Source organism: Brassica napus, chromosome A4 (assembly GCF_020379485.1).
Source record: "Brassica napus cultivar Da-Ae chromosome A4, Da-Ae, whole genome shotgun sequence".
In the NCBI taxonomy this organism is placed as follows: Eukaryota; Viridiplantae; Streptophyta; class Magnoliopsida; order Brassicales; family Brassicaceae; genus Brassica; species Brassica napus.
The window spans coordinates 9,484,924-9,596,091 of record NC_063437.1 but is presented as its reverse complement, the minus strand read 5'-3'; the positions used below and the strand labels follow the sequence as shown (position 1 = coordinate 9,596,091).

The 111,168-nt window shown below is 32.8% G+C and overlaps 15 protein-coding genes, 2 long non-coding RNA genes, 1 other non-coding gene and 1 pseudogene across 20 annotated transcripts; 8 read left to right on the top strand and 11 right to left on the bottom strand.

Annotated features, from left to right (window-relative positions):
* Positions 1–9,345: 9,345 nt before the first annotated feature.
* On the bottom strand, positions 9,346–14,052 carry LOC106352672 (cyclic dof factor 2). 2 transcript variants are annotated; one of them, XR_007338969.1, is made up of 3 exons: positions 13,615–13,994; positions 11,930–13,142; positions 9,346–9,483 (listed from the first exon to the last, which is right to left on the bottom strand). XR_007338969.1 is itself a non-coding variant. In XM_048777436.1 (2 exons), exons 1-2 carry the CDS (start codon positions 13,807–13,809, stop codon positions 12,012–12,014), a joined length of 1,326 nt encoding a protein of 441 aa, XP_048633393.1. In that variant the 5' UTR covers positions 13,810–14,052; the 3' UTR covers positions 11,789–12,011. The 2 variants fall into 2 exon arrangements, 1 of the variants encoding a protein (XP_048633393.1); XM_048777436.1 differs by lacking the exon at positions 9,346–9,483 and having other exon boundaries at positions 11,789–13,142; positions 13,615–14,052.
* Positions 14,053–26,894: 12,842 nt separating this feature from the next.
* On the bottom strand, positions 26,895–28,956 carry LOC106449567 (protein DMP9). Its single transcript, XM_013891307.3, has one exon. It carries the CDS (start codon positions 27,754–27,756, stop codon positions 27,022–27,024), a length of 735 nt encoding a protein of 244 aa, XP_013746761.2. The 5' UTR covers positions 27,757–28,956; the 3' UTR covers positions 26,895–27,021.
* Positions 28,957–42,023: 13,067 nt separating this feature from the next.
* On the top strand, positions 42,024–43,254 carry LOC106449568 (NAC domain-containing protein 92-like). Its single transcript, NM_001316064.1, has 3 exons — positions 42,024–42,222; positions 42,494–42,771; positions 42,862–43,254. Exons 1-3 carry the CDS (start codon positions 42,024–42,026, stop codon positions 43,252–43,254), a joined length of 870 nt encoding a protein of 289 aa, NP_001302993.1.
* Positions 43,255–46,211: 2,957 nt separating this feature from the next.
* On the top strand, positions 46,212–51,159 carry LOC106446039. The gene is made up of 4 exons (XM_048777435.1): positions 46,212–46,375; positions 50,304–50,333; positions 50,464–50,833; positions 50,925–51,159. Exons 3-4 carry the CDS (start codon positions 50,477–50,479, stop codon positions 50,952–50,954), a joined length of 387 nt encoding a protein of 128 aa, XP_048633392.1. The 5' UTR covers positions 46,212–46,375; positions 50,304–50,333; positions 50,464–50,476; the 3' UTR covers positions 50,955–51,159.
* LOC106367529 lies at positions 46,396–48,991 on the top strand. Its single transcript, XM_013807319.3, has 2 exons — positions 46,396–46,787; positions 47,278–48,991. The coding sequence occupies exon 2, from the start codon at positions 47,283–47,285 to the stop codon at positions 48,822–48,824; it is 1,542 nt and encodes a 513-aa protein (XP_013662773.1). The 5' UTR covers positions 46,396–46,787; positions 47,278–47,282; the 3' UTR covers positions 48,825–48,991.
* On the bottom strand, positions 49,097–50,298 carry LOC106367530 (myb-like protein V). The gene is made up of 2 exons (XM_013807320.3): positions 49,395–50,298; positions 49,097–49,321 (listed from the first exon to the last, which is right to left on the bottom strand). The coding sequence occupies exons 1-2, from the start codon at positions 49,929–49,931 to the stop codon at positions 49,223–49,225; spliced, it is 636 nt and encodes a 211-aa protein (XP_013662774.1). The 5' UTR covers positions 49,932–50,298; the 3' UTR covers positions 49,097–49,222.
* A 1,226-nt stretch (positions 51,160–52,385) lies between the features above and the next one.
* LOC106446040 lies at positions 52,386–54,864 on the bottom strand. The gene is made up of 7 exons (XM_013887708.3): positions 54,603–54,864; positions 53,823–54,428; positions 53,571–53,758; positions 53,253–53,491; positions 52,967–53,166; positions 52,767–52,892; positions 52,386–52,684 (listed from the first exon to the last, which is right to left on the bottom strand). Exons 1-7 carry the CDS (start codon positions 54,756–54,758, stop codon positions 52,586–52,588), a joined length of 1,614 nt encoding a protein of 537 aa, XP_013743162.1. The 5' UTR covers positions 54,759–54,864; the 3' UTR covers positions 52,386–52,585.
* A 109-nt stretch (positions 54,865–54,973) lies between these two features.
* LOC125607917 lies at positions 54,974–60,887 on the bottom strand (annotated as a pseudogene).
* Positions 60,122–60,706, bottom strand: LOC125608163. Its single transcript, XM_048778122.1, has 2 exons — positions 60,648–60,706; positions 60,122–60,557 (listed from the first exon to the last, which is right to left on the bottom strand). Exons 1-2 carry the CDS (start codon positions 60,704–60,706, stop codon positions 60,122–60,124), a joined length of 495 nt encoding a protein of 164 aa, XP_048634079.1.
* A 63-nt stretch (positions 60,888–60,950) lies between the features above and the next one.
* Positions 60,951–63,132, bottom strand: LOC106446041 (uncharacterized protein At5g39570). The gene is made up of 2 exons (XM_013887709.3): positions 61,983–63,132; positions 60,951–61,290 (listed from the first exon to the last, which is right to left on the bottom strand). Exons 1-2 carry the CDS (start codon positions 63,012–63,014, stop codon positions 61,198–61,200), a joined length of 1,125 nt encoding a protein of 374 aa, XP_013743163.2. The 5' UTR covers positions 63,015–63,132; the 3' UTR covers positions 60,951–61,197.
* A 963-nt stretch (positions 63,133–64,095) lies between these two features.
* Positions 64,096–65,578, top strand: LOC106446043. The gene is made up of 5 exons (XM_013887711.3): positions 64,096–64,381; positions 64,468–64,554; positions 64,726–64,875; positions 65,101–65,298; positions 65,365–65,578. The coding sequence occupies exons 1-5, from the start codon at positions 64,220–64,222 to the stop codon at positions 65,482–65,484; spliced, it is 717 nt and encodes a 238-aa protein (XP_013743165.2). The 5' UTR covers positions 64,096–64,219; the 3' UTR covers positions 65,485–65,578.
* Positions 64,468–65,307, bottom strand: LOC125607918. The gene is made up of 2 exons (XR_007338968.1): positions 65,071–65,307; positions 64,468–64,913 (listed from the first exon to the last, which is right to left on the bottom strand). It is a non-coding gene; the product is annotated as an uncharacterized LOC125607918 (long non-coding RNA).
* Positions 64,608–64,679, top strand: TRNAP-AGG. Its single transcript has one exon. It is a non-coding gene; the product is annotated as a tRNA-Pro (tRNA).
* A 563-nt stretch (positions 65,579–66,141) lies between the features above and the next one.
* On the top strand, positions 66,142–67,750 carry LOC106446044. The gene is made up of 5 exons (XM_013887712.3): positions 66,142–66,471; positions 66,562–66,648; positions 66,735–66,884; positions 67,181–67,378; positions 67,462–67,750. Exons 1-5 carry the CDS (start codon positions 66,298–66,300, stop codon positions 67,558–67,560), a joined length of 708 nt encoding a protein of 235 aa, XP_013743166.2. The 5' UTR covers positions 66,142–66,297; the 3' UTR covers positions 67,561–67,750.
* A 409-nt stretch (positions 67,751–68,159) lies between these two features.
* On the top strand, positions 68,160–69,481 carry LOC106446045. Of its 2 annotated transcripts, none has more exons than XM_048777434.1 (5): positions 68,160–68,529; positions 68,622–68,708; positions 68,780–68,929; positions 68,998–69,126; positions 69,296–69,481. In XM_048777434.1, the coding sequence occupies exons 1-5, from the start codon at positions 68,356–68,358 to the stop codon at positions 69,392–69,394; spliced, it is 639 nt and encodes a 212-aa protein (XP_048633391.1). In that variant the 5' UTR covers positions 68,160–68,355; the 3' UTR covers positions 69,395–69,481. The 2 variants fall into 2 exon arrangements, with proteins under 2 accessions (XP_048633391.1, XP_013743167.2); XM_013887713.3 differs by having other exon boundaries at positions 68,180–68,529; positions 68,998–69,195.
* LOC106446047 (vesicle transport v-SNARE 11-like) lies at positions 69,457–71,341 on the bottom strand. Its single transcript, XM_013887715.3, has 6 exons — positions 71,219–71,341; positions 70,748–70,863; positions 70,409–70,467; positions 70,150–70,338; positions 69,911–70,081; positions 69,457–69,795 (listed from the first exon to the last, which is right to left on the bottom strand). Exons 2-6 carry the CDS (start codon positions 70,839–70,841, stop codon positions 69,643–69,645), a joined length of 666 nt encoding a protein of 221 aa, XP_013743169.2. The 5' UTR covers positions 70,842–70,863; positions 71,219–71,341; the 3' UTR covers positions 69,457–69,642.
* LOC106446048 (ARF guanine-nucleotide exchange factor GNL1) lies at positions 70,748–78,425 on the bottom strand. The gene is made up of 4 exons (XM_013887716.3): positions 78,093–78,425; positions 77,192–77,953; positions 71,219–76,962; positions 70,748–70,863 (listed from the first exon to the last, which is right to left on the bottom strand). Exons 2-3 carry the CDS (start codon positions 77,909–77,911, stop codon positions 73,381–73,383), a joined length of 4,302 nt encoding a protein of 1,433 aa, XP_013743170.2. The 5' UTR covers positions 77,912–77,953; positions 78,093–78,425; the 3' UTR covers positions 70,748–70,863; positions 71,219–73,380.
* Positions 78,426–99,015: 20,590 nt separating this feature from the next.
* Positions 99,016–103,097, bottom strand: LOC106449519 (alpha-barbatene synthase-like). Its single transcript, XM_013891266.3, has 7 exons — positions 102,712–103,097; positions 102,315–102,597; positions 100,645–101,026; positions 100,347–100,568; positions 100,100–100,238; positions 99,771–100,019; positions 99,016–99,445 (listed from the first exon to the last, which is right to left on the bottom strand). The coding sequence occupies exons 1-7, from the start codon at positions 102,814–102,816 to the stop codon at positions 99,152–99,154; spliced, it is 1,674 nt and encodes a 557-aa protein (XP_013746720.1). The 5' UTR covers positions 102,817–103,097; the 3' UTR covers positions 99,016–99,151.
* Positions 103,098–107,108: 4,011 nt separating this feature from the next.
* Positions 107,109–108,420, top strand: LOC111215348. The gene is made up of 2 exons (XR_002664335.2): positions 107,109–107,412; positions 107,761–108,420. It is a non-coding gene; the product is annotated as an uncharacterized LOC111215348 (long non-coding RNA).
* Positions 108,421–111,168: the final 2,748 nt, after the last annotated feature.

The window sequence follows — 111,168 nt, the reverse complement described above, 5'->3', positions numbered from 1 at the left end:
AATTTTGCAACGGAAATTAGAGTACAATAGAATTCCGGGACAAACAACACATTGTGGAGCACATAATCAGAGTGTAGTTACTGTGAACCACGCTTCGTTGCTCTAGATGCATTCCCATTAGGGAATTTATCAGGCGAGGAAACAATGTCAGCGACATCCATCAAGAGAGAGATACAAGTCTTATGTCATGTGTGAAGCGCATGTGTCAATGATCGCTGAGCTTGCATGAGGTTGAATCAGTTGTGTAATCTGATTTTTTCTACTGTCAGTACAAGTCACAGCATAAGCAGTGTTCCCTTCCACGTCCTCATCCTGTTCCCCGCACTCCACGACCGCCGCGCTGTACCAGCTTGGTCTCAGAATTATTTGGCCGATTCATTCATAAGATTGAAAACAATTAATCTATGAATAATCTATCACTCTCTTAATGGGGAATGAAAAGGACAAAAACGATTTAATATAACAGTTGCAACTAATTTCCTAAGTAAGTTTCCTGGAAATTATATAGTGAGTGGCTTTCTTTTTCACTTGCGTTTTTCCACAAACGTTATTATATTAACGTCCTACTTCTTGTTCTGATATCATATAAAATGTTCGTTCATTAGACATTACTATGAAGCTTTCAAACTTCCAAACTTCCAAATTTTGAGGTTTTTGGCTTTTAAACAAACATTCAAACCATCAAATTTGGTTCTGATTATTGAAACTTCAAATTTAAGGTTTTACTATTCAAAACCTAAAAATATTATTTAATTTTTCACTTTATAAGTTATAATTATGTACTTACATATACTTCAGGTAATATTAATTTTTATATCTTTAATCTTTATTATTATATTTCACTTAAATATTTCATATATATATATACATATTATTAATACAAAATATATAAATATATTACAATAAAAATAAAAATTATTAATATAAAATAAAAATATTATGTATATGTAATTTCGTAAATATTTCTCTAGTCGAGACATTTCATTTTAAAAAATTAAAGATTTACTCACTTCGTAAAATTAAAATATTCATGTATGAATCACAAATATTGTGTTTTACATTTTTAGTGTGTATTGATTATTTATTTATAAAAATTTTAATGCTTCTTTTTATGTTTAATAAAATTGATATAAAATGTAAAATTCAAAAAAAAAAATTAAAAATGTATTTGAAGTTCTTTTTGGAGTATTCACTTAATCACCTTACTTTTATTTTGAGGATCAGTCTCAGATAAGATTCATTGTTGGAAATATTCTTAGTTCTTTTCGTCTGAGCTGATTTTTATATTCAGTGAGGGTTGTTTTTGTTTGAAAAAATATTCAGTGAGGGTTGTTTCAAACTGGTATATGTTTATACGTTAGATAATACATAACATTTATCTCCCAAAAAGTACGTTAACTGAGAAAACCAACCCTTTGTTACTGCAGCATAGTACATATCAAAAGACTTTTTTTTTGTAACTGAAATATCAAAAGACTTTTCTAGAACATTTCTAATGATTAGGCCTGAGACGGATTGAGTATTCAGATAATTTTCAGGTATCCGAATCCTTATCGGATCCATAATTTTACTATCTTTATCCGGATATGGGGTTCTCGGATATCCGGGTGTCGAATATCCTTCTAAAAATTGTAATATCCGGCGGATATCCAGATCCGGATTTGGATCCTTAAAATTGATAAAAACTAATATTAATATATATAAAATATTAAAATAATATAAAAATAAAAAAATATATATTTTTTTAATTATTTCTATGTATAATATTACAAAATTTACATGAAATTTACATATACTATAATAAAAATGAAAATATATTAAATAAAGTTAGTTTTTATATATAGATATTACTATTTTTTAAATAGTTATTAATAAAACTTACGGATCCGGATATCCAGACTAAAAAATCAAGAAATATCCGGCTTTGACGGATCCAACTTTTTACTATCCGGATCCAGATTCGTCCCTTCTGGATATCCGGATTTTTGGGGCGGATCCGGATCGAATCTCGGATCAAATCCGGATCTCGGATAAAAGTCTCAGGCCTACTAATGATACATCAAAGTGAGAGAAAAACATAAAAGAAAATGAATAGAACCTCTCTCAAATAGTACCTCATTCAAAATGAAAATGAGCTTATGAACATTATTACGGTATATTTAAAGAATCACTGTTCATAGATTTATCATGATGTTGAATTTTTTTATTAATAACTAGATTTTTTCTCCGCGCTACGCGCGGATAATATATTTAAATTTTTTACGTTTTTCATTTTTATTTGTATGTGAATTTTTTTATATTAAATTATATATAACTAATTTTTATATTTGATTTTTTTATATATATTTTAGTTTGAAGTATGTAACACAATTAACTAATAAAATATAAAGAATCAAGTTCGAGATTTTAGAGTTATGTAAAAATATATATAATTATGTATAGAAAATAAATTATCTTAGTTTAAAAAATCGGAATCTCATCTCGAATAAATTCACGAAAAGAAAAACTACTCCAATAACCTAACTAAAATATAAAACTCCCTTTAAAAAAATGTACTTAATAACATTTTTTACGTGTAATAGTTGAAAACATACAGTAAATATTGATCTAAAATATTATTTTAATATATTTAACGGTAAAATATTAATCGTAATAAACAAATTTTGAATTTTGTAATATTACATGAATTAGAAGTCTTTAAAATATAAAATCTATTTTATTAACATAATATATTTTTATTCATTTATTATTTTGATGTTGCAAAATATTGCTTTAGTTTTATTTGTATATTAATTTTTTATAATTTAGTTTCTTTTTAAGTAATTTTAAAATTATCAAGAATATAATATATTTAAAATTGTTTATTTAAATATATCCAAATATGACGTCTCATTTTTATGTGTGTTTGCGTTAAGCATATTTAATTTATAGTTTTTATATTTAATAACACATTGTTGTGTGCCGTTCTATGGTTTTAATTAATGTGTTGTCATTTCATTTTTATTACTACTAACATGATTTTTTAGTGATTAGTGATAATGTATTTTTAACGTTATGTATTATATTTTATCGTATATTTTCTAAATTTTCTTGCTGACACTTTTTTTAGAATCATTTTAATTAGATAATAGGTTTAAAGATGTAAATAAAACTGTGCATGTTGTAAATTTAGACTTTTTAGTGTAACTGAGCATTATCAATTATGGAAATTATATTATGATTTTATTTTACTAAATCTTTATTTTTGTGTATATTTTTTGTTTTAATTGCAGAGAATTGTTATTTCCAGTTTTTGTTTCATATACCTTAAAATTCTTCGGTTGATTTTTGTTTGTTTTCTTTCTCCAATTACAATGTACAGTTTGACCGTTTTTGTTGGAGATCAAACTACTAATATCATCAGATAGAAAAGGTTAAACTCCAAGAATAGAGTGAATACTTGTGTTAGAGAAAACTGAATTAGCCACTAATATAGTGAGATATTATAATATTAGAAGGTATGAAAACTCTTCTCTGTTGTCCTACGCTGGAAATAATTACGTTGTTGTCAATTGATTATATATTTGTGATAACTCGAAATACATCTTTATGTCTTCTTTACATCATCCTTAATTGGTTTACGGTTCGACCATTTCTAATATACTAAGAGTAACATAATATTATATGTTGATTATCTCCTTCCAATTATGAATGCACAGAATGACAAAAATTCAAGGTGGGACCACTTTACAAATTTGTCCTCATATCTATATAGAGTTAGTTTATAAATTACTCTATCTGTTTCAAAATGTAATCAATTTTAATTAAAATTTGTAATATTTAAAAGTTAGTACTTTAGAAAACTGTCATTTAATATAAAACTTTATTCAATTACACAGTAATTTACATAATGGCCATAAAATATCCAATAAATATAAAGTTACATTGAAATATAAAAACAATTTATATAGTGAAACAAAAAATACTTTTAAACCATTATATTATAAAACAAAGGAAATATTCAAATTATATTGAAACATTAGAATAGTAAGAATCAGAAAAGCTGAAATTTCAACGTCTATCATTTACGTCGGCCATGCCTTAGACCATCTCCAATATATCCCTTTATTATTTTTTCTAAAATAGAGGAATTACATAATATAGATGGATTTGTCTCTCATGTATTTTATATTTTCTCTCCTAAAAAGGAATATTCTTGATATATTATTTTCTAAGTTTACAAATAATATTTTTTATTTGTGAAAGTTGAAAACGAGTCCAATTTATTTTAGTATTTTATAAAATATGATATTATTTACACTAAATATTTCTTTACATACTATTATGTAAATAAATAATATAATTATATTTATATAAATAATATATTTCACTAAAAAAATATTTTCGGTTATAATTGTTTATTTAAAAATTAAAAGATCATTTTGTAAAAATAAATCGAGGAGGTGACATGGCAAAGATATAGTTTCTCATAGCCGATTATTTTCGCCTACGTGGACACTCTATCTGAGGTTTATATCCTCCATTTGTAATTAAAATTTGTAATATTTAAAATTTATTACTTTAGAAAACTGTCATTTAATATATAAATTTAATCAATTACACAGTAATTTATATAATTTAATTGGCCACACAATATCCAATAAGTATAAAGTTACATTGGAATATAAAAATAATTTATATAGTGAAACAAAAAATACTTTTAAACCATTATATTATAAAGCAAATGGAATATTCAAATTATATTGAAACATTAGAATATTAAGAATCATAAAAGCTGAAATCTTAATGTCGATTATTTACGTCGGCAATGCCTTAGACCATCTCCAATGTATTCCTCTAACTTTGTTTTTCTAAAATAAAGGAATTTCATAATTGAAGAGATAGATTTGTCTCCGATGTATTTTTCTATTTTCTCTCCTGAAAAAGAATATTCTTGATATATTCTTTTCTAAGTTTACAAATAATACTTTTTATTTGTGAAAGTTGAAAATCAACCCAATTTATTTTAGTATTTTATAAAATTATGATACTATTTACACTAAATATTTCTTTACAAACTATTATGTAAATAAAAACTATAATTATATTTATATAAATAATATATTTCACTAAAAACTATTTTCGGTTACAATTCTTTAAGTAAATAGTTAAAGGATTATTTTGTAAAAACAAACAGAGAGGTGACATGACAAAAATATAGTTTATCATTGACCGATTATATTCGTCTACGTGGACACTCTATCTAAGGCATATATCCTCATTTTATTACTTGTTTGATCCCTATAATTCTATTAAGAACTTCACTGTATACATAAACAAAATTTTTATAATATATCATTATTTTTAAAATAATTTTTTAATGCTTATACAAAGATTATCTTTCAAATATAAGTATAAATAAATGTTTTTAAACAGTTCAATAATGATATATATATAAAACATAACAAGCAATAACATAAAGAACTAGATTTTGACCCGCGCTTTTTGGTGACCGTAAACTCAAATATTAAATGAATTTATATTTATTATTAGAAATCTAAAATATTTAAAAGCTGTTCTATTATTATTATTTCAGTCCGGTAAAATGTTTTCATTGAGTTTTCATATCCGAATCAGACTTGTGGTCGAACCGTAAGATCTAGTAACTCATATATAGTAGGATAGAATATAATAAAATGAATATAGTAAAAGTATTTAAAAATCAAAAAGACCGTTATTAACCCACTGAGAAAAATATAATTTGTTTTTTTGTTTTATAAATTTTTGATATATTAATATATATTTGACTTGTATAAGAAATTTCTTTTAACAAATATTGTTAAGTTTATTTATAAATATATTAATTATCAATCTACCAAAATAGTGAAGCAAGTATTATTTTTTTTCCTTTTTTAATTTTCTATCAAACTATTATCAATTTTTTTAAAAAAAAATCAGTCTGTGACAGATATTTTATTATTAGAAATCCATACAATTTAAATAATGTTACATTTATATGTATTTATGTATAAAATGGTCTTCATAATTTGGGATTTTGTAAAAAAAAGTCTAAATTTAATTTGGTTAATTTTTTTTTCTGTAACTAAAGTTAATTGGATTTATAATTTTCTTTTCTGAATGAGTTGTATCAGTTAAATTATCTTTTTTAAGTTAAACGCCCAAAGCCCAATTAATAATATTTATTTTGCTGATAACAAAGTGAGATTAAATAGGGATAACATATAATATATAAGGAAGACCAAAAAAAAAAAAAAGTCCAAACAACTTTTTAAGTAGATTTATTTAAACTCCTTCCCTTTTAATAGTATTGATACATAAATTGTACCGATTTTTAAAAATTTTAATATAGTACAGTTTTTAAAAACCTCACATGAAATAAACTTATCATAATATTGATTAGAATGACTGAAAAATCGTTGACACACGAAAAAAAAAGAATGACTGAATAATCAATTAAACCATCTCCATATTGTCTAAGATCACTAGGCCAAATGAAGTAGATGCAAATAAGTTTCTTGACTTTGATGTTGTGTAATCCTTTTATGTAAAATCTGTGTTTGTTTAATATGAACAGATGTATGATTCTTTAAGTAACCGAATAACCGTTTGATGTTTAAAAAAAAATCCAAATATATGAAACTACGGTCTAACCCTTTTATGTAAAATATGTGTTTGTTGAACATGAATAGATGTATGAATCTTTGGTCTTGAGTCAAATCTCAAAATAAACTTTGTTCTCCACTTTAAGTTCTATTTTGAATCTCTAATTGGTGTTTCTATTATGTAGTTGTCTTCTTTAATTGTTTCAAAAATTGTACAGTGATATTCGATAAATTAATTATGATAAACTAAAAAATTCTTCAGATTTGGAGTTGGGCCGGTTTTAAGTGTATTACAATTTGATAAGATATTAAAATTTTGAAACACCTTTAAAAATACATGGTCACACCATAATCATAAATTAATAATTATTATGTGAAGTTTATATAAATATATAAACAAAGTATTATACTTTTTATATTTATTCCCAATGAAATCGCTTTTTAATTATTTTTAACATTCTTATGTTATTTTATTAGACTACATCTAAAACCTTTTATAAATTGTATATTACATATCTCGATACAACAAATAATCTTAAATAAAGAAGATAAATTTGAATCTATTACATATAGTGAGTATACAACACCGTAAAAGCAGTTATTCTTTTTATTTTACATAAATATATATATTTACAAATATATCAATTAAAAAATCTTTAAATTAATAATTCGTTAAATTAATAAAGTATTAAAAAATAACGTTATTAATTTATGGAGTTTTTATTGTATGTTTCCCTTAAAAGATCTTGATCACTATTGATGTTTGATTGTTACCTTTTCTTTTTAGCATGTAGAAAAGACGTGGAATGTGTTCTATGAATTCTCCAGTTACTCTTGTGAAAGTATATGTTTTTGTTTTTGGAAAATATAAATGTGATTCCTAAATGTATGTTTTACACAACATGATAACTAAAGATGAGATTGACCTGATACACCAATCACTATTATTAAAATAAAAGTACGGTTATACTTATAAAATACCCATAAGTTTTTTTAGGGGTGGGCGTTCGGGTACCCATTCGGGTTTGGTTCGGATCTAATCGAGTTTCGGGTTTTTGGGTTTAAAGATTTCAGACTCATTCGGGTATTTCTAAATTTTGGTTCGGGTTCTGTTCGGATCTTTGCGGGTTCGGTCCAGGTTCGGATAACCCATTAGATTTTTTTAAAAAAAATTAATATTCATTATATGCTTAAAATTTCTCAAAATCTATAAAACAAAAAAACATATTACATATAAATTTGTATAATAATATATGTAAAAATACTTAAAATTAACATATAAATTAGTTTGATTTGAATATTTGGATAGAAAATCAATAGATATTTCAAGCATTTTGGTGTTTTGAATATATTTTAGACATTTAATTGACTATTTATGTCTATTTTCAAGTATTTTAGACAACTTAAAAGTATCTTATATATTTTGAATCTTTTTCATATATATTAAATCTACAATAAGTAATATATTTAGGTATATAGATCTATTTCGGTTACATTCGGGTATCCAAGATACTTCGGTTCGGATCGGGTTCGGTTTCAGTTCTTTAGATACCAAAATTTTGAACTCATTCAGATATTTAATCAATTTCGGTTCAGGTTTGGTATTACTTTTTTGGATCGGATTCGGTTCGGTTCTTCGGATCCGGGTTTTTTGCCCAGCCCTAAGTTTTCCTATTTATTTACGATGGTATGCCACTGAAGTAATTAAATGAACATATCTTTAAGGAATCATTATTGTCTTTTCCTATTCATTAAACAATTTCCTAAATTAAATTTAGCTTAATTTTCGTATTTAATATATTTCCTAAAACAAATTAGCTATTTTTTGGGAATATCCAAATTTAAAATCGATCTTAACAATATTAAACTTGGATAATGTTACCATTAATTATTTTTGAACAAAATTCAAGTTTAAATTGAATATTAAACAATATGATGAATATTCCTAAAATATATGTTTAACTTACCATTAATTATTTTGAACAATAAAATCTATATATGCAAAGATTTAAATATTTTTAAACTACTTATAGAACAATATGAAATATTTGTAACTGAATATTATTTTTAATATAATTATATCTCGCCTAAGATTATATATATTTCAAAATTTTCTAAAACATATGTTTAACCATTCGGTTACTATTAATTATTTTCAAAAAAAAAATTAATATTAAATTTTAAATATCTTTGAATTACTTATGAAACACTGTTATGTTTATAACCAAATATTCTTTTCTAATGTATCTAAATCTCACCATATTCCCCATATTTGATCAAAATATTTAAATTCTTATTACATTTGAAAAACAATTTCATGTTAAGAAAAATGTTACTCAAACATATCAATAGATCAATATTTGTCGAAAGTTTAGTATGGACATGAGTCACTATTTTTTACAGCACGTAAACTATTTGATTGTTGTGTTTATAAAAAATTTAAAATATGATAAATATTTAAAATATAAACCAATAAAAGCTTAAATAATATTCATTTATATAAAAATGAAAATAAATACCCGCACTCTAGTTAATATTATAGTTGGAAGAAAAGTTTCATAGAGCATTTTGGAAAAGCCATTTAATCAGAAAGCGAGGTTCCTTTAAATCCGAACACTCTTCAAGTCTTCTTTCTTTGGCTAAACTAAAAGTCATGATCAACATGTATTTGCATTTTACGATATTTGCTTTATCTGTGAACACACAGTAGTCATTGATGGGGCATAAATTAGATTTTAAGCTTACTAAACAAATCGTAAATCTTAATGGAAAATAGCAAATCTTACAAGAATTATTTAACTACAGTTTCGGGGCTTTCCCATTTATGATACACCAACAAACATTCACTCTGCAACCCAAAAACTAAATTCTCCCTCGCTATGTCAACCATAATACATCATGACATGACATGACATGGTTTGGCATCGCCGAAGCCACTGAATTGATCATCACTTCTTTTCCACCTTTTGTAAGAAACCGAACTGTCCAACTGTTCACCTTATTATTGACTTTTTCATTTAAAAAGCCGAAGACTTGTGTTTTGGATCCACCCAAACTTTCTGGTATTCCCAAATAATTTCCCATACCTCCCAACTTAGTGATGCCAAGTTTATTTTGTATGTCCACCCTCTGAGAATCTGGTACCTTATGACCGAATTACAGAGATGACTTGGCAAAATTTATCAACTGGCCCGATACAGCTTCGTAGTCTTTTAGGAGCTTAAAGATAATATCACATTCTGCCACATTCGCCTTACAAAAAAACAAACTATCATCCGCAAAGAGTAAGTGTGATACCGCAGGTCCTCCTCTCGATATTTTAAGTCATGTTAATCGTTTTTCTCTCTCCTCTTTCTTAATATTTGCGATAAGGGCTTAAGTGCATAAAATGAATAAATATGGAGATAATGGGTCTCTTTGTCTCAGTCCTCTCTCTGGTACAATACTCCCTTTAAGTTGACCATTCAGTAAAACCTTATATGTAACCGAAAAAATACATGTCATCACCCTGGAAAATCAGACCGAATAGAATCATATTTTCAATAAAAGTTGCTCCATAAAAGACCATTCAACCCTATCATAAGCTTACCCATATCTGTTTTTATTGCCATAAATTTTTCTTTATATGCATTATTCGTTCGCAGCCCATGAAACATCTCCTGAGCAATAAGAATATCATCTGAAATTAACCTTCCTGAGACAAAAACCGATTGTGTTTCCGAATTAAGAAGTGGCAATAAGCCTTTTAAGCGTTGATACAAGACCTTAGAAATAATTTTATAACCGACATTACAAAGGCTAATCGGCCTTAACTATGTCATCCTATTTGGTCTGACTATCTTAGGAATAAGGTATATATTAGTCATATTCAGCCTATCATCAAAAACCCTAGAACTAAGAAAATCATTGACCATAATAACCACATCCCCCTTACTTATAGACGAAGACTGTTGATAGAATAACGTTGTCATCCCATCTGGATTTGGAGCTTTCTCCGGGTGCATCATAAATAATGACGTCCTAACTTCCTCCTCTGAAGCATGAGCCGTTAGTCTATTATTTTGAGCAGTTGTTACATAAAATTTGTTATACGTAATTCATTAAATATTATATTATATTTAAAATAAAATTTTATTTTATTTTAAAAATAGTTTACAAAAGTTTCGACGGATAAGATTTGTCAGAATTTCGTCAGAATGTTTTCCATCGAAATTTTGTCGAAAATATATCCGTCAGAATTTCGTTAGAAATTTATCCGTTGGTATTTCGTCGAAAATTTATTCGTCGGTATTTCGTCGATCTTAACAATATTAAACTTGGATAATGTTACCATTAATTATTTTTGAACGAAATTCAAGTTTAAATTGAATATTAAACAATATGATGAATATTCCTAAAATATATGTTTAACTTACCATTAATTATTTTGAACAATAAAATCTATATATGCAAAGATTTAAATATTTTTAAATACTTATAGAACAATATGAAATATTTGTAACTGAATATTATTTTTAATATAATTATATCTCGCCTAAGATTATATATATTTCAAAATTTTCTAAAACATATGTTTAACCATTCGGTTACTATTAATTATTTTCAAAAAAAAAATTAATATTAAAATTTAAATATCTTTGAATTACTTATGAAACACTGTTATGTTTATAACCAAATATTCTTTTCTAATGTATCTAAATCTCACCATATTCCCCATATTTGATCAAAATATTTAAATTCTTATTACATTTGAAAAACAATTTCATGTTAAGAAAAATATTACTCAAACATATCAATAGATCAATATTTGTCGAAAGTTTAGTATGGACATGAGTCACTATTTTTTACAGCACGTAAACTATTTGATTGTTGTGTTTATAAAAATTTTAAATATGATAAATATTTAAAAAATAAACCAATAAAGGCTTAAATAATATTCATTTATATAAAAGTGAAAATAAATACCCGCACTCTAGTTAATATTATAGTTGGAAGAAAAGTTTCATAGAGCATTTTGGAAAAGCCATTTAATCAGAAAGCGAGGTTCCTTTAAATCCGAACACTCTTCAAGTCTTCTTTCTTTGGCTAAACTAAAAGTCATGATCAACATGTATTTGCATTTTACGATATTTGCTTTATCTGTGAACACACAGTAGTTATTGATGGGGCATAAATTAGATTTAAAGTTTACTAAACAAATCGTAAATCTTAATGGAAAATAGCAAATCTTACAAGATTTATTTAACTACAGTTTCGGGGCTTTCCCATTTATGATACACCAACAAACATTCACTCTGCAACCCAAAAACTAAATTCTCCCTCGCTATGTCAACCATAATATATACAAAAAGGACTCGCTTGTTTTTCTTGGAACACAAGACTGAACCCTAAACAATCAAATCCATCATCTTATGAGCTTTCATGGAAGTTTGCTGACCTAGAAAGAGCAGCAGGATTCGCTTGCAACTCTGGTCGTCTTCCTTGAGAAAGACTGCTTTTTTCTTTGTTCGGTGACCTGAAAGCTCCGAACGTGTCTGCCTTTTCGTCCTTCTTGATCCCTAGTGTCTCCCATATCGAACTTTTAGCGGCCTCCTCTGGATCATCGATCCTCAGCGTCTTGGGAACCCAAAGGCATCTCTCGGGTTTGCTTTTCTCTCTACCAAGTGGTGACTCGGTTTCTTCAAGAACGGTCCCTGGCTCAGCAACGCTCTCGTCGCGTGAATGTTTACCAAGTGTTGGAGAGTTTGGACCGGAGCCAGCAGATGGTGAAGTGGGTTGTGGCATCCAGGCGATGCTGTTCCATGTCCCCGGCGAAACACCCGGGTAGCTCCAGTAAGCGGGCGGAGGGTAAAACGGTACAGCCGTCCATGAAACACCGTTCCAAGCGTACGGCCAAGTTGGTGGTGGCGGCGGCGGTGGTCCTGGAAAGCATGGTAACGGGCTGATTGTCCCGGCCTGTTCCTTTGAGGGGTTTAAAGGAACAGTAATCTTCAAGCCTGCATTAGCTTCTGTCTTCTTCAGCATTGACTTGTCAGCAAGATTCAACCCTGAAGCCATGGATTCACATAGGACTGAGTCAGAGCCGAAAGTCAGGAGACTGGTGCCATTATCAGCGGTTCTTGCCGCCGCCGCCGCCTTCTGCATAGCTTCCGCAGACGTTATGGTTACGTGACGGTTAAAATGAGAAGCAGGGTTCTTGTTCTTGCGTCTCCCAGCACCGACGGGAACGTTCCTCATGGTTCCTCCAGCTGTCCAATACCTCTGGCATTTCTTGCAGAAATGGCGAGGTTGGTTAACGTTGTAGTTGTTGTAGTAACAGAACTTGGTCTCCATGCTGTTGCATCGCGGGCAAGGCAGGATCTTGTCGGGTTTCTTTAGCTTCCCCTCTTGAGAGCAAGTCCCGTTCTGTGATGTCTCTTCATCCGTCTTTGCAGCTTTAGTAGTTTCCGTTTTCTCAGTTATTATACTCGATGCCGCACCACCAACGTTACTAGATTCATTGCACAATGACTCTTCCCCACACTCTGTATCTTTTTCTTCCTGAGATAATCACAAAAATCAATTAGTATGCTAACAATGTTGTTTAATATTAAATAAACAGCAAATAGTGAAGTTAAACTCAGAACTACACTGAAATTAAATGTTTTCAGAAACCAGAACACAGATCCTGGAGTTTTCCAGATCTAGTTACTGACATATTGAATAACTAACTCATTAAAAGTTTAAGGCTTCTGAAATCAACAGAACCAGAGAAGCTAACGATTTTAATCTCCTTCGAAATGAGTAGACGGGCGTAAACCCTAAAAGTTCTTCAGCAAACCAAATATCAAAGAACTCATTTGAGGAAAGAATATCGAATGAACAAAACCTAGTTCAACATAAACACAAGATTCCTTTTTTATTTTTATAAAGTTATGATTTTGATTAATCTAACATGAACCCATCGGTCATTTCCATGAAATAAATCATGGGTACTCTTCAAAATCGACTCACAAATCCAAAAAAACGTTACCTGTTGACTCTCGCTATCTCCACAACCACCATCATCTCCTCCTGCTAAACCGGAATCACCCATCTCTTCATCGTCTCCGGTACACGAATCTGATAACCGAACAGGATTCTGGTCTTGCTGTTCTGTTAAATCACCACCAAGAAGCTCCGGTAAAGGAATCGTCTTCCCAAACAGCTTAATCGCCGGATCAGACATCAATCTTCTTCGAGAAAAAAAGCGGAAACTTTTGAGAAGACAGAGAGAAGAAAGAGAGAGAGAGAAACGACTGTCTTGTGTTTCGGTGGTTGTCTGAGTTTTTTCTCTTTCTTTCTCGATTTGTTTATTTCTTTTTATCTCTCTTTTTGGTCTTTGCGAGAAAAAAGATTACAGTTTTGCTGTGATCTTGCGAATTGTACAACCTTTTGATTCGCCCAGAGTGCCATGTCATTACACGTGATGATTCTGAGCCACAAGTTTTTGTAGACTTTTTTTTATAGAAAAAGGCATCTCTTTTTCTTTTTCCTCTCTCTTTTTGGCTTTTCGTTTCATTTTTACTTTTTCAACACTTTTTTTCTTTTTTTTATTACTTATTTTACAAGTCTGTACAATTTAATGCGTTTTAAAGACAAAACTAGTAATATTTGAATTATCTTTATCTATAAATACAGTGTTCTAAAACTTGGTTTTCTCGCTCTTTACCCAACCGAAAACACTGTCATCAAATTACTGTGGTGAATCAATTGTGATTGCCGTTAGTTAGAATAGAAGAAACCTATGAATAAAAATCAAAAATAGATTATAATTTAATAAATTTATTATATTAGAAGAAAATCTACAAAAAGGTAAAACGACAAGAATAGAGAACAGGAAATTTTTACCAAAAAAAAAAGAACAGTGTTGTATTATTCTCCTTATTAGTTTACCTAAGTTATTTGTTATATTTTCATATTTTTTATGTATTTTTATGATCTAATTAATAAATATACTTTGTTAGAAAAAAAGAATAAAAAGAATAGTGAGAAAAAAAACTGAGAAACATCAAAAACTATGTTTAGAATGTTGTAGGAAAATAAAGAAGACAAAACCAAAACAGTAATTTCTCAATACACTAAACATAATAACGAAAAATAATAAAATATGCCAGCTGCGCCTCTTACCCCCGAATGGAGGAAAGGGTAAAATACTGATGACCACTAGGCTAATTTATATTTTAATTTATATAGTTTTGTCGTATATATAAGTAAAATGGTTTTTTTTTTTTTTCACTGGAATTTTATTAAAAGAAACTCAGCCCAACAAGACCAAGCTCTATACAAACCAAAACGAAAGGGCAAGACGAAGCCCAACTAACATTAAGACGGAAACCCAACACACGGGCCCAACACAGAAAGGAAAACCGTCGAGGAAGCAAGCTACGGCACGTCATCTTCCACGTGGACGATCGCCCGGCGATCAATGAGACACGGGTCAAGACGAAGAACCACTTCCTTCCACCGGAACCAGAGGAGGCGACGGAACTCCACCGACGACGAAGACGAACCACAGAAGAACCAATCTTCACAGAGGCTCAAACCGAAAGCCAAAACTGGTGGATCTACAATTCGGAGAAGAAACAACGACGCCTACAATCGATCCTAATCAACAGAGGATCGGAGCGAGAGGCAGTCGGACAACGAAGAACTGAATCGTAGATCGAGCGGTGCCGGCGAGAACGATTCCATGAAGACATCGTCTCCCGGAGACAGAAACCGGCGAAGTCGACGCTGTGAGAACCGTCGCTTCCAGGAGGCAGAGCCGGACGATGATCGGAGGAACTGATCCACCGCCGGAGACAAGAGCCGGACGGTAAAACCGAAACCGACAAACAAAACATCTAACTCTCACTCCCACAAATCAAACTCTAAATCTTCTGAAAGATAAAGATGAGATAAGAAGATCAGAGGATTTGAGAGAAAAATTCTCTCACTAGGAGAGGAGAGAAGATTATCCCCTAATCATACATAATCTAACAAAATTAAACCATAAGTAAAATGGTTTCTTTTATCCACTTTAGTTTTTGATAAATGTATAAAATTTAGAAGAGAAATTTGGCAACAAGTACATAACAAACCCAACAATATAACCATATCATTAACAAGGCCATGATATTTATGAAATAATTTCTATATTGTTCTTTCTTACTTTCACCTCTTTCTTTTAATTAACTTTATAAATTTAAAATTTACTTATTTGAGTTTCTTACATAATTATTAAAACCATAGATTTTTTTCTGTATATGAAATATTTTGAATTTTGTAAAACTAACATATACTTATAAATTGTATATATATACAATTATAATAAAATGTTTGTCTATTCTATTTACGAGACATATAATATAATTAAAATTATATAATATGTATTTGTTGTATTTTTTCCTGTATTTAATTTTTCAATCTCTATTTCTATTTTTTCCATCTTTCCTTCTTTTTATGTATCTTTTTTTTTCTTTCTCTCTCATTTTTTCCAATATATAATATTTAAATAATAGATTATTGTATTATATTTTATTTACGAAATATAGAATAAAATTATAATTATACATTTTTTTTTTTCTCTCTCTCTCTCTCTCTCCTTTTTTCTTTTCCATATACTTTTACATACTATACTATATGGCCATCACATAGAATAGCAAATTATTTTAATTAGTACTATATCAACCAAATTTGTTTTTTCATATACTATATTATGCTAAACCATCTGTACTATGAACAACTATACTCTTTTATATTAGATATTATGTTTATTCCAATAAACATCTACGAATAAATAATATAAAGAAAATTAAATTCTTCTCTATTGTTAAATTTCTGTTTGAGATATATATATTCTATATAGATAATATAAATAGAATGGTATATGCTTTTGCCTGTGGCATATAAACGTTTACGCGCAACGAAAGACTTCAATGTCTATTTACGGGGTAAAAAGACACGACTCCCAAACCATAGCTATATTCTTAATTGATTGGTCTCCTATGAATATACACCAAAATGACCCAATTTAGAATTGTAAGTAGGCAGAGTACTAGACCGCATTTGTTGATGATCTCTTTACTTCAATACTAGTATTTAGGGGTTCTCAAACAATGTGAATACTATGGGTCCGATTAATTGACGTTAAGGCTTTGAAAGATTTGTAGGATTAGAAAGTCTTTAAAGTTTCTTTTTATCAATAAAACATTTTTAAAAATTAATCATTCTAAAATCTATAAAATCATTATAAAATGTTTTTATCTTTTCTTGCGTTATTTTTTCTAAAGCCAAAATTTTTGACTTTTACAACATTTTTCCTTTCTTTTATTTTTAAATATAAATGTTTTTTTTTCTCTTCCCTTCATAACTAAACTAGATTTTTCACCCGCACATCCGTGCGGGTAGATTTTCATTTTACAAATATATAACGGATACCATCGTAAAACTTTAAAAGATATTTACATTTTAGTGTTATATATTGTGTAAATCTATAATGTTATTGGTTATGTTTCTTATTCGATATTATTAATGTATAATGATTTGTTTTATATATTTTACTTTATTATTAATTATTATTATATATTAATATATTTTCGAATTTGGTAAAATAAATTCATAGTATGAAATAAAAAAATTGAGAATCTCCTTCATTTTTTTCTAATTTTTACAGACTGAATACAATTCATTGTAAAATTTTATTTAGTTATACTATAAAACTGATATTTTCTTAGCATAATTTATATTTCTATGTTATTTATTTTAGTATATTGTGGGATTTTATAAGTAAATACATTATAATAATACTATAGTATTAATTATGAAATCAATATCTGCATTAATTTAAAAATATTTTAAAATTTTATTAAGATTTTGTTAAGTATTTTCAACATATTTTGTTATAAGTAAAAACAAAATTTAAATTTATAGTTCAGATTTATTTATTAATATCTTTATAATTTATAAGATTTTTTAGAAATATTATATATTAAATAGATTAACTTAAATAGTCAAATAGATGTAATTGATGAAATAGACCTAGTATGAATTTTTATGGTATTTCTTTTAATAAAGAAGATATAGAATATGATTATAAAATTTGAAAAATAGCATACACTTTTATTTTATTTTTTTATAATAAAATTTTATTTAAATTAATGTATTATAGTATATATTATTAATTACGAAATTAATAAATGGTATTAATTTAAATAAAATATTTTAAATTTTTAGAAAGATTTTGTTAGATTTTTTCTCAATATTTTTTATAACTAAAAATAAAATTTAAATTTACAGTTAAAATTGATTTATTATTAATTTCTTTATATATTGAATAGATTAATATTAAATAAATGTAATTAATGAAATAGACCTAATAAGACTAGTGTGACATTTTTATGGTAGATAAAAATGGTACTTCTCTTTTAATAGAGAAGATATTTTATTTAGTTTGTAACAATTTTAATCAAAATTAGAAAAAATAATCTTTAAATTTTTTTTCTTGTCATTTGAAATTCATATTGTACTACTTTTTTTTTTTGTTTTTTTTTAATAATTACTATTTTATTAATCAACCCGAATGGGAATACAACGTAAATTACAAGCCCGAATCAGCCAAAATTTCTAATTCAATACCTCACAAGACTAGCTTCGCTCGCTCACTAAACCGACGCCATCCGCTAGACCGTTCGTATATCCTTAGAATATCAGTCCCCGTTCTCAACCGTTAATGGAGACCACGAGAATGTGAGGTTTACCTCGTTTCCTCGGATGCCGGTCTTCTCGTGCCATTACCGGAGTAGCTGGTTTCGATGATCTTTTCAAGCTCGTACTTTAAACTGTTCATGAAGCTCTTGACGCGACGGTAAGAAGAGGGTAGATAACAAACCTATAGGAAGCCATCCGAGCCTCTGAAACCGCAAGGACATGGGAGGGAGGAACCGTGAAAGGCCAAGACAGACCTTGCACGACCAGCCTCAAGACAAGACGGGTTGCAATGAAGACGAATCTGGGAATAAATGCTTCCATTCCTGCAAAAGAAGAATGAGCCAAGCTTACCAAGGAGACCAAGCAGACGCCTCAGTACTGGGATAGCCTAACTCAACCCAGGTCTCCTCGCCAAATGAGCTCCAACTGACTCAATCAAGAGCACATAAAGGCGCCCTGGTCCGCAATAGAGAACCTACAGCGATCTTCCAAGCACTGCACAGAACCGCTCCGCTGGAGACACGAAAACAAACTAATACAAAGGAACTGAAAGGACACCACGCGCGAGATGTCACCACACTTTCCCGAAACATGCGGAAGAACCACAAAAAGAGGACACTCTCGAGAGACAGAAAAGACCAAGCCATAGACGACAAGGCTTCTCAGACCACGCAAAAGTTGCAGACGCAAACCTCAAGAAACCAACCAACACACGATAGACGGAGACCTGAGCATGAACCGGCGGTAGGGAACCGCCGCCTCTCTTGAGCCAAAGAAGAAACCCACCACCGTCACAAGACACCAAGCCACAGCGAGAAAGGAAACCTTTAGACACCACTCCAACATCGGAGAAACAATACTTCGAGATACAAATCGGGATAAAACCAGAGGAGAGAATGGTCCTCGAGCCGTCACGCGCCTCCACCGCCGAAAGATACCGAGTAGATCTACAAAAAGTAAAACAGAGACCACCGGATCTAACACCCTAAAAACCGACCCCGCTTGCCTCCAACTCTCACTGCCTCGCTGAAACTCCAGACGAAGAAAACCAACCGCTGATTCAGACCTCTCCGGAAAGGACCTGGATGAACCCACGACGGAGCCTTGCCCACAGCACCATGCATCTCGACAGCAAGTAGAAAAGGAGACAAAACGGAGCAAAAAGAAAAGAGGAGAAGGAGAGGAGAGTGCCTCCGGTGACCACGTGCGCTACCGACGGCCACCGGAGCGGGATCCCGACGTCGATAAGAAGTTACTTTTTAGAAAGAGAAGAGAGGATTTCGGGAGGAGAGTACTACTTTTTTCATATTGTACTACTTTTATAATCACATATATATATATATATATATATAATTTTCAATAATAGTAATTATACATCTTAAATAAAATATTATTCAAGACTTCTACAATTTTCACTACCAATTTGATTTTAATAAAACTTAAACTAACAATCAAAGTTTTAACAGTCAAATTCTCTACAACCATATCTCTATGGTTCAAATTTTTTGCCTAACTAATACCTGATACAATCTCAAACACTAAAAAATATATAATGAATATATAACATCAAAAATACAAAAAGTTTATATAAGATATTCTCAAATGTTCACAAAATTTATCATAGCATGTGTTTTAATATATGTCAATAGTTCAAAAAATTAGAATATTAAATTTAACTAAAATTTTATGTTTTCAGAAATTTCTTTTATTAAATTTACATACTAAGATGAGGTATTTTAGTGACGTGAATACTTTTATGTTGAAATTATTTATTTTTTGTTTTGATTTCTTTGGAAATTTGGATATTCAAAATATTATTAAATATTGAATTATAATATATTTAATAATTAAAATTTATAATATATTATATATAATTTAAAATATTATTAAATATTGAATTTAATATTACTATTGAATAATATGTATTTATAACAACTATTTTGTAAAATAAATTCCATTTATATTTTGATAAGATATAAAAACCCAAAAATTAAGAGTCAGCCAAATGTTGATCTACTCATAAGAATTTCATCTGATAAATTTCTAAACTAGCAAAACCAAGAACGGCTAGTACATATTGTACCTTCTAATGAGATGGATCGCATCATACACCACCCAAGACACTATAGATGCTATCATTTCAATTGTGCATCAAGTACGTTAATATTAACATATCCTAGGAAATGTTAGCCGCACCGGATCTAAGCGTCACACTCCTAGGAAAACTAACATGTGTTCATTCTAATAATACAATGATAAGGTATTCAATTTGGTAAAATTGTAACGTATAAATAGATATTTCCATTCATACTAAAAAGAGAGAAATCTAACCCAAAGAAAATAAGACTCCACACCCTAAACTGACCTAAATCACATAAACAATTATTATCAAAAAAATCAGTTGTATTTTTTTCTACTCAAATAATTTCTTTCTGACTTTGAACATTGGAAGTTCATGAAATTATGTATACAACACTGATGTCTCCGAAAACTCCAATCATCTTTTATGTAGTATATGCTTACTTTACTATTCAACTATGACTTTTCAGTATTATCAGAGAGCAAGCAGAAAATAAGAATAACTAATATGATCGCAAATTCATTTTTTATTTCTTATATATCAAAATCCCAATATGGATATTTTTTAATTGTTTTTAAACATAATTCAAATTCAAAAAAAACTAGGAAAGTAAATGTTCAAAACTCTCTAATAAAAATAAAAGTCAGTAAACATGAAAAAAATATTTTATTAGCGTAAAATGTTGAAATATGCTTAACAACTCTTTAAAAAAAACAAATAATGTTGTTCTTTAATTCTGGCATCTTAAGTGTGTGTCAAATTCGTTCTTCAAGTATTTTTTGCACCGACAAAGTATTGGTGGATGTTCAGTTTCGTTTCCCCTTTTACTTGTCATAAAGTCTTCACCATATCAGATATACGTGGCTGTAAGAAGTCTATGTTAGAAGTTGTGGTGGCTACTGAACGCCAAGTCGATTTGAAAAAGTGCAATAGTGTGGATAAGTATATGATACCTTTATCTCAGACCACGCCAACAAATCCTTAATACAGTATGTAATAAACTCGCTAAAAATATTGGTTTTCAAATTGTATGTATAATATATTATCCCACTTGGACGCACGACTGAAAATACATTTTTTAATCTCGATAAAGATACTTTAAACCATTGTTTATCATTTTCTGACTGTTGTTTCACCCAACTAAACAAGGTTATTCAGCTTTCTTTCGTAAAACATTTTTATATAAAAGAAATATCGTTGATAATTTGATATCACATTATCACATGAATGTTTTTTAACTGATCAACGATTCAAACGATGCTATGGTTTTGCCAATAAAAGTTGATTAGTACTCACTAGTTGATTTTCTTTTCTTTTTTTTTGAAACTGTACTAGTTGATTTTCTTCCTCTTTTTGTAATGCTTCTCTAGTTCTCTTCCATACTACCTCCAAATGGGACATTAAATGATGTCCAAGATTTGCCTTATAATATGCTAATCTTGAATTTCATGGGCTTTGCGAGTGATGCATTCACCAAACACATTTTAAGTGAACCGATTCTTAATGTGCATGTTCTATATCTATAAGAACAAACTAGAATTTGATCTGCGCGTCTGAGCGGATGTATATTTTGAAAAATATGTTGATATTTGTTTTTCATGTAATTATTAATGGGTTTGGTAAAATGAATCCGAGCAACAGAACCGATACCGATCCAAAAATATAGTATCAAACCCGAACAAAAATTGATTTAATATTCGAATTATTCAAAATTTTGTTATTTAGAGAACCGAATCTGATCCGAACCGAAGTATTCGGGTACCTGAATTTATCTAAAAATAGATTTATATATTTATATATATTAATTATTTTTAGATTTAACGTATATAAAACATCAAGAATGATACTTTTAAATTGGTTTAAATACTTGAAAATATATATAAATAGTCAAAAATATCTGAAATAGTTAAAGTATACTCAAATAACCAAAAATAATTAAAATAATTATTGATTCCATATCCAAAATTTTAAATCAAGCTAATTAATATGTTAAGCTTAGGTATTCTGACATATGTTATTCAAATTTATAGGTAATATATTATTTTATTTATAGATTTTGAGAAATTTAAAATATATAATGATTTAAAACCTTAAAAATAATTTAAATGGGTTATCCAAACTCGAACCAAACCCGTAAAGATCCGAATCGAACTCAAACCAAAATTTAGAAACATTTTAAGGGCTGAAATCTTTGACCCTGAAAACCCCGAAACGCAAACCGATCAGAACCAAACCCGTATGGGTACCCGAAAGCCCATCCCTACTCATAATGATATATCGTATGTTGTCATCATATAATTAATCGTATTTTATACGTATCATCATATGAGTAATCATATAATTAATAGTATTTTATACGTACCATCATATAAATAATTACATATATTATATTTTTGAAACTTAATATGAAATAAAAAAACCATAATTTGAGTTGGTATTTCAAATTGGGCTTTGTATTGTATTTTTCTTATATATATTGACAACATTTTTTATAATAGTTATTGAAAAATAGTTTAGTAAAAATCCATTTTTGAATATATGTATATTTTGAATCAATTTTCGATATAAATCAACTTTGAATTATTATTTTGATTTGAAATATGTATATAAAGTTTAAATTTTGTTTTATGGTTAGTTTAGAAAAAAAAAAGTTTTAGGCAATCAGATCGACCAATTTTCGTATATTTTAAAACTGGCCCAGATAGATAGTTTCTTATAATATGATGGACTTTCAATTTTTCTTAATAACATAAGCTCATTACTTCTTTTTTTTAATACTACTATCCTTGTTTCCAAACAAAATTATTCGAAACAAATTTTTTTTTTTAAAAGACTACAATCCATGTTTCCAAACACTCCAAATTTTTTTAATAGTCATATTCAAGTCTACAAACACTCCAATTTTATACTTGAGTTTTAATAATATAGATATTCTATATCTTTAATAAGAATATAAAATAATTTGTAAGGAAGTTCTAAATCTGGAAAACAGATCCTAAATTGTAACACCATAACTGCCAAAAAAAATTATTTGAACCCGGTGCAAATAGACTTTGTGCACATACTCAGAGATGGACCTTTGTGGACGCAAACTGTTTTGCCTCTACTAAAATTAATTTAGAGCTTTTACTAATGAAAAACTAAATCTATTTTTAAAATTTTGCATTAATTTTGCATATCTCTTATTTTTGAGATCATATTTCTAATAATAAAATATCAATGATAACTCGATATTTATTTCTTAAAATTTTATTATTAATCTTACTCGAAAATGCTAAATCCATAGCATCAGACAAAAAATCCGAAAATATTTAGTTATTAAAGCATATGTTGAATAGTTTTTTTTAATAGAAAAACGTATGTTGAATATATAGTTATTAGTTAAAAAAATACTTGGATCCAGAAATCGAAAGTTGTTTATCTGACTTTAACTAAAAAGTACTCCACCTACGCAAGTAATAAAAATAAAGAATGAAATAAGGCTTAGTCCGAGGAGAAAAAGGTTTCAACTCTAATTTCTGTTCCCCAAGGTTAAAGAGGTGGACTTAATCATACTTATCCCGGTCTCAGTGGTCTTTAACCAGTCTTATTCCAGAGGCGATGGTTCTAATCAGGTTTATCCCAAAAATGTTGATCAGCCTTTTACTTTATAATTAAGAAGTAAAAAAACAAAATATTTAACGCAATAAAAAGTTCTAAAAAATGTAGAAGCTTTTATAAACGTAAAGCAGAATTATTTACAACCAAGTTGATGGATACTGATATCGTAATATTCGCAAAAGTTCAATTAAATCTTAAAAAGCCCGATATATTCCATGTCAGCATATCCCAACCACGAAACTCGTGTTCATACGCGTCGGACAGGACAGCTCACTTTTGAAGATGAAAAGCAAATTAAAAAGCGAGGAAAAAGACATTCAGAGACTTGTGGCTCAAAATTTTCTATCGTCTTAAATTGCCACGTGTTACCACTGTGCAATAAAGTGTAGGTGTTTTTAAAGATATCCGATCTTCTTATGGATATTGTTGTATACTTTTTCTTATGGATATTGTTCATCATAGTCAATTCTTATAAATTATTTCCTGAGCTATCTGAAAATACCTGAAAAGTATACAAAATTATTTCATTTGCAAGATGTTAAATTGATAAATGGATTAATCTATTTCGAGAAGGCAAAAAATATATATTATGCTAATGGATCTTCATAACAAATCTATTGATCCTATCCGTACATGTACTAAGTCATCAAATTGGGTTTTTGATTGATCTAAATCTGCTAACCCACGATAATATATTCCAACAGAAAAATATGTGTCAGAAAATTATTCAGACTACTTGATTTATATGCTGATAATAATATACACAACAAAATAATTATACAAATCATGTAAATGTTTCAAAAGCAACCCAATATGCATCGTAAGTTATCTTTGAAACATAGTTTACTTGTTTTTTTTCCATGCAATGACATATTTTCTATTTTAATGAATCTTCCAAACTGTTGTAATGAAAGAACTTAGTGGTAAGCATCAACTATGTGTTAGTGGTCGGGTGGCAGCATGGTGTTCCAGCGTCGCTAAGCGAGTTGAGTTCGAATCTGACTATATTCAGATATCCCTAACGTGTGGCCATTGGTGATTTAACATTTATTTTCCGGAGAACAATTTACCATTTTTTTAGTTGTAAGCACCGACTCGTAACCAATGTTCTAAGATACTGCTGGTTACCATATGTTCTAACCAATTATAAAATATATACAGTGTCCAGTAGTACATTGTTTTTTTTTTGAAGTTAAATTCAGTTACATTGTATTATTTTTAGTGTATAGTTTGTTTAATAGTACATTGTACTGGTTTAGTGTATGGCAAAATAATACGGTAACTAGATAATAATCCGCGCACATGCGTACAATGAGTTTTTTATACTAATGTTTGTTCATTAAATGATTTTAACATTTTACGACACTATAATCTTTATCGATTATAAAATAACGAATACAAATATTGGTCTCTTAAATGTATCATTGTTGTTGAAGAGTTAATTATTACAACTCATTTTAATTATTTTTAAAACTTCATATGCACACAAAAATTAAGTTTTGCGGCTTACACAAATCACAAAAACCAGATAAGTAATATCGATTGTAAAATAACGAAAGAGAATTATGTTTTCTGCTCTCGATTTGTTTACTATTGACTCTCAATAAGTGATATTATTTTTACTTCTATAAAATTATGTTTTCGTTCTCGTTTATGTTTCACTGATATGAGTTTTGTTACTTTTTTTTGTTTCTTCTGTGAATTTGGTGAATTACATAAGTGTAAATTAAAAAAGATGGATATATGTAAAAATTAGTTTCACTCCAGATACATATCTAAGAATCAAAATTTTGAAGAAAATTACCGGCAAACTCTATTCTCAAGTTAGTGTTCAGATCTAATATATCAAGCTGTTATAGAATATAAGTGCAAACTCGAAATATAAATGGAGAGAATTGAAAAAAATGGACACTTTAAATTTTTTTGTCTCATTAGGACTTTTGTTTTTTTTTTGGTCATTTTAGACATGTTTAACCCTTACGTAGTAGTAAATATAGTAAATTAAAATTTAAAAATATAAAAAAATATGAAAACAATTAGAAATATAAGTATGACTTTTTATATGTTTTATTTTCTTTAAAAAAAATAGTGGAATCATATTTTATTTTATGTTCTAACTGAGAATAGATTACTCATTTTGGCCATCTACTTAGTCTAGAAATTAGATACTAAGTATTATACACTGATCTGTTTTTCTTATATAACACAAATAATTTTTTATATATATTATACTTTAGCTATAGTTCGTTCGGTTGTATTATGACAAGATATCATTTTTTTTTTTTTTTTTGATTAACCTGGGGGTATCCCAGGCCTATGGAGAGGCCCAGACTAATCCCCAAGGGGAGGTGCAGCCCACTGATAGACCCTCTCTCCGGGTATTCAAATGGGCCCTAAAGCATGGGGTCATATCCGTGTTGGGTGATCAGGATAATTGTGACTTAGTTTCGCGCAGCAGGTGGATCGAACCTGAAACATGTTGACAAGATATCATTAGTCTACGTAAAGCTCGATTACAGTTTCTAAAACTAACTATACGTTTTATCTTACTTTGTTTATGTGTCATAACCTGATCTAGCTATTACCTAGTGTTATACGTAAGGAATAATAGATTTCCCACCTCCTGTGTAGTGTACTACTCTACCTATGATACATAAAATAGCCAAATCACGAAAATATGAAAATTTCCATATTTCAGTTATTATATTTCCTAAATTTACAAGAAATCTAACATACATCTCGCACAATATCTTATCTGACACGTTTTGAAAATTACAAAGTTTGTAGCCGATTTGAAAAGCACCGAGAGAAGAGGTACCATTATGAAATTACAAAGAGGTCTGAAATGCACAATTGAGAGTTGTTTAGTTTGAGAGGTGGTGTCTGCACATGAAGAAACTCTAGGGACTGTGAAAGAACTTTATTTCACATGACAATAGATAAACAGTAGAAAAATAGAGTTAGGTTCAAATTATCTAACTCTAGATATGGATATAAAGAAAATAAATACAAATTACTCCAAAGGGAAATTCAAGCGGACATGCATCCAACACCGTAGCGAGTGGTCGGGAAAACGAGAAACAAAGCACTACAAACGATTCCAACCATCAATGGAAAACTCTCCATAACTTGATCCATCTCTTTCTCTTTCCCTGGAAACAAGCAACCCGTGACTCTTCTATCCGAAAACGCAATCGCCATAAACACCAAAACGCTCATCACCGCATGAACAAAGTCGTTAACCCTCAACTTATACCTATCATCACTCACCGGAATCTCTGCCTCCGCAATCACATCACCGCCTCCGAACTCCGGCGGCGGCGGTTTCATGAAAACCGCGAGTCCACGCGGCGTCACGAAACCGTAATAGATGTTCCCATCGGATGCTTTGAAACTATCGGTGAAATGGAAGAAGAAACAAGACATTGCGCAAAGAAGCAAGAGGAGATGGATCATGAGCGTTTTGATTCCGTTACAGTCTCCGTCGCGGTAGATTGAAGGAAGAACCATTTCGAACATCAAGAGCGTTCCTGTTGGAAGAAAGTTTACGAGCATTGATGTCTTTGATACCGTTTTTTGGACTCCTTGCGCCACCATGCGACGTTTTCGACCTCTTCCTCCTCCTGCGGCGGCTCCTACCGGGAGTGTAGGAAGTGAAGAGATTGAGACGGGTTTTTGTGACTCAGACGGTGGTGGTGATGGTTTTTGCGGCGGAGTCGCCGTCGTGTAAACTCTGATCCCAACGCTTTCCTCTGTTTTCTCCATTTTCGTGTGAATCTCTGTTATTTTGTTTCTTTTTCTTTTTGTAAATTAACAGTTCTTTCCGTAGTGTGGAATGATCTATGGAGAGAGGTTTTATTTAAACATTTCGGCAGTTAGTGACGGTTATAAAGTTTTTATCCAACGATTATGTACATTTTTTTTCACTGGAAAAGCTGATAAGTTTTATTTTTTTATCAAACGATCACCGAAAATATAACACAACAGATGACGACATCATTCAAAAATAAGATTATATAAGTTACACAACATTGAAATCATTCAAAAATATAGAACACAAATTATTATACAAATAGCTGGATGATGCATCTTGGTAAAAATGATTTACTAGGTAATAATAATAGTATCGCTTAACCAGTGGTGGTAGTCCAGTGGTGCTTGAGGGATTAAACCCAATACGGCGAACCCTGATTCGAACTCCGCTGGCCAAACGGATATGGGCTATTGCTTTCGGCTCATTTGAATGTCCAGGAGAGGGTCTATCCGTGGGCTGTACCTCCACCCGGGGGTTAGGTCTGTGTCTTTAATAGACCCGGATTTAACCCTTTTAGTTTACAAAAAAAAATAATAGTATCGCTTTTTACCAAAAAAAAGTAGAAAAATAAATAATATAGCTTTAGATATAGTATGATTCTCTTGTCTTTCTTTAATTTATGGTTTTTTTTATCGTACTCCATTACATATGGTACTAATCCTGGAAAAATGACTTTTTGATATTCTTGAAAATATCATAAATTTTAGCTTAATCCTGATACAATACAATTCATTAGCACCATCTCCCCCACAAAATCAGCATTGCTAATTTTCTTCTGAAAATTCCCATACATTGGGTAATTTCGTTCAAAGAATCCCCTAAAAAATATTTGTGAAATGATTTATATGTGTTATTACGGCAGACAAAAAGATATAATATGACTTTTGAAAAATATGACATGATATTAATCGTAGGTTGCATAGAAGTTTCATTAGACGTTCGTTTCCAGCTTCGGAACCAGAATCGGAATCGAAATTTTGTGAAAGTTTACGGAATTTCGCTTCCAAACGCTTCTAAAATATATTATTTAAAATCCCGTTGGAAGTTTATGATTCCGTTTGGAAGCTTATGATTTAAAAACCCGCTGGAAACTTATGATTCCGTTTGGAAACTTATGATTCCGTTTGGAAGTTTATGATTCCGTTTTAAAAAGAAACACAATACGTTAAATAAATAATAAAATCTAAAATCATGTTTTTATGTTTTATTATAAAATCTAAAATTTAATAATATTAAAATAAATAGAATAGAAATATGCAAAATTAAAATTAGTACTAAGAATTATCTTTATGCACTGACTTTTTATTAGAGATATAAAATATTTATTTAAATATATTGTGTCAGTTATTTCTAAAATATTAAAAATAATTAGCTGGATAGTATTTAAATATACTGGGCCAGTTATTTATGAAATATGAAAAATGAATTTTTGGCTACTATATAAAATTACTAAGAAAAGTGTTTTCTTGTCTGAATTTGTGTTGGTTGGTAGTTAATTGTGATAAAGCAAGCTCCGCAATTCACATGTGGCTATGCAACGGCCTCTTTCTCTCATTCTAAGCTTACGATGATACATTAAAATTTTAACAGGTCACTCTTATGATGATGAAGATGGTGGATGAACAAGTGATTACGGTTATACCATTTAAAGGTGTGTGCCTATTTTGTTAAAAGATAATTTTGTTTCACATTTCAATATTATAGGTACATTATGGGATCCCAAAGTTTGTTGAAATATCTTAACTTAGTGGTCAGAAGCATTAATACCTTTATGGTTCATCTTATTTTTTTGTTTACTTATTTCTCATAATCATAACATAATTACGAGATAATGACTTAAACAATGTATAAGAATATATAAATTATTAAACTAATGTTTTAGAACAGAAAAAAAAAGTGTGGAAATGACTTTCAAAATGTGGAGTCTTTATTTAAAATATTTTAGTTGAAAGTATGTTGGAGTGAATGCAACCCATTAGTGTTGCACAACTGAAAATAGATTAAGGTTTTCTCTAAAAATTAAATATATATCACATAATGTGATATATATTTAATTTTCACATTACTGAGAGAAAAAAAGATCAGTATAATAAGGAAAACATAAAAAATCAGTACAACTTGTAGATGTGGGATTAACATCTCTGTTATGGGTGTTAAAATAGGTAAACCAACTCAAACCAAACTATAACTAAATTGTTTTAGCTTATATATAAGAGGTATGGATTAATCCAACCTATTGGATCAATCCCTAACTCATTTAAGCTAATGAATTAATGGTTTTAATGGTTAACTCATGAAGTAATTATTTTATAATTTAAATGATTATTACGTAAAAATATTATTATTGGTTAAACATAAAAATAATGTTTAGATTTTAGGAAAACACGGTTTTATGTTTTGATAAAAAAAACAAAATTTTGATATTTGGTGGAAAAACATAAATCGATCATTCTTCAATAATCACCCGAGATCAACCCGGTATTTTCGGAACAACACATTGATCGACCGATTCAATTAGCTTGATCGAGCGATGTCAGACCAAGTGCCCAGTCTCAACACTTAGTATTACCTTTATGTCCGATTCTGCTGCATCGCTTAAAAACATATCGTGTGGAAAACTTTGAAAAAAAGTTGATATATCAATAAATATATAAATAACCTTTTTTTTTCTATTTTGACAACAATAATAGATCCACCGGTTCGGAAAACCAAACCGGTGGTAATGGATCAACATAGAACACAACTGTAGGGGAACTCCGAGCACCTCGTGCAAGCTAGTCCGTCACTAGATTAGTTGCTCTTGGTATATGTCAAATTTTGAAGGAAGGGAAAAAAGTCTTATTGTGTCGAAACTCCTCCAAGTGTGTAGCAAAAGCTGGACATTCGTCAGGTGAGGACGCCATCTTCACCAATTGAGAACAGTCTGTTACAAAAACTACGTCTGAGTAATCAAGGGTCTTCATGCACTCCATAGCCCATATCAAAGCTTCGCACTCCGCATGCAAAGCTGATAAGCTTCTTCGGAGATTCACCGCCCCCACCATCATCTCTTTTGATCCCACAGTTCTACAGAACCATCCCTAGCCCAAGAATTTATCATTCTCTTTCCATGTCCCATCAATAAAACATACTTTCGAATGTCCTAATGAGTGTCAGTCAAGAGTCTGTGGAACTATAATTTTTCTTCTGGAATTGTAAGTTGAGCTTCAGCCCAAACTTCACCCTCCACTTCCGCAATTCTAAAAATTTCCTAAGGATTACCATCCCTATTATGGAAAACCTTATTGTTTCTATTTTTCCAAATATATCATAATATCCATGGAAAGTTACTAATATCATATTCTTCTGGCAGTCTCCAAAAGAGATAATCCATATTAGTAAACATTGAAGAAGTCGGGAAAATATCCATCGCGGAAGGGATTTTTGATAAAGCCCAAATTTGTAAAGCTGGTAGGCATTCAAAAAACATGATTAACTGATTCTTCCTCTGCACCACAAATACTACAACGAATATCACAATTAATGCCTCGTGCTCTCAATTTTTTTACCACCGTTATAGTACCATAAATAACTTGCCAAACAAAATGTCGCAGTTTTAGAGGGCAATTAAGCCTCCAAGAGAATGCCAATAGAGGTTTAACATCTTGACCATAAGAGACTATTTCTTGTGCCTTATCCGGAAATAATGATTCCACCTTATACCCTGATTTAACAATATATTTCCATGTTTTTGTGAAGGACCACCCAAGAGAATCTTGTCTATCATTCCGACTGATAGCCCATCCTTTAATAACTTCGACATCATCCGGGTGTATATATGCATTAAGCAACTCCACATTCCAAGATTTAGTGATCGGATCGATGAGATGATCCACCTTCAAAGAAGGATTTAGAAATTGGGGTATTGTTTTTTGTTTAGCTGACCTCGGGCGAGGAGCAGGAATCCATGAGTCATTCCATACGGAGATGGTTTGACCGGTTCCTACTATTTTGATTATCCATTTGTTAACTAGAGATCTAGCTGAGCAGATACTTCTCCAACCATAGGATGGTGAATAAGATCTGTGAAGAACCAGAGGATCTGTATCCCGATATATATGCCTTTAAAAAATTTCGAAAATAAACAATCTGGTTTGTCTATCAACCGGCATAATTGCTTGCCGGAATAGCTGTATTAAAATCTTGAAGATCTCGAAAGATAAGACATCCCTCCCTCTTTGATTTACATACCTTATTCCAGGAAAACCAATGTATACCTTTTTTTATTGCCACCACTACTCCACCAGAAGTGAGCGATCGCCCCAGTAATTTTCCTTATAACTGCCTTTGGTAATCTATAACATGACATGACATGGTTTGGCATCGCCGAAGCCACTGAATTGATCATCACTTCTTTTCCACCTTTTGTAAGAAACCGGACTGTCCAACTGTTCACCTTATTATTGACTTTTTCATTTAAAAAACCGAAGACTTGTGTTTTGGATCCACCCAAACATTCTGGTATTCCCAAATAATTTCCCATACCTCCCAACTTAGTGATGCCAAGTTTAATTTGTATGTCCACCCTCTGAGAATCTGGTACCTTATGAACGAATTGCAGAGATGACTTGTCAAAATTTATCAACTGGCCCGATACAGCTTCGTAGTCTTTTAGGAGCTTAAAGATAATATCACATTCTGCCACATTCGCCTTAAAAAAAAAAAAAAAAAACTATCATCCGCAAAGAGTTAGTGTGATACCGCAGGTCCTCCTCTCGATATTTTAAGTCATGTTAATCGTTTCTCTCTGTCCTCTTTCCTAATATTTGCGATAAGGGCTTAAGTACATAAAATGAATAAATATGGAGATAGTGGGTCTCTTTGTCTCAGTCCTCTCTCTGGTACAATACTCCCTTTAGGTTGACCATTCAGTAAAACCTTATATGTAACCGAAGAAATACATGTCATCACCCTGGAAAATCAGAACGAACAAAATCCCATTTTCAATAAAAGTTGCTCCATAAAAGACCATTCAACCCTATCATAAGCTTACTCATATCTGTTTTTATTGCAATAAATTTTTCTTTACATGCATTATTCGTTCGCAGCCCATGAAACATCTCCTGAGCAATAAGAATATCATCTGAAATTAACCTTCCTGAGACAAAAGCCGATTGTGTTTCTGAAATAAGAAGTGGCAATAAGCCTTTTAAGCGTTAATACAAGATCTTAGAAATAATTTTATAACCGACATTACAAAGGCTAATCGGCCTTAACTATGTCATCCTGTTTGGTCTGACTATCTTAGGAATAAGGTATATATTAGTCATATTCAGCCTATCAACAAAACCCCCGAACTAAGAAAATCATTGACCATAGTAACCACATCCCCCTTAATTATAGACCAAGACTGTTGATAGAATAACGCTGTCATCCCATCTGGACTTGGAGCTTTCTCCGGGTGCATCATAAATAATGACGTCCTAACTTCCTCCTTTGAAGCATGAGCCGTTAGTCTATTATTTTGAGCAGTTGTTACCAAGTTGGAACTTCCTCTAGAAACCTATCAAACTCTGAAGGCGGGGTAGACTGGAACAGATCATTGAAATATTTAAGCGACACACTTTCCATATCACCTTCTGAATTAATCCAATCCCCATCCTCGTTATATAAACCAATAATCATGTTTTGTATGCGTCTTTGTTTGGTTAAAGCATGATATACTTTAGTATTTCTATCTCCACATGTATGCCACAAAGTTCTACTCTTCTGTTCCCACTATAATTTTTCATCTCGATATGCCTCTTTTAGTTTCCTGGACACCTCAATCACTACTTCAAGAGATTTTGTCAAATCGCTTTGATCATCCTCCAGAGCCCTCTGAAGAGTATTTATTTTTTCCTTCCCATAAGGTGGATTTTCCTTTTTCCAAACAGAAATTTCATGTCAACAATTATGAATTTTATCTACTATACCCATGCGGCGTCCACCCCTCTGAGTGGACCATCCACGTTCAATAGATTCCATCAGTCCATCCTCACCTATCCATCTTTTATCAAATCTAAATTACCGTCAAAAGTTTAGTACTTTATCCTCTATTGATGCCACAATCGGCCTGTGATCAGAGGCAATCATACCCAAGTATTCAACAAAAGAGCAAGGAAACAGATTATGCCATTCATTGTTTGCCAATGCCCTATCCAGTTGACACTTAACACATGTCCAGCTCTTCTTCCGTTCCAAGAAAGAGTATTACCAAGACTTGGAAACTCCATCAGACCACAGTTCTCTATCATATTATTGAATTGTAAAAACGTATCTGCGTGTCTAAGAACTCCTCCTTGTTTCTCATGATTACCCGTAATCTCATTTAAGTCTCCAATAATAAACCATGGTTCGTCCCTCAAGATCCCTATTGTAAGCCTCTCCCAAATCTGGTCTCTAAAATTTTGATTTGACTCGCCATAAACAAGTGAAATAAAAATTCATTTTCCGTTATATTTTGTCTCGACGTCTATAATTATGTTGCTTGAAGAGTTTATATACCTTATAAGTGGAATCATAAAATAGAGCCAGCCCACCACTCCTCCCTATAAGATCAACCGTATGGAGATGAGAATATCCAAAATGAAATTAAAAAGACTGCACAAAATCAAATTGCTGTTTGGTTTCCGATAAAAATAGAAATGCTGGTTTATATTTCCCCCTAATTTCTCTCAAATAACTAATAATCCATTTACTCCTGAGTCCTCTGCAATTCCAACTTAGAATTTTCATTAATCCGGAACACCTAGAAAAACTAGTTAAAACAAAGCCAAGTCCCAATCGTTGAAAAAGACTGCCACATGAACCTCGTGAACACACAAGATCCATTCCATAAAACTGGATTATTAGCAAATGGCCATGTGCAATACACTACAAGAAAACATATTCATTTTCTGACGGAAGAAATATTCGTCGGAAATTTCTGAGAAATTTCTGACGGATTTCGAGAAATATAAAATTTTACCATTTGTCGGAAATATCTTAGGAATTTCCGACGAACTTTCTTTCATCAAAAATAAGCGACAAAATACCGACGACTCCCAAGGAAGATTACACGATTTAGGGTATAGATTTGGGGTTTATGTTTTCGTCGGAAATTCATCAGAAATTTCTGACGGATTTCCGACGAAATGAAAAATTTCTGTAGGAAATTCGTCAGAAATGTCCGACGAAATTTTGACAAATTTCTTCCTAGAAAATTGCCGACGAAATTCTGATGGATTGCGAAATTTTCGTAGCATATTCGACACAAATTTCCAACGAATTTTCGACGACCATGAGTTTAGATATGAAATATTCAAAATAAATGTTCATCCGGATATATTAAGTGATAAATATGATGTAGATTAATATTGCCTCAATTATTTAAGCTATATATATATTCTTGCGATTGATGCATGGACGGATACCTAATATTTCTCGTTAACACTTATACACTTAAGCAAATACTTTTCGGTGATCCATCTTGCAATCTTTAGTTTGTGTGTTTTCAAGTGTTTCTAAACATTATGAAGATTTTAAACCCTAAAAGTCATCAATTTATTATCGATGGCTATTATAATTCGTTCAAAATTCGTAGGAAATTTCTGACAAATATATTTCTGTCGAATTTCCGACGACAATGATATATTCCGGCGAATTTCCGACGAAAATGGTATATTCGTCGGAAATTGAAATTTGCCCCGAAAAACCCTGCCTAATTTTTCGTGAAACGTCAAAATAAAAAATTTTGACGGATTTCTGATGAATCCAATCCGTCAGAAATTTTTAATATAAAAGCGCAAGCCCCTTCTTCTTCCTCACTTCTCCTCTCTCTCTCTCTAAACATACACAAATTCTCTTTGATTCTCTCTCTCTAATCCAACGATTCTAAGCTCAAACTCCTCAAATCCACCTCACAAATTATGTAAGTCATCTCTTTCCTTTTCTCATTTGACTTATGTTACTTTTTGATTGTGAAATTGTGAATTTAAGGTTTTGAATGTTGGATTTATGTTAGGATGAAGAATATTATGAATTAGATGTTAGATTTTGTTGTTATGTTGTGGTTTAGATAGGTTTTGCTTGTGATTTTGTAGTTTGTTTATTTAATTTGTTGTTTTGTGAATCTTTTTTTTGTTATTTATAAAATGTTTTTTCAAATTTTAAAACATTTTTGGAGTTTTATTAGAATAAATAAATATATATATAACATTTTCAAGTTTTTATTATTATTGTTGTTTTAAAACGTTTTTATGATTTTATAAAACGTTTTAAACTTTAAAAAAAAAATTCATCAAAAAAAAAAATTTAAGTTCTTATAAAAAGTTTTTATTGTTTGTTATAATTTATAAAACATTTTCTGGTTACTAAAGATTATCAAAACGTTTTTCACATTTTTTTAAACCTTTTCAATCTATAAAAAGTTTTTGTTTTTTTTTAGATTTAATTAAAATGTTTTTAATTTCTAGGAAATGGGTTCAATTACAAAAAAGATTTAGTTAAAACGTTTTCCTAATTTTAAATTTTATTTTATTTATATATAAAGAATTAAAAATATTTATTATAAATGATTTTTAAAATTTGTTATACGTAATTCATTAAATATTATATTTAAAATAAAATTTATTTTATTTTAAAAATAGTTTACAAAAGTTTCGACGGATAAGATTTGTCAGAATTTCGTCAGAAATTTATCCGTTGGTATTTTGTCGGAAATTTATTCGTCGGTATTTCGTCGGAAATTTGTCCGTCGGAAATGCGTCAGAAATCCGACGAAATTCAAACGTTTTTTTTTCGACGAGATAGAACCAACGAAATTCATCAGAAATGGCTTATTTCGACTAAATCGTCTGTAGGAAACAAGCTGTTTTCTTGTAGTGATAAAAGAATCTCTCAGGACAAAACATCGCCACAAAAAGATATAGCGTACTGAATAAACCTATATACAATACTAGCACCCAATATAACTCATCTTGAGAATACCTTAACCAGTCCAATTTTGGAAACTAATTAATAGTGTTATGCATTACTCATCGAAACAACATTTAAAACTCTTAGGATCTCTGTGGACCGGACTTCTACGTCAGTCAAAGTTCATGCAATCATCCTGAAGAGTCTGCATCCATCATTTCCTCCATTGGGTCTTGCACAGAATCATGGTAACGGAGTTTTGAGTCGTGTTTGTTCCCACTGGCAACTCATGTTTCGAATCAGGAAGCTGGTCAAACTTTAATTAGTGAAATTCCACTTAATTAGCTAAATCAGTTCTTTTCAGCAACTGAATTACGATAATTAAGAATAGCGTTTGATACTTATTAACTCCCATTTGTATCCAAACACGTGTCTATTTTGGAATTCGTCTTACTTGTGTCGTGTCCAAGAGAAGGTTGGGGTTGGCGATACGTATGAAACTCTTGCCGTTTCAAAAAATCAAGCGACACGTGGTTTTGGCACCACCAAGTAGCAAAAGATTTATAGAATTTAGTTTATATTTCCTGAAAAGGAAAGAACTGCTAAAAGCCTAAAACAAAAGGAAACGATTGATTAGCTTTAGAAAGGTGTTAGAAAAAAGGATTAGCTTTAGAAATTTTGATTAAAAAAAAAATAGCATAAAGTTCTTAGCAAATGAACTCATCATTGTTAATAGCCAACATATCTCAATTAATCGAGAAGAACGTTTCAGTTTTATTTACCACTGGAAAGTCTGGTTTAGCTCCATTCAAGAATTGAAGTAGGCTAGAGACTCATGGATGTTAGGCTTATACTTTTCTTTTCTAACTTTTTATCATTCCATTTATCTTTTCAATTTTGTATTGTATGCATCATCTTCATTTGAAGATTTTAATATAATGTATTGATTGGCAAAAAATGTCTCAGTTGGACTTGGAACGAATAATACAAATTATCTTCGTCCCAATTGTTTAGTAAAATAATATGCATTTTGTTCCGTAGTAGATATATGCTCTCATCTCATAAAAATAATTGAATGTTCTACTTCGACATGAGGTCTACGTTTATGATGCACGGGACGGGCTCACACTAAGAAAATGTGTGTAGAAGAACTCACACCATTGAATATTAATAGACCTTCTCATTGTACATATATATTAAGCCAACAGTAAAGCCAACAGTTGCAATTTAGAAAAGGTTTTACAAGCAACAAGTAAGCAACTTGAATGCTTAAAAGTGAAACGGGCAAGAGCTAAAACTATCTAGAGGATATCCATGGTCACCATAGTGAGGTTAGCCAAACCCACCACGTCAACCATGTTTCCTATGTATTCGACTTCCTTTTGCCTTAGTTGAGTTGAGCTTAAAGTAGCATTCATCTCTGTTGCATTTCAGAAATTGCCACCAACCTATCCTAAAGAAGTCTGCTAGTTGATAGAGTCATTAGGTCGACAATGAAATCTTCATCCACTTCCTCTGAATCCACTATATCCGAGTCCCAATCAAAAACGTCAAACTGATTTGTAAGCTTCTCACTTTTCTACGATATCAATCTTATAAGACAACAAGTGTAGCCAAACTTAACTAATCAATTAGTAAAAGAACCACGAGTAAAAAATAATCAAACAAATCGAAGTAATAATAATTGTATTATAGATCATAACAAAAATTCTATAAGTTTCTTGCCATCCCATTTCCTTTCTTTCTTTTTATCATAAAACACTTTACGCTTCTAACTTCGAGGAAGAGCGTAAAGTTCTATATGGGGAACTGATGGATCATCACAACTCTCCCATAATAGGTAAGAACTAAGAAGTAGTGAATAATATTTGGCGATTTTAATGAGATGTTTGATATGGAGAAGCATTAGAGTTTTGAAAACTCTCCAATTCGATTCTAATGAGATTTTTGATATGAATGCGCGAGGTTTTAGGCCATGATAAAGAGATAGTGGAATAATGGTCATGAAGAAGTTGGACATGATCTAGTCAATGGCGTTCAAATCAAAAACATTCACAGTAACAAACTGAAAAATAATGATGCGGTAGTTATATTGGTTTTTGTTTTTGAAAACAAAAAGTATATAAGGGAAATATGTCCCTATATACATAAAAACCTCAAATTCATTTTCTAACCAAAACAACCATCTCTTTCCTCATTTCTCTTCCTATTTCTTTCTAACCTCTCATTAAAAAATACTAATTACTCTTTTTTGGTTATTTCACAAATAACCCCTATATATATTAGGGGTGGGCATTTCGGTTTAGTTTCGGGTTCGGTTTGGGTTCGGTTTGGTTTGGGTAATTTGGGTTTTATAAAACTCAAACCAATTAAAACCAAAGTAGCTTTGGGTTGGGTTCGGTTTGGGTTTAATTCGGTTCGGTTCAGTTCGGTTTGGTTTAGATTTAGTTTGGTTTACATTATTATGGTCTAGTTTGGTTCGGTGTAGTTTGGGTTGGTTATAAAATATGAAGGCATTAGTTTTATACTTTTATTAAAAAATAATCAACTCATAAACGATAGAATAAGAATATAAAAACTTATGCTACATGATTTTATATATAATAGTATTATTTGAATCGTATTTATAATTTTTTTTAAAGATATGGAAGTTATGAAAAAATGAAAAACGAAACTTTAACTAAAATTTGCAATATGTTAATACATATATATATATCATATATATTTTTACTATATATATATTGGATTATCGGTTTGGTTCGGTTTGGTTCGGTTTAAACCCAAACCAAACCAAACCGTTCGGGTTGAGTAAAACATGAACCAATTGGGTTACATAAAGAGCACGGTTTGGTTTGGTTCGGTTTAACTTCGGTTTGGTTGGTTCGATTCGGTTCGGTTTGGGTTTTTTGCCCACCCCTACTATATATATTAGGGGTGGGCATTTCGGTTTAGTTTCGGGTTCGGTTTGGGTTCGGTTTGGTTTGGGTAATTTGGGTTTTATAAAACTCAAACCAATTAAAACCAAAGTAGCTTTGGGTTGGGTTCGGTTTGGGTTTAATTCGGTTCGGTTCAGTTCGGTTTGGTTTAGATTTAGTTTGGTTTACATTATTATGGTCTAGTTTGGTTCGGTGTAGTTTGGGTTGGTTATAAAATATGAAGGCATTAGTTTTATACTTTTATTAAAAAATAATCAACTCATAAACGATAGAATAAGAATATAAAAACTTATGCTACATGATTTTATATATAATAGTATTATTTGAATCGTATTTATAATTTTTTTTAAAGATATGGAAGTTATGAAAAAATGAAAAACGAAACTTTAACTAAAATTTGCAATATGTTAATACATATATATATATCATATATATTTTTACTATATATATATTGGATTATCGGTTTGGTTCGGTTTGGTTCGGTTTAAACCCAAACCAAACCAAACCGTTCGGGTTGAGTAAAACATGAACCAATTGGGTTACATAAAGAGCACGGTTTGGTTTGGTTCGGTTTAACTTCGGTTTGGTTGGTTCGATTCGGTTCGGTTTGGGTTTTTTGCCCACCCCTAATATATATAACCAATTTGTCTATGTAACCCTACTCATCTCTGTTAAAAAGAGTATAAGCAATTTTTTGGAGGAGCAACTTGACAAATGATAGATTGGGGAATTTGGTCAAAAAGGCAAGGAAACTTAAACGGGTTTTTGAGAAGAAGGAACATAATTTGAAAAATCCACGTGTTCCATCAATCACTTGAGTGTTGCTTTATGGCCTTCTAGAATTGATATTCTTTTTGTTGTACTATGAATTTTGTCATTAGCTCTTTTAGTGTGAAACATACATTGATTTTTTTTCTGGCAACTTATGTATCTTTTCTCTTTTGAGTCTGGGAAATTAGTTGAAAAGAAAAGAGTGCAATAGAAAGATATAAATTATATATCCAGTATCGATCCAAATTCCAATTTATGATAACTATAGTTGATTAAAAATACCAATACATATATAAGGATTTAAACAGCAAGTATAATAAAAATACTGAGGAAGAAATTTGGCTAGAAAAGAATAAAATGCACATGTTGTAGAAGTGACAAATGACAACCTCGTATGCACAAACGCGTGATTCGATCATTAAAAAAATCAAATAATTCACATATGATAAGGTTGAGGTTGTTCAAAATGTCTTCACATTCTAACAGATTTTCATCATCACAATCCTCATCCATTCATCATCATTACCCATCTTCACAAGGAAATCGTTTTTCTTTCCAATTTTTCACTGAACTTTTTTAAAAAATCTTGCATACTAGTATTATAATTTCTTATAACGGTAGGCACTGTAATAGGACAAAGAAAAGAGTTCCTTTAATACTAAAGAATCTACTTTCCAAGGTTCATGCATGCATAATCTTTTCATGAGAGGGATAACACTTGTTAAGTAAATAAAACAAATTATATCCAACCATGGTAAACTCTTTTCTCATAGTTATCCTGAATCACAACACCAATAATAGTGACCCGCGGTAATTTATAATGTTTCAATTATATAATCATATAGTTTCAATGTAAAATGTTTTCAAACCAATAATCATAGTTTTCTACTGATATTCTTTTTCCAGCAACTAATAATTAGTTTCAAGAATGGACAAAACATCAGGATTTAATGTGATAAGATTGTTCTTATCACATTAACCAAAAAAGGGACAGGGAGCCACAGGTGAAGTGTTCCTGGTCAAATTGAAACTTGGAAATATTAAAGTTCTTGAAATAGAAAGGTTTATTTTTAATGATGAGAAATGATTATTGAATATTACACATCTTAAGTTGCCTAACAATCGACGCATCTTCCTCTTTCTCTATCATACTAAGAAAACTAACTATAGTATGTGTTAATGTGTGTGTACACCCATTTTCTGATTTATAATATGATTTGATGGCTGTACGAGATTTAAATCGGAAAACCCATTTATATACAATAAATCATTTAGAGCGAAGATAAAAGTTTTCTTTATAGTAGGTAAAAACTCTTGAAATTCAATACAACTCATAGTTTGAAACTTTGAAAGAAGAACTTGATACACAAAAGATTGACCAATTATTGGTCAATATCAACAATAATAATATTATTTCCTTATTTCTCTGATGGAAAACTAGTATATAGAGAGGAGCTTCGTTGCTCAAACCCTTTCCTCTTCTCTCTTAAAAAACACACTCTCTCTCTTCAAAACCCTTTTATTCATCTCTTCAAAAACCCTTCTCTTCTCTCTTACATAACTTTGATTGTTTCTAATAAACTTTATTAGGATAAATGGATTACGATGCATCAAGAATCGGTGAAATAGTAGAAGATGAAGAGCAAATTGATCTGCCACCTGGATTCAGATTTCACCCTACTGATGAAGAACTCATAACTCACTATCTCAAACAAAAGGTCTTCAACACTTTCTTCTCTGCCACCGCCATTGGTGAAGTTGATCTCAACAAGATCGAGCCTTGGGAGTTACCAAGTAAGTGTACAACCTTTCCAGCAATTAAAAAACGTTTGTACTATAACAAAAGCTGTAAATATGAATTTATATATCTGAAGTTAAAAAAAAATAATATATATGTTTAATATACATGATTCCACAAAACTTTACAAATGGTTTGAGACTGCATGAAGTATCATGCCTTTTCTAAACTTTTTCCACCTTTTTTAAACTTTTTTATGTTAGTTATTATTGTTCTGTAATTTATTATTACTCACAAATATATATGTGATGGCTTTTGGTGAAATAGGGAAAGCTAAGATAGGGGAGAAAGAATGGTATTTCTTTTGTGTGCGAGACCGGAAATACCCAACCGGTTTAAGGACAAACCGGGCAACTGAAGCCGGTTACTGGAAAGCCACAGGCAAAGATAAAGAGATTTTCAAGGGGAAGTCACTTGTGGGTATGAAGAAGACTCTGGTTTTCTACAAAGGAAGAGCTCCTAAAGGAGTAAGAACCAATTGGGTTATGCATGAATATCGATTAGAAGGCATATATTCTATCCAACATCTCTCCCAGACAGCTAAGGTAACAATAACATCAAAGACATTTTTTGTCTTTTTTTTGTGTGGAATTGAATTGATATTTTGTGTTCTGTTTTGTTGTGTGTGAATGTAGAACGATTGGGTTATTTGCCGTGTTTTCCATAAACGTGCCGATGGTACAAAGGTTGATATGTCCCATTTAATGTTGCTTGATTCACACGTTAACCGGATTGAACCGGTCGGATTACCTTCGTTGATGGATTCTTCTCAACGAGATTCCTTCCCTGGTTCGTCTACTCACGTGACCTGCTTCTCCGACCAAGAAACCGAAGATAAAAGACTCATTCATCTCGAGTCCAAAGACGGTTCTGGTCCTCTGTTTTACCCTGATCCTCTGTTTCTAACAGACAATGATTCGCTAATGAAACTGTTGCTTAACAGTCACGAAACCCAGTTCCCCGGTACTGGTACTGACCCCTCCGCTTTAGCCGGTATGGGAGAATCGGGTTGCTTTTGGAATTTCTGAGGTGTAATATCTGTTGTAGACTTGTAATTCATGTGTTCGTGTGAGATATGAAGATTCTTGTTACATTTTTTGTAAAAAATAATGAAGTCAATTTATTTTGCAATGTAGAATTAGCATTTTAATAGATTTGTTAGTTAAATAATATAATAAATACATTTGTCTTGTGCAATGCTTAGACCTAATCTAGTCTTTTTTTTGGACAGCAATCTACTAGTTTATAACTAATTTTGAATGATTATAACATTTACTTAACCCAAAAAGGTTTCTATAATGAGATGCTTCTTTTTCATAATTTACCACCCAGAACATTAAATTTATTACTATATTTTATCTTGAAACTAGAGAAGTGAGAAACCAATTTTGTTTACTGTTATTCACAATGACGAAAGACATGTGTTAGGCCACCAACCAAATAGTAATACTATGACTTGTGAGCATATTAACAAAGTTTGAAAGATTTTATCAAATATTATATTGTTATGTCAAACTCAAAATTGTTTAGGTGATCATCTTGCTTTCATACGACCTGATTTTAAAATGCTAACATCAAAGTGAACATGCGTGAATTAATTTTTCAGCACTGCCTAAATACATAAACAATAACTGAATCACTATACACCTTTAAATATCTTAAACCAATTACAATCACATAGTATAGTAGTAGACATAGAGCCATGCTCATCTACAAAAGACACTCTATAACTTCAAATATAAAGCTTTTTACTTTCTAAAAATGAACTTCAAAACTTCAAATTTGAAGTTTTGAGAGGTGAAACTCTATATTTGAAGTTTCACTACTCAAAACTTCAAATTTGAAGTTTCATATTTTTATTTGTATTTTGTTAAAAGAATATTTAAAATATTTAAAACTAGATTTATATAACAGAAATATACAAAAGAAACTTAACAAAAAAACTTTTAAAAAATTATATAAAGACATAACTATTACACAAATTTGAATAATACAATAACACTAATAGTTAGGTAAGTTTGATCTGGAACCTTCAAAATTTCAAATATTGTCTAGTTTTTTGGTGTAATTGAAGATGGTTGTTGTTTTTGTTGATGATATCTTTTCGTACAATTCTTTCTTGTTCATATTGAATATATTCACGAGTATTAATATCATCGATAAAAGTTAGTCTTTTAGAAATATTTTATGTTTGTCTTTTACTTTCTTGTTCTGATCTAATGTATTTACAAGTATTAATATCTCCCGATTTCAACATTTATTATCTATAATCTACAAATTAAAAATGAGGAAAACTATTTTTAATTCAAAATGCACTAGTAGATCATATATGCACTACGAAAATCACTTTATGGAATAATATGGTATTTTGCTTGAAGTTTAATATTAGTTAAGTTATTTTGTTTAAATTTTTATATTTTAATATAATATTTCATTAATTAATATTATTGTAATATGTTTACATATGTGCTAGTTATATACAAAAGTTTTATGAATTTAAATTAGGACCATATTATAAAATACAAATAGCTTTGAAGTTAAGTTTGAAGTTTTGCTTTTGGAGAAAAACACCTTAAAACTTCAAATATAGAGTTTTAGAAACTTCAAAATAGAGTTTTTTTTAGATGCTCTGAATGGAAGCAAGTAAAGCATGTGCTTGGGGGCTTAGATAATTAAAGTATTTAAAGGGCCAACTATTTGTTAAATTCTTCTCTAGTTTAGTTGGTTACAAGAGGATTTTGTAGATATGAAATTATACTTTACAGATTAATATGAAATTATGCTTTACAGATTATTTAAATATCCAAACAGAAGATAAAATTTATGATTTTCACAGGTCTGAAATACTCCAAATTAATAGAAAAATGACAAACGTTTCAAAGAAGATATATAATTTAAAATTTTAAAGTTACATAAATGTAATATTCATAGCTGCGATGTAATTTCACGATAGTATAATTTATACTCGCATCTTCATTTTGTAATGTCTTCGTGTGTTTTCATGACCATTTATCAAAAAAAAAATACATATATATTTTGCGGGCTTACCAAGGTGGCCCGATTCCGCCCCGCAGTAAGTCTTTATGGGTCAGGCCCGCGGTCCAGATTATTTATTGCCATCCCTATTTCTTTGTGGGTGGTAGTAGATCTGGTGGAGTTTGCTTTTCGATGGTCTTTGCGTCGGTTCTCTGATCGTGTGGTGGTATGCAGTCTTCTGATGTTGTTGGGTTCTGGTCTGGCCTCTCCTCGGTTCTCGCATGCGGGTTGGGGTTTCTTGGCGTCTAGTGAGGGCAATGCCTTTGTGCTGCTAACCTCTTCTTGATAAGTTCAGATTCCTGTCGGGTGTGTTTCATTATGAAACTGTAGGAAGGGAGTCGTCTCCTTTGTGGCTCCAATATTAGCTTTGTTTCTTCCTCCAAATCAGTTTTTTTTTTCCGGTGCTACAGAGCGTTGTTCGTGTTCTGGTTACTTCTTTGCGCTTGCCGGTTGTGAAGTGGGGTTTGTAGTTTCTTTGAGGTGTCATGCTCTTTCCAGTATTTGGGTTTGTTGAGTGGTTGTCTCCAACAGTTGTTTGTAGGATGGTGTATTGAACTTGTGGCTTCGCCGGGTCTCTGATTACCTTGGGACAAGGGTTAAGCAAGAGATCACCTTATCCTTTATTCCAATGGTGCTTTATCTGGTGTTTTTAACACTTCTGTTGGGGTTTGCTATCTCCCTTTCTTCAATGTTGGTTTGCCGTGGTCCTATCATCAGTGTTGATGGAAAGATTGAAGTTTTTAGATGAAAATCTTGTTGTCTATGTTGTTGTAGTTTCTTTATTTCTCTTGTTTAGTGTCATGGTTCTGGAAAGGTGTGTCTTTGCCGGCAGTGTGTCTCCCATATTTCTCTCGGGCTTTGTTTTAGATTCCTAAGCGTGGTAACATTGTACTTCAGTTCAAGTTAATGCAATTACAAGAAAATCAAAATAGTTATCTATCCTTATTGCAAAAATTCTCTGCGACTCTATCAGAAAAACGAACCAAACCGAAGCAAAGGGGAATAAATATTAAGGGTACTATCGTCCTTTTACACAGTCGAAAGCCCAAAACCCTTTTCTTCAGTCTTCCTTCCACCTGCATTGGTTTCTTCTGCATTTTCCCCTTAAAATCAATTCTCGCCGGACAATGATCTATAACAGACCAAAAAGACAAAAAGAAGTCTACATAGACCAATTGTGATCTATCATGGACCAAGGGCTGGTAAATTACCAATTTGCCATTAATGAAAGTGGCATGTGAACCATTGGATCAAATAATGGAAACTCTAATCTCGGTCGTCCAATTTTCTTCTTCCTTTCTCTTTCTCTCGCCTGGGTCCCACCCAAAATCCATATTAACTCCCTCACATCTTCATCTTCTTCATTACTCAACCACCCACGAAAATTCATTTCAATCACCAACCAAAGTTCTCTTCTTCAAGTTTTTATCCACAAACCTTTAATTCTGTTTCTTAGGGTTCTTCTACAGCTTTTCTCGTCCTTGAAACAGCAAATGTGCCTCGTCCTTGGTCTTGAAATCGCTTGGTAAGTGTATACTCTCTCCCTCTCCTTCTCTCTCACTCTTCTCTTCTTTTTTATTTGTTTTCTGTTTAGTTTTAGTCCCATAATATGTATGTTACCATTATGAGTCAGGTTCCATGGTTTAAGATAACGTTCTTATAGTATGAATCATGATATTGTAGATTAAATCATTTTTTACATTGGTTACACTGGTACAACAGACGTTGAGTACACCTGGTAAACCTGGTAAAACTCGTTAAGAATAACACTAGTACAACTAGTAAACCTGGTACAACTCTAAGTAACACTGAATAAGACTATGGGTAAAACTTGTATAACTCTTAGTAGTCCTTTGACAAGTCAAATACTAGTATAACTAGTATAACTTATAAACGACTGTTACATGTAAACCAGTATAACTGGTAATACTAGTATAACCCGTATTTTAGCGACTTTAGAACTCGTATAACTGATATAACTTGTAAGCTGTAATGTTGGTTTTAACTCTTTTCAGGAACTATGGATGGTACTGGAGCTGTGGTGATACATTTTGATCATGGTGGAGACAAAAATATTTATACATTAGTAATGAGAGGAAAATATGAGGAGATAACCTATTCTCGCTTGGTTGATAGAATAGGCAAGAAAATGAATATCGATGTAGCTGCGACGAAGCTTCAACTGAGCTACTATCCCCTGGTCGTGGATAATAAGAGGCCTTGTTATATTTTGGATGATGAAGATGTTTTAGGATATTTAATGGAGGTGGATAGGAAAAACCGGCGTAGTGTTTTGCATGTGGAGTTTTCCGAAAATATCTCAGAAAATCAGAGTAACGAGCAGTTTTCTATGAACGAGGAAATTCAGATTGATGCCAGAGCTAATGATGGTATGGCTGGAGTTGAGGAGTTGGCAATTGTTCCTCAAAACCAATCAGATGGGTATAATCATGAGGAGTTAGCAATTGTTCCTCCAAGACAATCAGATAGGTATGAGCATGAGGATTGCAATGAAGAGGGTGATGAAATGAATGATAGGGAGGAGTTGCCGGCTGTTACACCATCTGTAGACACAATTGTCAATGCTGAGTGGGATGATGGTATTGATATGAGTTTGTATCAAGAATTTGCGACTAAGGAAGAGCTGAGGAATTTAGTGGACGCAGGAGTGCATTCGAATTGTTTTGAGGTTGATATAATCAAGACGAATCGTACTGTTTATGTATTGAAATGTCGTGGGGTTGGATGCAGATGGTATTTACGAGCTGCAAGGCTGAAAAACTCAGCCTTTTTCAGTGTCAGAACGTATAGAAAGATGCATACGTGTACTCGGGGAGAGGGAAGTGTAACCAAGAGGGGGAAAAGAGGAACACCAAGCTTGGTCGCAGGAGTGGTGCATGAAGATTATCCAGGCCAATACAAGACTCCAGATCCAAAGTCTCTCATAAAGTTGGTGAAGAACAAACTAGGTGTCACGGTTTCATATTCTACAGCTTTGAGAGGGAAACACAAAGCTGTCAGTGATTTGCGTGGTAACCCTCAGGAGAGTTTTGCTAGACTTCCATCTTACTTGTACATGTTAGAAAGAATGAATCCTGGTACCATCACAAGATTAGTAGTGGATGAGAAGAAGCAGTTTAAGTATATGTTCTTTGCGCTTAAAGCTTGCATCGAAGGGTTTCAAGCAATGAGGAAAGTGATAATAATGGATGGAACTCACCTGAAGGGTGTGTATGGAGGAGTGCTTCTCATTGCCACTGCTCAGGATCCAGATCATCATCATTATCCCCTCGCTTTTGCGGTAGTAGATGGTGAGAAAAATGCGAGCTGGGAGTGGTTTTTGACTATACTGAAAACTTTGATACCAGATGATCCTCAGCTTGTTTTTTGTACTGATAGAAACCAATGCATCATCAAGAAGGTGCACGAGGTGTACCCAATGGCGATCCATGGATATTGCATTTTTCACTTGTCTAATAATGTTGCCGGAGCATGCAGCAAAGTTAACAAGAAAGGGGTTGCCAGAAAGCCTAGTTATACAACAACAACACCATCTCATTAAACAGTTATACAAAATACTTCTCTAGTTATACTAGTCAGACTACGTATAAGAAGCGTAGTTGTACCAGTTATATTACTTATAAAAAAAAATTTACTAGTTATCCTGAATTTGTTTACAACATATTATTACCAGTTGCACCATTTTCACTCTTTTAGTTGTACTAGTAATTTAATACTCGGTTGTATTAGTTAGACTAATTATACTTTTCATAGTTATACCAGTTATATTAGTTATAAGAAGTGTGGTTGTACTAGTTATACTAGTTCCATTGATTCTGTTTTACAACATTTTATTACCAGTTGAACTAGTTTCATTCTTTTAGTTGTACTAGTTACACTTCTTATATAATCACTACTTATTTTTTTTTTCGACCCTATGATAAATATTTCTAGAACCATTTAAGTTGACTTGTTTACCGTTCTTGGAGCGTCGTTGTCAATGGCAGCAGATCCAATAGCAGCCTCATGTGAATTTGAATCTATGTTGTTAGATCCAATCTGCTCACGGTTCCTATTTGTTAGTCCAATTTTATCATAAAAATTCCAAAACCATTTTAATTGATTTGTTTACCGTTTGCCCGTCATTGTTAATGGCAGCCTCGGGTGAGCCTGATTCTCTGTTGGTAGAAGTTATTGGAGCTTGCAGTGGATTCTCCGCCTCATTGGGTGTTTGAGTAGGTGATTTTTGTGGCTCAATCGGAACTGATGGGCTTGGCGTACCCTCTCTATCATCCTGCGAAGGTAACTCCGTTGATAGTGGCGGATAATGATCAGGATCGGCTTGATGTTCTGGTGAAGATGCGGTCTGAGGCCGCTTGGTTGGATTGGACGAGGACTCATCGTCTACACCACTGTCTCGCTTCCTCTTCTTCTCTGCGGTTTCAATCTTCTTTTTCTCTGCATCTCTTTTTTTTTTAACGGCTTCTCTCCTCCTTTTCACCGCTGCTTGTTTTTTCTTTATCACAGAGTCTTTCTTCTTCTTTTCCGCCTCAGCTTTCTTCTTCTCCACCGCAGCTTTCTTCTTCTCCACCACTGACTCATTCTTCTTCTTCTTCTCCGGCGCACCTTCTTTGTTCGTTTGTTCGGTGAAACGAGTCTTTGGAGCCATAGTGTTTCAAAGAGTAACACGAAATAGAGAAACAAATGAGATAGAGGGAGATCGTGATGATTGTGGTAGAGTTTGATTAGTGAGATGAGATAGAGGGAAGGGGGAGAGATCGTGAATTTTTTTCTGTTGGTTATGTCGGGGAAGAGGAATTAGGGATTTAGTTTGATTTAGGGGGAAGGATCCGGGAAGGGCACGCGGGTCGGGTTAGTGGGTGGGGTAGGTTGGTTGGATATGTAAATAAGTTAAAGTTTTAGGTTTTATAGTATTTTCAGCTTAATTTCGATTTATTATTAATTCATTAAAAAAATAAAAACAGAAGTGTCCTTTTCCAGATTTTTGTGTGCCCATTTGGTCGATCTCAGCATTTGATTCATTCTCGCCGGAGAGCCCCCGTCGACCTGTGTAAGTCAGAGATCTCCTTCTCAACCCACAATTTAATTTCGTATACTTATTAATTTCATTGGGTTATCAGATTTTGGTAGAAATCATCTTCAGATCTCGCTTCACGATTTGTTATCAATGACTGTTTTAGGTTTGAGAAGAGGATGTTGAAGTTCCTATCAAAAGTAAAGATCGAGTTCAACACATTGGACCCAAGACTCGCCTCCTGCGTCGAGTTCTTGGCTCAGTGCAACGCGAGGAAGGCCAAAGAGTCCAACCCTAACTGTCAGGTTCTGGTGAAACGCAGAACCGACGATCAGCCACCGCAGATCAGTGTCACTTTCGTCAATGGTGTCGAGGAAGCTTTCGATGCGGCTGCCACGTCGGCTCAGTCGATCAGGAAGATGATTCTTGATAAAGGGCAGTATCTCGAGACGGAGCAGATGTTCCGTGAAGCCGGGGAGCAGTGGCCTGTCATCATCCCTGAGGAGGAGATTCACCAAGAAGCTCCTGGTGTTAAGGTCCGTTTGTCTTTTCACACATTTTATCATTGTGAGAGGAAGAGAGAACTGATCTTTGTGTGTGTTGGTTTGGTTTGTTGTTTTTTTGCAGCCGAGGAAAGCAGAAGACAAGAAGCAATGATATGCTTGCTCGCTTGATTTGGGTTTACTCTTGTTCAGTTTTGGGTATGTATAACTCTTGATATGTGTCTCAAGCTTTGGGTTTCAGGTTGGGACATATAGATTTGTATTGTTTCTTTCTTGATGTCAACTTTTGATCAGAAACCATGAAGTTTAATTCATGTCTTCATTTTCTCAATAAGAAGCTGGTGAGGCTTGTTTTGCAAGATGAGCCAACATACTGGTGTGATTTTAGGGATAAACTTAAAGCAGATAAAAGGAAGTATAGCAGATAAGGCTTTGAATACCTATGCATGTCCTTGTGATACTCTGTTTCATGTTTCGGATTAGAGCTTTTGAATCCTACCTGATACATATATTGTTTAAGCGTTGTTCTTGAGCTTGAAAGAGAGAATTCATGTTTGTCAAGCACTGTTTTTAATGGAGGTTTTGCTAGTAAATTATGCACTTTGAATAAACTAGTTTGTTGGTCATTAGCTTGTGGATTCAATGTGTAAGAGCATCTCTAACTTATATTTTTCATCAAAAATAGAGGATGTATTAACTAGAATTGAGTTTTGTCACAATGTATACATCTATTAATAAGAATGCTGCTATTTTTAGTGAGAGTATAAAAGAACAAAACCAATTTTATGGACATTGATTTAACATTGAAACAAAAAGCAAAACCAAAACTAATGTGATCGATTTGAAGACATGGTTTGAAAGAAAATAATTCAGTTTCCAACCTGTCATATGAGTTATATTCTATCGTCAAAACCGTAGCAACAGCAACATTTCCAATTTAGTATTCAAGGGGACTTTGAGCACAATACCGTACCACTCAACAGATGGGGAAGTTACATCGGTCTATTTCTCTAGAACAGATGGGGAAGTTACATAGGTGGTTGAGATGGCCAGAAAATAACAATAACACAGGAACAATGGATAGAGAATGGATAGAGAAGAATGTGAGAGAAAGGTAAGGGAACTTGAATGGGAGAGAAACCAAGTATTTTAATCCCCCTTGTACAGCTTCTCTATGAAGTTCATCACCTTCTACCAAAGGCTTACGCAACCAGATTCAGGTCTAACCGATTTTTAAGCCATTTAGTTTTTTTTTTGGGTTAGGATGAACCGAACTATAACTAAAATTGATTCGGTTTAGAGAAAACCAAGTTTTGGTATGGCCTTCTTTGTTGTAGGATCTGTGAGGCAAGAGATGAAGAAAAGAGTAAAATGGTTTTGGTAAGAAGAAAGAAGAAAGAAGATAAGAGTCGGAGGAAAGAAAGATAAAGAAGGCAGAGGAGGAGATCAAGTCTATGAATAAAGTGATGGAGATGATTCTCAGCAGAAAGCAGAGAGCTCTGGAAACCATTTCACACGAAAAGAGTTGCTTAGTTGAAACTTAAAACCACAATTATCTACTTGTTGATTCATTGTAACGTCTATAAAACTCTTCAAATAAAACTCTTTTTTATTGGGTAAATCTCAAACTCAACACTCTGGTTCGAGTTTTGGCAACGATAATAGTATACATAACTTACGCAAACAGCAAATGAGTTTCTTCAAATATATACTTTACAGACGAAACCTCTATTGAGAAAACGTATGTGCATAAATATACCAAACAAGTCTTGCTCCCCTCACTCATTACCTCTCTTCTCTAGCCGGAGCATTAGGATTCCCCATCATATCCATCATCATTTTCTCAGGTGAATCTTCCCAATTCGTAAACGTCTTCAAATCAATCTGTAGATACATATAACAACTTGTCAAACTTGCAAGTCCTTTTGTGCATTTGCATAAATAGATCTTATTGATCTTTTCTTACCTTTCGACGTTGGTCAGTGAAAAGCTCTTCTCTTTTCTTGTATGCTTCTTGAACTTCCTTAGCTGCTTTTCCACCTAATGCCCATGCTTCAACATCTGACACCAAAGCCTCTACTGGTAAATAACCCTGCAACAACAGATGTTATAAATATCCAAGACCACAAAACTTGAATCATATATATAGACCAGCACTTGCGTTACCTGGTTTGGGAAGAGAGAGCCAGGCTGGTAAGTTTTATCAACTGCATGATGACGGATTGTGATCTTAGCAAAGTCTTCGTCGATGAAGATTCTCTCGTTTCCTTGTGTTCCCCCGAAACCAATTCCAACAGGCTTTGGGTTTGCGTCATAGACTCTACCAGAGGGATGAAGATGGCTATATGCAAAGTTTTTCTCTTTCCCTGAAGTTGAACACAAAACCATATAAGACTACACTAATGCAAAACAACTGACTACGCCTACGAAAATTCTCTGATGTGTGCAGTACCTGAAGATGAGAATGCGTGAAAGACAGGACTAATGGAGAACAAGTTCCCAGAGCTTCCGTAAAATGTATCTCTGTTCTGAAAACCTTGCTGCAAGATAGCACCAATGACCCACTTCCTCTCGCTTGAACTACCCTCCTGCTCAACTCCACCGCTTGCAGAAACTAGCAATAGTATAGGAGCATGATACCCTTGAACGTTGTCCCACAATCGATTCATGCCTTTCCCATGATGGTATGAGCTGAAAGACAGATGAACATTGAACACGTTAAGTTACACTATAGAGACAGAACCTTCACAGAAGTAGGACAGTGGGATACCGGTAAAGAAGATTTTCATTGGGTTCATCGCCATTGCAGGGAAAGCATGAGCTCAAGATCTCCTCACTTAAGGTATTCTTGGACGTCAAAGAAATCGCCCATGCCCTTCCACATGTTAGAAGAGTGTTATCACATGTCTTGGACGCAGAATCATCTCCACCAGCTGACTTTGAAGGCCCAGATCCATCCTGTAATCCACTTTTAGTGAACACCATACGGTTAAATGAAAAGCAACAAGTAAAGAAAGAGTACCTCTGCATTTAAACAATGCTGAAGCCTCGCGTTGCAGAAGTGAGATAGACACTCAGTGAGGCTTGGAATCGTCGTCAATGCCCACGTCAGGAATTTCCCGACAGGAAGCTCGAGCTCCAATCCGAAAACATCAGAATCCCAAACATCCAAACTAGCTCCAGACTCGGTGCAAGACACAAGCGCTGACATAACCAAGTGGCTTATATCAGGAAGAAACAAGTCGCTGGATCTACTGCTTCGACCATCCCACGACATCGTCCAACACATCCACAGAAACATAACCAACTCTACGGTGGAAACCGACCCGTTGATCTTACAATCAGCTTCGTCAGATTCGAACTCCAGCTTCGAGGAAAAGCCTGCGTTTTGAGATGTCAGATGAAACACTCTCAACAGAGTGTTGTAAGACATGGAGGCAGACATTCTTCCGCAGCATTTGACATAACCTCTAGCGAACTCGACCCAACTCAACCCTCCTCCTTTCTCAGGGACGAAGAACAAATCTACTAAAGATGGTCCTAAATGCTCCAACAACCTCGGAAACGAATCTGGAACTTTCTGGTCTCCTTCACAAGTAGTTGTCTTGTAGCTCAAGGTGAAGCTTTTCTACAATAAGAAACAAAACAAAAAAAAATTGATGAAACGTCTCAAAACCCTAATTCATGATCCGATCAAACTCAGTGTCAAAACACTAATTCACGATCCGATCAAATCCCAAAACTACTGTAACTGCAAATCCAGATTCTCTTTAAGAACAATCAGAACCCTAATCGTTATTACCTTGAATGATTGGAAGGAAACAGTGTTGGTCTGAGGATCGGCGAGCTTGGAGAAAAATCGTTGAAGCAGAGGAAGAGCACCGGTGGAAGCAGCGAGGCTTTCGATTTCTCGCTTCTCCGATGATTCTTTATTATCTGTAGAGGATGAAGCACCCATGATGCGATGTGAGAAGATAGAAATAATTCAAACGGAGGTTTCAGAGGATATTTGTTAATGAATGATGGTGTCCATGATTGCTTTTTGATCTATCTATTGAGATATTTTGAACAGTTGCTGGCTCTTTTTCTCGCGATGCGCCGCTTAATGGGATTTGAGTCAATTCACGATTGAACCGGTTCCGGTTAGTGGTCAATTAGATCCGGTTTATTATTCGATTTTGTTTTGTTCAGGTCATACGACTCATACTTGTTTTGTTTTCAACAAATACGACTCGTATAAGCACTATAGTTTAATGGTTATTGTTTAAAGATTTTTACACTTATGTTTTGTTTATTACAGATTATTATATGCAAAGCTCTTCGAACATTTCAAAGTATTGTAGGCTCTTTATTATCTGTATAGTTGTTCATTAGTAATTGGTAATTTATCTAGTGTTAAAAACAACAACTTATATTTGTGTTTTATACTTTACATGTCCAAACACTGTAACCTCTTTTTCATCTTATCAATAAAAACGTTTTTGAAATAACTCACAATCGAATTTTGTTCACCTTCTCAAAGTCGACCAAATTCAAATTCAGTAAGCCTCCGATCTGTTTGAAGTCAGCACAACTATTACTAGGGCGTTTAACATGCACAAATGAAATGGAATCGAAACTTGATTTCCAAGAAATCTACTGACTAGATCAAATGCTTTAATCGGGGGCTGTAACTGCCACGGTTGATATATTTAATGTAATCAATTTTATTAACATGTTGGAAGGTATAAAATTTCTTAAAGATAACAATGTCAAATCAAGTATTAATTAATTTTCTTATTTCATAAATAAATACATAATATATATTTGTTTATCTTTTAATTTTTAACTGCAACAAAATCTTATAAAGTCGTTTACTCTTTTTCCATCAAAAAATAAATCTTTATGGAACAGGTTTTAATAAAATCTACAATCCATACGAAATTCATACACAATGATACTCAAAATCAAAATAAATAATGAACTCTAATCGCCAATTTCTCAAAGAAAAATAATCGGACAACTGCAAGACCGCTTTCTGAATTTAAGAAGCTCCTTGAAGAAATCTGAGTAAGATATATTAAAGAATCCCTAAAACGCGGGATGAGTTTCTTGAGAACAAATGAATTCTCAAGAAAGTAGCTAACTAGTTTCTTCCCGCTTTCTTCCATCAAAATCAGATTGTGAATCTCAACACACTCAGGTGTGATAACAAACACTAAGGTGCATAAGTAAGTTCATTTTACTACCGACATTCTCCCGCACAATTTGACATAACCTGTAGCAAATTTAACCTAACTCGATCCTCCTCTTTTCTCAGGGACGAAGAACAAATGTACTAAAGATGGTCCTAAATTATCCAACAACTTTGGAAACGGATCTGGAACTGTCTGGTCTCCTTCACTAGTAGTTGTCTTGTAGCTCAAAGTGAAAGTTTTCTACAATAAGAAACAAAAAAAATTGATGAGACTCAATCTCAAAACCCTAATCCAAGAACGGATTCGATGTTTTGTAGTTGCGAAACCAATTTGAGAGCTCTTTGTGGGTGAATGAATGAATGATATGAAATGATTTGTTGAATACTTCTATGTATCTTTTACGATTAGCCACGTACTGGGTTTTGAGTAAACTGATCCGATTTTATATAGTTTGCGTCAAAATATAAATAGCTATGAATTGGTGTAGGAAAAGTAAAGATAAAAATTTGGGATGTCTCGTCTATGAAAAACGTACTTAGAATATTATAATAGGATCTTTAAGCACATGATACTAAAAAAGAAAGAAAAAAAAGCCCAATCGATTTAATGAACAGAGGGTCACCATCTTCGCATAACGACAAAAGTTGTAGAGGAGAAGAAATTTTGTAAATTGTATGGGGAAGGCGTTTAGGATGAGAAGCTTAGAGACATTGATCATTTTTCATGTGGCATCAATCAGAAGGTTGTGTTTATTTTTTTGTTTTATCTGAATCACTACATAAGCTGTTGTAATAGCAAAACATTTCTTTACTTTTTTATTTTTGTTGAAGATAGGAAATCAAGGACTTTCCTCAACCTCAGCTCCATTTCGTCGATAATCGCAGTAAGTTTGTTTATTTTATTGGAACATAGAATATTAAGGTAAATGTGTTGATAAGTTGATGAACTGTTATATTGAAAACTAGTTTCACGAACTTTTAAAGCTTCATTTCGGGTCATGAAAGTCATGGAAAAAATGTTACATGTAGTAACGAAAGTCTACAAATGAGACACATGTAAAGACGTAAAGTTATTTAGAACAAGAGAAAGTCGTGGCATTTAAGTATAGTTGTGTGATTGAGTGTGTAAATGCTTTTAATGGGTTTAATAAAAGCAAATCAAGTTTTATTGAATAGTTGTAGATTGATTTTATAAGAAGCATGTACTTTAAACATTTAGTTTTATATTTCTCAGGCAAACCGGTTAGTATGTCTTCTACGAGAGATGTCTGAGAATGAGGAAAAGATTTGAGTTACAAAATTTGTACACTTTATTGTAGGATCCTTTGGAGGCTCTTAATAAAGAGCGAGAATAACTTACCAAGTTTGTGTTGGCCATCGGTGGCCTAACCACATTGGCTTCCTTCTCAAGTCCACATCACATGGCTACATACGCTTTATTTATTTCAGGATCCTTTGGAGGCTCTTTACAAAGAGCGAGAAGAACTTACCAAGTTCGTGTTGGCCATCGGTGGCCTAACCACGGTGGCTTCCTTCTCAAGTCCACCTAGTGGACTCGATTCAAATGGCTACATACGTTTCAGAGACACGCGATGTTACACTGTCTATCTCCTGCTCAACAACATTGGTTTCGTGGCGACGTACTTCAACTTGGCACAACTCCACAAGCCAACAAAGCGGAGACACTGAGGAGAAAACTCAATACTAGATGGTTCTTACTGTGGCTTGTCATCGCACTCTTCTTTGGAACCTTCACAGCTGCGTAAGGAAGCTGAAGGATCAACCACTGTTCACAGCATGTGGCCAAGATGGTTTATACTTGGAATGTCGATTTCAAAGGTGGTTGTAACTGTGGTGTATGTCTTTGGCAGGAAGCTTGTTTCATATTGTTTCTAGATTAGATTAGATAAGTGGTTTTGTGTGGTCACATTGGTTTTAACGACAAAATAAATTTTCTTATGGACAAAAGAAAAACAATAGAAGTTATGCTTTAAAATAAGAAATTTTCATAGCACAAAAACAAAACACAGAGTCGCAGCTGTTTACATGATGATGACCCAATATCAGTTCAAGGTCTTATTATGAACCAGCTATATTCCAGGTTTATACAGATTTTGACTGGTTTGGTGGATAGCATGAAGCGTAAGGTTATTGATAGCTTGCTCGCTGATTATAACAGGTTCAAGAATGAAAGAAAAACACACAACTAGTTCTTATTCTCAAGGCTTAAGTTCTAATTGTCTAAAATGTAATTTAAGCTTGCTTTTAATAATAAACAAAACAATCTGCATCATTTAGTATAAAAATACACAACTGTAAACGCAAACACAAACAAGAGAACGTGATAATACAAAAGGTGGCAAAGACATAACTTATCACACAGATAAAAGCCAGATGTCATGAACCAAATCTCTATTGATCCATAACACACACAATACAACTGTATCACTCTCTCTCACAATATAGAGTATCAACTGGAACTATGAGGCATGAGCTAATACATCGATAAAGTCTCTCTTTCACTCCCTCTATAATATTATTTATACAGTAGCTTCACTGTAACTGCAGAAGCCTCTTTGTCCCTCAGAGTCTTAGCTTCCTTCTATCTTCTTCCTCGTCATCAGCTGTTACTACTTACAGCACACCATTTGTTCAGCGACAAAGAGTTTAGATACAGAGGCTTACTTGGTGAGTTTGAAGTAGAAGATGAGGATAATGGCGGCGACCAAAGCGGTGATAATGGCTCCAATGGTCCATTTGTTCCTGTTCATCCTCCTAGTCATGCCTGTCAAGGTCTTCTTGCTCTTTCCTACATTGTCGTCTACTCCACTAAGCTGTATGTATCAGAGAACGAGCTATTGGTTAAAAGAGATGCCAATCACACGTAGTATTCTTCTTCATGATAAAACCCGTGTAAGAGAAAATTGTTGAAGAGAGCACATACCGTGTCGTTAGTGCGTAGGAGAGGAAGACTGTCTCTGACTGTGCAAGTCTTGGAGGACTGAGACGCCAAGCTCTTCAGTCTCTTGATTCTGTCTGTGGTTCGACCCAATCCATCAGTTGACCTCATCGATCTCTTGACTTCGCTTTTGAAGTTGTTGAGATCAGACTTGAAAACTCTCTTAGTTTGACAAGGAGGCTGGACTTAATGCTTGGTGGAAGGCTCCTGGCTTCAAGATCCATTTTTCTAATCTGGTGAATAAGAAAATGTACAAAGCAAAGGGACAATAAGGAAAACGCTGCTTTATTCGATCTATGCCTTAGACTACATACCAACACTTTAGCATTTTTGCGGCCACGCCTTATTTCAGAGAGCTTATGCTTCTTTTGTTTCGGGAATCAATGAGTAAGGTGTCATCAATGCATCTTAACAAACAGAAACAATGATGATCTACACCTAGTAATTGACAAGCTCTTTGTACAGCCAGTAACCAGATAATGCACAGATCTTATGTCCTTACAAGAGTCGAGAGGTTTGTAATAACTCATAAAGGATCTAAAACGCAAAAACTGAAGATAAACTCATAAAGGATCTAAAGCACAAACTTATGTCCTTGTGTCCTTATTTGGGACAGCTTCTGCATCTTTTGTTCTGCAAAATCAATGATGATCTACAACTAGTAATGACAAGCCTGTAACCAAAGGGAAGCAGACAAAGGCTTGTAGTAACTCATAAAGAATCTAAAGAACAAACTAAAGATATCTTTAGTTCAACATTGAGATCACACTACACTGTGATCAACAACGGGATTAAACCAAATTAAAACTTATTTTCCAAACAAGCTAGATGCAAATAACGCAATGTTAAGTTCCAAGTAGATTGATACTTTGCATGCAACACACAATGATAATGTACCAAAAGATAAATGATCACTTTCCCCAAATTACATTAAGCAGGAACAAATCAAGACTAGGAACTCTTAATTTTCTTCAGCCATATCAAAAGAGGATTGATGTCTAAAACAATCCCTAAACCATAATAATATCTTGTTAGATCGCAAAACACATGTCAACACGAGGTTTATGGGTAGACAGTGGAAACAAAATTCACCGATCGCAAGAGAGAAAAGTTAAGAACAAACAATTGACGAGATGTTTACAAAATTAGGAATTAAAAAATTCTATTAATAATAATAGTCCAAAAGTTAAACAATATCTACTGTTGGTTGTGGTTGCTTCACAAAATTCCACCAAGTTGACTCTCCTCTCCACAGACATGGACAACACGGTGCAAACATGGCTGGCACCAACCATAGTAAACAAGGTAGAGCAACGTACATAGCCAAGTGAGAAATAGAATAGAGGAGACAGAGGAAAATACAAAAGCCTAACGTGTGACCAAGGCGTCCCGTGATGTAAATTCCAAGTAAACACCCTTCTTCCTCGCTTGCTGTAAGCCAATACCCGCAATTAGTCGTGATGACAAACACGTACGCAACTACAAATGTACATAAAAGTCCCTCAACGTTATCAGCAAGGGGAATCTTGTGGGCTCTCAGAGTCATATGTAAGACCGCATCAGTGATGAGGATTATAATGATGGTGTTCATCGCAATGTCGTATCGTAACTGCCCGTCCATCCTGCAACCAACCAGAAAATTCGTTTCAGTATAATAATGTTTATAATCAAAAATCTTATGTTACATAACAATATATTTAGTGGAATCTCACCTCCATGTACTCCTGGGGCTAGGAACGCTAGATTCATCGAGGACTGTAGCGCTTGACATTGCTTCTTTTAGAATTGTTTGGTTGTAAGTTTCTGATGTTGAAGCAAAAAGATGTGTAATGTACATATAGGTATCTGATTAACCCATTCCTATTACAAAACCGATTTTCTTTTTTCTGTTTTTAATCATAAAATATTCAGTATAAAAAATCGAATCTAGCTTTTACCACAAAATATTTTTCCTTCTCGGCAATGACTTTTGATTTTTAATATTAATATCGACAAAACCAAAACAACAGAAGCCATAAAAGAGAAAAGTTCCATAAATAAAAACGAAACACAGAGTAGCAACAGTTTAACATCATGATGATGACCCGATATCAATTCAAGGTCTTATAATGAACCAGAAACAAACCCAGACACAGACTCTGCTGTATCTAGAGAGAATCAAACAAACACAACAACAACATCCAAAGATAAATATGCCTTAGCTTTTTATTTAGTAATATGAAGCTAAGTAGAAGCACTCGATTCCAGCACTGAGTGAGGGCTTTAGTCATCGTCTTCATCACGACGCCTCTGGTGGTGGTGATGCTTGTAACGCTGCTGCTTCTTCTCCTCATCATCATCAGAGTCATTGCCACCCTACAGAATTTGATGCAGAGATGAATAACGTTAAGCGAAAGCTTTAGTCAGTGATGCCTCTATTAACGGTCACCATAACAATGGAGATAGATACTCTGTAACTATGATCTTCAAATGTCATATACATGATGTGCAATTTCAATCAAAGAACTTAGCTTTCAACCGAGGCTAATCCATTACAGGATGTGAAAACAGAGTTACAGGGTATGAAAGACAAACACTTTAGTTCAACATGGAGACTACTCTACACTAAGATCAACAATGGGACATATTCAAGATGTCTATATTCAAACAAACATTGAACCAGGAACGTTATTATGGGATTGTAGAACATAGCTTTCAAATTAAGGAACTCCATTTCAGGATGTGAAAACAGAGTTACACCGCTACACTGTGATCAAAACCAAACTAAAACTTATTTTCAAAACAAACGAGACGCAAAAAACACAATGCAAGTTCTGTACTATGATTGTTATAACCTACAAGATGTCAATGTTAAATCAAATACTGAACGAATGAAGTTAAAGGGGGTAATGGATGTTATCACCAAAACTATAATCTTTAGTTTCAATGTTGAGATCAGTCCATCAACAAAAGGGTTTTATGTTTAAACAATCAATAAACTTAATTTCCACACAATAATCTAGATGCAAATTGACTATAACTTTATATAATTAACTTATTGAACTTACATATTTCTTGCGGCCATAGCTCCCTTCCTCATCATCACCGGAACGGTTCCTGCGCTCCTCATCATCATCATCATCATTACGACGGCCATAGCTAGGCTTCCTGTAACTCCCTTCCTCCTGTTCCTCAGACCTTCCATAGCTAGGCTTCCTATAGCCTCCTTCTTCCTCTTCCTCAGACCTCCCGTAGCTGCTGGGCTTTATGTAGCTCTCAACCTGATCCTCAGATCTCCCATAGCTAGGCTTCCTGTAACCTCCTTCCTCTTGATCCTCAGACCTTCCATAGCTAGGCTTGCGCTCATACTCGCTCCTCTCTTCACCGAAGCTCGGTTTCTTCTCATACCCGGATCCGTACCCGGTCTCACTCTCCGATCTTCCACCATATCCAGATTCAGGTCTCCGGCCATACTCAACCTCCGTTCTTCCACCGTATCCACCAGACTCCGATCTTCCACCGTATCCACCAGATTCAACCTCCGATCTACCACCGTAGCCACCAGACTCAACCTCCGATCTACCACCATAGCCACCAGACTCCGATCTGCCACCGTAACCACCAGATTCAACCTCCGATCTGCCACCGTAGCCACCAGATCCGTAACTCTGCTCAGGTCTCCGGCCATACTCCGTCTCCGTCGCTCCGCCGTACCCCGATTCAGGTCTCCTACCGTACTCAGCCTCCGTCTGACCGCCGTAACCGGATCCGTAACTCTGATCGGGTCGCTCACCTTGGACGTGACCGCCTCCGGCAGAACCGGGTCGAAAACCGGGACGGGGCTTGGGGCGGGAGTAGCTGCTGTACTCGGTGTTGAGAGCTTCTTCGGCGTAGGCGGAAGGATCGTGGTACGAGGTGAATTCAGGTCTCTCGTACTCGAAATCTTCATCCGCGGCGGAGGAGAGAGGGTAGCAAGTGTCGTCGCAAGGAGGGATCGGACGGCCGTAGATCACGGTGATGTCGTATCCTCCACTGTACGGCGTCGGATCGAACTCGTCGAAATCGTCGACTTCATCCTCGTCTCTCGTGTAGTACGGCATCGTTTCAAGATCTTTTTCTGATTTCTCTCTCTCTCTCTCTCTTGGATCTGACGAAAATGACGAAAGGGTGAAAGAAGATTTAAACGCGGAGACGAAGGGGGAAACGCTGCGTTTCGTGATGATGATTTGTTGGTCCTACTCCTTAGTTAATATGTGTGGGGCCCTGTTTTTCCGCTGTTTACATGGCGACCACTACGAGTCTACGAACCGTGTAAACTGTGCCACGTGACTTATTATGATTTGCTTTTATGCAATCTGATTGTACCGATTGCCGACTGGTTTAACCGGCGAAACCATTATTCTATTCTGTCTACCGACAGATCGAAGCGATTACCGATTGGACTAGAAGTTAAAATTAAAATTAAGGCCCAGTTAGGATATAAGGCCCATAAGTGTGTTCACGGTTTGACTTGAGGTTTTAACCGTGAAGGAATTAAGAGAGAAAGAGACGAGTCCTTTTCTTACTAATGTTAGAAATAAACCGTGAAAGATTGTCTTTTATATCCTCTTTGGTTGTTGAAACTAAGAAGATCGAGATGTATTTGAGTTTTAACAAAGAGAGTGAAGTGAGCTCAACGAAGCCGTGAATCAATTGTGGCATTTACGTTCCACATTTAATTTTAGTTTGCTTTTATAAGCAAGAAATTGAAGAACAAATCACAGAACTTAAGGTTTGATATCTACATTCTTTAGGAGGATCATCTGTGTGCCCTCTACAGTCCTGAAATTTTAAACCATACACTTTCAAGGAAATTCATCCGACAATACAATGCGTTGCTCGTAGGATTTGAATATTCTTGATCTTTTAATGTGACAGAACATGTACAGTGGAACTAAAGCAAAATAAGGATTGAGTTTAGTTTGTCGAACCTTCCTTTGTCGTCAGATAATACATTTGAGTTTTTTTTTTGAGTTTTGTCTCGTGTCATTCTCATCCACTAATGGAAAGGAAAGGAGTACAAAGAAAAGAAGGGCCCTACGAATTCCAAATGTTGATGATGTGGCTAGTCTCAAAATATGCCACGTCGACATAGAAGCCCGAAAGACAGATATCCCCTTATCCCTCCAAAATCTCTAGCAAAAAGCAACTTCACTCCTCTAGAGAAATCTAAAAGTTCTTTCAAAAGTTTTTAACTTTCAGAGAAAAATCAAAAGAGAAATGTGGAATATATAAAAGTTCTGATATTGAAAAGATAATCGGTGAAATGGCGGTTTTGTCATCGCCCATGTTCGGAACTTACCGACCGGTGAAGACGGAGATGAGACCAATTACACGATGGAGAGTTAGGTGTCAGGTATCATCCATAAAACCTGCCACGTATTCGTCAAGACTCTCCACAGATATTCCTCTCCACGAGTCTCCTCAGGTCTCCTTCTCTCTCTCCCTCTATAACACGAATCAGTTTAAACTGTTTTGGTGCGTTTCTTAAATGTGATTTTGAGGAACTTTTAGGCGTTGTTCGATGACTATTTAGAGGATAAATCGAGAGTTTTCGAAGCCATGTTCCCTGACAAACCCAGAAGCCATAAGCTTAACGAGGTACGTCAACTAATATGACTTAACAATAGTTATATATAAATGAAGTTCAAAACGGGCGTTTGGTCTAGTGGTATGATTCTCGCTTAGGGTGCGAGAGGTCCCGAGTTCAATTCTCGGAACGCCCCCTTTTTCACTATTTTAAGTCTACTTGGATAAATTGAATTTTTGCAGGAAGAGTGGAGGATTCAGATGTTACCAATTAATTTCCTCTTCCTCACTGTGTGGCCTGTGGTCGATATGCGTTTAAGTTGCAAATCCAACGGTCAGGATTACCCGGCAGACGTACCTTTAGACATAACCAAAGTTGTTGAGCTCAACATGGTAATAACTTTTCTCTCTCTTCGTTTCTTCATCTTCCACTAGGGTCAATTTCATAATAAACATTATTACATGGGTCATTAAGCTATAACTATAGCATTTTCTCAATTTTTCTTCACAGTATACAAGTAAATTTTTTTTTTTTTACAAAAACCATGTGGGTCATATGACCCCCTAACCAAGAGGTAGCTCCGCCACTGACTCAAACTCTTAAATGCTTCTTTTCAGACGAGATGGCAACTTAAAGGGCTTGACCGAGCGATGCAACCGTCTGACTTCAGTTTGGGAGTCAAAGGAGCATTGTACCCAGACCGGAGAGGAAAGCACACAAGGCTCAGAGGTCAGCTAGAGATGAACATAAGCTTTGTTCTCCCCCCGGTTCTTGAATTGGTACCTGAAGACGTTAGGAGAAACTTGGCCAATGCGGTATATAAAACCTTATTTGACTATCTCTTATGATTTACACATGATCTGATTTGGACCCATTTACAGGTTTTGACAGGTTTAGTGGAGAATATGAAGCATAAGGTTAATGGGAGCTTGCTCGCTGATTATAGCAGGTTCAAGAATGAGAGAAGATTACACAAGTTATCTACTAAAGCCGAATTTTAATGTCAATGCTCAACCATGTATAGTTTCTCAATCCAACATGAAACAATCGTTTATGAACAGTCATCGTAACATACTATATAAGATTTTAATGTTTGAAGTGACAAAAAAAAAAAAAGATTTTAATGTTTTAATTTACTTAGCCAGTCTGAAAAACAAAGAATATAGAGTTAAAAGAGTTACAAACAACGAGATCTTTGCTTATTGCTTACATTAAAAGCCAAAGTTAGTAATCCATATTCCTAGGCGCCAAAGTAAACCGGTTTCTTAGTATTTGGTCCGAGAGTTTGTCGGTTTCGAAAGCAATGAATTCTTCTCTTTTTTTTCAAAACCTCTGCGTGTGGTAGAAGTTATTCTACAGATTCTTCTCAACGTTCAATGTTCTCGTGTCACTCTCATCAACAACTGCGTGACAGACGAGGCTTTACATTATCACCACGTAGATGGCAAAATAAATGGGTAACCTCTTAACTAAACCAAACCAAACTAAACTAAATTAAATGAAGTGGACTTATATTTCTTACAAAACCTGAAACAATTAAACCAAACCGAATATGTACCCGGTTACTATAGAAGTTGAAAAGCAATGTTTCAACAAATATTTCTCGAAATCCACTATCTTCCAAATGCGTACCGTGAGAATGTTACTCTCTCTGTCTCTATTTTCTTTAACAAAAGTCTCAAAACGTATTAAAGAGAAGCAAAGACGCAATCTTTCCTCTGAAGATATATATAAATATAGAGAGAGAGAAAAGTGGGAAAGATCAAATATCATCCAATCTTGAAGACCAAAAGAGAGAGAGAAAGACTGGTAAAATGGCTGTAAGCTCAACGGTTTTGTCATGCCCGAAGATGTTCGGAAGACGCCGGTCGGTGGCGGTGGAGATGAGAACAATACGGTGGGGAGTTAAGTGTCAGTTGTCACCCGTAAAACCCTCCAAATATTCATCTAAAATAACTACCGATGTTCAACTGCACGAGTCTCCTCTGGTATCTCATTCTCACTTTCAATCTCTATAATGTTATATATGTATACATCAGTGTAAAACCGTTTGTGTTGTAATGCTTTGAAACTTTCAGGCGTTGTTCGATGAGTATTTGGAGGATAAGTCGAGGGTTTTCAAAGCAATGTTTCCTGATAAACCCAAAAGCTATAGGCTTAACGAGGTAACATCCATGTTCCATTTTTATAAGTGTGGGGTTGCATTCTTTGGTTACTCTAACGAAAAGACCGACATGATTTACTTGTGCAGGAAGAATGGAGAATCCAAATGTTGCCAATAAAATTTCTCTTCCTCACTGCGTGGCCAGTGGTGGTCATGCGGATCCGATGCAAATCCAACGGTCAGGATTACCCGCCTGATGTACCTCTAGACATAACCAAAGTCCTTGAGCTTAACATGGTACTTCCTCCTTTCCACAAAAATACAAGTTTTGAAATTTTTAATTGTTTCAAAAAGAGAAAAGGTTTTACGAATACTTGTTTACCTTTATTTACTGATCATATTGATTAAAGACAATACTGTTGAAATAAATTGATTTTTTGAAATTGTGGTATTAAAAAAATATTTTAGAATTGTAAATTTATATTTAAATTGTGTGAAATATCCAAGATTTATATCTTCGTTGAATGGGGGAAGTACTAAAAACACACATGTCTAAATACCTCTTTTGTTCTCTTTGAACGGTTTATTTTCAGATGAAATGGGAGCTTCAAGGGCTTGACCGGGTCATGGAGCCATCTGATTTCACTCTTGTAGTTCAAGGAGCATTGTACCCAGACCGAGGCGGAAGGCACACAAGGCTCAAAGGTCGACTAGAGATGAACATTAGCTTTGTGCTTCCTACCGTTCTCATGCTTGTACCAGAGGATGTTAGGAGAAACGTTGCCAATGCGGTTAGAAATAAACGCATTTGCAAACTCAAAACACTATATTCCAAATTTAGATATTATCTTATGTTTTTATTTGCTTTCTGCAGGTTTTAAATGGTTTGGTGGATAATATGAAGCATAAGGTTATTGAGAGCTTGCTCGCTGATTATAATAGGTTTAAGAATGAAAGAAGAACACATCATTAGTTTTTAATCTCAAGGCTAAAGCTTTAATGGTTTGAATGTAATTTATGCGCTCATGTTTGGCGTATACGTTTATATTAAACAAAACAACTTGTATCAACTAGTATAAAATACACACCATAAAATTAGGATTATAATTAAAAAAAAGGATTATAATAGTCAACTGTTAAAAATAGACGAAAACTATTGACTATATCTTGTCAATTTTATGCCGTCGAGCTATTAGTTATGGAGTAACTATGTGAAAACTATATTTGAATATTAAATCTGTCAATTGTAATATTTTGAGAGAAAAACAATGCAAGAAATCGTTAGGCGGTAGTTATACTTTTTACGAAGATTGTTGATTAAATGTATGGTTAGAATTTTTTTTAATATGTCATCTAAACCAATTTTTAGAACACTATGAAAAAACACACAATTTTCTGGTATTGACCTGATTTAGCCGAAAGAAATTGGAGGCTGTAAGTATAGTAGATTCATGAGATAAACACAAAAAAAAAGAAAAGAGACTGTTTTCATAACAGAGAACCGAAGAAAGAGTATAGAGAGAAAGAGATTGTCTTCTTTTTTTATTATTTGTTCAACAAGATTGTCTTCTTCTTAATAGTGAGAAAAACGTGAGTAAGGGAGTAAATCAAAGAGGGCCCTAAGAATTCAAAATGTTGATGAGGTGGATAGTCCCTCGATATACCACGTCTACATACAAGGCCGAAAGACACATATCCCCTTATCTTTCAAACATGTGGGAAAGATCAAACATCACCCAATCTTGAACACTAGAGAGAGACTACTAACATGGCTGTCAGCTCAACAGTTTTGTCGTGTCCGACAATGCTGGGAAGAATCAGGTCTACAGCGGCGGAGATGAGAACATTACGGTCGGGAGCCAAGTGCCAGTTGTCAACTGTAAAACCCTCCAAGTATTCATCTAAATTCTCTACCGATGTTCAATTGCACGAGTCTCCTCAGGTCTCATTCTCACTCTCATTTCCTATAATGAGTTATATATATGCATCACTGTACAACTGTGTATGTGTTTGACGCGTTTCGGGAAAGTTCAGGCGTTGTTCGATGAGTATTTGGAGGATAAGTGTAGGGTTTTCAAAGCAATGTTTCCTGATAAACCTAGAAGCTATAGGCTTAACGAGGTAGCTAATATGTGTTACTTTTTATGTAAGTGGGAATGCTTTCGGTATCTAACAATATTTTATTTGTGCAGGAAGAATGGAGAATCCATATGTCACCTATAAATTTCCTCTTCCTCACTGCAAGGCCAGTGGTGGACATGCGGATTAGATGTAAATCCAACGGTCAAGATTATCCGCCTGATGTACCTCTAGACATAACCAGAGTTCTTGAGCTTAACATGGTAATAGAAACAGACACAACCCTTGACGATTCTCACTATTTTGTTCCCTTTTAACAGTTTACTTTCAGATGAAATGGGAGCTTCAAGGGCTTGGCCAGGTCATGGAACAGTCGGATTTCACTCTGGGAGTTCAAGGAGCATTGTACCCAGACCGAGGCGGAAGCCACACAAGGCTCAAAGGTCAATTAGAGATGAACGTAAGCTTCGTCCTTCCTTCGGTTCTTGCGTTTGTACCCGAAGATGTTAAGAGAAGCGTGGCCAATGCGGTTAGAAACGGTTTCTTATATGCGTTTGAGAACTCGAAAACGATATTTTCCACTATTTCAGCTTTGTAAATAATGTTTGGTTGTGATTTGGTTTCTACAGATTTTGACTGGTTTGGTGGATAGCATGAAGCATAAGGTTATTGAGAGCTTGCTCGCTGATTATAACAGGTTCAAGAATGAAAGAAAAACACACAACTAGTTCTCAATCTCAAGGCTTAGGCTCTAATTGTTTGAAATGTAATTTACGCTTGCGTTTAATAATAATAAAACAAAACAATTTGCATCATTTAGTATGAAAATACACAAATGTAATCGCAAACGCAAACAAGAGAACGTGATAATAGAAAAGGTGGCAAAGACATAACTTATCACACAGAAAGCCAGAAAAGGATTAAATAAAAGATGCACACCATTTGTTCAGCGACAAAGAGTTTAGATACAGAGGGATTACTTGGTGAGTTTGAAGTACAAGATGAGGATAATAGCCGCGACCAAAGCGGTGATAATGGCTCCAATGGTCCACTTGTTCCTGTTCATCCTCCTGGTCATGCCTGTCAAGATCTTCTTGCTCTTTCCGACATTTTCGTCTACTCCACTAAGCTGTATGTATCAGAGAACTAGCTATTGGTTAAAAGAGATACCAATCACAAGTAGTAGATAAATAAAACGTTAGTCTTCTTCATGATAAAACCGTGCTGAAGAAGAGAGTACATACCGTGTCGCCAGTGCGAAGGAGAGACTGTCTCTGACTGTGCAAGTCTTGGAGGACAGAAACGCCAAGCTCTTCAGTCTCAATCATCATTCTTCGACTGTCCTTGATTCTGTCAGTAGTTCGACCCAATCGATCGGTTGACATCATCAATCTCGCTCTTTGATCAGCCGAAGCCTGCCCTCAAATGTCATAGATCAATCAAAAGATGTCAAAAAAGATACTAGTGAGTTCTCTTTACATACCGTCTTTGTGTCAGCCAGACCAGCTTCAAGCAGCTCGTCGCGAGCAGCAGCGTTCAAGTTAGCAGATGTGATCCTCTTGACTTCGCTTTTGAAGTTGTTGAGATCAGACTTGAACTCTCTTAGTTTAACAAGGAGGCTGGTCCTAATGCTCGGTGGAAGGCTCCTCGCCTCAACATCCATTTTCCTAATCTGGTGAATAAGAAAAAATGTTAAAAGGGACAATAAAGAAAACACTGCTATATTCCAGAGTCACACATACCAATGCTTCAGCATTATCGAGGCCAGATCTTATCTCAGAGAGCTTCTGCTTCTTTTGTTCTGCAATTCAATCAGTAAAGGTATCATCAGCTATCAAAGGGAAGCAGCAGGGCCGGACCTGAGATTCTGGGGGTCTGGCCCTGCTGTATGAATTTTTTTTTTTGGTGGCTTATTTGTATGTAATTTTTTTCAAAACTTTTGGGGGCCTGTTGCGAATGTTTCAACTAGCATGGCCTATGGCCGGCCCTGGGAAGCAGAGAAAGGCTTGTAGTAACACATAAAAGAGGAAGGAAGGTAGGGGCAGTGGATGAGGAGCAAGAGATGATATGGAATTACTTACCTCCGTCAAGGGCAAGAGCAGAGGAGCATTTCTTGGAGAGATTGGCGGAGAGGTCGCAGTATTGGCGCTCGTAGCCGTTAAACACTTCAGTCATTGTTCCAAGGTAGATTGATACTCTGCACGCAACACACAATGATGATGATGAATCAAATAGATAAATGAAATCCAATTCCGCTAGGATCACTAACCCCCAAATTAGGAACAAATCAACAGTTCGCAAGACTAGGAACTGCAATTTTCTTCAGCGATATCAAAAGAGGATCGATGATTAATGTCTACAACAATCCGTAAACCCTAATAATATATATTGTTAGATCTCGAAACACATGTCAACACGAGGTTTATGCAAAAAAAAAGAAGCAAAATTCACCGATCGCAAGAGAGAAAAGTGATCGCCCATGAAACAAGCGATTAAAGCAAAAAAAAAAAAAAGGATTTAAAAAGGGAATAGATGAGAAAGGAAGAGGAGACCTGAGAAACGAAGAACCGTCGGAATCGGAAGATAGATCCAAAGGAAGGAAGGAAGGAAGGTGATCCGGTGAAGGGAAGGCGGCCTCCGTTGAATTTTATTATTATTATTATTCTGGGGATGGTCTGGTCGGAGGAAATATGCTCAACGGGATTGGGTAGTTATAAGCTACATCCACATACACTGTTTCTATCCTACACCAGCAGGCACCCGTCGTTTCTCTACATCTTTTCTTTTCTTTTATGTTTTCTTTTTTTTTTAAACTGATTTTTCAATATTTTAAACTTAGATGAAACTATTTATATGATTTTTATTTAATTTTTTAAATCCGTTAATTTCTATAAATCTTGAAATCAAAATTTAAATTTTTTTATGAATCATTGATCAACTAGTAGATTAAAAAGTTTTAACAAAATTAATAATAATTTTATAGTCTTTTTTTAGAAAAGTTGTTAAAATAGTTTGAATAATTTATGGTGGTTAGAAAAACTGAGTTTTAAAACAATTAGCTAAATACAAAGCATCTAAACGAGTTTTGATTATTTTTTTGGTAAACTATGAGTTTTAACCACCAATGTTGTGTTGGTCAAGGGTGGACACTTTATTCAATATCTGAAGTGACATCCGAACCCAATCCAATCCGAAAAACCCGAACCAAAATCTGAACCGAAACCCGAACTGAAATCTGAATCTAGTTTACATCTCTCATTTTATATAAAATATTTATATTGATACTACACATATTTTAAATTCATATGACATACATAAAATTACGGAGAAAAAGTTTTGCTACTCACTTAAAATGCATGTCAAATTTTTTATTTCAAAAATTAACAAAAAGTTACATCCAAAATTTAAAAACAATACCAAATTAATGTTTTTTTAGTTTCAAATTGTTATATCCAAATCTATTAACCATTCAATTTATTAAAAATAAAAAATTAGTTAAGTGAAAGTTATATTTTTAAATACAAGAAATTTGAGAAATGAAAATTTAATTTTGTTTTTTTCAAAATCTAAATATCTGAAACCGATCCGCAATAACTGAACCCAAACTAAAAATATCCGAACCCGACCCGAAGTACAGAAATACCCTGACGTTCTACACCTCTATACCGAAATATCCGATCCGAACCCGGATACCCGAACGCCCACCCCTAGTTGGTCCATTGCGCTAGTTGGTTTCCGGCGAAAATATGGAACCACGAGTTTTTATTATGTTGAAATATAATGGTGATATTATATAAATAACTTATAAGAAATGAAACAGTAAATTTTTTAAAAACAAAGAAAATAATAATTAATTTTTAAATTGCAAGATCCAAAATTTGGACTCAAATGATCTATGAGAATATATTAAGATAGAGAGACAGAGGTATGTTCAAGAAAATATTTGTGAGGAGATTCCAAATTTTCTATAATCTATGTGCTTTTTTAAATAATTGAAAATTATTAAGCTTTTGTAATTGTGGTAGGTAGCTTGTAGTGGAAAATTTATCCTACTACTTACACATGATAATATCCAAATTGAAGTGAATATACAACTATAATATAAACAACTCTAATTTGTGAAGCTATATAAAATTATTGTCTTTGAATTCGACATGCATATCTTTAACATTATCCTATCTTTGTTTTTGTTTAGTAAAGTTGATTACTGTAATTTTCATTAAAAATATTATACTTTTGTAATTTTTCCATTAGAATAAAATAAAATTATTTTTTAAAAAACTAATTTAATGAGAATATTTTAATTTGTATTTAGAAATAAAGGTAAAGTAATAATTTTTTAGAAAAGCTCAACCCTATTTTGACATTATTCTGTTTCAGAATGAAAAATACATGAATGGGTTGGCGGCACCCTGAAAAGCTCACTCAGTTCAACTGTTCATTTTATCTGTCCGTTCTATTGGTAAACTCAAAAGCCGATTTGTGCAACTTGTGACAACGCTTTCCTGAATCGCCTCCAAGCAAATCTCCAATCAAAGCCATAATTCCAACGTGACATTCCATAAAAATCCAAAAGCTCAAAAGTACTATATTCAAACAAAAGGCTATACTGCAAAGATATAATATTTCGATATAGTTTCTAAAAAAAACTTCTCAATAATGCTTTTCTGTATAAAAACAAATCCTTACTACTCCACCACCACCGTTCTGAGTCTTAGTTTTCCGGTACCACCGGAGTATCCTCAGGCTTAGCGTTTCGTCTCTGAAACTGATCAAGCTCCTCTTGAGGGAACACTTCAGATTGCAGAGAAGGAGATATCTTCTTGACATGAAGCCAAGTCAGTTGCCAGAAACTATCACTTCCAATATCATCACCCGGTAGTAAAACACCCGTCGTCTTCATCACCAGCAACGTGTTCTTCAGCAGTTCCGGTATGAGTTCATGGACTTTCTCGCTGCGTTTCCCTCTGAACTTGGTCGACATGTAAGTCTCCATACGGTCCAATACACCAAGCCAGAGTCTGCAGAACGATGGTTGCTGCGAGATGTCTTGGAGAGCTTGAAGAAAGGCCTTTGACATGAGCTTTGTGGCGAGCACAAGCGTTTCTTCAACTGTTTTCTTGAATGTCTTTCTTGAATTCTCGATCGAAACAGCGAGCAGTTCGTCTAGCAACGGGAAGATTGCGGCGTCGAAGCATTGGAACCATATTGGTTGTGGTAACATGATTCCGTCTGCACCGGCTATTGATCTCTGTAGCATTGAGATGGCGTGGTTTCTCACTTGGTCGCGTTGATCAAGACAAACACTTTTGAGGTTGTTCACAAGCCTGAGCCACATCTCTCCGACGTCTTGACTTAGTTTCCTCATAGCTTCATCTTCTCCCACCGAGTTTTTCGCCTCTTGAGACCACCTAGCAAGACAGAACACAGAGTTTGACATTAAGTCGATGGCTGAGATAGACCGATCGATTTCCCCGACACGGGATTCAGCAAACTGCCTAGCTGCATCCGAACAGAGAATGTAGTTTGCTAGCAACAGGTGAGCTCCTTCTGACATTATAAACCGGAGAGCTTCGAATCCAGCATCAGAAGCTTCTGGATGTCGAGCTGTGATTGATATCAGAGATATGATTGTTCTCCAACCAACATGAGATCTGACGTGAGATGCATTCGCTTTTACAAGACGGGCTACTTCTTGCGTTATGGGCTCACAGTATGCATCAGCCACTCTTGCATCAAGTTTGAGAACCAGTTGGAGTAATTTCAGAAGCTCATCTGTTAGATTCTCCTTGTAAGGCAATAATCTCTGACAAATCTTCAACACACCAAACACAGCCTTTTCCACAAGCGGGCATGGTGTCGCCGTTGATTGAACTATACCCGAGATGTGCTCGTAAACAGTTTGCCAGATCAGTAGGATTCTGTCTCGGTTGTTTAGAGTTACTGCAATTAAAAGCTCCAGGCAAAAGACAGCACTAGCTTTATCTTTCGCGGCTGCCTTTATGAGAGAGTTTACTAGCTGTTGCAGGGACTCAGCTTGGAGAAACTTGCTGTCTGAGAATATGCTATCAATATGACAATCTTTCACTATACCACGAGCGTGCTTATAGGCTGCAAGTTCTTCCTCGGTAGGTAATAATGGCTTTGTCTCCTCCATGTCAAAGGACAAAAGCTGGCTAAACCGACCGATAAAACTAGAGGATTTTCGAGGGGTCTCTGAGGGTTGTACCTGTGATACTACTGATAAGGGATTTGCTAAAGGTCTTTCTTCCTCTGGGTCATCCGCAGCATCACTAGCTATATGAGCTGGTAAAATCTGGAGTTTGTGGAGGCTCAAGACACATTCCAGTATGTTTTTCCATCCCGAAGTGATATAGTCGCCGTATTTGTTTGCGATCAAGAACACACTTTCAGTAGCCATTCTTGCTCTGGCATCTTCTCCTATAGCAAGAACAGCTTCATCAACAGATAACGACGCGAAGAATGGCGTGAATTTGCAGAGAGACACGACCAGATCATCCAATACACTATTCAAATGGTAATACGCTGAAAGTTTTGCAATGGCCAATAACCCATCAACACATCTCTGCAGAACATCTTCTTGCTCTGCTTGCTCAAAAACCACAGATGTAGCAGCAATAGTGGGACCGGACACGATATGAAACATGTCACGGTCCAGATACGATGCGCTGTCACATATGATATAGGGACTGGTTTCTTTGGACTTGTAAATCACACTAATCCACCGACTGGAGGTCATCATTTGGAAACCGGTTCCTTGATCTGGGATCATCTGAATCTCACTGTCGCAGATTGAATGATAAAGCTCAGATAAGTATTCCCTGGGAAGATCTGCGCCTCCATTTATGCACCTGTTGTTACGGATGAAATCTTCTTCAGTCATCTTTTTCTTGACCTGAGTGTTGTGGTGATCTGTGTTCAGCAAGATAATCGAATAAGATAACAAGAGGGCAGCGTCTTTATCAATCAATATCTGTGGTGACTGCTCATAGTATCTCTCAGAAAACGCTTCAAGCACCCTCTGTATCTTCTGCGACTCGCCAGGCAATCTAAATGTCCCCACAAAGAGACGCAGGGCGTTATCAAGATTCATATTCTGGAAGTCAAACGTCTTGGCAAACTCATGAAGAACCTGAACACAGAACTGGTCATGATTTCCCAAGAAATCTCCTATAAGGTTCTTATCTATCCCACATGTATACCTGAAGAAACATGCCACACTCTTTGGATCAAGTTCTTCAGGTAACAAGTGCATCGCTTGGAGTTGCTGCAGACCTTTTTTAGGATCACTGTTAAAATGATCAGCACCAACCATCAGCTTTTTCTTGATGTGCTTTGACTTTCGGACAAAGGGAACCCATAAATTAGGATCTCCGTAGTTCTCACATCTCACTGTCCAAAATGCTTCGTATCCTTCTTCATGTGTCGAAACATTTGAACCCGGCAATTCCTCACCAACCCTTTCAGCCATTCCCTGAACCATGGAGATTAACCCATCCAATGCAATTATGTGCATAGCAGATAAAGGCCCGTTAACTGGGAAGGCACTCTTTGATAGCAAATTTGAAACATCTTCGAACACATTACTGCATGTTATATCACAATCGAAATTCGCAAACATTTCAGCCATGAAAGTATGCTGTCTGCAAAAATCAACCAGAGCTTCCATAGCAACCTCCTGTTGCTGGTAAGAAGAGCCATGCTTGCTCTGTGCAATCCTCAGAAGTACGCATGAGAAGAAAGCTTCAAGCTGTACCTTAAGTTCAGTACGGAGAGTCAGGTAGAGATTAAGAACGATGCTGCAAACTGTAGAAAGAATCAGAGGGCTCATCGACATACCAAACTGCATCAAGTTACAGAATAACTCATCCTGAATCAAACTCAACAATTTTGGGTGCTCACGGAAAGAAGAGCCTCCAAGTTCTATAGCAGAATTAATTAAACCCAGAGCGAAAAGAGGAACGTCTTCATCAAATGCTATAGGGTTAGATCTGGAATTGACTTCACTGTTTTCTCCAATATTCAACAGAGTACACAGGAAATGAAAAATCTCTACCATGCATGGAATACCAAAAGGCGCCAACATTGCATTTTCACCATTCGCAGCAACATTTAAGTCATCACTGACCTCAGCTCCCTTTTCATCTTTTTTGAGTACTGTTTCTGGAATAACCATCTCAGAACTTGGAGAATCTTTCTCAACGCCGAGAGTATCAATACTTCCATTTTCAACTGTGTTTTCTCCAGAATTCTGATCCCACTCCACTGTTCCCACCTAGACACGAAAGAATACAGTGAGAAATTTGTGGAAAACAAACAGTCAGACAAGATAGTCAACACAATTCACCATTAAACTTAGTCATGAGGCATCTTCTATCAATCAATACGCATAGCAGATAAATCATAATACGATACAACTTTTTGCGTTCACTGAAGCATGTTAAATATTCTATCTATAGAACAAACATATAAAAATTCTAGCAAGGAAGGTCAAGTTGAATCACCTTATCGCCGACGGGTAATTCGCTTTCATTAGCCAGTGGGCCGATATAAGGAAGCTGAGAGAAGATGCATCTAACCAACTCATGCATCGTATGGCGTGCTATACGCTGCAACAACTCACTTTTGGAGCTAGACTGATGAACAACACGCAAACAAGTGTTGACGATGGTGCAAATATCCTGATTACTCAACCCACTAGCCGCCTTACACTTTATACAAGCCAGAAGAACCTGAAGTATCTTCATCAAAACCACTTCCTCGGAGGCAGGATCAGTCACCTCAAAACGGCAGCTTTTGACAGCATCCACTATGATATGCATCGCCTCTCCCACATTCACGGTGTCAAGCGTGAAAACATCAAGGGTCAAGATCTTGTAGACAGACGACAAAGCAACGCCGGTGATGGGAGCCCCGGTTTCATCAGAGAGTATAACATCCAGAAAGGGCTGTATGTACAGCTTGGGGTCAACGTTTTGGCAATTGCTTTGCCATGAGAATATCTGCTTACGCAATTCTTTCAAAGAATGGATAAGAGAATGCTCCAACTGATCATCATCCGCAATGTAGCGGACACCCCAACGCACGTTCCTCCTCATCACAGCCAAAACTGCGCCGATCTCGGAGTTGATCATAGACGCCACAGCAACTTTGGACGGTTTGTTGAACTCTCCTCCATGGAACGAGTTGCTGCTTCCCGATGGATGGTGATTCTGATACCCCATAACTCGTCCTCAAACACCAATACACACACGAAGCATGTAGAGCTGCAAATTCAAAACCATACAATTCAGATCTCATTGAATCGCAACTCAGCAAAACTACCTATTAAAACTTAAGAGCTAATACGTAGAACAGTTTGAAACTTAAAGGGAAGGAGGAAGAGGATCGAGAGACTCAGCCTACCTATCTAACGAGACCAAATGTACTGGAGAGATCGGGATCGGAGAAAGAGATCCAGATTCTACTCTTTGAAGTGTTTCTTTGGGTTCAATGGCGTATGTGTAGAAGCTCTCAGTGTATGGTGAAGGATCGAGCCGATGCGGTAGAGTGGGAGCTTAGCCACGAAAACTCAATTGAGATCAGATCCTTGTTACTCCTTATTCGCCAGAAACGCGGCGACGGTGGATCTGCTTGCAAATGGCTATGTCGAGTGGGACGATTCTGGAGATCGGAGAAGCATCGGACGTGTCCTCTGAGAGATGATCGAAGAGAAGGTTGTGAAAGCGGAAGCTTTGAGATGGGCCGAGAGTTGGGCCACACTTTGTTACGAGATCTAGTTTCTGAGGCCCCTAAACTTTATGTCAAATATCTGTCTCATCTGTATGAAAATAGGGCGATTTTAGGTTTACAGCTTTCTTTATAGGGGAAATTACATGTTTACCACTTTTATGGTACCACTTTTCATTTTTACCACTACTAATGAGACATTTTCAAAAATACCTTCTTCATTAAGTGATAAAAGACTCTTATGCCCTTGTTATTTATATATATAATAAATCATTATTTAAAAAAAGAATAAATTAAAAAAAAATTAAAAATTAAAAAATTAAAAAATTAAAAAAATTGAAAAAAAATTAAAAAATGAAATTTTTTTTTATATTTTCGAATTATAATTTTTCAAATTCGAACTTTTAAAAAAAAATTGAATTTTTTTTTTGAATTTTTTTTATTTTTTGTTTTTAAATTTCTGTTTGAATAACGAAAATTATGTTTGAAACTATTTTTTAAAATTTTTTAAGTATTTATATATTTATTAGAATCATAAATTTCACATTCCAAAAACCCTACCTACCCCTCTACTCTAAACCCTAAGTCTAGATTAGTTAACCCTAAGTTTAGATTAGTTAACCCTAAGGGTATAATTGTATTTTACCCTTCATTAAAAGTGAGGGTAAAAGTGGTTAGTGTAAACATGAAAAGTGGTATTATGAATGTGGTATTTGTAGCAATTTCTCTTCTTTATACCACTTATAGTTTTTACCACTACTAAAAAGACATTTTTAAAATTACATTCTTCATTAAGTGACAAAAAGCTTTTATACCTTTGTTATATATATATATATATAATAAATCATTATTTAAATAAATAAAAAAATTAAAAAAATAATGTTTTCGAATTATACTTTTTCAAATTCGAACATTTTTATAATTATTTTTTTGATTTTTTTTCAAAATTTCTTTTTGAAAATCGAAAATTATGTTTGAAACTATTTTTAAAATTTTTTTAAATATTTTTTAAGTACTTATTTATATATTTATTATAATCTTAATTTTCACATTCCAGAAATCCTACCCCACACCTCGACTCTAAACCTAAGTCTATATTAGTTAACCCTAAGGGTATAAGTATCTTTTATCCTTCATTAAAATTGATGGTAAAAGTGATTAGTGTAAACATGAAAAGTAGTACTATAAATGTGTCATTTGTGACAATTTTCCATGAAAATATTACATGACAAGCTTTTTACTCACATACTAGGTGTTTTCCTGCACCATGTGGAGAAAAAAATTTAAAAAAATTTTAACAGATAAATATAAATTATATTTAAATTAAAATTTTATTAATATTTAAAATTTCTTTTTAATATAAATTTGATTTAATTAAACATAAAAATTAAGATAAAAATTATTTTGTGTATTTTAAATTATATTTAAGAATATGCATGTATATATTTAAAATTATAATCTTAGATAGATTTTTATATATATTTATTTTAATTAAATATATTTGTAAAAACCTGCATAATTATCAAAAATTAAAACTAAACAATATTTATAAAATTTATAGATATATAAGAAACTAATGATTTTACGATTAAATTTTTGTAATTTTCAAAAAAAAATATATACATTTTTGAAAATTTTAGTAGTAAAATTGTATAATTCAAAATATATAATTAAATGATATTTCAAAATTTGTAATGCCATATTTGAATATATTTAATTTAATGATGATTGATGAGTTATTACCGTACTAGTATGTCTCTCCCGTGCTAAGCACGGGTATTCTTTCATTGTTTTAAATAAATTTGAAAATGTTATTTTTGTTCTTCATAAATAACAAAGCCTCTTCTTTTTAGTTCAACTTAAAAGTGTTGTGACCAGAAAATATATTAATTTTACATACAGAGAAATCTGCATAATTATAAAAAAACGTAATTGATGATACATGACATTTTACTATATTTATAAGTGAAATATAGTAAAATAAATATTGCATAATTTAGATATTATACTTGTTTGACCAAAATTTGAGATAGTATGCTAATAATTTTTATATGTGAATATATTTACTTGTCGACAAAAAAAAGTAAACATATTTAGCTGATTACTTATTTTATTTTACCAAATTCAAAATGGCCTCAAGCCTATCCAGACATGCTTAGGACAGCATTGTAATTAATATTATAATTATTTTTGCTTTTTACAATCGTTTGAAACAATGTCTGATTAACACATGTACTTTGGAGGTTGGTAAAGGTTCTAAAAAGTTGTAAGATTAGGATTTTTGTGTGTTTCTCTCTCTTTGTTTTGTTGATTTTTCATTTTTAAAAAAAGTTAAGGACCTCTTACCATTCCCTCGTTGGAGTTGGTCTTATATGTTCAGCCTATGATATCTATAATAATAAAATAGAGTTTTCTCTCACCTCAGCACTCCACGTCATTATTCAGCATGGGGCATTCTTTGACACGTGTCTTCCTTTGTTAATCATACGAATAAGCTTTCTCGCAAAGTGTATTTTAATTTGGGCTAACAATTAATAATATGATTAATGAAATGGGCTTTTATTGTTTTTCATAGGAGGCCCAACTTTAGTTAGGATTTGCATCACTTTTGCTGGCAGATTTGCAGAGCGAATCGCTGTGTCTTTTCAGATTTCACCATCTCTGACCTTCATCTCTCTGTAACGTCTTCAGTTAGCGTCTTTATCACCATCATTACGTATTCTATACCACTCCTCCCACTCTCTGGAATTAAATAGGCATTAGCATCTGCCAAGATAACCTCCTCAAGCTTCGACTGTAAATGTGTTCGTCTCTTGCAATGATCAGTCCTATCGCAACAAAATCCCCAAGGTCACTCTCTATGAAGAATCAAGAGTGTTCGCGACGGTCACTTAAGCTGTGGTGGTATGGCAATATCTAAGAAAATGGTTTGGATATCCAGTCGATAACATGATCGTTGAATCGATCATCGTTCTAAATGGTCGGATTTTACGGCAACAGATTTCTCTGAGAAATTTCCGGCGTAGGAGGAGGTAGCTTCAGCGTGGACCAGTATATAGATTCCGGAAACTGTGGATATGATTCACAAATGGCATTCTGTTCCAGAGGATGCTTATTGAATCCGTGATGGAGACGAAAGTTATGACGGGGAGATGATTAATCCCGGCAAATCTCTGTTGGATGCAACTGTCTGTTTCGAATCGCCGGCTGCTCTTCTGACCACTGATGTAAAGCCGGTACCGTTACAGAACTCAATTGGATTAAATCATTGTCATTAAGAATATAGAACAAAGATAACCGATGTCTTACTATGAAGATGATAGCATATGATAAATACAAGTTTATAAAATAGATTTTGCAGAAGAAGAAGATCAGAGGATACAGACAATGAAGAGAAGCCATAGGAGTCTCCATGGTAATAAGTTGGATCTCTATTGGGTTTTTCCTCAGAGAATTTCTATGGCGGAAAGAACGCTCATTGACTGTACTGATAATAAAGGAGAACTTTATTTTGTCTTTCTTATCTATTACTATTATTTTTTTAATCTTGGTTTTGTTTCTTTCTGTTTTTTCATTTGCGAAAAGAATCCAGCTACTAAACGACGACTTCCCCAGATTAGCAAATAGCAACTCTGAGAGTAGAGAAACGATTCAAGTCAGCTTAATCCCCCTATACATTAAAAGAGAAGTCACTTTAGTGATTTTTGCTGAGGTGGCACTCATATAGAGCTTCTCAGGAAAAATGTTATAATTCTATTGGCTGGATTTTTTGAATTTTTCTTTTTCATTTATTTTAATCAATCACTTATGTAGACAAGCCCAAAACTATTGTTGATTTCGTTAAGCCCATATATAGCTAGGAGATAATAATTATCGATTTAGTTTAGCCTTGGGTACCCGTTCGGGTTCGGGTCGGGTATTTCGGATTTTCGGGTATTTCGGTATAGAGGTGTAGAACCCGTTCGGGTATTTCTGTACTTTGGGTCGGGTTAGGGTATTTTTAGTTCGGATTCGGTTATTTCGGATCTGGTTCGGATATTTTGATTTTGAAAAAAAAAATTAAATTTTCATTTCTCAAGTTTCTTATATTTAAAAATATAACTTTCAGTTAACTAATTTTTTATTTTTAATAAATTGAATAGTTAATAGATTTAGACATAACATTTTAAAACTAAAAAGGCATTAATTTAGTTATTTTTTTTTAAATTTCGGATGTAACGTTTTGTTAATTTTTTTAATAAAAAACTTGACATGCATTTTAAGTGAGTAGCAAATCATTTTTTTCGTAATTGTATGTATATCATATGAACTTAAAGTATGTGTAGTATCAATATAAATATTTTATATAAAATGAGAGATGTAAACTAAAAATATAAGGTTAATTATACGTATGTTCGGTTATCTTCGGATATCCATTCGGGTTCGGGTATTATCCGTTCGGGTTCGGGTATCCAATCTCTCCTTATTCAATACCCGTTCGGGTATTTTGCTACTTCGGTTCGGATTTCAGTTCGGGTTTTTCGGATCGGGTTCGGGTGCCACTTCGGATATCGGGTAAAGTGCTCATCCCTACTAATTAGGTTGTTTGTTTTTAATAACTTACCTTTATAATATAGATTACTTGCGCAAGTTGAAATCATTAAATATGCAAATAACTTATTGACAAAATTTATTTTTAATAACTTACCTTTCTAATATAGATTACTTGCACAAGTTGAAATCATTAAATATGCAAATCACTTATTCACAATATGGATTACTTGCGCAAGTTGAATACATTAAATTTTATCGATTTAGTTTACCATTGGGCAAGATTTAGAATTAAGACAAATATTAAAAACTTTCCTTATTATTCAAACGGTAAACTTGCGCATGTTGATATCATATTTATTATATTGCTTACAAAATATTTTAATGTTTCTAATTACCTTGTTTGTTTTTAATAACTTACCTTTCTAATATGGATTACTTGCACAAGTTAAAATCATATCATATGCAAATCATTTTTTGACAATACACATTTAATATATTTCTTTAAACGATTTTATTATTTATTGTGCAAAATATTAAAATCATTAATATGAGAATAAATCGACTGTATATATATAGGAGACACCTAAGGTCTTAAAATACAAACATTCTCTTTTCATTCTTTAAAGTATTATTCACAAATATCTCCTCTCATACTATTAAGGTATTACGACAATGCTGCTTGTGTGCTAAGATAAATGTGTTTAGACGCAAAGGCTCCTCATCTTTAGAACCTTGAACTCACCTCTTTGTGTCTTGTCTCCAAAAAGCATGTCTGATCTATCTTTTTCATGTGTTAAATACTGGTAACGACAATATGGTCTTCCTTTTTTTATATGTAGACCAGGTCGTGAGAGTGATAGTGATCCAGAAAACCTTGATTGAACATGCTGAGAAGCTTCGCCAAGTTAAAGCAGTTCTTGAAGAGGTTCTTTAGTACTTTCTCTCTCTCTCTTTGTTGAATATTGTCCGGGAAAGTATTACATAGTATCATTTAGTAATATTATCTTATATCATTTTTTTTTGTTGAATATACTATCTTATAAGTAAGCTAACATTATGCATTTTTTATTTAATTTATGAGGTCATTTTCACACAGCAGAAAACCTTTTGGAATGGCGCAGAGAGGAAATTTCTCAGGGAAATACATGAAGGTTCAACTAAAGCCGCTGAAGTGGGATGGTGAAGGCGAAGAATAAAGACCTGTAGAGGCCCTTATGATTCTTAAATACGGCGGTGTTCTAACTCACGCTGGTAGAAAACATGTGTTTACATACTCTACCATTTAATTTGTCATTGTTATATATATATATATATATATATGTTTTCCAAATATGGAAGAATTGTTTAACTTATTGACGTTTAACATCACTTGCCATATAATCTAACGAATATTACAAATAACAATTTATGAAAACTATTCTCGAAATTATTGAAAGACTAATAAGATTTTATTTATTACTTTTAATATATATAACCTATAAAATAAAATGAACGAAATTTTATATAAGATAATTATAATAGTTTTATCCTCTACTTGATGAACTGTGTTCGAATATAATTATATAATAACTATTTTAAATATTATAAAATCCAAAAATGTAACCACATGGTGGTGGGCTAGTGGTCTTGAGGTAGTTAACACACCAATACGGACCCGGGTTCGAATACCCCCTGTGGCCACGAAATGCTTTACGCCCTCCCCAAGTTTAAAGTTATCGCGGCGTTGGTGCTGGGTCCTTGGGTAATGGGTATTAGTGCCGGCTGGTTCCGGGCCAGGGGGATTAGATGGTTGGCAATCGGAAACCATGTGCGGATTACGGGCCTTTGGGCAAACGGAAACCACGTGCGGATTACGGGTCACCTTTGAACCTCCTGTTAAAAAAAAAAAAAAAAAAAAAAAAAAAAAAAAAAAAAAATCCAAAAATGTTTATTAATATTATTTTTTAATTATTTATCGTTGTTTAAAGAATAAATTTATCATAATTTTAAAATAATTTATAAAATACTTACAAAATGCAAGGCAAAGTTACACTTTCAAGAGTTAAGTCGAGATCTGGATTAAAAATCCTAATAACTGGTAAAGAAGAGAAGCCGAAGACAAAAACATTGAATGTTGTCTACAAACAAATTTTTCAGAATATTTAGTAGTCACGTACGTAATTTTAATCTACTTTTTTCAAATACAAATTTTAAAATATATAAACTGTTACAATTATTTATTTTTTTTATTTGCCAGATGGGTTGTGATGAGTTAGGAGACCGATGACGGTACGTCAATTTAATATTATTTCATGTTCAATAAAATTTAGAAATTTATAAATCTATCAAATAATGTTAACCCATCAAATTGCTTACACAATTTATTTAATTTTTTTCACGTTTCTAATTGAATTTGCTTTCTTTATCGAGAAATGTACATCATAATTTATATTATTTATGGATTCGGGGTCGGGTTATTTCAGTTAATGCTTCGGGTCTGGTTCGGGTCTTTTTAGTTCGGATTCGGTTATTTCAGATCGGATTCGGATATTTAGATTTTGAAAAAAAAAATTAAAATTTTCATTTCTCAAGTTTCTTATATTTAAAAATATAACTTTAAGTTAACTTATTTTTTATTTTTAATAGATTGAATGGTTAATAGATTTAGACATAAAAAATAAAACTAAAAAGGCATTAACTTAGTTATTTTTTAAAAAAAATTTGGATGTAAGTTTTTGTTAATTTTTTAAATAAAAAACTTGACATGCATTTTTGGATCGGGTTCGGGTGCCACTTCGGATATCGGGTAAAGTGCCCACCCCTACTAATTAGGTTGTTTGTTTTTAATAACTTACCTTTCTAATATGGATTACTTGCGCAAGTTGAAATCATTAAATATGCAAATAACTTATTGACAAAATTTGTTTTTAATAACTTACCTTTCTAATATGGATTATTTGCGCAAGTTGAAATCATTAAATATGCAAATCACTTATTCACAATATGTATTACTTGCGCAAGTTGAAATCATTAAATATTATCGATTTAGTTTACCCTTGGGCAAGATTTAGAATTAAGACAAATATTAAAAACTTTCCTTATTATTCAAACGGTAATTTTGCGTATGTTGATATCATATTTATTACATTGCTTACAAAATATTTAATGTTTATAATTAGGTTGTTTGTTTTTAATAACTTACCTTTCTAATATAGATTACTTGCGCAAGTTAAAATCATATCATATGCAAATCATTTTTTGACAATACACATTTAATATCTTTCTTTAAACGATTTCATTATTTATTGTGCAAAATATTGTGCGTCATTAATATGAGAAATAAATCGACTGTATATATATATGAAACACCCAAGGTCTTAAAATACAAACATTCTCTTTTCATTCTTTAAAGTATTATTCACAAATCTCTCCTCTCATACTATTAAGGTATTACGACGATGCTGCTTGTGTGCTAAGAAAAATGTGTTTAGACGCAAAGGCTCCTCATCTTTCATCGACTCTGCCACCCACTTTTCCTTGGAAGTATTATATGCTACTTGATGAATCGACTCTGCCACCCACTTTCATCGACTCTGTCACCCACTTTACCTTGGAAGTATTATAGAAAGATTAATAATGTTTTATTTATTACTTTTAATATTTATAAACAAGTTGACAAAAAAAAATATTTATAAACTATAAAATACAATGAACGAAATTTTATATAAGATAATTATAATAGTTTTATACTCTGCTTGATGAATTATGTTCGAATATAATTATATAATAACTATTTTAAATATTACAAATATAAAAATGTTTATTAATATTATTTTTAAATTATTTATCGTTGTTTAAAGAATAAATTTATCATAATTTTAAAATAATTTATAAAATACTTACAAAATGCAAGGCAAAGTTTCACTTTCAAGAGTTAAGTAGAGATCTGGATTAAAAATCCTAATAACTGGTAAAGAAGGGAAGCCGCAAACAAAAATATTGAATGTTGTCTATAAACAAGTTTTTCAGAATATTTCGTAGTCACGGTACGTAATTTTAATCTACTTTTTTTTCAAATACAAATTTTAAAATGAATAAACTGTTGCAATTATTTATTTTTTGTATTTGCTAGATGGGTTGTGATGAGTTAGGAGACCGATGACGGTATGTCAATTTAATATTATTTCATGTTCAATAAAATTTAAAAATTTATAAATCTATCAAATAATGTTAACCCGTCAAATTGCTTACAAAATTTATTTAATTTTTTTTTGCAAGTTTCTAATTGAATTTGCTTTCTTTATCGAGAAATGTACTTCATAATTTATATTATTTATGGATAATATTTTGATTTTTATTATATTTTCTTTTAATATGTCTACATAAATGTTTGTTTATTATTTATGGAAAAATAATATTATTCACCTAAAATAAAGAATTACGAAACATATACAATACAATTCTAATCAATGATAATATAAAATTTGTTACTTCTAAAACTATACACTATTTATTCCATTTTTTGAATGAAAGTATCTTCGTAAACACACCAAATATTTTGTGACGTTGCAATTATACATACACACAATATCTGCCTCTTCATACTGGCGTTACTGTGTTCCCTCTCCTGAAGTACGGACCGAGAACACAGGGTGCGGACCGATCATGTTCTTATGCCCGCACCGGTCACCTAGTAGTCTTAATGTTGTAATCTTTGAAAAGGAACGCTTAATAGTCAACTTTTGATTCTTTCCTGTAATGAGGATATAGTTTTGCATTAATTCAGCCATGTAACTTTTTTAATAGTATTTATTATGACTTAAACGGGATTCATTTTAATTAAAGTAAAGCTGGCTCATTGCTTCGAGGATTTTTTTTTTTTTTAACGAGTGTTTATTATGACTTAAACAAGTGCGAGTGTAATATTGGCTCCTCGCGAGTCTAAGTAAGGGCCTGACTGGTTCAAACGCAGTGGTTGCGGTTGCAGTTGCGGGAGTTTGTGCATGCGGGAGGTTGCGGTTTCTAGCGATTTTAAGAGATTTGTACGACTGGTATTGCAGTTAAAAATTGGTGCGTTTGCGGGTGACTTATGACTGGTTAACTACCAAATGCGGTAACAGTCAAATAATAAATTAACAATATTTACATTTAATATAATTATAAAAATATCAAAAATCATAAAATTATAATAAATATAAAATTTATATTTAGAAAGTTATAATTTTAATTTTTGAAAATTGATTGAAATTGTTTTTATTATAAAATTTTATAATATTAATTAAAATATAATAGATATATTTTAATATTTTCATAATTTCAATTTTAAATTTTTATTAAATATTTTTACTTTTGTATATATATTGTTTTGAAAAAAAAATTTACCCTTCCGCAACCGCCCGCAACCGCAAACGCTAGCTGGAGCCAGCTTTTGAATTTATGAGATTCGGAGCGGTTTGAAGCGGTTTAGAGCGATTTGAGTGATTGTTGCAAACCGCCGAAAACCGCTAGCAACCGCAAAAGCTGCGTTTGCGGGTGGTAGCGGGAAAACCAGTCGCCCCCTAAGTCAAAATTTGAATCAGAATTGATGTGAAACATGCGAAACCGAACGAGTAGAGCAGATTTGTCCAATTTCCTAACAACAATACAAATTGTATCCTATCTCACCAAACGATTTATCTTAATATACACAATTAAATTATTTTGTTGTATAAACTAAATCAACTAATCGAATATACAACCTCACTGTCAACACATCAAATTTATACTCCAGTAGTTTTTTCACAGACAAAATTTTATAAAGTCAAAAAAAATTACGCTATCATCACTTTCAAATGTAACAAAAAACACGAACACCCAATAGATTATAACAAATATTTTAACTCAAATAATACATATAGTTTATCTGAATAATATAAAAAAAAACTCTTTTTACCGAATTATCCAAAAAAAAACCCAACCGAACCCGAAGTGGACGCAGAATTTATAGGATATTAGTCAGTTTCTACCATCGTTATCCAAACCGAAACAAAAACCAAAATAGCCAATCTGAAATTCATAAATAATTAAATAGTTTTTCTTTGTAACAAAAAAAACAAAAACCGAAAAAACAAATCGGAATCAAACCAAAAACCGAATGCCATAGAGACAACCAAATTGTTTCAAGTGATGTTTAGACAAAATTGAAATACTTGAAAAAAATAATTGGCCAAACCATACATCCAAATTGTTAGCTTACAATATAAAAAATGAGAACTTATATTAAATATAACACCATTAATCTATAAAAATATTTTCAATTAGGATGAGGGAAATTTCCAACAATTTTTTTTATAAAAAGTTCAACCAATGCTAAAATAATCTACAAAAACATAATTAGTCAAACATTAGAAACTACAGAAAATTTTCATTATAAATTGAAAATCTAATATAAACTGAAACAAACATATATTATAAAACATCATTTGTTGTTACATAATATATTGTAATTATTATTTATGACATCATTGAAACAATTCATATATTGCTTTAAAATATAACTTTTTTTATAATTTTATCACATTAGATTTGATTTTAAATTGATTTAGCTTGGAGGTGGTTGTATTAATTTATTATCGTGAAAAATTAGTTATTGTAATAATATTAAAATCTGATACTCTTAGAAATAAAAAAAATATTAGTTGTTCTTACTTTAGATTTCTTCAATTACATCAAACTGAAATGAAAATCAAATATAAAAAATATTAAAAATATAAAAAATTATATTTTCCTTAATTTTTAATTTAATAATTTTGTGTTTTCTGACAAAATAGAATTGTTAGTGGTCTTTTTAATTCAAAACCAAAAAAATCTAATAAAATTTAAAATATAATTTTAGAATAAAAAGAGATTACATTTATTATATCCAGTAAAAAATAAAATTTCAAATATTTTATAACATAAAAATTTATTTTGATATAAAATTATTTTAGTGTAAAATCACCCGCCCGTAGGGCGGGCCAACCTCTAGTTTATTACATAAAATACTGTTCAAAATAGTCACTTAAAGGTTGTACAAATTTGATATTTAAGAAATTTCAAGCATAAAATGTTTTTTTTACATTTATTGATGTTTAAAGAGAGAAAAATAATTCATTGGCAAAGTTTTGTTTAATGCTCCTTTGAATGGTTAAAAGGTTGCATCTGACCTATTTATCAAAACGTGAGCGGTATGTGAGTTGAGAGTCTTCCTTCTCTTCCATTCTTCTTTAGTTGTGTCGACTTTAATCTAGAATATCTCGTTTTGTTTCTTCAATCTAAGCAGAGAATCTTCTTGTAATTAAGTTTGATTTTTCTGACATTCATACCTCTTCATTTCACTTTTAATTAGTCTGCTTATTGACTTTCGTTTTTAGTCGAGAGCTTTGTTCAGAGGAAGAAAGTCATGGCCGTGTGAAGATGTGGTAACATCGGTTCTTCTACAAAACAAACTAAAAAGAATTCAAAACTGTACAACATCAAATAACTAAATGTTGAGACATAACTTTAATGCTAAATCATTTGCTAAATAACTATAATACGAACTCGTATGCACCACCTACCAATGTATACTTGTGAATTTTTGTAAACCATCTGTAAGTTTTGCTTAATATTTTGCAGAATTATTTTGTACACAATTTTTATCGTTTCCCTAACTTCAAAAACCATTAGATTGAAGAATAGTCTTTATCAAGAGAAGAAAAAAGAAAAGAAGATATGATGTTGTCGCTTCCAAATCAAAAGAATGGGAGAGATGAAATCATTTCTGTGACTTCGTGGATGAAGTAAACAGTTTGAAGTAATTTTATTTTTGTAGAAGTTATTCATTTAAGGTTGATGTAATGGAGGAGGTGGTGGCGATCATGGTTGTGCATGTACGTAATGGTTGATGCTGATACAATAAGTTTGCTTTTTTTTTTTTTTTCTGAAGTGAGGGAAGAAATAAAGTGTTTGTTTCGATTGTTTTTTTCTTTTCAATATTTGTTTTTGAAAAAAAAAAGAATTATTTAGGTGGTGAAATAGAATTGGTCGAGTGACTTGTGATCTAGTATATAAGGGATTCTAATTTTTTTTCCAAATATATAAATCGACATTAAATGTAATATATGAGTTATTACTATATTTTAAAAAAATTAACAAAAATATAAATTAACATTAAATATAATTGTCCATGTTATATTAAGCTATAAGCCATGTCATTAATTTTAGTAGCTATGTCATATTATTTTTGTAAAAATGATTGTAGAAATGACATGTGACAAAATTACTTTTCAAATAATGTATAGGGGATTTACATCCACTCATACTTTCAGCATGTGAGATACTTTGTGCTTGTAAATTTCCCAAAAAAATTTTATAGCCTAAAATCTCTTTTTTCATTGATCCTTAAAACCCTAATCCGCCACATCTACTCTATAGCGATTACAGTTTTCACGCCGATGTTTCATACAATCTGATAAGGGTCGCTAGTAGAAAAGAATAAGGTGGAAGTGGGGATGTTAGTGGAGAGGATAAGGTGGAAACGTGGTTACGGTGGAGCACCTAATTGTTATAGTGGCCATGCTGTGGGGCCAGTAGAGGTAAGGTCTTATGGTGGTGGTGAAGGAGGAAGAGCTGGAGGTGGAGCCGTGGAGGTGGATCAGAAGTCGGGATGAATGGAGGAGGAAGAGCGGGAGGTAGAGCCGTGGAGGTGGATCAGAAGTCGGAGTGAATGGAGGAGGTGATGGTGGAGGAGCTAATAAAGGAAGTGGAGCTTGTGAATGTGGATATGAAAGTTGTGGTGGTTAAAGAAGTGGTTAGCAATCATGGAGGCATGGAGGGTCATATGGTGATGATGCTCAGCGGTCATGGATCATGGAGTGTTTTATGGTGGTTCAGAATCCCAAAATCGAGTAGTCTTAACCAACAAAACCTTCACCCATCACCTGTCTACACCACTATTGACCACATCCACTAAAACCTTAATCATCTCTCATCCGCTATCCATGACCACATGCCTCCATCCATATCTTTCTTTTTCAAATCTCCTATCCACCGCGACATGCCCTCCCATATTCATAATCATACTACTCTTCACCACAACTAAAAAACCTTTCACCATCCCTCAACCATGTTCACATCCACAATTTCATTGATTTCATATACACAACTACGTCGACTTCGTATCCAGAATTTCATTAAGGTTATTTTGGTTAGACTGAAGACAACTTCTATACTCAACGTACTCTACAAGTTTAAAGTATGTCAAAGTGTAAAAAACACAACCCAAAGTATGTCAAAATGTAATGCTCTCTGTTTGAATTTGTAGTGCCTATTTGTTAGCGTATATACACTTTCAGATTGGTAGATGAATTTTAAAAGATATTTTTTTTAAAAAAAAATTGAGATTTCATTGATAGTTTTATGGATTTTTAAAATATTAGTAAAATTATTTGTTATGGTTTAATAAATTTTTAATTCTATGTTAAATTCTTTGTTAGTCAAAAGTTTAGTTTTCATTGATTTTATAATTCTATTAAATTATCTAGCTATAAGGACATAGATTATCAATAATTTTACTTCATAAAATTCAAATTTAGAAATACTATATACGTTGATAAGATTATTAAATATATGTATAAAATACATTTATACAACACACACACTTACTTTGTAACTGTTAAGAAAAGGATAGTAAACCAAAAATTAAAAACAAATCACAAAATAGTAGACGAATAACTTGAGACAATTAATTTCATGTGAAAAAGATCATGGAAAACTTAAAATAAAAACAAGTAAAACAACACAGTATGAAAAAATCATTATTAAAAAAATTAAAGAGCTATTATAATACCAAATAATTATATATATTTTTTAAAGTTTAGAAAACATGTATATTTTATATTTAGAAAAAGAATTTTTGAAAAAATAAGAAAATTTATGATAAGAAATAACAATCGATGATAATTCATAAAAAAATATATTTGATAATCAATAAGACTGATGATAGCAATCACATCTTTAAGAGACTTCGAAATCCATCAAATAAATGTAAAAACTGTTTTTTTTTCTTTCTAAATGATGATTTATAAGAGGAAATTTACATGAAACAATCTCTGAGGGTTTTGTCATTCTTGTATATGATGACAGAGTATGCCAACTTGTAAAGTCACTTTATAGGCTTAAACAAGTTCGTAACAATGGCACAAAAAATTTGACAATACAATGATGTCAAATGGTTTCAAAATTAATGAATGTGACAAATGCATATACTACAAAACTACCAAAAATATGTATGTTTTGTTGTGTCTATATGTAGATGATATGATCATTATTGGAAGTAATAAAGATATTATCAATCAAACAAAGAACATGTTCAAAGGAAAATTTGAGATGAAAGACTTGAGATTAGCAGATGTAAAGTCACAAGAAATTCAAGCGGAATTATCTTAACCCAATTTCATTATGCTCAAACAATATTAGAGAGATTTAAAAATTACTCTAATGGTACGGCAAAAAACTCCGTTAGATCCTTTACTTCACTTAACAAAGAATTCAGGTGAATCAGTGTCACAAAACGAGTATGCACGTTTGATCGAATAGTCTCATGTACTTAACCAATTCTACTAGACCAGATCTAGCGCACACAGTAAACATACTGAGTTGATATCCAAGTAATCCTTGTCACAAACACTGGAAAGCTATAACGAGAGTACCCAAAGATTTTGGGCCTCACTAGAGTAAAGAACCAACAGTTTAGAAGAATACAATAACGCTAACTGGATATCCGATTCTAAAAACTCAAAATCTACAAGTGGATATGTCTTTACACTAGGAGGAGAAAAATTATCATGAAAATCTATCAAACAAACAGTGTTAGCCAGATCCCCCATAGATTCTGAGTTCATAGCCTTAGAAAAAGCAGCAGAAGAAGCTGAATGGCTTAGAAATTTCTTTGGAAGATATTTCTATGTGGGAGAAACATATGCCAGCTATACGCATACAATGGTAAATCTCATCACATCAAAAGACGACATAAAACTATTAGACAACTTATCTCATCTGGTTTAATCACAATAGACTACATCAAATCGGCTGACAACCTAGTGAATCCTTTTACTAAATTTTTCCCACGAGATGTTGTTGCTAAATCATGAAAAGGAGCGTTGTCGATCGATTTACCTTCCAGCAAGCTTTATCGAGCGGGTTTGAACTATGTTCACTAGGTTTCCTAGATCAAATTCTGTTTGCGCCCGATTATCCAAAATTCAGGGTTCTAGTTAGCTACTCTAGAACACAAGCAATAAGAGCAATTCAACTGATGAATATCACAAACAACTCACCAATTCTATATTTGGGGCTAATCCTTCATAATCCTATTTGAACCTAAACCTAACAAGGAGAACTACTCAGACATAGCAAAACAATTCATAACAGTAATCAATAAAAGATTCATAAATAGATTAAAGTTAGAAATACTGAAGTTGCAATACAAATCTCTAAAGGAGTCTTGGATCTTCTCTCCAAATCTACTAAAAAACTTAGGAATAGTTTGCTGTGTAAAAACTAGAAAGTAAAGAAAGTGTGTATTGCCTAGTACAATGGCAGAACACATAAATATTAGGTTAAAAGTCGCCAGGGCATTTACGTAAATATGTCTTGACTTAGATTTTAAGCCGGCTAAGCTTTGCACGCTTCCCTATCCGAATGTCGACCTCGAACGGGTTTGATGGTCAGCTTCGAGCTTTTTCTCATTTTATCTCCAAAATACACCGAAATCATCATTTTCTCCAAATCACCCATGAACTTGTAAAAGTGCTAAAAATCCTTGAAAACAACATAGATAGTTCCTAAAACACTTATATATCATGGCTAAAAATGGGTAAAATCCATAGTATATCACCCGTCGTAAAACATATATCCATAAGGTTCTTGTTGTCAATTTCAGTGTATCTGGATTTGGAGCTTAAGCAACTTGATGTAAAGACTATGTTTCTTCATGGTACACTTGAAGAAGAGATTTACATGGAGCAACCAGAACGGTTTCAGGTTAAAGGAGAAGATATTGTGGACAAGAAGAGATTTACATGGACGAAAGTAGGCACCAAGACAATGGAACAAGTGTTTTGGTTAGTTTGTGGTTAGTCATGGATTTGTGAAGAGTGAATATGATCACTGTGTTTATATCAATAAGGTAACCAAGGGTACATACATCTATCTATTGTTATATGTGGATGATAAGTTGGTTGCGTCAAGGGATGCAGTAGAAATCATGAAGGTAAAGCAGGTACTTAGCGGCAGATTTGAGATGAATGACTTAGATCCCGCAAGGCGAATTTCGGGAACGAATATTGAGAGAGATCATGGAAAGAAGATTCTGACACTATCTCAATCTGGTTATATCAAGAATATTCTCAGGGTATTCGACATGGATGAGTCAGTGTGTGTCAACGCAAATTGTCTGCCGTAGATGATGATGAAGTAGAGACATGTATGGATGATATTACATACGCTAATGCTATCGGAAGCACAATGTATGCTATGATAGGTACGTGGGGTGATCTGTCATATGCATTTGGGTTGGTTAGCTGGTATATGAGCAAGCATGGGATGGTTCACTGGACTGCGGTTAAGTGGGTATTGAGATACCTGAAGGGAACACAAAATCTGAAACTGTACTTCAGGAAAAATGAGGTGTTTATGGTTGAAAGTTTCTGTGATTCTGATTTAGCTTCAGATCTGGACAAGAGAAGGTCTATCTCAGGTTATGTTTTCATGACTGGTGGGAATACAATCAGCCGAACATCAAGTTTACAAAGTGTAGTGGCTCTGTCAATGACCGAAGGGAAGTATATAATGCTGGATGAAGCAGTCAAAGAAGAAATGTGGTTAAGGGGATTAGCAGAAGAGCTTGGATTCAAGCAAGACACGGTGGAGATATCGTGTGAGTAATACTCCATCTTAAAAAAAAAAACCCTAATTTCGGTTTTATCGAATTTCTCGGGGAAGCCGAAGGCTTGGTAAATTTGTATCCTCAAGGTTAAGGTTAGTCTGGAGTCTATAAAAAATATTCAGCTCATCAGAATGGTAGCGGAAAAATATCCGAGATTGAACGCGGGACGCAAATTCACCAGAAGGACCGAAATCGCGTAAATCGACCGAAAAGCTCTAGGTGGCTTGATCTAAGGGATCAGGACGTGGTGTCAACCATTTTACCTGCTGAGTGTCAACACAAGAAGGAGGTGTAGACGTGCATGAAGCAGTTCCATGCAGCTCGACACACAGAAGCATGAGGTGTCGCAGTACCTGTGATCTTTGCATGCGAACCGACATGCAGAGGCCCGTGTGTCGCGACGCATGAACCCCAGACATGCTGAGAGATATGTGGACGTGGTGGTGTCCCCTGGCATGTAAAGGAGAAATGCAACAGGGCATGTGGACGCCCATGTGTCGCCACACATGCGACCAGAAGCATGCAGGACAACACACAGGCGATCGGGTGGCTCATTCTTATTAGCTGGCAATTTCTATATATACCCAGCCACCCTTCACCATTTTTACTGATCTCATTCCATATAAACCAAAGAAAAACGTGGCTATAGGGAGAAAGAAAAAGAAGTGAGGTGCTTTAGAAGTATAGACATTTTTGAAGACTGATAAACTGTTGGGAAGTTTCGAAACACTGTCCAGAAGTGAAGGAATGTTCTTTCCGAGTTCTGATCAGCCAAGACCAGTCCATTCAAGACATTGACGTTGGGTTTTGGGATTTAACATCACAGTACCAAGACGAAGATTTGGAGGGGAGAAAAAGGGTTTGGTCAACATCCGGAATCAAAGAGTTGAGCCACATCGCTTAATCACTGTGAGTCACGGTTAATTAATGAATTTTTAATGAAGGTTCCTGACATCAGAGACGTCTTCCGAGCTAGGATAGCCGGACCGGTCTAGGTGTCAGTTTGTGGATCCGTGGCTTGAGACGATGTCTGGCAAAGTGGATAGCAAGACTAGTCTAAGCACTCGAATTATTGTGAATGTGTGATTATTATATGTTGTTATAGTGTGTACCTCGTGTTGGTACTGTTATGTGAGAACCTCGTGGTGGTTCTAGTAGTAGTTTGCAGGTCATTGCTTCCTCAAATGGTACCACTAAGCCGGTCGTGGTCCGAAAAGTGGTGGGCTCGGTTGAACTTGGCTTGATCACCAAGGCCGAGTGTCACACGTGAATGTGACAGCCCCCGGCGAGTCCGATAGAGGACCGGGGCACGGCGATTCCGATTAAGGACCGTGACCGGGCGACTCCCAAGCGTCTACGCCTGTGTGGTGTAATAGTGAAGGGATAGCCGGTGTCCCTTATGTGGAGGAAGAATGATTCTGTTGGACTCTAGGAGTATATATATATATATTTATATATATATATATATATATATATATATATATATATATATATATGGTTGATTGATGTGACACTCCTAAAGAGTGTTTTGATTTATTATGGTTTAATGATTTATTGCTTAAATCGGTCATGCTTTATTGATTGTTGAACAATCCGTCTTACTTGTGTTTTGGGTTGGGTTAAGAATGACGGGTAGTTGTATATGCTAGATAGGGAACCCTGTCTCACTGAGTAAAACTAGTTCACTCACTCTTCGCATCCTTTTGCAGGTGACCAGTAGAAAAGACCGTAGCACTCGCGGAACTGTAGGAGCTGGTGTAGATTGGACATCTTTTGCTAAAGACTCATTTTCAAGATATATAAATGTATGTTTTACTTTCGACTGCGTCCATGGACCATATGTATAATATTTTTGGCTTGTGAACTTCATGTTTTATATATATGGAATAAAGTATGTTTTATATTAGTGACGTGTTGAATCTGATATTAGGTTAGTCCAACCTAACACAACTCTATGATTTGGTATGGGTTGCAAAGCCTTAGGCCGAAGATTAGAGGAAACGAGTTTTGAATGGATATTCTGGGTTACAGAATTATGTTTGTGACTTGGAAAGTCTATTCTCAACCCGCCGTAACACTTTCGGACTTGGTAGAGGAAGGTCGTTCGGGCATGTTCTTGTTTGATTGTTGCCTGGCTGACTGACCGATATCTAAAACGGTTCGGGGGTGTTACAGTGTGACCCTCAAAGTGCATTGTGTCTAGCAAATAACAATGTGTATCATGAGAGGATTAAACACATCAGCAAAAAGATGCACTTCATCAGGGATATTATTTTTCGAGGTGATGTAAGTGTGAAGAAGATATGTACTTCTAAGAATCCTGCTGATATATTAACCAAGGTTGTTCTGGTTAAGAAGTTTGAGAAGCGGTGAACTTCCTTGGGATGTCCTAACATTGAGGAGCATTCGACATCCCCTAACAAAGCACGAGTTTGCTTAACCTAAGTAGTGAATCATGTTTGATGTTATCAAGGTAGAGTTTGTTGGAATTCATCAGGGAATATACGTCGAGGAATCCGTCAGGGACTTCGTCAGGATTTGGTTATGAAAATCAAACAATATCGCATAACTTAAATCAAGACAAAGTCGTCATATTTGGAAAGAAAAATATCACTTTTATGAAGTTATGGAAGTTGATAGGATCCTGGAAATATTACTTTCATGGTTTATGGAAGTTGGAAGTATTTTGGAAAGTTTCCTAATAGATTTATTGAAACGGGCCAATGCGTTAATCCCACTAGGTTAAATGTAATAAACTCCTCATATATAAGGGGAGCTCGTGTGCTCTCTTTCTCCCTTGTCCAAGAAAAGTTCCAGTTTGGTTCGGTTTGTAAGTTTCGTTGTGAGAGAGAGGTTCTATATCTTTGTTCTTAAGATTATAGTGGATTGCCTCTTTGCTAGGCCCAAGAGATGTAGCAGTATCTAGATGAACTCTAGGTAAACAATTTCTTGTGTCCATCTTCTATATTTTCCGCGTTCTTCTTCTATTCTCTATTATTCTACAAACTTATACTTTCTAACTTACGTCAACGAATGTGTCATCAACGAATGTGTCAGAGAATGTGTCGGAGTTTGTGTGTTTGATTATGGTTTAAAGTCAAACAGTTTGCCATTGTGGTCTCAACAACTCTAAACCTGATGGAGATTGTCCAAGATGTTTTTATTTGAGTGTGAAGTCTTCATAACAAAATACATTTGCCTTATAAAACATAAATTCACTAAAACATTGTATTCGAAACCCAAAGAAGGTTATGCTTTGACTTCCACAGTCTAAACTCTAAAGATGTATTGGATCAACGAGCAAAGTGGTGATATACTCCTTGAGCATGCCTTCACGGTGGTTGAAGACATCGTCAGATGTATATAGAACGTCTAATGAACGTCCGTAATTGATGATTTGGTTAAGAACCCGACGAGAGATGTGGGTTGTCTTCAAGCACTCCTCGTTAACGATTTTGTTGATATATTTAATCATTTTATCAAACACTTTTATAGCTTCTTCTTTGGTAACTCCATGTTGTTTTATGTAATAGTTGAGTGCGTTTGCAGTGTAACCTTTACCAATATCCTCCTGATCATATAAACCACAATCTAATCCATGAAATATGAGCTGGATATATTAGCAAAACTTAATTAAATCCAAGGAAGCTTTCAAAAGGGAATTAAATGTTTTGTATGTTCAAGTAGATTTTTTTTTCACACACAATTCAGTAAACCGTGAATTTAAACCAAATCAATTCTTAATTTGTCAAGCTGAACCATATTTTTCCAAATCACCCTAAAAACATATTTGCGAGTTAATAGTTTTGAAATTATTTCAGTAACTGACAAACTAAAATGATATATATATATATATATATATATATATATATAATGTGGGTCTTGATAATTAATACCTCATAGTCGGTTATGTCATCCATGAGACGGGTCTTTGCGGCTAGAACTTGGACGACCTTTGGTCTAGATCTTAGCCACTCAAAATCTATCTTCTTACTAATCTCTCCAAGTCCCATAATAGAGCAAGCTATGGTCGCATACGAACCAATCTCAGCTCCACCAGCTTCTATATACTCATCAAAGCTAGGCATGCAATCTTCTCGTGCCCATTTGACAAGTTGGAGGTTTGTCCTCACAAGTATCTTGAACTAATATCAACAATACATAATGTTACCAGCCAGCAGTTTATGTGAACATATTAATTATTTAAGCTTTTGAAAGCACAAACCTCTTCTATCATTTCCTCCAAGACAAATAATCTTCCTTGTGACCTCAATATATCTTCATACTCTTTATAAACACACATCACAAATTTGAAGGCCGTCTTCATGTGACCTTGAAGTTCTCCCATGTAATCAGGGTCCCATCTATTGATAGAAGAATGCAACAGTTAACTCATTACTAGCTATCTGCCTAGCTTGTTGATTAATATAATGCAACATTATAAATTTTCAGGATATATAAAATTAATGTACCTTTCTATACAATCAACCAGATTCCTAACTTCGTCAATAGAAGCATATGTATCGCAAGCATCATCTAGAAATGTGATTGCTAAGTAAAACTTAGCCGACATAATTCTCCCAAGTGAAAACTGCGGCTCAAAGTACATCATCAATGCCGCTAACCAAGTCTCAACGGTTCTTTCTCTGAAATTAGGTGGTAATTTTGATGTATGATCTAGTCCCCTCCACCACCTGAAAAATGTGTACAACATGTTAAAATATGAAATCACAAAGAAAGCTTGCTAAAAATAGTTGAATATTCACATACATGGTGATTGTTTTTAGTTCTTGGAAGTAATGAAGCTGTAAGAACTTGAAATTGAGCTTTGCTAACTTGAGCAACGTTTCATCGTGGTTCTCTTCTTGTTCATAAAATGAAATATACTCCCTTGCAACTAGTGCTTCAATGTTCATGTGTTGAGGTATGTGAAGTGATTTTTGTATAAGCCTTGAAATGTGTCCTGGACTTGCTAAATGACCTGTAGCTATTGTCTCCAAGTGGCTCAGTGTAAAGCTCAATGCTTCATCCAAGATATAATCCGTTGTTGTTCCGAGGTGTAGTGCTTCATAAAAGCTTAGCATCCCTTTGAAATCATTTATTAGATATCTCTTGAACTTCTCATCATCTTCTTTGAATCTTTTGAACACATCTACTTGAAAACAACCGTGTTGTTACACTTATGGATTGTATTTTTTTTTACAACGAACGGTTATTAAACTTTAAATCTATCAGACCAGACATATTTCAAACCCTGGTTTTTAAATTTATTGATTTTACCAATACTATATTTGTAAATCACAAAATTTATAATTATATAATATTTATAACAAAAATATCTTCAAATTTCTAAGAATATTCTAATTTTTAAAAAATTAAACTAACAACAAAATTACTAAATCTTAAAATTCTTTATCTCATTTTATTATAGTTTGCAAAAACTATATATACTTGCAAAGAAATATTAAAAATGATATTAAAATTATATGAAAATATATTTTATTAAATATTTTGATGATTAGAAAAAAAGTAATGAATACCATGTCTTTCTAATCTAAATTATTGTTAAAACTAACCAATTATCAGCACAAATAATATCTAGAGTGTACACACATATGCTAAAACCTCGTCAAGCTCTCTCTGGAGCAATGTTCAAACGTTAAATCTAAGTTGAAAAAAATAATTTGACAGATAAAATAAATTGTAATCTATATAAAAGAGAAAAATTGTAGTCTGTGACACAAATGTATTTACAAATATAGATGTACTAATATATATTATCACCTAAATGACACTATTTCCATTTTTTCTTACTATGACATTTAGATTTGTTTACACAAATTAAGGAAAAAAATTAATTTTGTATTTTTTCTAACCAAAAACATCATAAACTATCCACCTAATCATAATTCAACCAATAGAAAAGTTAACCAAAGAATATAAAATTTTATATAGCATAAAAATTAATAAATTTGCATTGAAAATTTTATCTAATTTACAGTGAAAAAAATTCTTTAAAACGTCATATAATAAAAAAAAGCGATTATGTTCTACAAACAAAAACATTAGAAACTTTTCCGCTTTTTATAGAATTATCAAACTACAAGTTGCTTATCGAACATATCAATTTGATTGTTTCACCGTCCAAAACAAAAATAGGCAACCAACATAACTTACAGTGCAAGGTAATGAATACCATCTCTTTATACTTCTGGATTTAAGCAAGATAGTTTGATATTTCAGTTGGTGTTTTTAACCTTTTGAAAATTGTAGGTAAAGATAAAATTATTAAAATAATTATTTCTAGTTAAGTTTCCTATGAAAATAAAACATGCATACTTCTTGATAGATATATGTATATTTTCATTAACGCTGCTAATATCAAATGATAAACATTCAACACAAAACATTCAATTATATGACATGTTCAAGTTTCTTACCCGATGACATGTTGTGACCATATGTTCTGAAAACGCGAAACATGATAGAAATCGTGTACAAGTCATTCTCATCAGCGATCAAATCCGCTATCTTCTCGAAAGCAATTTTCACTATGTGTTCAATCTCATTCTCGAAATGATATGCCAGACCAAGACTGACTAGAAAATGGATTATAAGAATTTTTCTCTTGGTCGCCTCGCCATCATCTCCCGAATACCAAATTAGCATGTCCCTCACTTTAAGCTTTAGTACCTCAATTTCATTTGCAAGAGCATCAATATCCTAATAGTTAATACAACTCAAAGATCGTTAGACTAGCATGTAACGTACAACGAATTAATTATGCCCAGATGCATGATCTATATTAGTTTATATTATACTAATATTTGGACGCACCGAGTCAGTGACGGTCACAGTGAGGAAGTGATCACCCCATTTAGATGGTGGCAATTTTGTGAAATCAAAACCAATTTCATGATCAACTTTTCTTTTTGCTTCCATGTAATTCAAAAATGAGAGAAAAAAGGCAGTGGTGGGAAGAACAAGAAAGAGCACTAAAATACAGAGATGTAACGAATGATCAATTGATTTTTAGGAAGCAAATATATAGACCAGAGAAAACAGTAAATACATTACCCAAAAATTAAAATGACTAAGAAAACACGAGATACTTGTTTAAATTGCCTAGTATATCTTCTATTTTCTTGAGAGAATAGCTGCCGACGGTTTATATATTCGCGGTCCACTATATTAGTATATACTTGAGAAAACATAATTTAAATTTTATTATTGCAGGGTTGCTTCTAAACAGTGCCGTGCCAGCCCGTTAGAGGCCTCATGCAAGTTTTAATTTAGTTACTAGATATTTACCCGCCCTTTTCAAGGGCGAAATTATTTTGTAAATATATTTTTAGTAAAAATATTATTTGTCTTTAAGTTTTATTATAGTAATGGTTTATTTTTTTTACCTTCTTTATGATAAACATGATACATGATAATTGTTTTAAATCATAACACGTTTAGTTTCTTAGAATCATAAAAATTTGAAAATTCTATTGATACTATCTTATTTTATACTATTCATTTGTATTTGTTTTTATTTGTAGTAAATATATATCTAATACATAACTTTACCAAATTTCCAACCCGTTTTGTAAATTTTACCTTTTTATTTGATGTATTTTTTATAATTAAATATATATTTGTAAGATTTAAGATTTTTTTGAAATTTGTGTGTCTGGTATAGATGATAATATTTTCTATTTTAGATCACTATTTATAATAACTATGATATATATATATATATATGATATTAAATAATTTTAATTTCAAATTTACAACCTTTTAGCAAGGGTGATATGTTTTAAAGGAGCCATTGAAAAATGATTCATTTTTTACGTTTTCGTTTGTGCTTTACACCTTTTAGCAAGGTGATAAGTTTAAAAGGAGCCAATTGAAAAAAAGATTCATTTTTACGTTGTTTATGGTTCGTTTGTGCTAATGAAAAGTTTCATCAAAAGTATTTTTAATAGTGTAATTTATTTTACTACGTAATCTAGGTAAAATCTAAGATATTTTGTCAATATATTAATGATATTAATGATTGTTCAGAAAATATTGAGTTTAAATTAATTGTTAAGATATCTAGAATCGTACCAGAAATTTAGGGAGGTTTTTGTAGCAACCATTTAACAGATAAGAAAGTGTCAATTGTTCTGTATCTTCTTTCCATCAATGTAGTAAGTTTATACAATATGCATAGATACTAAAACGTTTTCACATATTTTATGTATTTTTAAAATGTTGTTAGACTAACTCATTAATATAAAATGATGGTTACTGTATGAAACATATAATTTTCCACTATTATGATGCAACATAAAATCTTTTAATTGTATACATAAATATACAAATTAATTGTCGATGTAAAACATTTTTAAAATGATATTTGAGAATATTGTTTTCATCTTCGTCTTGTTCATTCATATGCAGGTTTTCTTGACAAAGCATTATTAGAACAGAGGATTAAACAACCCTGAATTTGTGAGACCTTGAAGAGATCTTTGTTATTGACTCAAAGACAAAAGTTATTCATCTTGGTCATTCATATGCAAATTTTCTTGATAAAGCAGGATCAGAATTCAGGATTAAATGACTCTGAATTTTTGTTAAACCTTGAAGAGATATATGTTATCGACTCCAAGACAATTGTTATTGCCAGAGTTCTAGTTGAACGAATTGCCTTTTTGTTTATCTAGATTTAATAAACATTGTGGTGTTGATGATGTAATACGTAGCTTTGGAAGTTTTGGTAAATTTTGGGAACGATTATGATTGTTCATATAACTAAATATTGACTAACCAAATTAATAGAGTATATTTTATATTAATGAAACACAATTTGAACAGTTCCAAAACTTAAACCGAATTTTTAAATGGTGGTTTACATGAAGATTGGTTTAGTTTAAGTATGTTGGTTACCATATAAATTTGTATATGAAACATATTTTAATATTAAGTCACAACATTGTTTAATAAGCCCAAATTAAAAATATGCCATGGTAATTTCAAATAGGACTCTATTTTAATAGAGTAGATATATATATGTGTGTATGTTTATAATAGTAGAGATTTTTAGATGATAAAATAATGACATGTCTAAAATAAAAATGATAGTGTTTAATAATTTTAATTTGTGAGTTTTTGACAAATATATGGGGAAAAGAATCATATTTGTATCTTTTTATGGAATTATTTTATAACTTTTTTTAACAAATTCAGAAGAACTAATACTCTTATAATTCAAATACCAAACAAACATCTACTTTCATATATCTTTTTTTTTGTTCACTATACTTTCATATATCTAATAAAAATGAAAAATATATCAGTTTTCATTAATATTTACACCAATGAAAAAATATAATTATAAAAAGTGAGTTTAAAAAGGTTGTGTTTAAACAAATTTGATAAAACAAAGATAATTATGAAAATAAAAATACTGTATAATATTATTTTTGGTGAAATTTAGTTTTGTGATTAGAAATGAAACAAATTAATTAAATATTAAAATACCAAATTTGGTTTTTTTACAAGACTAAATTTGGTGTTATAGTTGGAGTTGCTTAAGTGGATTCGATAAAATAGAATTAACTGATTAAATAAATTTCATTTTATTATTATTTTTATAGTATAACAACATGCTATATATTTATAAACTAAAATAGTTATATAATTTACCTAAGACAAAAAATTATATTCTATTTTATTGAAAAAAACTTGAATTTGAGACACTAATAAATTTATGGATTGAATAAAATTATTGGAGTTTTTATATTTTGTGCTCAAAATTAGAAAAATATAATATTGATTCTACAGTCACATCACAACACACAAAATGTAAATAAAATACTCTAACATAATTAATCAGAAAAATAAAATAGTATAATATTCATGATATAATTTTTTAGATGTCAAAACTATACTATATGGAATATATGGAACATGCACAGTAGTTTAAATGGAAAAATCAAAGGTAACTGAGAAATTATCCATGTTACGAAATTTAAACTTTAGAATATACAATTTTTTATTTTTTATATATTTTTTAAGTTTTGATATCTTTTGTTTCTAGAAAATCCAATAAAAATAAAGGAAAAAAACAAATAAACAGATGAAAGGGAAAACAAATGTCTGTAAGTAAACCAATAAAAAAGAAAAGAAAGACAAGAGGAAGAAGTCGTTCAAGCAGACTGAGGCGGACCATCTTCATATGACACCATACATTTTGGGATTTTTGGGACCTCCTTGAGATGAAGGTGGTTCAAATGACACAATACATTTTGATTTTCTCTCTATAGTTTATGGGATTTTTTGCTTTTCAACTAGCCCATCTTCATATTTGACACATGTTTTTTATGTTTGATCCGTCTTCACACTTTCGTCATTTTTCCAACATAATATCTAATATACGTAACACTTAGAATATTGAGTATTGGATGAATTATATTTCAGGATATGTGCTCAGATTTTCCAGAATTAACTATAAATTTTAATGTAATTGGTTTTTTTTGACCAAAATGTAATTGGCTAAATTTTATGGGTTTATAGTAAAATATTTGAAATAGTTTCGTAGATATAGAAAAGTTGGCTGAACTCTGTTAATAATAAGTACGTTTTTATCATTTACACAAATCTGGTTTTTCTGTAAATTTGATTATATCCCCTTTATTTTAATCTTGAAGCATTACAACATGTTTTCGTAGCGATATATCATTACTAGGTTGATTGTATGAATGTGTTCACACTATGTACTTTACGTTTTGTTTTTAAATATAAAACTCAAATGTAAGGTTCCAATAAAACTCACATTATCCAGATTTCCGATCCAAATCAAAACGGATAATGAATCGAAAGTCCAGTTATACATATATTATTTTTATTATTTACTGATAGACTGGGCACAATATTAGTAAATTTTTGATTCGATTCGTTATCCGTTTTGATTCGAACTGAAAAATTCAAATATCGTACTATGAAGCAAATCAAATATCAAAATGTAATATCTGTAAGAAACAAAGCAAATAAAAAATATTAATATTTTTAAGAACGTATATCTAATTTGATCCATTAGATACATATATATACATATATTTAAAGAATTATATATAAATTATATATATTATAGTTTATATAATTTTATAATATTTTTATGTGTTAAATTTATTATATTAGGTATTAGAATTTCAAATTCTAAATAATAAATTATTTTTGTAATGAAATATTACTATTTTATATGATTTTTACAATTTCATTTATTTTTAAAATTTTTACTAACCACTTTTATATACTTTATATATACATATATGTGGACATTGACGTGAACACTTTTTTTAACTAAATATTCACTACAACTAAAATATCTAATTCTCTTCACCATTAACAACTGTCCTACACTTTCGCTTTTCTTTTTGCTACTTGTATTAGCTTGATTGTGGTTCCTAGCCTTTGAATGTGAGGCGTAACCATTTTAAATTAATTCTTTCAAGGAGAAAAGATTTACTTCAACTAATTCATGGCCTCTTAAATTTCTATTAGGTAATTCAAGCATTTTATCCACTAGACCAACTCCTGGTTGGTGTCATAGTATAAAAATTGTAACTTTTCTCTAGGCTACGCAAAAACTGAAATAGTTTCTGGTGGCCGGTGAGCAATTCGCCACCGGTAACCATCCATTTTTCTTTTGTTTTAGCATCTTCTATTATATTAAATCTACCTTTCTTCGATCTATAGATCGATAATATCTTCGCTAGGCGACTTTATTTTTTTTCCGATTAGCGGATTAATTGTTCGCGCTGGCGACTTTTGTTTTCTCTTTTGCTAGGCTAAAATATATCCCGTCAATGCTTGGGCTTGAACCTCATATTCTCTGTTGGTTGTGCACAGATCCCTTTTCTATGAGGTTCTTTATCTCTTAATTATTAAGAGTACTTTACAAGTCAACAATAGTGGAGCATCTCAGATGGAAAGGACGATGGTGATGTTGGAAACGTTCGATCGAGTGAAAAGAGATTTAGAAGAATTGACATCTTCTATGAAATTGGTCCAATAAAGGGTCTCCTTGATTCAATTAGAGTTTCCCTGCTTTTAAATCACTGGCAATTGTGTGGGTTTCAGGCTTGTAGAGACGGGGTTTTTTTTTTCTAGAAACGGTTTTATGCGAAAGTTTAAATATAAGGAGTACAATATCAAGGTGAATCGAAAACTGAAGATGGTAACATGAAACTATATCATCGGAAGTGATCGGCATCTTTCCCGACAGCAAACCGAAAGATCTAGATCTGCTTATCCCATTTATGCCACGTGGATGATACATAGCTCACCGACCTACACATGTATCATATTTGTAATCGTATAGAGTTATAAAAATTATACTCTTTAGATTTAATGAAATATGAAGTTGACAAAAAAAATTAAAATTGTAATTATAATGTTTTAGTGGGATTTAAATGTTTTTTTAGATATATATGTTTGGTTTTGTTGTCACTTGTCACGTTTAAAATATTATTAATTATAATGCTTTAGTTAGTTAGGAGAAGACAACTTGTTCACTTCACTTCATTTGCAAAGATAGGACATATCTTAAACGTGAAACACGTCGAGTTGTTTGCAACATTCTTACCCAATCGGTATGGAGATTGTTGTGAATTTCGTGAACTTATGAAATATCATATAGCACTATAGTCATAGGGGCGGACCCAAAGCAAGAGGAGGTGTGGCCTGTGCCCCACCCTAATTTATCAATCTTATATATTAAAAGAGAAGTCATGACTTCTTTCATGTGTGATTTTTTTTTTAATTTGGACCATCACTTAAAAATTTTATTAAATGCATTTTATTAAGACTAATAATACATAGAATCTTTAAAATACTTTAATCATAATATCTTTTGATATCTTTTTATTTTGAATATAAAATTATTTATTTTAAAAATCTAACAACTCTGTTTTAAAAGATTTTTACAAGATCTTCATTTTCGAAATTATATTTAAATATTTTTCATTAATTTCGAAATTAGTTTGAAATATTATTATATATTAATAAATCCAGTAATCGTTTATAAAATAAAAAATAAAAATTCTGTAATATTTTATATATTATATAATCATAATCAATCATATTAAAAAAAAATTATTATATTGAGCTAAGTACAATAAAATTGTATTAAATTTATAAATTTTATTTTCATAAGTATAAAATATTTATGTTCAAAAATAAAATCTAATACGTTGGTAAGATGGGTTAAGCAAAATATATAATACATGTATAAAAATTAACATGTATTTCTTTAAAGCTTATAATATAAAATCGCTGTAACTACTTTAATCATAATATATTTTCATTTTAAATATAATATATATTTATATATTATATTTAAAAATTCTAATAAATCTGTGTAAAAGTATTTTAACAATAATTTAATGTATTTTAAGTTATCGTTTATAAAATGAAAAATAAATAAATTATATCCTATTTACCCACTTTATAGTCTCATGTTAAAAGTATATTCAATTGATAAATTTATAAATTTTATTTTCATAAATATAAATTATTTATTTTAAAAATATAATATGATGATAGAACGGCTTAAAATTAACAAATTTTATAATACATGTCTAAAAATTAACATATCTTAGACTTATGTATATACAATAATATATTATCTAAAATGAATAAGCATAAAAAATATTAGTAAAAATAAATACAGTTTTGAAACACGGATCAGAATTTAGCATAAATTAAATACAAAATACTTTTCAAATATGTTTTCTCATGAATATATTAATTTGCTTAATAACTAAATGCAAATACAATAAGATAAATATATAATAAGAATTGAAAATACATACGGTTTTAACCAAATGATTAATTATAACATGTAAATTATAAAATTATTATATTTGAAATAGTTATATAAACATTTAAGTATATGATTAATGTTTAAAAAATATACCACTAATGTTTAAAAATAATAATTTATGTATAAAAAAAGTAAAAACAAACACCCGCGCGGTTGCGCGGGTCAAAATCTAGTTTTCATTAATAGTTAACTAGATCTTGATCCGCACAACCGTGCGGGTGATTATTTTCATTTTTATACATATAAATATTTGATTTACGTGATTAGTGGCATATAATTTTAACATTTATCATATTACCAATAGTTTAATATAATATTTTCAAACACAACAATTTTAAAGTTTACATGCAGTAATTTAATTTATTATTTCAAGTTATATCTTTTTCTTTAAAACATGAACATTAGTTAAAATCTTACATGATGTGATATTTACAACAAATTCCGTTCAATTAAATATTAAATTAGATATTAATTTCCTTACAATTATACTTGTATTTTAAGTTTAGGTGATACCTATTTGTTAATCGAATTATTTGTATGAATTAAATCTTTGACTGCATAACCTATATTAAGTGTAATTTATAAAAAAAAAAATCCACTTCATTTAAATTATTAAACCGGAAATTATAATGCAAGTGTATTTTTTGTCTTTTTCAACCTGAATTTTCTCTTTATTATCTATGTTTTTCGGTTTCTTATGATGTGTATCGGTGATTTAGACTTTTCTACCCCAAAAGTCTTGGATTATTTACAATGAATCTCTCAATGTTAAACTTTTATTTGCAGTTTTTCATCTATCATACATCATGTTATATAATTAACATTTAAGCCTACAACTACATTTGATAATAACCACACTGAAAAGAAAAATATTTACATGTAATATATTTTTCAATCGTTCCTCTGTTATTTATGTTAATGACATAAATTGTTACAATACCCATTGCACAAGATAAAAGAAACAAAAACAATTACATTATTGAATAATATATGAATATGATCTATAAAAAAATAAGCTTGGTTATCTTTTTTTAAACAAAGCAACCATATACTTTTATTATTAATAAAAAAAATCTAAACCGGCCACTATATTTTATAATAAAAACTGAATCCACTTTCAAAACAGCATTTGTAGACCGATCATTCATATTGATAGGATATTTTTAACATTGTGGTACCAAATTCTAAATTAACAAATCATAACTGTTAGAGATGAAAGATTTAGTTGAAATATATTATTTTAAATTAATATCACAAATTTAATACAAAATTGTACTTGAGTTTAATATAATTAAAAAATTAATTAGATACTTAAATGTTTATTTTAGTAAAAATGAAACATACATTTATATTTTAATAATTACAAAATTAATTAAATATTTAAAAGGTTTGTTTAAGTGAAAACGACATATACATTTATATTATAAATAAAA

Excerpts from the sequence above, each read along its gene's own strand:
- LOC106352672 (XM_048777436.1), bottom strand. The coding sequence starts at position 13,809 with ATGTCTGATCCGGCGATTAAGCTGTTTGGGAAGACGATTCCTTTACCG. Across the intron at positions 13,143-13,614 it reads GAGATAGCGAGAGTCAACAG|GAAGAAAAAGATACAGAGTG; the intron begins GTAACGTTTTTT and ends TGATTATCTCAG.
- LOC106449567 (XM_013891307.3), bottom strand. The coding sequence starts at position 27,756 with ATGGAGAAAACAGAGGAAAGCGTTGGGATCAGAGTTTACACGACGGCG.
- LOC106449568 (NM_001316064.1), top strand. The coding sequence starts at position 42,024 with ATGGATTACGATGCATCAAGAATCGGTGAAATAGTAGAAGATGAAGAG. Across the intron at positions 42,223-42,493 it reads CGAGCCTTGGGAGTTACCAA|GGAAAGCTAAGATAGGGGAG; the intron begins GTAAGTGTACAA and ends TTGGTGAAATAG. Across the intron at positions 42,772-42,861 it reads ATCTCTCCCAGACAGCTAAG|AACGATTGGGTTATTTGCCG; the intron begins GTAACAATAACA and ends GTGTGAATGTAG.
- LOC106367529 (XM_013807319.3), top strand. The coding sequence starts at position 47,283 with ATGGATGGTACTGGAGCTGTGGTGATACATTTTGATCATGGTGGAGAC.
- LOC106367530 (XM_013807320.3), bottom strand. The coding sequence starts at position 49,931 with ATGGCTCCAAAGACTCGTTTCACCGAACAAACGAACAAAGAAGGTGCG. Across the intron at positions 49,322-49,394 it reads TTAACAATGACGGGCAAACG|ATTGGATCTAACAACATAGA; the intron begins GTAAACAAATCA and ends AACCGTGAGCAG.
- LOC106446039 (XM_048777435.1), top strand. The coding sequence starts at position 50,477 with ATGTTGAAGTTCCTATCAAAAGTAAAGATCGAGTTCAACACATTGGAC. Across the intron at positions 50,834-50,924 it reads AAGAAGCTCCTGGTGTTAAG|CCGAGGAAAGCAGAAGACAA; the intron begins GTCCGTTTGTCT and ends GTTTTTTTGCAG.
- LOC106446040 (XM_013887708.3), bottom strand. The coding sequence starts at position 54,758 with ATGGGTGCTTCATCCTCTACAGATAATAAAGAATCATCGGAGAAGCGA. Across the intron at positions 54,429-54,602 it reads TTTCCTTCCAATCATTCAAG|AAAAGCTTCACCTTGAGCTA; the intron begins GTAATAACGATT and ends TTCTTATTGTAG. Across the intron at positions 53,492-53,570 it reads AATGAAAATCTTCTTTACCG|CTCATACCATCATGGGAAAG; the intron begins GTATCCCACTGT and ends TCTGTCTTTCAG.
- LOC125608163 (XM_048778122.1), bottom strand. The coding sequence starts at position 60,706 with ATGTCAAGCGCTACAGTCCTCGATGAATCTAGCGTTCCTAGCCCCAGG. Across the intron at positions 60,558-60,647 it reads AGCCCCAGGAGTACATGGAG|GATGGACGGGCAGTTACGAT; the intron begins GTGAGATTCCAC and ends GGTTGGTTGCAG.
- LOC106446041 (XM_013887709.3), bottom strand. The coding sequence starts at position 63,014 with ATGCCGTACTACACGAGAGACGAGGATGAAGTCGACGATTTCGACGAG. Across the intron at positions 61,291-61,982 it reads GCTATGGCCGCAAGAAATAT|GGTGGCAATGACTCTGATGA; the intron begins GTAAGTTCAATA and ends CAAATTCTGTAG.
- LOC106446043 (XM_013887711.3), top strand. The coding sequence starts at position 64,220 with ATGGCGGTTTTGTCATCGCCCATGTTCGGAACTTACCGACCGGTGAAG. Across the intron at positions 64,876-65,100 it reads AAGTTGTTGAGCTCAACATG|ACGAGATGGCAACTTAAAGG; the intron begins GTAATAACTTTT and ends GCTTCTTTTCAG. Across the intron at positions 65,299-65,364 it reads GGAGAAACTTGGCCAATGCG|GTTTTGACAGGTTTAGTGGA; the intron begins GTATATAAAACC and ends ACCCATTTACAG.
- LOC106446044 (XM_013887712.3), top strand. The coding sequence starts at position 66,298 with ATGGCTGTAAGCTCAACGGTTTTGTCATGCCCGAAGATGTTCGGAAGA. Across the intron at positions 66,472-66,561 it reads AACTGCACGAGTCTCCTCTG|GCGTTGTTCGATGAGTATTT; the intron begins GTATCTCATTCT and ends TGAAACTTTCAG. Across the intron at positions 66,649-66,734 it reads AAAGCTATAGGCTTAACGAG|GAAGAATGGAGAATCCAAAT; the intron begins GTAACATCCATG and ends TTACTTGTGCAG.
- LOC106446045 (XM_013887713.3), top strand. The coding sequence starts at position 68,356 with ATGGCTGTCAGCTCAACAGTTTTGTCGTGTCCGACAATGCTGGGAAGA. Across the intron at positions 68,530-68,621 it reads AATTGCACGAGTCTCCTCAG|GCGTTGTTCGATGAGTATTT; the intron begins GTCTCATTCTCA and ends GGGAAAGTTCAG. Across the intron at positions 68,930-68,997 it reads GAGTTCTTGAGCTTAACATG|ATGAAATGGGAGCTTCAAGG; the intron begins GTAATAGAAACA and ends GTTTACTTTCAG.
- LOC106446047 (XM_013887715.3), bottom strand. The coding sequence starts at position 70,841 with ATGACTGAAGTGTTTAACGGCTACGAGCGCCAATACTGCGACCTCTCC. Across the intron at positions 70,468-70,747 it reads TGCTCTTGCCCTTGACGGAG|AACAAAAGAAGCAGAAGCTC; the intron begins GTAAGTAATTCC and ends ATTGAATTGCAG. Across the intron at positions 70,082-70,149 it reads GTCTGGCTGACACAAAGACG|GCTTCGGCTGATCAAAGAGC; the intron begins GTATGTAAAGAG and ends ATTTGAGGGCAG.
- LOC106446048 (XM_013887716.3), bottom strand. The coding sequence starts at position 77,911 with ATGGGGTATCAGAATCACCATCCATCGGGAAGCAGCAACTCGTTCCAT. Across the intron at positions 76,963-77,191 it reads AATTACCCGTCGGCGATAAG|GTGGGAACAGTGGAGTGGGA; the intron begins GTGATTCAACTT and ends TTTCGTGTCTAG.
- LOC106449519 (XM_013891266.3), bottom strand. The coding sequence starts at position 102,816 with ATGGAAGCAAAAAGAAAAGTTGATCATGAAATTGGTTTTGATTTCACA. Across the intron at positions 101,027-102,314 it reads TGGTCACAACATGTCATCGG|ATGTGTTCAAAAGATTCAAA; the intron begins GTAAGAAACTTG and ends GTTTTCAAGTAG. Across the intron at positions 100,569-100,644 it reads GAACTAAAAACAATCACCAT|GTGGTGGAGGGGACTAGATC; the intron begins GTATGTGAATAT and ends CACATTTTTCAG.